Below are 144179 nucleotides of genomic sequence, written 5' to 3'. Positions count from 1 at the left end.
TATTAAATAATGAGATTATAAAACCATTTAAAGCGAGTAATAAGGCTTATAAAGGCATTGGTGACTATAAATGGACTGTTCTTGTCAATGGATGGGATTCGATTCACGTTTCCTGAGGGAAACATCCAATTATAATCTGTTTTAATAAAAAATTCAAAAAAATTCAACTTAAAAACAATAATGAGATTATAAAACCATTTAAAGCGAGTAATAAGTCTTACAAAGGCATTGGTGACTATAAATGGACTTTTCTTGCCAATGAATGGGATTCGCTTCACGTTTCTTGAGCTAAACATCCAATTATAATCTGTTTTAACAAAAAAATGTAAAAAAATTAAACTTAAAATCAATAATGAGATTATAAAACCATTTAAAGCGAGTAATAAGGCTTCCAAAGGCATTGGTGACTATAAATGGACTTTTCTTGTCAATGGATGAGATTGGCTTCACGTTTCTCGAGGAAAACATCCAATTATAATATGTTTTAACAAAAAATGTAAAAAAAAATAAACTTAAAATCAATAATGAGATTATAAAATCGTTTAAAGCGAGTAACAATGCTTGCAAAGGCATTGGTGACTATAAATGGACTTCTCTTGTCAATGGATGGGATTCGCTTCACGTTTCTTGAGCTAAACATCCAATTATAATCTGTTTTAACAAAAAAATGTAAAAAAATTAAACTTAAAATCAATAATGAGATTATAAAACCATTTAAAGTGAGTAATAAGGCTTACAAAGGCATTGGTGACTATAAATGGACTTTTCTTGTCAATGGATGGGGGTCGCTTCACGTTTCTTGAGGGAAAGATCCAATTATAATCTGTTTTAACAAAAAATGTAAAAACATTAAACTTAAAATCAATAATTAGATTATAAAACCATTTAAAGCAAGTAATAAGGCTTACAAAGGTATTGGTGACTATAAATGGTCTTTTCTCCTATATGGATGGGATTCGCTTCACGTTTAACGAGGGAAACATCCAATTATAATCTGTTTTAACAAAAAATTTATAAAAATTCAATTTATATTAAATAATGAGATTATAAAACCATTTAAAGCGAGTAATAAGGCTTATAAAGGCATTGGTGACTATAAATGGACTGTTCTTGTCAATGGATGGGATTCGATTCACGTTTCCTGAGGGAAACATCCAATTATAATCTGTTTTAATAAAAAATTCAAAAAAATTCAACTTAAAAACAATAATGAGATTATAAAACCATTTAAAGCGAGTAATAAGTCTTACAAAGGCATTGGTGACTATAAATGGACTTCTCTTGCCAATGAATGGGATTCGCTTCACGTTTCTTGAGCTAAACATCCAATTATAATCTGTTTTAACAAAAAAATGTAAAAAAATTAAACTTAAAATCAATAATGAGATTATAAAACCATTTAAAGCGAGTAATAAGGCTTCCAAAGGCATTGGTGACTATAAATGGACTTTTCTTGTCAATGGATGAGATTGGCTTCACGTTTCTCGAGGAAAACATCCAATTATAATCTGTTTTAACAAAAAATGTAAAAAAAAATAAACTTAAAATCAATAATGAGATTATAAAATCGTTTAAAGCGAGTAACAATGCTTGCAAAGGCATTGGTGACTATAAATGGACTTTTCTTGCCAATGGATGGGATTTGCTTCACGGTTTTCGAGGAAAACATCCAATTATAATCTGTTTTAACAAAAAATGTAAAAAAATTAAACTTAAAATCAATAATGAGATTATAAAACCATTTAAAGCGAGTAATAAGGCTTACAAAGGCATTGGTGACTATAAATGGACTTTTCTTGTCAATGGATGGGATTCGATTCACGTTTCCCGAGGGAAACATCCAATTATAATCTGTTTTAAAAAAAAATTCGTAAAAATTCAACTTAAAATCAATAATGAGATTATAAAACCATTTAAAGCGAGTAATAAGGCTTACAAAGGCATTGGCGACTATAAATGGACTTTTCTTGTCGATGGATGGGATTCGCTTCACGTTTCCCGAGGAAAACATCCAATTATAATTTATTTTAACAAAAAATGTAAAAAAAGTAAACTCAAAATCAATTATGAGATTATAAAACCATTTAAAGCGAGTAATAAGGCTTACAAAGGCATTGGTGACTATAAATGGACTTTTCTTGACAATGGATGGGATTCGCTTCACGTTTCTCGAGGAAAACATCCAATTACAATTTGTTTTAACAAAAAATGTAAAACAATTAAACTTAAAATCAATAATGAGATTATAAAACCATTTAAAGCGAGTAATAAGGCTTACAAAGGCATTGGTGACTATAAATGGACTTTTCTTGTCAATGGATGGGATTCGCTTCACGTTTCTCGAGGAAAACATCCAATTACAATTTGTTTTAGCAAAAAATGTAAAAAAATTAAACTTAAAATCAATATTGAGATTATAGAACCATTAAAGCGAGTAATAAGGCTTACAAAGGCATTGGTGACTATAAATAGACTTTTCTTGTCAATGGATGGGAGTCGCTTCACGTTTCTTGAGGGAAACATCCAATTATAATCTGTTTTAACAAAAAATGTATAAAAATTAAACTTAAAATCAATAATGAGATTATAAAACCATTTAAAGCGAGTAATAAGGCTTACAAAGGCATTGGTGACTATAAATGGACTTTTCTTGTCAATGGATGAGATTCGATTCACGTTTCCCGAGGAAAACATCGAATTATAATCTGTTTTAACAAAAAATTCAAAAAAATTCAACTTAAAATCAATAATGAGATTATAAAACCATTTAAAGCGAGTAATAAGGCTTACAAAGGCATTGGTGACTATAAATGGACTTTTCTTGTCAATGGATGGGATTCGATTCACGTGTCTCGAGGAAAACATCCAATTATAATCTGGTTTAACAAAAAATTCAAAAAAATTCAACTCAAAATCAATAATGAGATTATAAAACCATTTAAAGCGGGTAATAAGGCTTACAAAAGCATTGGTGACTATAAATGGACTTTTCTTGCCAATGGATGGGATTTGCTTCACAGTTTTCGTGGAAAACATCCAATTATAATATGTTTTAACAAAAAAATGTAAAAAAATTAAACTTAAAATCAATAATGAGATTATAAAACCATTTAAAGCTAGTAATAAGGCTTACAAAGGCATTGGTGACTATAAGTGGACTTTTCTTGCCAATGGATGGGATTTGCTTCACGGTTTTCGAGGAAAACATCCAATTATAATCTGTTTTAACAAAAAAATGTAAAAAAATTAAACTTAAAATCAATAATGAGATTATAAAACCATTTAAAGCGAGTAATAAGGCTTACAAAGGCATTGGTGACTATAAATGGACTTTTCTTGCCAATGGATGGGATTCGCTTCACGTTTTCCAAGGAAAACATCCAATTATAATCTGTTTTAACAAAAAAATATAAACAAATTAAACTTAAAATTAATAATGAAATTATAAAACCATTTAAAGCGAGTAATAAGGCTTACAAAGGCATTGGTGACTATAAATAGACTTTTCTTGTCAATGGATGGGATTCGCTTCATGTTTCTTGAGCTAAACATCCAATTATAATCTGTTTTAACAAAAAAATGTAAAAAAATTAAACTTAAAATCAATAATGAGATTACAAAACCATTTAAAACGAGTAATAAGGCTTACAAAGGCATTGGTGACTATAAATGGACTTTTCTTGTCAATGGATGGGATTCGATTCACGTTTCCCGAGGGAAACATCCAATTATAATCTGTTTTAACAAAAAATTCAAAAAAATTCAACTTAAAATCAATAATGAGATTATAAAACCATTTAAAGCGAGTAATAAGGCTTACAAAGGCATTGGTGACTATAAATGGACTTTTCTTGCCAATGGATGGGATTCGCTTCACGTTTCCCGAGGGAAACATCCAATTATAATCTGTTTTAACAAAAAATGTAAAACAATTAAACTTAAAATCAATAATGAGATTATAAAACCCTTTAAAGCGAGTAATAAGGCTTACAAAGGCATTGGTGACTATAAATGGACTTTTCTTGCCAATGGATGGGATTCGCTTCACGTTTCTTGAGGGAAACATCCAATTATAATCTGTTTTAACAAAAAATTTAAAAAAATTAAACTTAAAATCAATAATGAGATTATAAAACCATTTAAAACGAGTAATAAGGCTTACAAAGGCATTGGTGACTATAAATGGACTTTTCTTGTCAATGGATGGGATTCGATTCACGTTTCCCGAGGGAAACATCCAATTATAATCTGTTTTAATAAAAAATTCAAAAAAATTCAACTTAAAATCAATAATGAGATTATAAAACCATTTAAAGCGAGTAATAAGGCTTATAAAGGCATTGGTGACTATAAATGGACTTTTCTTGCCAATGGATGGGATTCGCTTCACGTTTCCCGAGGGAAACATCCAATTATAATCTGTTTTAACAAAAAATGTAAAACAATTAAACTTAAAATCAATAATGAGATTATAAAACCCTTTAATGCGAGTAATAAGGCTTACAAAGGCATTGGTGACTATAAATGGACTTTTCTTGCCAATGGATGGGATTCGCTTCACGTTTCTTGAGGGAAACATCCAATTATAATCTGTTTTAACAAAAAATGTAAAAAAAATTAAACTTAAAATCAATAATGAGATTATAAAACCATTTAAAGCGAGTAATAAGGCTTACAAAGGCATTGGTGACTATAAATGGACTTTTCTTGCCAATGGATGGGATTCGCTTCACGTTTCTTGAGGGAAACATCCAATTATAATCTGTTTTAACAAAAAATGTAAAAAAATTAAACTTAAAATCAATAATTAGATTATAAAACCATTTAAAGCGAGTAATAAGGCTTACAAAGGCATTGGTGACTATAAATGGTCTTTTCTTGTAAATGGATGGGAGTCGCTTCACGTTTCTTGAGGGAAACATCCAATTATAATCTGTTTTAACAAAAAATGTATAAAAATTAAACTTAAAATCAATAATGAGATTATAAAACCATTTAAAGCGAGTAATAAGGCTTACAAAGGCATTGGTGACTATAAATGGACTTTTCTTGTCAATGGATGGGATTCGCTTCACGTTTCTCGAGGAAAACATCCAATTACAATTTGTTTTAACAAAAAATGTAGAAAAATTAAACTTAAAATCAATATTGAGATTATAGAACCATTAAAGCGAGTAATAAGGCTTACAAAGGCATTAGTGACTATAAATAGACTTTTCTTGTCAATGGATGGGATTTGCTTCACGTTTCTCGAGGAAAACATCCAATTACAATTTGTTTTAACAAAAAATGTAAAAAAATTAAACTTAAAATCAATATTGAGATTATAGAACCATTAAAGCGAGTAATAAGGCTTACAAAGGCATTGGTGACTATAAATAGACTTTTCTTGTCAATGGATGGGAGTCGCTTCACGTTTCTTGAGGGAAACATCCAATTATAATCTGTTTTAACAAAAAATGTATAAAAATTAAACTTAAAATCAATAATGAGATTATAAAACCATTTAAAGCGAGTAATAAGGCTTACAAAGGCATTGGTGACTATAAATGGACTTTTCTTGTCAATGGATGGGATTCGCTTCACGTTTCTCGAGGAAAACATCCAATTACAATTTGTTTTAACAAAAAATGTAAAAAAATTAAACTTAAAATCAATATTGAGATTATAGAACCATTAAAGCGAGTAATAAGGCTTACAAAGGCATTGGTGACTATAAATAGACTTTTCTTGTCAATGGATGGGAGTCGCTTCACGTTTCTTGAGGGAAACATCCAATTATAATCTGTTTTAACAAAAAATGTATAAAAATTAAACTTAAAATCAATAATGAGATTATAAAACCATTTAAAGCGAGTAATAAGGCTTACAAAGGCATTGGTGACTATAAATGGACTTTTCTTGTCAATGGATGGGATTCGCTTCACGTTTCTCGAGGAAAACATCCAATTACAATTTGTTTTAACAAAAAATGTAGAAAAATTAAACTTAAAATCAATATTGAGATTATAGAACCATTAAAGCGAGTAATAAGGCTTACAAAGGCATTAGTGACTATAAATAGACTTTTCTTGTCAATGGATGGGAGTCGCTTCACGTTTCTTGAGGGAAACATCCAATTATAATCAGTTTTAACAAAAAATGTAAAAAAAATAAACTTAAAATCAATAATGAGATTATAAAACCATTTAAAGTGAGTAATAAGGCTTACAAAAGCATTGGTGACTATAAATGGACATTTCTTCTGAATGGATGGGATTCGCTTCACGTTTCCCGAGGGAAACATGTAATTATAATCTGTTTTAACAAAAAATTCAAAAAAATTCAACTTAAAATCAATAATGAGATTGTAAAACAATTTAAAGTGAGTAATAAGGCTTACAAAGGCATTGGTGACGATAAATGGACTTTTCTGGTCAATGGGTGGGATTCGATTCACGTTTCCTGAGGAAAACATCCAATTACAATCTGTTTTAACAAAAAATTCACAAAAATTCAACTTAAAATCAATAATGAGATTATAAAACCATTTAAAGCGAGTAATAAGGCTTACAAAGGCATTGGTGACTATAAATGGACTTTTCTTGTCAATGGATGGGATTCGATTCACGTTTCCCGAGGAAAACATCCAATTATAATCTGGTTTAACAAAAAATTCAAAAAAATTCAACTCAAAATCAATAATGAGATTATAAAACCATTTAAAGCGGGTAATAAGGCTTACAAAGGCATTGGTGACTATAAATGGACTTTTCTTTCCAATGGATGGGATTTGCTTCACGGTTTTTGAGGAAAACATCCAATTATAATCTATTTTAACAAAAAAATGTAAAAAAATTAAACTTAAAATCAATAATGAGATTATAAAACCATTTAAAGCGAGTAATAAGGCTTACAAAGGCATTGGTGACTATAAATGGACTTTTCTTGCCAATGGATGGGATTTGCTTCACGGTTTTCGAGGAAAACATCCAATTATAATCTGTTTTAACAAAAAAATGTAAAAAAATTAAACTTAAAATCAATAATGAGATTATAAAACCATTTAAAGCGAGTAATAAGGCTTACAAAGGCATTGGTGACTATAAATGGACTTTTCCTGTCAATGGATGGGATTCGCTTCATGTTTCTTGAGCTAAACATCCAATTATAATCTGTTTTAACAAAAAAATGTAAAAAAATTAAACTTAAAATCAATAATGAGATTATAAAACCATTTAAAACGAGTAATAAGGCTTACAAAGGCATTGGTGACTATAAATGGACTTTTCTTGTCAATGGATGGGATTCAATTCACGTTTCCCGAGGGAAACATCCAATTATAATCTGTTTTAACAAAAAATTCAAAAAAATTCAACTTAAAATCAATAATGAGATTATAAAACCATTTAAAGCGAGTAATAAGGCTTACAAAGGCATTGGTGACTATAAATGAACTTTTCTTGCCAATGGATGGGATTCGCTTCACGTTTCCCGAGGGAAACATCCAATTATAATCTGTTTTAACAAAAAATGTAAAACAATTAAAGTTAAAATCAATAATGAGATTATAAAACCATTTAAAGTGAGTAATAAGGCTTACAAAGGCATTGGTGACTATAAATGGACTTTTCTTGCCAATGGATGGGATTTGCTTCACGGTTTTCGAGGAAAACATCCAATTATAATCTGTTTTAACAAAAAAATGTAAAAAAATTAAACTTAAAATCAATAATGAGATTATAAAACCATTTAAAGCGAGTAATAAGGCTTACAAAGGCATTGGTGACTATAAATGGACTTTTCTTGCCAATGGATGGGATTCGCTTCACGTTTTCCTAGGAAAACATCCAATTATAATCTGTTTTAACAAAAAAATATAAAAAAATTAAACTTAAAATTAATAATGAATTTATAAAACCATTTAAAGCGAGTAATAAGGCTTACAAAGGCATTGGTGACTATAAATAGACTTTTCTTGTCAATGGATGGGATTCGCTTCATGTTTCTTGAGCTAAACATCCAATTATAATCTGTTTTAACAAAAAAATGTAAAAAAATTAAACTTAAAATCAATAATGAGATTATAAAACCATTTAAAACGAGTAATAAGGCTTACAAAGGCATTGGTGACTATAAATGGACTTTTCTTGTCAATGGATGGGATTCGATTCACGTTTCCCGAGGGAAACATCCAATTATAATCTGTTTTAACAAAAAATTCAAAAAAATTCAACTTAAAATCAATAATGAGATTATAAAACCATTTAAAGCGAGTAATAAGGCTTACAAAGGCATTGGTGACTATAAATGGACTTTTCTTGCCAATGGATGGGATTCGCTTCACGTTTCCCGAGGGAAACATCCAATTATAATCTGTTTTAACAAAAAATGTAAAACAATTAAACTTAAAATCAATAACGAGATTATAAAACCCTTTAAAGCGAGTAATAAGGCTTACAAAGGCATTGGTGACTATAAATGGACTTTTCTTGCCAATGGATGGGATTCGCTTCACGTTTCTTGAGGGAAACATCCAATTATAATCTGTTTTAACAAAAAATGTAAAAAAATTAAACTTAAAATCAATAATGAGATTATAAAACCATTTAAAACGAGTAATAAGGCTTACAAAGGCATTGGTGACTATAAATGGACTTTTCTTGTCAATGGATGGGATTCGATTCACGTTTCCCGAGGGAAACATCCAATTATAATCTGTTTTAACAAAAAATTCAAAAAAATTCAACTTAAAATCAATAATGAGATTATAAAACCATTTAAAGCGAGTAATAAGGCTTATAAAGGCATTGGTGACTATAAATGGACTTTTCTTGCCAATGGATGGGATTCGCTTCACGTTTCCCGAGGGAAACATCCAATTATAATCTGTTTTAACAAAAAATGTAAAACAATTAAACTTAAAATCAATAATGAGATTATAAAACCCTTTAAAGCGAGTAATAAGGCTTACAAAGGCATTGGTGACTATAAATGGACTTTTCTTGCCAATGGATGGGATTCGCTTCACGTATCTTGAGGAAAACATCCAATTATAATCTGTTTTAACAAAAAATGTAAAACAATTAAACTTAAAATCAATAATGAGATTATAAAACCCTTTAAAGCGAGTAATAAGGCTTACAAAGGCATTGGTGACTATAAATGGACTTTTCTTGCCAAAGGATGGGATTTGCTTCACGTTTCCCGAGGGAAACATCCACTTACAATTTGTTTTAACAAAAAATGTAAAAAAATTAAACTTAAAATCAATATTGAGATTATAGAACCATTAAAGCGAGTAATAATGCTTACAAAGGCCTTAGTGACTATAAATAGACTTTTCTTGTCAATGGATGGGAGTCGCTTCACGTTTCTTGAGGGAAACATCCAATTATAATCTGTTTTAACAAAAAATTCAAAAAAATTCAACTTAAAATCAATAATGAGATTATAAAACCATTTAAAGCGAGTAATAAGGCTTACAAAGGCATTGGTGACTATAAATGGACTTTTCTTGTCAATGGATGACATTGGCTTCACGTTTCTCGAGGAAAACATCCAATTATAACTTGTTTTAGCAAAAAATGTAAAAATAAATAAACTTAAAATCAATAATGAGATTATAAAACTGTTTAAAGCGAGTAACAATGCTTGCAAAGGTATTGGTGACTATAAATGGACTTTTCTTGTCAATGGATGGGATTCGCTTCACGTTTCTTGAGCTAAACATCCAATTATAATCTGTTTTAACAAACAAATGTAAAAAAATTAAACTTAAAATCAATAATGAGATTATAAAAGCATTTAAAGCGAGTAATAAGGCTTACAAAGGCATTGGTGACTATAAATGGACTTTTCTTGTCAATGGATGGGTGTCGCTTCACGTTTCTTGAGGGAAACATCCAATTATAATCTGTTTTAACAAAAAATGTAAAAAAATTAAACTTAAAATCAATAATGAGATTATAAAACCATTTAAAGCGAGTAATAAGGCTTACAAAGGCATTTGTGACTATAAATGATCTTTTCTCCTATATGGATGGGATTCGCTTCATGTTTAACGAGGGAAACATCCAATTATAATCTGTTCTAACAAAAAATTTATAAAAATTCAATTTATAATCAATAATGAGATTACAAAACCATTTAAAGCGAGTAATAAGGCTTACAAAGGCATTGGTGACTATAAATGGACTTTTCTTGCCAATGAATGGGATTCGCTTCACGTTTCTTGAGCTAAACATCCAATTATAATCTGTTTTAACAAAAAAATGTAAAAAAATTAAACTTAAAATCAATAATGAGATTATAAAACCATTTAAAGCGAGTAATAAGGCTTACAAAGGCATTGGTGACTATAAATGGACTTTTCTTGTCAATGGATGAGATTGGCTTCACGTTTCTCGAGGAAAACATTCAATTATAATCTGTTTTAACAAAAAATGTAAAAAAAAATAAACTTAAAATCAATAATGAGATTATAAAACCGTTTAAAGCGAGTAACAATGCTTGCAAAGGCATTGGTGACTATAAATGGACTTTTCTTGTCAATGGATGGGATTCGCTTCACGTTTCTTGAGCTAAACATCCAATTATAATCTGTTTTAACAAAAAAATGTAAAAAAATTAAACTTAAAATCAATAATGAGATTATAAAACCATTTAAAGTGAGTAATAAGGCTTACAAGGCATTGGTGATTATAAATGGACTTTTCTTGTCAATGGATCAGATTCGCTTCACGTTTCTCGAGGGAAACATCCAATTATAATCTGTTTTAACAAAAAATGTAAAAAAATTAAACTTAAAATCAGTAATGAGATTATAAAACCATTTAAAGCGAGTAATAAGGCTTACAAAGTCATTGGTGACTATAAATGGACTTTTCTTGTCAATGGATGGGATTCGCTTCACGTTTCTCGAGGGAAACATCCAATTATAATCTGTTTTAACAAAAAATGTAAAATAATTAAACTTAAAATCAATAATGAGATTATAAAACCATTTAAAGCGAGTAATAAGGCTTACAAAGGCATTGGTGACTATAAATGGACTTTTCTTGTTAATGGATGGGAGTCGCTTCACGTTTCTTGAGGGAAACATCCAATTATAATCTGTTTTAACCAAAAATGTAAAAAAATTAAACTTAAAATCAATAATTAGATTATAAAACCATTTAAAGCGAGTAATAAGGCTTACAAAGGCATTGGTGACTATAAATGGACTTTTCTTGTCAATGGATGGGATTCGATTCACGTTTCCCGAGGGAAACATCCAATTATAATCTGTTTTAATAAAAAATGTAAAAAAATTAAACTTAAAATCAATAATGAGATTATAAAACCATTTAAAGCGAGTAATAAGGCTTACAAAGGCATTGGTGACTATAAATGGACTTTTCTTGTAAATGGATGGGAGTCGCTTCACGTTTCTTGAGGGAAACATCCAATTATAATCTGTTTTAACAAAAAATGTAAAAAAATTAAACTTAAAATCAATAATTAGATTATAAAACCATTTAAAGCGAGTAATAAGGCTTACAAAGGCATTGGTGACTATAAATGGACTTTTCTTGTCAATGGATGGGATTCGATTCACGTTTCCCGAGGGAAACATCCAATTATAATCTGTTTTAATAAAAAATTTAAAAAAATTCAACTTAAAATCAATAATGAGATTATAAAACCATTTAAAGCGAGTAATAAGGCTTACAAAGGCATTGGTGACTATAAATGGACTTTTCTTGCCGATGGACGGGATTCGCTTCACGTTTCCCGAGGGAAACATCCAATTATAATCTGTTTTAAAAAAAAATGTAAAACAATTAAACTTAAAATCAATAATGAGATTATAAAACCCTTTAAAGCGAGTAATAAGGCTTACAAAGGCATTGGTGACTATAAATGGACTTTTCTTATCAATGGATGGGATTCGCTTCACGTTTCCCGAGGGAAACATCCAATTATAATCTGTTTTAATAAAAAATGTAAAAAAATTAAACTTAAAATCAATAATGAGATTATAAAACCATTTAAAGCGAGTAATAAGGCTTACAAAGGCATTGGTGACTATAAATGGACTTTTCTTGTAAATGGATGGGAGTCGCTTCACGTTTCTTGAGGGAAACATCCAATTATAATCTGTTTTAACAAAAAATGTAAAAAAATTAAACTTAAAATCAATAATGAGATTATAAAACCATTTAAAGCGAGTAATAAGGCTTACAAAGGCATTGGTGACTATAAATGGACTTTTCTTGTCAATGGATGGGATTCGCTTCTTGTTTCTTGAGCTAAACATCCAATTATAATCTGTTTGAACAAAAAAATGTAAAAAAATTAAACTTAAAATCAATAATGAGATTATAAAACCATTTAAAACGAGTAATAAGGCTTACAAAGGCATTGGTGACAATAAATGGACTTTTCTTGTCAATGGATGGGATTCGATTCACGTTTCCCGAGGGAAACATCCAATTATAATCTGTTTTAACAAAAAATTCAAAAAACTTCAACTTAAAATCAATAATGAGATTATAAAACCATTTAAAGCGAGTAATAAGGCTTACAAAGGCATTGGTGACTATAAATGAACTTTTCTTGCCAATGGATGGGATTCGCCTCACGTTTCCCGAGGGAAACATCCAATTATAATCTGTTTTAACAAAAAATGTAAAACAATTAAACTTAAAATCAATAATGAGATTATAAAACCCTTTAAAGCGAGTAATAAGGCTTACAAAGGCATTGGTGACTATAAATGGACTTTTCCTGCCAATGGATGAGATTCGCTTCACGTTTCCCGAGGGAAACATCCAATTACAATTTGTTTTAACAAAAAATGTAGAAAAATTAAACTTAAAATCAATATTGAGATTATAGAACCATTAAAGCGAGTAATAAGGCTTACAAAGGCATTAGTGACTATAAATAGACTTTTCTTGTCAATGGATGGGAGTCACTTCACGTTTCTTGAGGGAAACATCCAATTATAATCTGTTTTAACAAAAAATGTATAAAAATTAAACTTAAAATCAATAATGAGATTATAAAACCATTTAAAGTGAGTAATAAGGCTTACAAAGGCATTGGTGACTATAAATGGACTTTTCTTGCCAATGGATGGGATTCGCTTCACGTTTCCCGAGGGAAACATCAAATTATAATCTGTTTTAATATAAAATGTAAAAAAATTAAACTTAAAATAAATAATGAGATTATAAAACCCTTTAAAGCGAGTAATAAGGCTTATAAGGGCATTGGTGACTATAAATGGACTTTTCTTGCCAATGGATGGGATTCGCTTCACGTTTCCCGAGGAAACATCCAATTATAATCTGTTTTAACAAAAAATGTAAAACAATTAAACTTAAAATCAATAATGAGATTATAAAACCATTTAAAGCGAGTAATAAGACTTACAAAGGCATTGGTGATTATAAATGGACTTTTCTTGCCAATGGATGGGATTCGCTTCACGTTTTCCTAGGGAAACATCCAATTATAATCTGTTTTAACAAAAAAATATAAAAAAAATTAAACTTAAAATTAATAATGAAATTATAAAACCATTTAAAGCGAGTAATAAGGCTTACAAAGGCATTGGTGACTATAAATAGACTTTTCTTGTCAATGGATGGGATTCGCTTCATGTTTCTTGAGCTAAACATCCAATTATAATCTGTTTTAACAAAAAAATGTAAAAAAATTAAACTTAAAATCAATAATGAGATTATAAAACCATTTAAAACGAGTAATAAGGCTTACAAAGGCATTGGTGACTATAAATGGACTTTTCTTGTCAATGGATGGGATTCGATTCACGTTTCCCGAGGGAAACATCCAATTATAATCTGTTTTAATAAAAAATTCAAAAAAATTCAACTTAAAATCAATAATGAGATTATAAAACCATTTAAAGCGAGTAATAAGGCTTACAAAGGTATTGGTGACTATAAATGGACTTTTCTTGCCAATGGATGGGATTCGCTTCACGTTTCCCGAGGGAAACATCCAATTATAATCTGTTTTAACAAAAAATGTAAAACAATTAAACTTAAAATCAATAATGAGATTATAAAACCCTTTAAAGCGAGTAAAAAGGCTTACAAAGGCATTGGTGACTATAAATGGACTTTTCTTGCCAATGGATGGGATTCGCTTCACGTTTCCCAAGGGAAACATCCAATTACAATTTGTTTTAACAAAAAATGTAAAAAAATTAAACTTAAAATCAATATTGAGATTATAGAACCATTAAAGCGAGTAATAAGGCTTACAAATGCATTAGTGACTATATATAGACTTTTCTTGTCAATGGATGGGAGTCGCTTCACGTTTCTTGAGGGAAACATCCAATTATAATATGTTTTAACAAAAAATGTATAAAAATTAAACTTAAAATCAATAATGAGATTATAAAACCATTTAAAGCGAGTAATAAGGCTTACAAAGGCATTGGTGACTATAAATGGACTTTTCTTGTCAATGGATGGGATTCGATTCACGTTTCGCGAGGGAAACATCCAATTATAATATGTTTTAACAAAAAATTCAAAAAAATTCAACTTAAAATCAATAATGAGATTATAAAACCATTTAAAGCGAGTAATATGGCTTACAAAGGCATTGGTGACTATAAATGGACTTTTCTTGTCAATGGATGAGATTCGCTTTACGTTTCTCGAGGGAAACATCCAATTATAATTTGTCTTTACAAAAAATGTAAAAAAATTAAACTTAAAATCAATAATGAGATTATAGAACCATTAAAGTGAGTAATAAGGCTTACATAAGCATTGGTGACTATAAATGGACTTTTCTTGTCAATGGATGACATTGGCTTCACGTTTCTCGAGGAAAACATCCAATTATAATCTGTTTTAACAAAAAATGTAAAAAAAAATAAACTTAAAATCAATAATGAGATTATAAAACCGTTTAAAGCGAGTAACAATGCTTGCAAAGGCATTGGTGACTATAAATGGACTTTTCTTGTCAATGGATGGGATTCGCTTCACGTTTCTTGAGCTAAACATCCAATTATAATCTGTTTTAACAAAAAATGTAAAAAAATTAAACTTAAAATCAATAATGAGATTATAAAACCATTTAAAGCGAGTAATAAGGCTTACAAAGGCATTGGTGACTATAAATGGACTTTTCTTGTCAATGGATGGGTGTCGCTTCACGTTTCTTGAGGGAAACATCCAATTATAATCTGTTTTAACAAAAAATATAAAAAAATTAAACTTAAAATCAATAATGAGATTATAAAACCATTTAAAGCGAGTAATAAGGCTTACAAAGGCATTTGTGACAATAAATGATCTTTTCTCCTATATGGATGGGATTCGCTTCACGTTTAACGATGGAAACATCCAATTATAATCTGTTTTAACAAAAAATTTATAAAAATTCAATTTATAATCAATAATGAGATTATAAAACCATTTAAAGCGAGTAATAAGGCTTACAAAGGCATTGGTGACTATAAATGGACTTTTCTTGCCAATGAATGGGATTCGCTTCACGTTTCTTGAGCTAAACATCGAATTATAATCTGTTTTAACAAAAAAATGTAAAAAAATTAAACTTAAAATCAATAATGAGATTATAAAACCATTTAAAGCGATTAATAAGGCTTACAAAGGCATTGGTGACTATAAATGGACTTTTCTTGTCAATGGATGAGATTGGCTTCACGTTTCTCGAGGAAAACATCCAATTATAATCTGTTTTAACAAAAAATGTAAAAAAAAATAAACTTAAAATCAATAATGAGATTATAAAAACGTTTAAAGCGAGTAACAATGCTTGCAAAGGCATTGGTGAATATAAATGGACTTTTCTTGTCAATGGATGGGATTTGCTTCACGTTTCTTGAGCTAAACATCCAATTATAATCTGTTTTAACAAAAAAATGTAAAAAAATTAAACTTAAAATCAATAATAAGATTATAAAACCATTTAAAGTGAGTAATAAGGCTTATAAGGCATTGGTGACTATAAATGGACTTTTCTTGTCAATGGATCAGATTCGCTTCACGTTTCTCGAGGGAAACATCCAATTATAATCTGTTTTAACAAAAAATGTTAAAATAATTAAACTTAAAATCAATAATGAGATTATAAAACCATTTAAAGCGAGTAATAAGGCTTACAAAGGCATTGGTGACTATAAATGGACTTTTCTTGTCAATGGATGGGATTCGCTTCACGTTTCTCGAGGGAAACATCCAATTATAATCTGTTTGAACAAAAAATGTAAAATAATTAAACTTAAAATCAATAATGAGATTATAAAACCATTTAAAGCGAGTAATAAGGCTTACAAAGGCATTGGTGACTATAAATGGACTTTTCTTGTTAATGGATGGGAGTCGCTTCACGTTTCTTGAGGGAAACATCCAATTATAATCTGTTTTAACAAAAAATGTAAAAAAATTAAACTTAAAATCAATAATTAGATTATAAAACCATTTAAAGCGAGTAATAAGGCTTACAAAGGCATTGGTGACTATAAATGGACTTTTCTTGCCAATGGATGGGATTCGATTCACGTTTCCCGAGGGAAACATCCAATTATAATCTGTTTTAATAAAAAATGTAAAAAAATTAAACTTAAAATCAATAATGAGATTATAAAACCATTTAAAACGAGTAATAAGGCTTACAAAGGCATTGGTGACTATAAATGGACTTTTCTTGTTAATGGATGGGAGTCGCTTCACGTTTCTTGAGGGAAACATCCAATTCTAATCTGTTTTAACAAAAAATGTAAAAAAATTAAACTTAAAATCAATAATTAGATTATAAAACCATTTAAAGCGAGTAATAAGGCTTACAAAGGCATTGGTGACTATAAATGAACTTTTCTTGCCAATGGATGGGATTCGATTCACGTTTTCCGAGGGAAACATCCAATTATAATCTGTTTTAACAAAAAATTTATAAAAATTCAATTTATAATCAATAATGAGATTATAAAACCATTTAAAGCGAGTAATAAGGCTTACAAAAGCATTGGTGACTATAAATGGACTTTTCTTGCCAATGAATGGGATTCGCTTCACGTTTCTTGAGCTAAACATCCAATTATAATCTGTTTTAACAAAAAAATGTAAAAAAATTAAACTTAAAATCAATAATGAGATTATAAAACCATTTAAAGCGAGTAATAAGGCTTACAAAGGCATTGGTGACTATAAATGGACTTTTCTTGTCAATGGATGAGATTGCCTTCACGTTTCTCGAGGAAAACATCCAATTATAATCTATTTTAACAAAAAATGTAAAAAAAAAAAAACTTAAAATCAATAATGAGATTATAAAACCGTTTAAAGCGAGTAACAATGCTTGCAAAGGCATTGGTGAATATAAATGGACTTTTCTTGTCAATGGATGGGATTCGCTTCACGTTTCTTGAGCTAAACATCCAATTATAATCTTTTTTAACAAAAAAATGTAAAAAAATTAAACTTAAAATCAATAATGAGATTATAAAACCATTTAAAGTGAGTAATAAGGCTTATAAGGCATTGGTGACTATAAATAGACTTTTCTTGTCAATGGATCAGATTCGCTTCACGTTTCTCGAGGGAAACATACAATTATAATATGTTTTAACAAAAAATGTTAAAAAATTAAACTTAAAATCAGTAATGAGATTATAAAACCATTTAAAACGAGTAATAAGGCTTACAAAGGCATTGGTGACTATAAATGGACTTTTCTTGTCAATGGATCAGATTCGCTTCACGTTTCTCGAGGGAAACATCCAATTATAATCTGTTTTAACAAAAAATGTAAAAAAATTAAACTTAAAATCAGTAATGAGATTATAAAACCATTTAAAGCGAGTAATAAGGCTTACAAAGTCATTGGTGACTATAAATGGACTTTTCTTGTTAATGGATGGGATTCGCTTCACGTTTCTCGAGGGAAACATCCAATTATAATCTGTTTTAACAAAAAATGTAAAATAATTAAACTTAAAATCAATAATGAGATTATAAAACCATTTAAAGCGAGTAATAAGGCTTACAAAGGCATTGGTGACTATAAATGGACTTTTCTTGTTAATGGATGGGAGTCGCTTCACGTTTCTTGAGGGAAACATCCTATTATAATCTGTTTTAACAAAAAATGTAAAAAAATTAAACTTAAAATCAATAATTAGATTATAAAACCATTTAAAGCGAGTAATAAGGCTTACAAAGGCATTGGTGACTATAAATGGACTTTTCTTGCCAATGGATGGGATTCGATTCACGTTTCCCGAGGGAAACATCCAATTATAATCTGTTTTAATAAAAAATGTAAAAAAATTAAACTTAAAATCAATAATGAGATTATAAAACCATTTAAAGCGAGTAATAAGGCTTACAAAGGCATTGGTGACTATAAATGGACTTTTCTTGTTAATGGATGGGAATCGCTTCACGTTTCTTGAGGGAAACATCCAATTATAATCTGTTTTAACAAAAAATGTAAAAAAATTAAACTTAAAATCAATAATTAGATTATAAAACCATTTAAAGCGAGTAATAAGGCTTACAAAGGCATTGGTAACTATAAATTGACTTTTCTTGCCAATGGATGGGATTCGATTCACGTTTCCCGAGGGAAACATCCAATTATAATCTGTTTTAATAAAAAATTCAAAACAATTCAACTTAAAATCAATAATGAGATTATAAAACCATTTAAAGCGAGTAATAAGGCTTACAATGGCATTGGTGACTATAAATGGACTTTTCTTGCCGATGGATGGGATTCGCTTCACGTTTCCCGAGGAAAACATCCAATTATAATTTATTTTAACAAAAAATGTAAAACAATTCAACTTAAAATCAATAATGAGATTATAAAACCATTTAAAGCGAGTAATAAGGCTTACAAAGGCATTGGTGACTATAAATGGACTTTTCTTGCCGATGGATGGGATTCGCTTCACGTTTCCCGAGGAAAACATCCAATTATAATTTATTTTAACAAAAAATGTAAAAAAATTAAACTTAAAATCAATTATGAGATTATAAAACCATTTAAAGCGAGTAATAAGGCTTACAAAGGCATTGGTGACTATAAATGGACTTTTCTTGCCAATGGATGGGATTCGATTCACGTTTCCCGAGGGAAACATCCAATTATAATCTGTTTGAATAAAAAATTCAAAACAATTCAACTTAAAATCAATAATGAGATTATAAAACCATTTAAAGCGAGTAATAAGGCTTACAAAGGCATTGGTGACTATAAATGGACTTTTCTTGTCGATGGATGGGATTCGCTTCACGTTTTCCGAGGAAAACATCCAATTACAATTTGTTTTAACAAAAAATGTAAAAAAATTAAACTTCAAATCAATATTGAGATTATAGAGCCATTAAAGCGAGTAACAAGGCTTACAAAGGCATTGGTGACTATAAATAGACTTTTCTTGTCAATGGATGGGAGTCGCTTCACGTTTCTTGAGGGAAACATCCAATTATAATCTGTTTTAACAAAAAATGTATAAAAATTAAACTTAAAATCAATAATGAGATTATAAAACCATTTAAAGCGAGTAATAAGGCTTACAAAGGCATTGGTGACTATAAATGGACTTTTCTTGTCAATGGATGAGATTCGATTCACGTTTCCTGAGGAAAACATCGAATTATAATCTGTTTTAACAAAAAATTCAAAAAAATTCAACTTAACATCAATAATGAGATTATAAAACCATTTAAAGCGAGTAATAAGGCTTACAAAGGCATTGGTGACTATAAATGGACTTTTCTTGCCAATGGATGGGATTCAATTCACGTTTCCCGAGGGAAACATCCAATTATAATCTGTTTTAATAAAAAATTCAAAAAAATTCAAATTAAAATCAATAATGAGATTATAAAACCATTTAAAGCGAGTAATAAGGCTTACAAAGGCATTGGTGACTATAAATGGACTTTTCTTGCCAATGGATGGGATTCGCTTCACGTTTCCCGAGGAAAACATCCAATTATAATTTATTTTAAAAAAAAATGTAAAAAAATTAAACTTAAAATCAATTATGAGATTATAAAACCATTTAAAGCGAGTAATAAGGCTTACAAAGGCATTGGTGACTATAAATGGACTTTTCTTGACAATGGATGGGATTCGCTTCACGTTTCTCGAGGAAAACATCCAATTACAATTTGTTTTAACAAAAAATGTAAAACAATTAAACTTAAAATCAATAATGAGATTATAAAACCATTTAAAGCGAGTAATAAGGCTTACAAAGGTATTGGTGACTATAAATGGACTTTTCTTGTCAATGGATGGGATTCGCTTCACGTTTCTCGAGGAAAACATCCAATTACAATTTGTTTTAACAAAAAATGTAAAAAAATTAAACTTAAAATCAATATTGAGATTATAGAACCATTAAAGCGAGTAATAAGGCTTACAAAGGCATTGGTGACTATAAATAGACTTTTCTTATCAATGGATGGGAGTCGCTTCACGTTTCTTGAGGGAAACATCCAATTATAATCTGTTTTAACAGAAAATGTAAAAAAATTAAACTTAAAATCAATAATGAGATTATAAAACCATTTAAAGCGAGTAATATGGCTTACAAAGGCATTGGTAACTATAAATGGACTTTTCTTGCCAATGGATGGGATTCGCTTCACGTTTCCCCAGGGAAACATCCAATTATAATCTGTTTTAACAAAAAATGTAAAACAATTAAACATAAAATCAATAATGAGATTATAAAACCATTTAAAGCGAGTAATAAGGCTTACAAAGTCATTGGTGAATATAAATGGACTTTTCTTGTCAATGGATGGGATTTGCTTCACGTTTCTCGAGAAAAACATCCAATTACAATTTGTTTTAACAAAAAATGTAAAAAAATTAAACTTAAAATCAATATTGAGATTATAGAACCATTAAAGCGAGAAATAAGGCTTACAAAGGCATTGGTGACTATAAATAGACTTTTCTTGTCAACGGATGGGAGTCGCTTCACGTTTCTTTAGGGAAACATCCAATTATAATCTGTTTTAACAAAAAATGTAAAAAAATTAAACTTAAAATCAATAATGAGATTATAAAACCCTTTAAAGCGAGTACTAAGGCTTACAAAGGCATTGGTGACTATAAATGGACTTTTCTTGCCAACGGATGGGATTCGCTTCACGTTTCCCGAGGAAAACATCCAATTATAATCTATTTTAACAAAAAATGTAAAACAATTAAACTTAAAATCAATAATGAGATTATAAAACCATTTAAAGCGAGTAATAAGGCTTACAAACGCATTGGTGACTATAAATGGACTTTTCTTGTCAATCGATGGGATTCGCTTCACGTTTCTCGAGAAAAACATCCAATTACAATTTGTTTTAACAAAAAATGTAAAAAAATTAAACTTAAAATCAATATTGAGATTATAGAACCATTAAAGCGAGTAATAAGGCTTACAAAGGCATTGGTGACTATAAATAGACTTTTCTTGTCAATGGATGGGAGTCGCTTCACGTTTCTTGAGGGAAACATCCAATTATAATCTGTTTTAACAGAAAATTCAAAAAAATTCAACTTAAAATCAATAATGAGATTATAAAACCATTTAAAGCGAGTAATAAGGCTTACAAAGGCATTGGTGACTATAAATGGACTTTTCCTGTCAATGGATGGGATTCGATTCACGTTTCCTGAGGGAAACATCCAATTATAATCTGGTTTAACAAAAAATTCAAAAAAATTCAACTCAAAATCAATAATGAGATTATAAAACCATTTAAAGCGGGTAATAAGGCTTACAAAGGCATTGGTGACTATAAATGGACTTTTCTTGCCAATGGATGGGATTCGCTTCACGATTTTCGAGGAAAACATCCAATTATAATATGTTTTAACAAAAAAATGTAAAAAAATTAAACTTAAAATCAATAATGAGATTATAAAACCATTTAAAGCGAGTAATAAGGCTTACAAAGGCATTGGTGACTATAAACGGACTTTTCTTGTCCATGGATGGGATTCGATTCACGTTTCCTGAGGAAAACATCCAATTAGAATCTGTTTTAAAAAAAAATTCAAAAAAACTCAACTTAAAATCAATAATGAGATTATAAAACCATTTAAAGCGAGTATTAAGGCTTACAAAGGCATTGGTGACTATAAATGGACTTTTCTTGCCAATGGAAGGGATTCGCTTCACGTTTTCCTAGGGAAACATCCAATTATAATCTGTTTTAACAAAAAAATATAAAAAAATTAAACTTAAAATTAATAATGCAATTATAAAACCATTTAAAGCGAGTAATAAGGCTTACAAAGGCATTGGTGACTATAAATAGACTTTTCTATTCAATGGATGGGATTCGCTTCGCGTCTGTTGAGCTAAACATCCAATTATAATCTGTTTTAACAAAAAAATGTAAAACAATTAAACTTAAAATCAATAATGAGATTATAAAACCATTTAAAACGAGTAATAAGGCTTACAAAGGCATTGGTGACTATAAATGGACTTTTCTTGTCAATGGATGGGATTCGATTCACGTTTCTCGAGGGAAACATCCAATTATAATCTGTTTCAACAAAAAATTCAAAAAAATTCAACTTAAAATCAATAATGAGATTATAAAACCATTTAAAGCGAGTAATAAGGCTTACAAAGGCATTGGTGACTATAAATGGACTTTTCTTGTCCATGGATGGGATTCGATTCACGTTTCCCGAGGAAAACATCCAATTACAATCTGTTTTAAAAAAAAATTCAAAAAAACTCAACTTAAAATCAATAATGAGATTATAAAACCATTTAAAGCGAGTATTAAGGCTTACAAAGGCATTGGTGACTATAAATGGACTTTTCTTGCCAATGGATGGGATTCGCTTCACGTTTTCCTAGGGAAACATCCAATTATAATCTGTTTTAACAAAAAAATATAAAAAAATTAAACTTAAAATTAATAATGAAATTATAAAACCATTTAAAGCGAGTAATAAGGCTTACAAAGGCATTGGTGACTATAAATAGACTTTTCTATTCAATGGATGGGATTCGCTTCACGTCTCTTGAGCTAAACATCCAATTATAATCTGTTTTAACAAAAAAATGTAAAACAATTAAACTTAAAATCAATAATGAGGTTATAAAACCATTTAAAGCGAGTAATAAGGCTTACAAAGTCATTGGTGACTATAAATGGACTTTTCTTGTTAATGGATGGGATTCGCTTCACGTTTCTCGAGGGAAACATCCAATTATAATCTGTTTTAACAAAAAATGTAAAATAATTAAACTTAAAATCAATAATGAGATTATAAAACCATTTAAAGCGAGTAATAAGGCTTACAAAGGCATTGGTGACTATAAATGGACTTTTCTTGACAATGGATGGGATTCGCTTCACGTTTCTCGAGGAAAACATCCAATTACAATTTGTTTTAACAAAAAATGTAAAACAATTAAACTTAAAATCAATAATGAGATTATAAAACCATTTAAAGCGAGTAATAAGGCTTACAAAGGTATTGGTGACTATAAATGGACTTTTCTTGTCAATGGATGGGATTCGCTTCACGTTTCTCGAGGAAAACATCCAATTACAATTTGTTTTAACAAAAAATGTAAAAAAATTAAACTTAAAATCAATATTGAGATTATAGAACCATTAAAGCGAGTAATAAGGCTTACAAAGGCATTGGTGACTATAAATAGACTTTTCTTATCAATGGATGGGAGTCGCTTCACGTTTCTTGAGGGAAACATCCAATTATAATCTGTTTTAACAGAAAATGTAAAAAAATTAAACTTAAAATCAATAATGAGATTATAAAACCATTTAAAGCGAGTAATATGGCTTACAAAGGCATTGGTAACTATAAATGGACTTTTCTTGCCAATGGATGGGATTCGCTTCACGTTTCCCCAGGGAAACATCCAATTATAATCTGTTTTAACAAAAAATGTAAAACAATTAAACATAAAATCAATAATGAGATTATAAAACCATTTAAAGCGAGTAATAAGGCTTACAAAGTCATTGGTGACTATAAATGGACTTTTCTTGTCAATGGATGGGATTCGCTTCACGTTTCTCGAGGAAAACATCCAATTACAATTTGTTTTAACAAAAAATGTAAAAAAATTAAACTTAAAATCAATATTGAGATTATAGAACCATTAAAGCGAGTAATAAGGCTTACAAAGGCATTGGTGACTATAAATAGACTTTTCTTATCAATGGATGGGAGTCGCTTCACGTTTCTTGAGGGAAACATCCAATTATAATCTGTTTTAACAGAAAATGTAAAAAAATTAAACTTAAAATCAATAATGAGATTATAAAACCATTTAAAGCGAGTAATATGGCTTACAAAGGCATTGGTAACTATAAATGGACTTTTCTTGCCAATGGATGGGATTCGCTTCACGTTTCCCCAGGGAAACATCCAATTATAATCTGTTTTAACAAAAAATGTAAAACAATTAAACATAAAATCAATAATGAGATTATAAAACCATTTAAAGCGAGTAATAAGGCTTACAAAGTCATTGGTGAATATAAATGGACTTTTCTTGTCAATGGATGGGATTTGCTTCACGTTTCTCGAGAAAAACATCCAATTACAATTTGTTTTAACAAAAAATGTAAAAAAATTAAACTTAAAATCAATATTGAGATTATAGAACCATTAAAGCGAGAAATAAGGCTTACAAAGGCATTGGTGACTATAAATAGACTTTTCTTGTCAACGGATGGGAGTCGCTTCACGTTTCTTTAGGGAAACATCCAATTATAATCTGTTTTAACAAAAAATGTAAAAAAATTAAACTTAAAATCAATAATGAGATTATAAAACCCTTTAAAGCGAGTACTAAGGCTTACAAAGGCATTGGTGACTATAAATGGACTTTTCTTGCCAACGGATGGGATTCGCTTCACGTTTCCCGAGGAAAACATCCAATTATAATCTATTTTAACAAAAAATGTAAAACAATTAAACTTAAAATCAATAATGAGATTATAAAACCATTTAAAGCGAGTAATAAGGCTTACAAACGCATTGGTGACTATAAATGGACTTTTCTTGTCAATCGATGGGATTCGCTTCACGTTTCTCGAGAAAAACATCCAATTACAATTTGTTTTAACAAAAAATGTAAAAAAATTAAACTTAAAATCAATATTGAGATTATAGAACCATTAAAGCGAGTAATAAGGCTTACAAAGGCATTGGTGACTATAAATAGACTTTTCTTGTCAATGGATGGGAGTCGCTTCACGTTTCTTGAGGGAAACATCCAATTATAATCTGTTTTAACAGAAAATTCAAAAAAATTCAACTTAAAATCAATAATGAGATTATAAAACCATTTAAAGCGAGTAATAAGGCTTACAAAGGCATTGGTGACTATAAATGGACTTTTCCTGTCAATGGATGGGATTCGATTCACGTTTCCTGAGGGAAACATCCAATTATAATCTGGTTTAACAAAAAATTCAAAAAAATTCAACTCAAAATCAATAATGAGATTATAAAACCATTTAAAGCGGGTAATAAGGCTTACAAAGGCATTGGTGACTATAAATGGACTTTTCTTGCCAATGGATGGGATTCGCTTCACGATTTTCGAGGAAAACATCCAATTATAATATGTTTTAACAAAAAAATGTAAAAAAATTAAACTTAAAATCAATAATGAGATTATAAAACCATTTAAAGCGAGTAATAAGGCTTACAAAGGCATTGGTGACTATAAACGGACTTTTCTTGTCCATGGATGGGATTCGATTCACGTTTCCTGAGGAAAACATCCAATTAGAATCTGTTTTAAAAAAAAATTCAAAAAAACTCAACTTAAAATCAATAATGAGATTATAAAACCATTTAAAGCGAGTATTAAGGCTTACAAAGGCATTGGTGACTATAAATGGACTTTTCTTGCCAATGGAAGGGATTCGCTTCACGTTTTCCTAGGGAAACATCCAATTATAATCTGTTTTAACAAAAAAATATAAAAAAATTAAACTTAAAATTAATAATGCAATTATAAAACCATTTAAAGCGAGTAATAAGGCTTACAAAGGCATTGGTGACTATAAATAGACTTTTCTATTCAATGGATGGGATTCGCTTCGCGTCTGTTGAGCTAAACATCCAATTATAATCTGTTTTAACAAAAAAATGTAAAACAATTAAACTTAAAATCAATAATGAGATTATAAAACCATTTAAAACGAGTAATAAGGCTTACAAAGGCATTGGTGACTATAAATGGACTTTTCTTGTCAATGGATGGGATTCGATTCACGTTTCCCGAGGGAAACATCCAATTATAATCTGTTTTAATAAAAAATTCAAAAAAATTCAACTTAAAATCAATAATGAGATTATAAAACCATTTAAAGCGAGTAATAAGGCTTACAAAGGCATTGGTGACTATAAATGGACTTTTCTTGCCGATGGACGGGATTCGCTTCACGTTTCCCGAGGGAAACATCCAATTATAATCTGTTTTAACAAAAAATGTAAAACAATTAAACTTAAAATCAATAATGAGATTATAAAACCCTTTAAAGCGAGTAATAAGGCTTACAAAGGCATTGGTGACTATAAATGGACTTTTCTTATCAATGGATGGGATTCGCTTCACGTTTCCCGAGGGAAACATTCAATTATAATCTGTTTTAATAAAAAATGTAAAAAAATTAAACTTAAAATCAATAATGAGATTATAAAACCATTTAAAGCGAGTAATAAGGCTTACAAAGGCATTGGTGACTATAAATGGACTTTTCTTGTAAATGGATGGGAGTCGCTTCACGTTTCTTGAGGGAAACATCCAATTATAATCTGTTTTAACAAAAAATGTAAAAAAATTAAACTTAAAATCAATAATGAGATTATAAAACCATTTAAAGCGAGTAATAAGGCTTACAAAGGCATTGGTGACTATAAATGGACTTTTCTTGTCAATGGATGGGATTCGCTTCTTGTTTCTTGAGCTAAACATCCAATTATAATCTGTTTGAACAAAAAAATGTAAAAAAATTAAACTTAAAATCAATAATGAGATTATAAAACCATTTAAAACGAGTAATAAGGCTTACAAAGGCATTGGTGACAATAAATGGACTTTTCTTGTCAATGGATGGGATTCGATTCACGTTTCCCGAGGGAAACATCCAATTATAATCTGTTTTAACAAAAAATTCAAAAAACTTCAACTTAAAATCAATAATGAGATTATAAAACCATTTAAAGCGAGTAATAAGGCTTACAAAGGCATTGGTGACTATAAATGAACTTTTCTTGCCAATGGATGGGATTCGCTTCACGTTTCCCGAGGGAAACATCCAATTATAATCTGTTTTAACAAAAAATGTAAAACAATTAAACTTAAAATCAATAATGAGATTATAAAACCCTTTAAAGCGAGTAATAAGGCTTACAAAGGCATTGGTGACTATAAATGGACTTTTCCTGCCAATGGATGGGATTCGCTTCACGTTTCCCGAGGGAAACATCCAATTACAATTTGTTTTAACAAAAAATGTAGAAAAATTAAACTTAAAATCAATATTGAGATTATAGAACCATTAAAGCGAGTAATAAGGCTTACAAAGGCATTAGTGACTATAAATAGACTTTTCTTGTCAATGGATGAGAGTCACTTCACGTTTCTTGAGGGAAACATCCAGTTATAATCTGTTTTAACAAAAAATGTATAAAAATTAAACTTAAAATCAATAATGAGATTATAAAACCATTTAAAGTGAGTAATAAGGCTTACAAAGGCATTGGTGACTATAAATGGACTTTTCTTGCCAATGGATGGGATTCGCTTCACGTTTCCCGAGGGAAACATCGAATTATAATCTGTTTTAATAAAAAATGTAAAACAATTAAACTTAAAATCAATAATGAGATTATAAAACCATTTAAAGCGAGTAATAAGGCTTACAAAGGCATTGGTGACTATAAATAGACTTTTCTTGTCAACGGATGGGAGTCGCTTCACGTTTCTTGAGGGAAACATCCAATTATAATCTGTTTTAACATAAAATGTAAAAAAATTAAACTTAAAATAAATAATGAGATTATAAAACCCTTTAAAGCGAGTAATAAGGCTTATAAGGGCATTGGTGACTATAAATGGACTTTTCTTGCCAATGGATGGGATTCGCTTCACGTTTCCCGAGGGAAACATCCAATTATAATCTGTTTTAACAAAAAATGTAAAACAATTAAACTTAAAATCAATAATGAGATTATAAAACCATTTAAAGCGAGTAATAAGACTTACAAAGGCATTGGTGACTATAAATGGACTTTTCTTGCCAATGGATGGGATTCGCTTCACGTTTTCCTAGGGACACATCCAATTATAATCTGTTTTAACAAAAAAATATAAAAAAAATTAAACTTAAAATTAATAATGAAATTATAAAACCATTTAAAGCGAGTAATAAGGCTTACAAAGGCATTGGTGACTATAAATAGACTTTTCTTGTCAATGGATGGGATTCGCTTCATGTTTCTTGAGCTAAACATCCAATTATAATCTGTTTTAACAAAAAAATGTAAAAAAATTAAACTTAAAATCAATAATGAGATTATAAAACCATTTAAAACGAGTAATAAGGCTTACAAAGGCATTGGTGACTATAAATGGACTTTTCTTGTCAATGGATGGGATTCGATTCACGTTTCCCGAGGGAAACATCCAATTATAATCTATTTTAACAAAAAATTCAAAAAAATTCAACTTAAAATCAATAATGAGATTATAAAACCATTTAAAGCGAGTAATAAGGCTTACAAAGGTATTGGTGACTATAAATGGACTTTTCTTGCCAATGGATGGGATTCGCTTCACGTTTCCCGAGGGAAACATCCAATTATAATCTGTTTTAACAAAAAATGTAAAACAATTAAACTTAAAATCAATAATGAGATTATAAAACCCTTTAAAGCGAGTAAAAAGGCTTACAAAGGCATTGGTGACTATAAATGGACTTTTCTTGCCAATGGATGGGATTCGCTTCACGTTTCCCAAGGGAAACATCCAATTACAATTTGTTTTAACAAAAAATGTAAAAAAATTAAACTTAAAATCAATATTGAGATTATAGAACCATTAAAGCGAGTAATAAGGCTTACAAATGCATTAGTGACTATATATAGACTTTTCTTGTCAATGGATGGGAGTCGCTTCACGTTTCTTGAGGGAAACATCCAATTATAATATGTTTTAACAAAAAATGTATAAAAATTAAACTTAAAATCAATAATGAGATTATAAAACCATTTAAAGCGAGTAATAAGGCTTACAAAGGCATTGGTGTCTATAAATGGACTTTTCTTGTCAATGGATGGGATTCGATTCACGTTTCGCGAGGGAAACATCCAATTATAATATGTTTTAACAAAAAATTCAAAAAAATTCAACTTAAAATCAATAATGAGATTATAAAACCATTTAAAGCGAGTAATATGGCTTACAAAGGCATTGGTGACTATAAATGGACTTTTCTTGTCAATGGATGAGATTCGCTTTACGTTTCTCGAGGGAAACATCCAATTATAATTTGTCTTTACAAAAAATGTAAAAAAATTAAACTTAAAATCAATAATGAGATTATAGAACCATTAAAGCGAGTAATAAGGCTTACATAAGCATTGGTGACTATAAATGGACTTTTCTTGTCAATGGATGACATTGGCTTCACGTTTCTCGAGGAAAACATCCAATTATAATCTGTTTTAGCAAAAAATGTAAAAAAAAATAAACTTAAAATCAATAATGAGATTATAAAACCGTTTAAAGCGAGTAACAATGCTTGCAAAGGCATTGGTGACTATAAATGGACTTTTCTTGTCAATGGATGGGATTCGCTTCACGTTTCTTGAGCTAAACATCCAATTATAATCTGTTTTAACAAAAAATGTAAAAAAATTAAACTTAAAATCAATAATGAGATTATAAAACCATTTAAAGCGAGTAATAAGGCTTACAAAGGCATTGGTGACTATAAATGGACTTTTCTTGTCAATGGATGGGTGTCGCTTCACGTTTCTTGAGGGAAACATCCAATTATAATCTGTTTTAACAAAAAATATAAAAAAATTAAACTTAAAATCAATAATGAGATTATAAAACCATTTAAAGCGAGTAATAAGGCTTACAAAGGCATTTGTGACTATAAATGATCTTTTCTCCTATATGGATGGGATTCGCTTCACGTTTAACGATGGAAACATCCAATTATAATCTGTTTTAACAAAAAATTTATAAAAATTCAATTTATAATCAATAATGAGATTATAAAACCATTTAAAGCGAGTAATAAGGCTTACAAAGGCATTGGTGACTATAAATGGACTTTTCTTGCCAATGAATGGGATTCGCTTCACGTTTCTTGAGCTAAACATCGAATTATAATCTGTTTTAACAAAAAAATGTAAAAAAATTAAACTTAAAATCAATAATGAGATTATAAAACCATTTAAAGCGATTAATAAGGCTTACAAAGGCATTGGTGACTATAAATGGACTTTTCTTGTCAATGGATGAGATTGGCTTCACGTTTCTCGAGGAAAACATCCAATTATAATCTGTTTTAACAAAAAATGTAAAAAAAAATAAACTTAAAATCAATAATGAGATTATAAAAACGTTTAAAGCGAGTAACAATGCTTGCAAAGGCATTGGTGAATATAAATGGACTTTTCTTGTCAATGGATGGGATTTGCTTCACGTTTCTTGAGCTAAACATCCAATTATAATCTGTTTTAACAAAAAAATGTAAAAAAATTAAACTTAAAATCAATAATAAGATTATAAAACCATTTAAAGTGAGTAATAAGGCTTATAAGGCATTGGTGACTATAAATGGACTTTTCTTGTCAATGGATCAGATTCGCTTCACGTTTCTCGAGAGAAACAACCAATTATAATCTGTTTTAACAAAAAATGTTAAAATAATTAAACTTAAAATCAATAATGAGATTATAAAACCATTTAAAGCGAGTAATAAGGCTTACAAAGGCATTGGTGACTATAAATGGACTTTTCTTGTCAATGGATGGGATTCGCTTCACGTTTCTCGAGGGAAACATCCAATTATAATCTGTTTGAACAAAAAATGTAAAATAATTAAACTTAAAATCAATAATGAGATTATAAAACCATTTAAAGCGAGTAATAAGGCTTACAAAGGCATTGGTGACTATAAATGGACTTTTCTTGTTAATGGATGGGAGTCGCTTCACGTTTCTTGAGGGAAACATCCAATTATAATCTGTTTTAACAAAAAATGTAAAAAAATTAAACTTAAAATCAATAATTAGATTATAAAACCATTTAAAGCGAGTAATAAGGCTTACAAAGGCATTGGTGACTATAAATGGACTTTTCTTGCCAATGGATGGGATTCGATTCACGTTTCCCGAGGGAAACATCCAATTATAATCTGTTTTAATAAAAAATGTAAAAAAATTAAACTTAAAATCAATAATGAGATTATAAAACCATTTAAAACGAGTAATAAGGCTTACAAAGGCATTGGTGACTATAAATGGACTTTTCTTGTTAATGGATGGGAGTCGCTTCACGTTTCTTGAGGGAAACATCCAATTCTAATCTGTTTTAACAAAAAATGTAAAAAAATTAAACTTAAAATCAATAATTAGATTATAAAACCATTTAAAGCGATTAATAAGGCTTACAAAGGCATTGGTGACTATAAATGAACTTTTCTTGCCAATGGATGGGATTCGATTCACGTTTCCCGAGGGAAACATCCAATTATAATCTGTTTTAACAAAAAATTTATAAAAATTCAATTTATAATCAATAATGAGATTATAAAACCATTTAAAGCGAGTAATAAGGCTTACAAAAGCATTGGTGACTATAAATGGACTTTTCTTGCCAATGAATGGGATTCGCTTCACGTTTCTTGAGCTAAACATCCAATTATAATCTGTTTTAACAAAAAAATGTAAAAAAATTAAACTTAAAATCAATAATGAGATTATAAAACCATTTAAAGCGAGTAATAAGGCTTACAAAGGCATTGGTGACTATAAATGGACTTTTCTTGTCAATGGATGAGATTGGCTTCACGTTTCTCGAGGAAAACATCCAATTATAATCTGTTTTAACAAAAAATGTAAAAAAAAAAAAACTTAAAATCAATAATGAGATTATAAAACCGTTTAAAGCGAGTAACAATGCTTGCAAAGGCATTGGTGAATATAAATGGACTTTTCTTGTCAATGGATGGGATTCGCTTCACGTTTCTTGAGCTAAACATCCAATTATAATCTGTTTTAACAAAAAAATGTAAAAAAATTAAACTTAAAATCAATAATGAGATTATAAAACCATTTAAAGTGAGTAATAAGGCTTATAAGGCATTGGTGACTATAAATAGACTTTTCTTGTCAATGGATCAGATTCGCTTCACGTTTCTCGAGGGAAACATCCAATTATAATATGTTTTAACAAAAAATGTTAAAAAATTAAACTTAAAATCAGTAATGAGATTATAAAACCATTTAAAACGAGTAATAAGGCTTACAAAGGCATTGGTGACTATAAATGGACTTTTCTTGTCAATGGATCAGATTCGCTTCACGTTTCTCGAGGGAAACATCCAATTATAATCTGTTTTAACAAAAAATGTAAAAAAATTAAACTTAAAATCAGTAATGAGATTATAAAACCATTTAAAGCGAGTAATAAGGCTTACAAAGTCATTGGTGACTATAAATGGACTTTTCTTGTTAATGGATGGGATTCGCTTCACGTTTCTCGAGGGAAACATCCAATTATAATCTGTTGTAACAAAAAATGTAAAATAATTAAACTTAAAATCAATAATGAGATTATAAAACCATTTAAAGCGAGTAATAAGGCTTACAAAGGCATTAGTGACTATAAATGGACTTTTCTTGTTAATGGATGGGAGTCGCTTCACGTTTCTTGAGGGAAACATCCAATTATAATCTGTTTTAACAAAAAATGTAAAAAAATTAAACTTAAAATCAATAATTAGATTATAAAACCATTTAAAGCGAGTAATAAGGCTTACAAAGGCATTGGTGACTATAAATGGACTTTTCTTGCCAATGGATGGGATTCGATTCACGTTTCCCGAGGGAAACATCCAATTATAATCTGTTTTAATAAAAAATGTAAAAAAATTAAACTTAAAATCAATAATGAGATTATAAAACCATTTAAAGCGAGTAATAAGGCTTACAAAGGCATTGGTGACTATAAATGGACTTTTCTTGTTAATGGATGGGAATCGCTTCACGTTTCTTGAGGGAAACATCCAATTATAATCTGTTTTAACAAAAAATGTAAAAAAATTAAACTTAAAATCAATAATTAGATTATAAAACCATTTAAAGCGAGTAATAAGGCTTACAAAGGCATTGGTGACTATAAATGGACTTTTCTTGCCAATGGATGGGATTCGATTCACGTTTCCCGAGGGAAACATCCAATTATAATCTGTTTTAATAAAAAATTCAAAACAATTCAACTTAAAATCAATAATGAGATTATAAAACCATTTAAAGCGAGTAATAAGGCTTACAATGGCATTGGTGACTATAAATGGACTTTTCTTGCCGATGGATGGGATTCGCTTCACGTTTCTCGAGGAAAACATCCAATTATAATTTATTTTAACAAAAAATGTAAAACAATTCAACTTAAAATCAATAATGAGATTATAAAACCATTTAAAGCGAGTAATAAGGCTTACAAAGGCATTGGTGACTATAAATGGACTTTTCTTGCCGATGGATGGGATTCGCTTCACGTTTCCCGAGGAAAACATCCAATTATAATTTATTTTAACAAAAAATGTAAAAAAATTAAACTTAAAATCAATTATGAGATTATAAAACCATTTAAAGCGAGTAATAAGGCTTACAAAGGCATTGGTGACTATAAATGGACTTTTCTTGCCAATGGATGGGATTCGATTCACGTTTCCCGAGGGAAACATCCAATTATAATCTGTTTGAATAAAAAATTCAAAACAATTCAACTTAAAATCAATAATGAGATTATAAAACCATTTAAAGCGAGTAATAAGGCTTACAAAGGCATTGGTGACTATAAATGGACTTTTCTTGTCGATGGATGGGATTCGCTTCACGTTTTCCGAGGAAAACATCCAATTACAATTTGTTTTAACAAAAAATGTAAAAAAATTAAACTTAAAATCAATATTGAGATTATAGAGCCATTAAAGCGAGTAACAAGGCTTACAAAGGCATTGGTGACTATAAATAGACTTTTCTTGTCAATGGATGGGAGTCGCTTCACGTTTCTTGAGGGAAACATCCAATTATAATCTGTTTTAACAAAAAATGTATAAAAATTAAACTTAAAATCAATAATGAGATTATAAAACCATTTAAAGCGAGTAATAAGGCTTACAAAGGCATTGGTGACTATAAATGGACTTTTCTTGTCAATGGATGAGATTCGATTCACGTTTCCTGAGGAAAACATCGAATTATAATCTGTTTTAACAAAAAATTCAAAAAAATTCAACTTAACATCAATAATGAGATTATAAAACCATTTAAAGCGAGTAATAAGGCTTACAAAGGCATTGGTGACTATAAATGGACTTTTCTTGCCAATGGATGGGATTCGATTCACGTTTCCCGAGGGAAACATCCAATTATAATCTGTTTTAATAAAAAATTCAAAAAAATTCAAATTAAAATCAATAATGAGATTATAAAACCATTTAAAGCGAGTAATAAGGCTTACAAAGGCATTGGTGACTATAAATGGACTTTTCTTGCCAATGGATGGGATTCGCTTCACGTTTCCTGAGGAAAACATCCAATTATAATTTATTTAAAAAAAAAATGTAAAAAAATTAAACTTAAAATCAATTATGAGATTATAAAACCATTTAAAGCGAGTAATAAGGCTTACAAAGGCATTGGTGACTATAAATGGACTTTTCTTGACAATGGATGGGATTCGCTTCACGTTTCTCGAGGAAAACATCCAATTACAATTTGTTTTAACAAAAAATGTAAAACAATTAAACTTAAAATCAATAATGAGATTATAAAACCATTTAAAGCGAGTAATAAGGCTTACAAAGGTATTGGTGACTATAAATGGACTTTTCTTGTCAATGGATGGGATTCGCTTCACGTTTCTCGAGGAAAACATCCAATTACAATTTGTTTTAACAAAAAATGTAAAAAAATTAAACTTAAAATCAATATTGAGATTATAGAACCATTAAAGCGAGTAATAAGGCTTACAAAGGCATTGGTGACTATAAATAGACTTTTCTTGTCAATGGATGGGAGTCGCTTCACGTTTCTTGAGGGAAACATCCAATTATAATCTGTTTTAACAGAAAATGTAAAAAAATTAAACTTAAAATGAATAATGAGATTATAAAACCATTTAAAGCGAGTAATATGGCTTACAAAGGCATTGGTAACTATAAATGGACTTTTCTTGCCAATGGATGGGATTCGCTTCACGTTTCCCAAGGGAAACATCCAATTATAATCTGTTTTAACAAAAAATGTAAAACAATTAAACATAAAATCAATAATGAGATTATAAAACCATTTAAAGCGAGTAATGAGGCTTACAAAGTCATTGGTGAATATAAATGGACTTTTCTTGTCAATGGATGGGATTTGCTTCACGTTTCTCGAGAAAAACATCCAATTACAATTTGTTTTAACAAAGAATGTAAAAAAATTAAACTTAAAATCAATATTGAGATTATAGAACCATTAAAGCGAGAAATAAGGCTTACAAAGGCATTGGTGACTATAAATAGACTTTTCTTGTCAACGGATGGGAGTCGCTTCACGTTTCTTTAGGGAAACATCCAATTATAATCTGTTTTAACAAAAAATGTAAAAAAATTAAACTTAAAATCAATAATGAGATTATAAAACCCTTTAAAGCGAGTACTAAGGCTTACAAAGGCATTGGTGACTATAAATGGACTTTTCTTGCCAACGGATGGGATTCGCTTCACGTTTCTCGAGGAAAACATCCAATTATAATCTGTTTTAACAAAAAATGTAAAACAATTAAACTTAAAATCAATAATGAGATTATAAAACCATTTAAAGCGAGTAATAAGGCTTACAAACGCATTGGTGACTATAAATGGACTTTTCTTGTCAATCGATGGGATTCGCTTCACGTTTCTCGAGAAAAACATCCAATTACAATTTGTTTTAACAAAAAATGTAAAAAAATTAAACTTAAAATCAATATTGAGATTATAGAACCATTAAAGCGAGTAATAAGGCTTACAAAGGCATTGGTGACTATAAATAGACTTTTCTTGTCAATGGATGGGAGTCGCTTCACGTTTCTTGAGGGAAACATCCAATTATAATCTGTTTTAACAGAAAATTCAAAAAAATTCAACTTAAAATCAATAATGAGATTATAAAACCATTTAAAGCGAGTAATAAGGCTTACAAAGGCATTGGTGACTATAAATGGACTTTTCCTGTCAATGGATGGGATTCGATTCACGTTTCCTGAGGGAAACATCCAATTATAATCTGGTTTAACAAAAAATTCAACTCAAAATCAATAATGAGATTATAAAACCATTTAAAGCGGGTAATAAGGCTTACAAAGGCATTGGTGACTATAAATGGACTTTTCTTGCCAATGGATGGGATTCGCTTCACGATTTTCGAGGAAAACATCCAATTATAATATGTTTTAACAAAAAAATGTAAAAAAATTAAACTTAAAATCAATAATGAGATTATAAAACCATTTAAAGCGAGTAATAAGGCTTACAAAGGCATTGGTGACTATAAACGGACTTTTCTTGTCCATGGATGGGATTCGATTCACGTTTCCTGAGGAAAACATCCAATTAGAATCTGTTTTAAAAAAAAATTCAAAAAAACTCAACTTAAAATCAATAATGAGATTATAAAACTATTTAAAGCGAGTATTAAGGCTTACAAAGGCATTGGTGACTATAAATGGACTTTTCTTGCCAATGGAAGGGATTCGCTTCACGTTTTCCTAGGGAAACATCCAATTATAATCTGTTTTAACAAAAAAATATAAAAAAATTAAACTTAAAATTAATAATGCAATTATAAAACCATTTAAAGCGAGTAATAAGGCTTACAAAGGCATTGGTGACTATAAATAGACTTTTCTATTCAATGGATGGGATTCGCTTCGCGTCTGTTGAGCTAAACATCCAATTATAATCTGTTTTAACAAAAAAATGTAAAACAATTAAACTTAAAATCAATAATGAGATTATAAAACCATTTAAAACGAGTAATAAGGCTTACAAAGGCATTGGTGACTATAAATGGACTTTTCTTGTCAATGGATGGGATTCGATTCACGTTTCTCGAGGGAAACATCCAATTATAATCTGTTTCAACAAAAAATTCAAAAAAATTCAACTTAAAATCAATAATGAGATTATAAAACCATTTAAAGCGAGTAATAAGGCTTACAAAGGCATTGGTGATTATAAATGGACTTTTCTTGTCCATGGATGGGATTCGATTCACGTTTCCCGAGGAAAACATCCAATTAGAATCTGTTTTAAAAAAAAATTCAAAAAAACTCAACTTAAAATCAATAATGAGATTATAAAACCATTTAAAGCGAGTATTAAGGCTTACAAAGGCATTGGTGACTATAAATGGACTTTTCTTGCCAATGGATGGGATTCGCTTCACGTTTTCCTAGGGAAACATCCAATTATAATCTGTTTTAACAAAAAAATATAAAAAAATTAAACTTAAAATTAATAATGAAATTATAAAACCATTTAAAGCGAGTAATAAGGCTTACAAAGGCATTGGTGACTATAAATAGACTTTTCTATTCAATGGATGGGATTCGCTTCACGTCTCTTGAGCTAAACATCCAATTATAATCTGTTTTAACAAAAAAATGTAAAACAATTAAACTTAAAATCAATAATGAGGTTATAAAACCATTTAAAACGAGTAATAAGGCTTACAAAGGCATTGGTGACTATAAATGGACTTTTCTTGCCAATGGATGGGATTCGCTTCACGTTTCCCGAGGGAAACATCCAATTATAATCTATTTTAACAAAAAATGTAAAACAATTAAACTTAAAATCAATAATGAGATTATAAAACCATTTAAAGCAAGTAATAAGGCTTACAAACGCATTGGTGACCATAAATGGACTTTTCTTGTTAATGGATGGGATTCGCTTCCCGTTTCTCGAGGAAAATATCCAATTACAATTTATTTTAACAAAAAATGTAAAAAAATTAAACTTAAAATCAATATTGAGATTATAGAACCATTAAAGCGAGTAATAAGGCTTACAAAGGCATTGGTGACTATAAATAGACTTTTCTTGTCAATGGATGGGAGTCGCTCCACGTTTCTTGAGGGAAACATCCAATTATAATCTGTTTTAACAGAAAATGTAAAAAAATTAAACTTAAAATCAATAATGAGATTATAAAACCATTTCAAACGAGTAATAAGGCTTACAAAGGCATTGGTGACTATAAATGGACTTTTCCTGCCAACGGATAGGATTCGCTTCACGTTTCCCGAGGGAAACATCCAATTATAATCTGTTTTAACAAAAAATGTAAAACAATTAAACTTAAAATCAATAATGAGATTATAAAACCATTTAAAGCGAGTAATAAGGCTTACAAAGGCATTGGTGACTATAAATGGACTTTTCTTGCCAATGGATGGGATTCGCTTCACGTTTCCCGAGGGAAACATCCAATTATAATCTGTTTTAACAAAAAATGTAAAACAATTAAACATAAAATCAATAATGAGATTATAAAACCATTTAAAGCGAGTAATAAGGCTTACAAAGTCATTGGTGAATATAAATGGACTTTTCTTGTCAATGGATGGGATTTGCTTCACGTTTCTCGAGAAAAACATCCAATTACAATTTGTTTTAACAAAAAATGTAAAAAAATTAAACTTAAAATCAATATTGAGATTATAGAACCATTAAAGCGAGTAATAAGGCTTACAAAGGCATTGGTGACTATAAATAGACTTTTCTTGTCAACGGATGGGAGTCGCTTCACGTTTCTTTAGGGAAACATCCAATTATAATCTGTTTTAATAAAAAATGTAAAAAAATTGAACTTAAAATCAATAATGAGATTATAAAACCCTTTAAAGCGAGTAACAAGGCTTACAAAGGCATTGGTGACTACAAATGGACTTTTCTTGCCAACGGATGGGATTCGCTTCACGTTTCCCGAGGGAAACATCCAATTATAATCTGTTTTAACAAAAAATGTATAAAAATTAAACTTAATATCAATAATGAGATTATAAAACCATTTAAAGCGAGTAATAAGGCTTACAAAGGCATTGGTGATTATAAATGGTCTTTTCTCCTATATGGATGGGATTCGCTTCACGTTTAACGAGGGATACATCCAATTATAATCTGTTTTAACAAAAAATTTATAAAAATTCAATTTATAATCAATAATGAGATTATAAAACCATTTAAAGCGAGTAATAAGGCTTATAAAGGCATTGGTGACTATAAATGGACTGTTCTTGTCAATGGATGGGATTCGATTCACGTTTCCCGAGGGAAACATCCAATTATAATCTGTTTTAATAAAAAATTCAAAAAAATTCAACTTACAAACAATAATGAGATTATAAAACCATTTAAAGCGAGTAATAAGGCTTACAAAGGCATTGGTGACTATAAATGGACTTTTCTTGTCAATGGATGAGATTCGCTTCACGTTTCTCGAGGGAAACATCCAATTATAATCTGTTTTAACAAAAAATGTAAAATAATTAAACTTAAAATCAATAATGAGATTATAAAACCATTTAAAGCGAGTAATAAGGATTACAAAGGCATTGTAACGATAAATGGACTTTTCTTGTCAATGGATGGGAGTCGCTTTACGTTTCTTGAGGGAAACATCCAATTATAATCTGTTTTACCAAAAAATGTAAAAAAATTAAACTTAAAATCAATAATTAGATTATAAAACCATTTAAAGCGAGTAATAAGGCTTACAAAGGCATTGGTGACTATAAATGGACTTTTCTTGTCAATGGATGGGATTCGATTCACGTTTCCCGAGGGAAACATCCAATTATAATCTGTTTTAATAAAAAATTCAAAAAAATTCAACTTAAAATCAATAATGAGATTATAAAACCTTTTAAAGCGAGTAATAAGGCTTACAAAGGCATTGGTGACTATAAATGGACTTTTCTTGCCGATGGATGGGATTCGCTTCACGTTTCCCAAGGAAAGCATCCAATTATAATTTATTTTAACAAAAAATGTAAAAAAATTAAACTTAAAATCAATTATGAGATTATAAAACCATTTAAAGCGAGTAATAAGGCTTACAAAGGCATTGGTGACTATAAATGGACTTTTCTTGACAATGGATGGGATTCGCTTCACGTTTCTCGAGGAAAACATCCAATTACAATTTGTTTTAACAAAAAATGTAAAACAATTAAACTTAAAATCAATAATGAGATTATAAAACCATTTAAAGCGAGTAATAAGGCTTACAAAGGCATTGGTGACTATAAATGGACTTTTCTTGTCAATGGATGGGATTCGCTTCACGTTTCTCGAGGAAAACATCCAATTACAATTCGTTTTAACAAAAAATGTAAAAAAATTAAACTTAAAATCAATATTGAGATTATAGAACCATTAAAGCGAGTAATAAGGCTTACAAAGGCATTGGTGACTATAAATAGACTTTTCTTGTCAATGGATGGGAGTCGCTTCACGTTTCTTGAGGGAAACATTCAATTATAATCTGTTTTAACAAAAAATGTATAAAAATTAAACTTAAAATCAATAATGAGATTATAAAACCATTTAAAGCGAGTAATAAGGCTTACAAAGGCATTGGTGACTATAAATGGACTTTTCTTGTCAATGGATGAGATTCGATTCACGTTTCCCGAGGAAAACATCGAATTATAATCTGTTTTAACAAAAAATTCAAAAAAATTCAACTTAAAATCAATAATGAGTTTATAAAACCATTTAAAGCGAGTAATAAGGCTTACAAAGGTATTGGTGACTATAAATGGACTTTTCTTGCCAATGGATGGGATTCGATTCACGTTTCTCGAGGGAAACATCCAATTATAATCTGTTTCAACAAAAAATTCAAAAAAATTCAACTTAAAATCAATAATGAGATTATAAAACCATTTAAAGCGAGTAATAAGGCTTACAAAGGCATTGGTGACTATAAATGGACTTTTCTTGCCAATGGATGGGATTCGCTTCACGTTTCCCGAGGGAAACATCCAATTATAATCTGTTTTAACAAAAAATGTAAAACAATTAAACTTAAAATCAATAATGAGATTATAAAACCATTTAAAGCAAGTAATAAGGCTTACAAACGCATTGGTGACCATAAATGGACTTTTCTTGTTAATGGATGGGATTCGCTTCCCGTTTCTCGAGGAAAACATCCAATTACAATTTATTTTAACAAAAAATGTAAAAAAATTAAACTTAAAATCAATATTGAGATTATAGAACCATTAAAGCGAGTAATAAGGCTTACAAAGGCATTGGTGACTATAAATAGACTTTTCTTGTCAATGGATGGGAGTCGCTCCACGTTTCTTGAGGGAAACATCCAATTATAATCTGTTTTAACAGAAAATGTAAAAAAATTAAACTTAAAATCAATAATGAGATTATAAAACCATTTAAAGTGAGTAATAAGGCTTACAAAGGCATTGGTGACTATAAATGGACTTTTCTTGCCAATGGATGGGATTCGCTTCACGTTTCCCGAGGGAAACATCCAATTATAATCTGTTTTAACAAAAAATGTAAAACAATTAAACATAAAATCAATAATGAGATTATAAAACCATTTAAAGCGAGTAATAAGGCTTACAAAGTCATTGGTGAATATAAATGGACTTTTCTTGTCAATGGATGGGATTTGCTTCACGTTTCTTGAGAAAAACATCCAATTGCAATTTGTTTTAACAAAAAATGTATAAAAATTAAACTTAAAATCAATATTGAGATTACAGAACCATTAAAGCGAGTAATAAGGCTTACAAAGGCATTGGTGACTATAAATAGACTTTTCTTGTCAACGGATGGGAGTCGCTTCACGTTTCTTTAGGGAAACATCCAATTATAATCTGTTTTAACAAAAAATGTAAAAAAATTAAACTTAAAATCAATAATGAGATTATAAAACCCTTTAAAGCGAGTAATAAGGCTTACAAAGGCATTGGTGACTATAAATGGACTTTTCTTGCCAACGGATGGGATTCGCTTCACGTTTCCCGAGGGAAACATCCAATTATAATCTGTTTTAACAAAAATTGTAAAACAATTAAACTTAAAATCAATAATGAGATTATAAAACCATTTAAAGCGAGTAATAAGGCTTACAAACGCATTGGTGACTATAAATGGACTTTTCTTGTCAATGGATGGGATTCGCTTCACGTTTCTCGAGAAAAACATCCAATTACAATTTGTTTTAACAAAAAATGTAAAAAAATTAAACTTAAAATCAATATTGAGATTATAGAACCATTAAAGCGAGTAATAAGGCTTACAAAGGCATTGGTGACTATAAATAGACTTTTCTTGTCAATGGATGGGAGTCGCTTCACGTTTCTTGAGGGAAACATCCAATTATAATCTGTTTTGACAAAAAATGTATAAAAATTAAACTTAAAATCAATAATGAGATTATAAAACCATTTAAAGCGAGCAATAAGGCTTACAAAGGCATTGGTGATTATAAATGGTCTTGTCTCCTATATGGATGGGATTCGCTTCACGTTTAACGAGGGAAACATCCAATTATAATCTGTTTTAACCAAAAATTTATAAAAATTCAATTTATAATCAATAATGAGATTATAAAACCATTTAAAGCGAGTAATAAGGCTTATAAAGGCATTGGTGACTATAAATGGACTGTTCTTGTCAATGGATGGGATTCGATTAACGTTTCCCGAGGGAAACATCCAATTATAATCTGTTTTATTAAAAAATTCAAAAAAATTCAACTTAAAAACAATAATGAGATTATAAAACCTTTTAAAGCGAGTAATAAGGCTTAAAAAGGCATTGGTGACTATAAATGGACTTTTCTTGCCAATGAATGGGATTCGCTTCACGTTTCTTGAGCTAAACATCCAATTATAATCTGTTTTAACAAAAAAATGTAAAAAAATTAAACTTAAAATCAATAATGAGATTATAAAACCATTTAAAGCGAGTAATAAGGCTTACAAAGGCATTGGTGACTATAAATGGACTTTTCTTGCCAATGGATGAGATTGGCTTCACGTTTCTCCAGGAAAACATCCAATTATAATTTGTTTTAACAAAAAATGTAAAAAAAAATAAACTTAAAATCAATAATGAGATTATAAAACCGTTTAAAGCGAGTAACAATGCTTGCAAAGGCATTGGTGACTATAAATGGACTTTTCTTGTCAATGGATGGGATTCGCTTCACGTTTCTTGAGCTAAACATCCAATTATAATCTGTTTTAACAAAAAAATGTAAAAAAATTAAACTTAAAATCAATAATGAGATTATAAAACCATTTAAAGTGAGTAATAAGGCTTACAAAGGCATTGGTGACTATAAATGGACTTTTCTTGTCAATGGATGAGATTCGCTTCACGTTTCTCGAGGGAAACATCCAATTATAATCTGTTTTAACAAAAAATATAAAAAAATTAAACTTAAAATCAATAATGAGATTATAAAACCATTTAAAGCGAGTAATAAGGCTTACAAAGGCATTGGTGACTATAAATGGACTTTTCTTGTCAATGGATGGGATTCGCTTCACGTTTCTCGAGGGAAACATCCAATTATAATCTGTTTTAACAAAAAATGTAAAATAATTAAACTTAAAATCAATAATGAGATTATAAAACCATTTAAAGCGAGTAATAAGGCTTACAAAGGCATTGTAACTATAAATGGACTTTTCTTGTCAATGGATGGGAGTCGTTTCACGTTTCTTGAGGGAAACATCCAATTATAATCTGTTTTAACAAAAAATGTAAAAAAATTAAACTTAAAATCAATAATTAGATTATAAAACCATTTAAAGCGAGTAATAAGGCTTACAAAGGCATTGGTGACTATAAATGGACTTTTCTTGTCAATGGATGGGATTCGATTCACGTTTCCCGAGGGAAACATCCAATTATAATCTGTTTTATTAAAAATTCAAAATAATTCAACTTAAAATCAATAATGAGATTATAAAACCATTTAAAGCGAGTAATAAGGCTTACAAAGGCATTGGTGACTATAAATGGACTTTTCTTGCCGATGGATGGGATTCTCTTCACGTTTCCCGAGGAAAGCATCCAATTATAATTTATTTTAACAAAAAATGTAAAAAAATTAAACTTAAAATCAATTATGAGATTATAAAACCATTTAAAGCGAGTAATAAGGCTTACAAAGGCATTGGTGACTATAAATGGACTTTTCTTGACAATGGATGGGATTTGCTTCACGTTTCTCGAGGAAAACATCCAATTACAATTTGTTTTAACAAAAAATGTAAAACAATTAAACTTAAAATCAATAATGGGATTATAAAACCATTTAAAGCGAGTAATAAGGCTTACAAAGGCATTGGTGACTATAAATGGACTTTTCTTGTCAATGGATGGGATTCGCTTCACGTTTCTCGAGGAAAACATCCAATTACAATTTGTTTTAACAAAAAATGTAAAAAAATTAAACTTAAAATCAATATTGAGATTATAGAACCATTAAAGCGAGTAATAAGGCTTACAAAGGCATTGGTGACTATAAATAGACTTTTCTTGTCAATGGATGGGAGTCGCTTCACGTTTCTTGAGGGAAACATCCAATTATAATCTGTTTTAACAAAAAATGTATAAAAATTAAACTTAAAATCAATAATGAGATTATAAAACCATTTAAAGCGAGTAATAAGGCTTACAAAGGCATTGGTGATTATAAATGGACTTTTCTTGTCAATGGATGGGATTCGATTCATGTTTCGCAAGGGAAACATCCAATTATAATCCGTTTTAACAAAAAATTCAAAAAAATTCAACTTAAAATCAATAATGAGATTATAAAACCATTTACAGCGAGTAATAAGGCTTACAAAGGCATTGGTGACTATAAATGGACTTTTCTTGTCAATGGATGAGATTCGCTTCACGTTTCTCGAGGGAAACATCCAATTATAATTTGTCTTTACAAAAAATGTAAAAAAATTAAACTTAAAATCAATAATGAGATTATAAAACCATTTAAAGCGAGTAATAAGGCTTACAAAGGCATTGGTGACTATAAATGGACTATTCTTGTCAATGGATGGGATTCGCTTCACGTTTCTTGAGCTGAACATCTAATTATAATCTGTTTTAACAAAAAAATGTAAAAAAATTAAACTTAAAATCAATAATGATATTATAAAACCATTTAAACCGAGTAATAAGGCTTACAAACGCATTGGTGACTATAAATGGACTTTTCTTGTCAATGGATGGGATTCGCTTCCCGTTTCTCGAGGAAAACATCCAATTACAATTTATTTTAACAAAAAATGTAAAAAAATTAAACTTAAAATCAATATTGAGATTATAGAACCATTAAAGCGAGTAATAAGGCTTACAAAGGCATTGGTGACTATAAATAGACTTTTCTTGTCAATGGATGGGAGTCGCTCCACGTTTCTTGAGGGAAACAACCAATTATAATCTGTTTTAACAGAAAATGTAAAAAAATTAAACTTAAAATCAATAATGAGATTATAAAACCATTTAAAGCGAGTAATAAGGCTTACAAAGGCATTGGTAACTATAAATGGACTTTTCTTGCCAATGGATGGGATTCGCTTCACGTTTCCCGAGGGAAACATCCAATTATAATCTGTTTTAACAAAAAATGTAAAACAATTAAACATAAAATCAATAATGAGATTATAAAACCATTTAAAGCGAGTAATAAGGCTTACAAAGGCATTGGTAACTATAAATGGACTTTTCTTGCCAATGGATGGGATTCGCTTCACGTTTCCCGAGGGAAACATCCAATTATAATCTGTTTTAACAAAAAAATGTAAAAAAATTAAACTTAAAATCAATAATGAGATTATAAAACCATTTAAAGTGAGTAATAAGGCTTACAAAGGCATTGGTGACTATAAATAGACTTTTCTTGTCAATGGATGGGAGTCGCTTCACGTTTCTTGAGGGAAACATCCAATTATAATCTGTTTTGACAAAAAATGTATAAAAATTAAACTTAAAATCAATAATGAGATTATAAAACCATTTAAAGCGAGCAATAAGGCTTACAAAGGCATTGGTGATTATAAATGGTCTTTTCTCCTATATGGATGGGATTCGCTTCACGTTTAACGAGGGAAACATCCAATTATAATCTGTTTTAACAAAAAATTTATAAAAATTCAATTTATAATCAATAATGAGATTATAAAACCATTTAAAGCGAGTAATAAGGCTTATAAAGGCATTGGTGACTATAAATGGACTGTTCTTGTCAATGGATGGGATTCGATTAACGTTTCCCGAGGGAAACATCCAATTATAATCTGTTTTATTAAAAAATTGAAAAAAATTCAACTTAAAAACAATAATGAGATTATAAAACCATTTAAAGCGAGTAATAAGGCTTACAAAGGCATTGGTGACTATAAATGGACTTTTCTTGCCAATGAATGGGATTCGCTTCACGTTTCTTGAGCTAAACATCCAATTATAATCTGTTTTAACAAAAAAATGTAAAAAAATTAAACTTAAAATCAATAATGAGATTATAAAACCATTTAAAGCGAGTAATAAGGCTTACAAAGGCATTGGTGACTATAAATGGACTTTTCTTGTCAATGGATGAGATTGGCTTCACGTTTCTCCAGGAAAACATCCAATTATAATTTGTTTTAACAAAAAATGTAAAAAAAAATAAACTTAAAATCAATAATGAGATTATAAAACCGTTTAAAGCGAGTAACAATGCTTGCAAAGGCATTGGTGACTATAAATGGACTTTTCTTGTCAATGGATGGGATTCGCTTCACGTTTCTTGAGCTAAACATCCAATTATAATCTGTTTTAACAAAAAAATGTAAAAAAATTAAACTTAAAATCAATAATGAGATTATAAAACCATTTAAAGTGAGTAATAAGGCTTACAAAGGCATTGGTGACTATAAATGGACTTTTCTTGTCAATGGATGAGATTCGCTTCACGTTTCTCGAGGGAAACATCCAATTATAATCTGTTTTAACAAAAAATATAAAAAAATTAAACTTAAAATCAATAATGAGATTATAAAACCATTTAAAGCGAGTAATAAGGCTTACAAAGGCATTGGTGACTATAAATGGACTTTTCTTGTCAATGGATGGGATTCGCTTCACGTTTCTCGAGGGAAATATCCAATTATAATCTGTTTTAACAAAAAATGTAAAATAATTAAACTTAAAATCAATAATGAGATTATAAAACCATTTAAAGCGAGTAATAAGGCTTACAAAGGCATTGTAACTATAAATGGACTTTTCTTGTCAATGGATGGGAGTCGCTTCACGTTTCTTGAGGGAAACATCCAATTATAATCTGTTTTAACAAAAAATGTAAAAAAATTAAACTTAAAATCAATAATTAGATTATAAAACCATTTAAAGCGAGTAATAAGGCTTACAAAGGCATTGGTGACTATAAATGGACTTTTCTTGTCAATGGATGGGATTCGATTCACGTTTTTCGAGGGAAACATCCAATTATAATCTGTTTTAATAAAAAATTCAAAAAAATTCAACTTAAAATCAATAATGAGATTATAAAACCATTTAAAGCGAGTAATAAGGCTTACAAAGGCATTGGTGACTATAAATGGACTTTTCTTGCCGATGGATGGGATTCGCTTCACGTTTCCCGAGGAAAGCATCCAATTATAATTTATTTTAACAAAAAATGTAAAAAAATTAAACTTAAAATCAATTATGAGATTATAAAACCATTTAAAGCGAGTAATAAGGCTTACAAAGGCATTGGTGACTATAAATGGACTTTTCTTGACAATGGATGGGATTCGCTTCACGTTTCTCGAGGAAAATATCCAATTACAATTTGTTTTAACAAAAAGTGTAAAACAATTAAACTTAAAATCAATAATGGGATTATAAAACCATTTAAAGCGAGTAATAAGGCTTACAAAGGCATTGGTGACTATAAATGGACTTTTCTTGTCAATGGATGGGATTCGCTTCACGTTTCTCGAGGAAAACATCCAATTACAATTTGTTTTAACAAAAAATGTAAAAAAATTAAACTTAAAATCAATATTGAGATTATAGAACCATTAAAGCGAGTAATAAGGCTTACAAAGGCATTGGTGACTATAAATAGACTTTTCTTGTCAATGGATGGGAGTCGCTTCACATTTCTTGAGGGAAACATCCAATTATAATCTGTTTTAACAAAAAATGTATAAAAATTAAACTTAAAATCAATAATGAGATTATAAAACCATTTAAAGCGAGTAATAAGGCTTACAAAGGCATTGGTGATTATAAATGGACTTTTCTTGTCAATGGATGGGATTCGATTCATGTTTCGCAAGGGAAACATCCAATTATAATCCGTTTTAACAAAAAAATTCAAAAAAATTCAACTTAAAATCAATAATGAGATTATAAAACCATTTAAAGCGAGTAATAAGGCTTACAAAGGCATTGGTGACTATAAATGGACTTTTCTTGTCAATGGATGAGATTCGCTTCACGTTTCTCGAGGGAAACATACAATTATAATTTGTCTTTACAAAAAATGTAAAAAAATTAAACTTAAAATCAATAATGAGATTATAAAACCATTTAAAGCGAGTAATAAGGCTTACAAAGGCATTGGTGACTATAAATGGACTATTCTTGTCAATGGATGGGATTCGCTTCACGTTTCTTGAGCTGAACATCTAATTATAATCTGTTTTAACAAAAAAATGTAAAAAAATTAAACTTAAAATCAATAATGATATTATAAAACCATTTAAACCGAGTAATAAGGCTTACAAACGCATTGGTGACTATAAATGGACTTTTCATGTCAATGGATGGGATTCGCTTCCCGTTTCTCGAGGAAAACATCCAATTACAATTTATTTTAACAAAAAATGTAAAAAAATTAAACTTAAAATCAATATTGAGATTATAGAACCATTAAAGCGAGTAATAAGGCTTACAAAGGCATTGGTGACTATAAATAGACTTTTCTTGTCAATGGATGGGAGTCGCTCCACGTTTCTTAAGGGAAACAACCAATTATAATCTGTTTTAACAGAAAATGTAAAAAAATTAAACTTAAAATCAATAATGAGATTATAAAACCATTTAAAGCGAGTAATAAGGCTTACAAAGGCATTGGTAACTATAAATGGACTTTTCTTGCCAATGGATGGGATTCGCTTCACGTTTCCCGAGGGAAACATCCAATTATAATCTGTTTTAACAAAAAATGTAAAACAATTAAACATAAAATCAATAATGAGATTATAAAACCATTTAAAGCGAGTAATAAGGCTTACAAAGTCATTGGTGAATATAAATGGACTTTTCTTGTCAATGGATGGGATTTGCTTCACGTTTCTCGAGAAAAACATCCAATTACAATTTGTTTTAACAAAAAATGTAAAAAAATTAAACTTAAAATCAATATTGAGATTATAGAACCATTAAAGCGAGAAATAAGGCTTACAAAGGCATTGGTGACTATAAATAGACTTTTCTTGTCAACGGATGGGAGTCGCTTCACGTTTCTTTAGGGAAACATCCAATTATAATCTGTTTTAACAAAAAATGTAAAAAAATTAAACTTAAAATCAATAATGAGATTATAAAACCCTTTAAAGCGAGTACTAAGGCTTACAAAGGCATTGGTGACTATAAATGGACTTTTCTTGCCAACGGATGGGATTCGCTTCACGTTTCCCGAGGAAAACATCCAATTATAATCTGTTTTAACAAAAAATGTAAAACAATTAAACTTAAAATCAATAATGAGATTATAAAACCATTTAAAGCGAGTAATAAGGCTTACAAACGCATTGGTGACTATAAATGGACTTTTCTTGTCAATCGATGGGATTCGCTTCACGTTTCTCGAGAAAAACATCCAATTACAATTTGTTTTAACAAAAAATGTAAAAAAATTAAACTTAAAATCAATATTGAGATTATAGAACCATTAAAGCGAGTAATAAGGCTTACAAAGGCATTGGTGACTATAAATAGACTTTTCTTGTCAATGGATGGGAGTCGCTTCACGTTTCTTGAGGGAAACATCCAATTATAATCTGTTTTAACAAAAAATGTATAAAAATTAAACTTAAAATCAATAATGAGATTATAAAACCATTTAAAGCAAGTAATAAGGCTTACAAAGGCATTGGTGATTATAAATGGTCTTTTCTCCTATATGGATGGGATTCGCTTCACGTTTAACGAGGGAAACATCCAATTATAATCTGTTTTAACAAAAAATTTATAAAAATTAAACTTAAAATCAATAATGAGATTATAAAACCATTTAAAGCGAGTAATAATGCTTATAAAGGCATTGGTGACTATAAATGGACTGTTCTTGTCAACGGATGGGATTCGATTAACGTTTCCCGAGGGAAACATCCAATTATAATCTGTTTTACTAAAAAATTCAAAAAAATTCAACTTAAAAACAATAATGAGATTATAAAACCATTTAAAGCGAGTAATAAGGCTTACAAAGGCATTGGTGACTATAAATGGACTTTTCTTGCCAATGAATGGGATTCGCTTCACATTTCTTGAGCTAAACATCCAATTATAATCTGTTTTAACAAAAAAATGTAAAAAAATTAAACTTAAAATCAATAATGAGATTATAAAACCATTTAAAGCGAGTAATAAGGCTTACAAAGGCATTGGTGACTATAAATGGACTTTTCTTGTCAATGGATGAGATTGGCTTCACGTTTCTCCAGGAAAACATCCAATTATAATTTGTTTTAACAAAAAATGTAAAAAAAAATAAACTTAAAATCAATAATGAGATTATAAAACCGTTTAAAGCGAGTAACAATGCTTGCAAAGGCATTGGTGACTATAAATGGACTTTTCTTGTCAATGGATGGGATTCGCTTCACGTTTCTTGAGCTAAACATCCAATTATAATCTGTTTTAACAAAAAAATGTAAAAAAATTAAACTTAAAATCAATAATGAGATTATAAAACCATTTAAAGTGAGTAATAAGGCTTACAAAGGCATTGGTGACTATAAATGGACTTTTCTTGTCAATGGATGAGATTCGCTTCACGTTTCTCGAGGGAAACATCCAATTATGATCTGTTTTAACAAAAAATATAAAAAAATTAAACTTAAAATCAATAATGAGATTATAAAACCATTTAAAGCGAGTAATAAGGCTTACAAAGGCATTGGTGACTATAAATGGACTTTTCTTGTCAATGGATGGGATTCGCTTCACGTTTCTCGAGGGAAACATCCAATTATAATCTGTTTTAAGAAAAAATGTAAAATAATTAAACTTAAAATCAATAATGAGATTATAAAACCATTTAAAGCGAGTAATAAGGCTTACAAAGGCATTGTAACTATAAATGGACTTTTCTTGTCAATGGATGGGAGTCGCTTCACGTTTCTTGAGGGAAACATCCAATTATAATCTGTTTTAACAAAAAATGTGAAAAAATTAAACTTAAAATCAATAATTAGATTATAAAACCATTTAAGGCGAGTAATAAGGCTTACAAAGGCATTGGTGACTATAAATGGACTTTTCTTGTCAATGGATGGGATTCGATTCACGTTTCCCGAGGGAAACATCCAATTATAATCTGTTTTAATAAAAAATTCAAAAAAATTCAACTTAAAATCAATAATGAGATTATAAAACCATTTAAAGCGAGTAATAAGGCTTACAAAGGCATTGGTGACTATAAATGGACTTTTCTTGCCGATGGATGGGATTCGCTTCACGTTTCTCGAGGAAAGCATCCAATTATAATTTATTTTAACAAAAAATATAAAAAAATTAAACTTAAAATCAATTATGAGATTATAAAACCATTTAAAGCGAGTAATAAGGCTTACAAAGGCATTGGTGACTATAAATGGACTTTTCTTGACAATAGATGGGATTCGCTTCACGTTTCCCGAGGAAAACATCCAATTACAATTTGTTTTAACAAAAAATGTAAAACAATTAAACTTAAAATCAATAATGAGATTATAAAACCATTTAAAGCGAGTAATAAGGCTTACAAAGGCATTGATGACTATAAATGGACTTTTCTTGTCATTGGATGGGATTCGCTTCACGTTTCTCGAGGAAAACATCCAATTACAATTTGTTTGAACAAAAAATGTAAAAAAATTAAACTTAAAATCAATATTGAGATTATAGAACCATTAAAGCGAGTAATAAGGCTTACAAAGGCATTGGTGACTATAAATAGACTTTTCTTGTCAATGGATGGGAGTCGCTTCACGTTTCTTGAGGGAAACATCCAATTATAATCTGTTTTAACAAAAAATGTATAAAAATTAAACTTAAAATCAATAATGAGATTATAAAACCATTTAAAGCGAGTAATAAGGCTTACAAAGACATTGGTGACTATAAATGGACTTTTCTTGCCAATGGATGGGATTCGCTTCACGTTTCCCGAGGGAAACATCCAATTATAATCTGTTTTAACAAAAAATTTAAAACAATTAAACTTAAAATCAATAATGAGATTATAAAACCCTTTAAAGCGAGTAATAAGGCTTACAAAGGCATTGGTGACTATAAATGGACTTTTCTTGTCAATGGATGGGATTCGCTTCACGTTTCTCGAGGAAAACATCCAATTACAATTTGTTTTAACAAAAAATGTAAAAAAATTAAACTTAAAATCAATATTGAGATTATAGAACCATTAAAGCGAGTAATAAGGCTTACAAAGGCATTGGTGACTATAAATAGACTTTTCTTGTCAATGGATGGGAGTCGCTTAACGTTTCTTGAGGGAAACATCCAATTATAATCTGTTTTAACAAAAAATGTATAAAAATTAAACTTAAAATCAATAATGAGATTATAAAACCATTTAAAGCGAGTAATAAGGCTTACAAAGGCATTGGTGACTATAAATGGACTTTTCTTGTCAATGGATGGGATTCGATTCATGTTTCGCAAGGGAAACATCCAATTATAATCCGTTTTAACAAAAAATTCAAAAAAATTCAACTTAAAATCAATAATGAGATTATAAAACCATTTAAAGCGAGTAATAAGGCTTACAAAGGCATTGGTGACTATAAATGGACTTTTCTTGTCAATGGATGAGATTCGCTTCACGTTTCTCGAGGGAAACATCCAATTATAATTTGTCTTTACAAAAAATGTAAAAAAATTAAACTTAAAATCAATAATGAGATTATAAAACCATTTAAAGCGAGTAATAAGGCTTACAAAGGCATTGGTGACTATAAATGGACTATTCTTGTCAATGGATGGGATTCGCTTCACGTTTCTTGAGCTGAACATCTAATTATAATCTGTTTTAACAAAAAAATGTAAAAAAATTAAACTTAAAATCAATAATGATATTATAAAACCATTTAAAACGAGTAATAAGGCTTACAAAGGTATTGGTGACTATAAATGGACTTTTCTTGTCAATCGATGGGAGTCGATTCACGTTTCCCGAGGGAAACATCCAATTTTAATCTGTTTTAACAAAAAATTGAAAACAATTCAACTTAAAATCAATAATGAGATTATAAAACCATTTAAAGCGAGTAATAACGCTTACAAAGGCATTGGTGACTATAAATAGACTTTTCTTGTCAATGGATGGGATTCGCTTCACGTTTCTTGACCTAAACATCCAATTATAATCTGTTTTAACAAAAAAATGTAAAACAATTAAACTTAAAATCAATAATGAGATTATAAAACCATTTAAAGCGAGTAATAAGGCTTACAAAGGCATTGGTGACTATAAATGGACTTTTTTTGTCAATGGATGGGATTCGCTTCACGTTTCTCGAGGGAAACATCCAATTATAATTTGTTTTAACAAAAAATGTTAAAAAATTAAACTTAAAATAAAGAATGAGATTATAAAACTATTTAAAGCGAGTAATAAGGCTTACAAAGGTATTGGTGACTATAAATGGACTTTTCTCCTAAATGGATGGGATTCGCTTCACGTATCCTGAGGGAAACAAAAAAATTCAAAAAAACTCAACTTAAAAACAATAATGAGATTATAAAACCATTTAAAGCGAGTAATAAGGCTTACAAAGGCATTGGTGACTATAAATGGACTTTTCTTGTCAATGGATGGGAGTCGCTTCACGTTTCTTGAGCTAAACATCCAATTATAATCTGTTTTAACAAAAAATGTAAAAAAATTAAATTTAAAATCAATAATGAGATTATAAAACCATTTAAAGCGAGTAATAAGGCTTACAAAGGCATTGGTGACTATAAATGGACTTTTCTTGTCAATGGATGGGATTCGCTTCACGTTTCTTGAGCTAAACATCCAATTCTAATATGTTTTAACAAAAAAATGTAAAACAATTAAACTTAAAATCAATAATGAGATTATAAAACCATTTAAAGCGAGTAATAAGGCTTACAAAGGCATTGTAACTATAAATGGACTTTTCTTGTCAATGGATGGGAGTCGCTTCACGTTTCTTGAGGGAAACATCCAATTATAATCTGTTTTAACAAAAAATGTAAAAAAATTTAACTTAAAATCAATAATTAGATTATAAAACCATTTAAAGCGAGTAATAAGGCTTACAAAGGCATTGGTGACTATAAATGGACTTTTCTTGTCAATGGATGGGATTCGATTCACGTTTCCCGAGGGAAACATCCAATTATAATCTGTTTTAATAAAAAATTCAAAAAAATTCAACTTAAAATCAATAATGAGATTATAAAACCATTTAAAGCGAGTAATAAGGCTTACAAAGGCATTGGTGACTATAAATGGACTTTTCTTGCCGATGGATGGGATTCGCTTCACGTTTCTTGAGCTGAACATCTAATTATAATCTGTTTTAACAAAAAAATGTAAAAAAATTAAACTTAAAATCAATAATGATATTATAAAACCATTTAAAGCGAGTAATAAGGCTTACAAAGGCATTGGTGACTATAAATGGACTTTTCTTGTCAATGGATGGGATTCGCTTCCCGTTTCTCGAGGAAAACATCCAATTACAATTTATTTTAACAAAAAATGTAAAAAAATTAAACTTAAAATCAATTATGAGATTATAGAACCATTAAAGCGAGTAATAAGGCTTACAAAGGCATTGGTGACTATAAATAGACTTTTCTTGTCAATGGATGGGAGTCGCTCCACGTTTCTTGAGGGAAACAACCAATTATAATCTGTTTTAACAGAAAATGTAAAAAAATTAAACTTAAAATCAATAATGAGATTATAAAACCATTTAAAGCGAGTAATAAGGCTTACAAAGGCATTGGTAACTATAAATGGACTTTTCTTGCCAATGGATGGGATTCGCTTCACGTTTCCCGAGGGAAACATCCAATTATAATCTGTTTTAACAAAAAATGTAAAACAATTAAACATAAAATCAATAATGAGATTATAAAACCATTTAAAGCGAGTAATAAGGCTTACAAAGTCATTGGTGAATATAAATGGACTTTTCTTGTCAATGGATGGGATTTGCTTCACGTTTCTCGAGAAAAACATCCAATTACAATTTGTTTTAACAAAAAATGTAAAAAAATTAAACTTAAAATCAATATTGAGATTATAGAACCATTAAAGCGAGTAATAAGGCTTACAAAGGCATTGGTGACTATAAATAGACTTTTCTTGTCAACGGATGGGAGTCGCTTCACGTTTCTTTAGGGAAACATCCAATTATAATCTGTTTTAACAAAAAATGTAAAAAAATTAAACTTAAAATCAATAATGAGATTATAAAACCCTTTAAAGCGAGTACTAAGGCTTACAAAGGCATTGGTGACTATAAATGGACTTTTCTTGCCAACGGATGGGATTCGCTTCACGTTTCTCGAGGGAAACATCCAATTATAATCTGTTTTAACAAAAAATGTAAAACAATTAAACTTAAAATCAATAATGAGATTATAAAACCATTTAAAGCGAGTAATAAGGCTTACAAACGCATTGGTGACTATAAATGGACTTTTCTTGTCAATGGATGGGATTCGCTTCACGTTTCTCGAGAAAAACATCCAATTACAATTTGTTTTAACAAAAAATGTAAAAAAATTAAACTTAAAATCAATATTGAGATTATAGAACCATTAAATCGAGTAATAAGGCTTACAAAGGCATTGGTGACTATAAATAGACTTTTCTTGTCAATGGATGGGAGTCGCTTCACGTTTCTTGAGGGAAACATCCAATTATAATCTGTTTTAACAAAAAATGTATAAAAATTAAACTTAAAATCAATAATGAGATTATAAAACCATTTAAAGTGAGTAATAAGGCTTACAAAGGCATTGGTGACTATAAATAGACTTTTCTTGTCAATGGATGGGAGTCGCTTCACGTTTCTTGAGGGAAACATCCAATTATAATCTGTTTTGACAAAAAATGTATAAAAATTAAACTTAAAATCAATAATGAGATTATAAAACCATTTAAAGCGAGCAATAAGGCTTACAAAGGCATTGGTGATTATAAATGGTCTTTTCTCCTATATGGATGGGATTCGCTTCACGTTTAACGAGGGAAACATCCAATTATAATCTGTTTTAACAAAAAATATAAAAAAATTAAACTTAAAATCAATAATGAGATTATAAAACCATTTAAAGTGAGTAATAAGGCTTACAAAGGCATTGGTGACTATAAATGGACTTTTCTTGTCAATGGATGAGATTCGCTTCACGTTTCTCGAGGGAAACATCCAATTATAATCTGTTTTAACAAAAAATATAAAAAATTAAACTTAAAATCAATAATGAGATTATAAAACCATTTAAAGCGAGTAATAAGGCTTACAAAGGCATTGGTGACTATAAATGGACTTTTCTTGTCAATGGATGGGATTCGCTTCACGTTTCTCGAGGGAAACATCCAATTATAATCTGTTTTAACAAAAAATGTAAAATAATTAAACTTAAAATCAATAATGAGATTATAAAACCATTTAAAGCGAGTAATAAGGCTTACAAAGGCATTGTAACTATAAATGGACTTTTCTTGTCAATGGATGGGAGTCGCTTCACGTTTCTTGAGGGAAACATCCAATTATAATCTGTTTTAACAAAAAATGTAAAAAAATTAAACTTAAAATCAATAATTAGATTATAAAACCATTTAAAGCGAGTAATAAGGCTTACAAAGGCATTGGTGACTATAAATGGACTTTTCTTGTCAATGGATGGGATTCGATTCACGTTTCCCGAGGGAAACATCCAATTATAATCTGTTTTAATAAAAAATTTAAAAAAATTCAACTTAAAATCAATAATGAGATTATAAAACCATTTAAAGCGAGTAATAAGGCTTACAAAGGCATTGGTGACTATAAATGGACTTTTCTTGCCGATGGATGGGATTCGCTTCACGTTTCCCGAGGAAAGCATCCAATTATAATTTATTTTAACAAAAAATATAAAAAAATTAAACTTAAAATCAATTATGAGATTATAAAACCATATAAAGCGAGTAATAAGGCTTACAAAGGCATTGGTGACTATAAATGGACTTTTCTTGACAATGGATGGGATTCGCTTCACGTTTCTCGAGGAAAACATCCAATTACAATTTGTTTTAACAAAAAATGTAAAACAATTAAACTTAAAATCAATAATGAGATTATAAAACCATTTAAAGCGAGTAATAAGGCTTACAAAGCCATTGGTGACTATAAATGGACTTTTCTTGTCATTGGATGGGATTCGCTTCACGTTTCTCGAGGAAAACATCCAATTACAATTTGTTTTAACAAAAAATGTAAAAAAATTAAACTTAAAATCAATATTGAGATTATAGAACCATTAAAGCGAGTAATAAGGCTTACAAAGGCATTGGTGACTATAAATAGACTTTTCTTGTCAATGGATGGGAGTCGCTTCACGTTTCTTGAGGGAAACATCCAATTATAATCTGTTTTAACAAAAAATGTATAAAAATTAAACTTAAAATCAATAATGAGATTATAAAACCATTTAAAGCGAGTAATAAGGCTTACAAAGGCATTGGTGACTATAAATGGACTTTTCTTGCCAATGGATGGGATTCGCGTCACGTTTCCCGAGGGAAACATCCAATTATAATCTGTTTTAACAAAAAATGTAAAACAATTAAACTTAAAATCAATAATGAGATTATAAAACCCTTTAAAGCGAGTAATAAGGCTTACAAAGGTATTGGTGACTATAAATGGACTTTTCTTGTCAATGGATGGGATTCGCTTCACGTTTCTCGAGGAAAACATCCAATTACAATTTGTTTTAACAAAAAATGTAAAAAAATTAAACTTAAAATCAATATTGAGATTATAGAACCATTAAAGCGAGTAATAAGGCTTACAAAGGCATTGGTGACTATAAATAGACTTTTCTTGTCAATGGATGGGAGTCGCTTCACGTTTCTTGAGGGAAACATCCAATTATAATCTGTTTTAACAAAAAATGTATAAAAATTAAACTTAAAATCAATAATGAGATTATAAAACCATTTAAAGCGAGTAATAAGGCTTACAAAGGCATTGGTGACTATAAATGGACTTTTCTTGTCAATGGATGGGATTCGATTCATGTTTCGCAAGGGAAACATCCAATTATAATCCGTTTTAACAAAAAATTCAAAAAAATTCAACTTAAAATCAACAATGAGATTATAAAACCATTTAAAGCGAGTAATAAGGCTTACAAAGGCATTGGTGACTATAAATGGACTTTTCTTGTCAATGGATGAGATTCGCTTCACGTTTCTCGAGGGAAACATCCAATTATAATTTGTCTTTACAAAAAATGGAAAAAATTAAACTTAAAATCAATAATGAGATTATAAAACCATTTAAAGCGAGTAATAAGGCTTACAAAGGCATTGGTGACTATAAATGGACTATTCTTGTCAATGGATGGGATTCGCTTCACGTTTCTTGAGCTGAACATCTAATTATAATCTGTTTTAACAAAAAAATGTAAAAAAATTAAACTTAAAATCAATAATGATATTATAAAACCATTTAAAACGAGTAATAAGGCTTACAAAGGTATTGGTGACTATAAATGGACTTTTCTTGTCAATGGATGGGAGTCGATTCACGTTTCCCGAGGGAAACATCCAATTTTAATCTGTTTTAACAAAAAATTGAAAAAAATTCAACTTAAAATCAATAATGAGATTATAAAACCATTTAAAGCGAGTAATAACGCTTACAAAGGTATTGGTGACTATAAATGGACTTTTCTTGTCAATGGATGGGATTCGCTTCACGTTTCTTGACCTAAACATCCAATTATAATCTGTTTTAACAAAAAAATGTAAAACAATTAAACTTAAAATCAATAATGAGATTATAAAACCATTTAAAGCGAGTAATAAGGCTTACAAAGGCATTGGTGACTATAAATGGACTTTTCTTGTCAATGGATGGGATTCGCTTCACGTTTCTCGAGGGAAACATCCAATTATAATTTGTTTTAACAAAAAATGTTAAAAAATTAAACTTAAAATAAAGAATGAGATTATAAAACTATTTAAAGCGAGTAATAAGGCTTACAAAGGTATTGGTGACTATAAATGGACTTTTCTCCTAAATGGATGGGATTCGCTTCACGTATCCTGAGGGAAACCAAAAAATTCAAAAAAACTCAACTTAAAAACAATAATGAGATTATAAAACCATTTAAAGCGAGTAATAAGGCTTACAAAGGCATTGGTGACTATAAATGGACTTTTCTTGTCAATGGATGGGAGTCGCTTCACGTTTCTTGAGCTAAACATCCAATTATAATCTGTTTTAACAAAAAATGTAAAAAAATTAAATTTAAAATCAATAATGAGATTATAAAACCATTTAAAGCGAGTAATAAGGCTTACAAAGGCATTGGTGACTATAAATGGACTTTTCTTGTCAATGGATGGGATTCGCTTCACGTTTCTTGAGCTAAACATCCAATTCTAATATGTTTTAACAAAAAAGTGTAAAACAATTAAACTTAAAATCAATAATGAGATTATAAAACCATTTAAAGCGAGTCATAAGGCTTACAAAGGCATTGTAACTATAAATGGACTTTTCTTGTCAATGGATGGGAGTCGCTTCACGTTTCTTGAGGGAAACATCCAATTATAATCTGTTTTAACAAAAAATGTAAAAAAATTTAACTTAAAATCAATAATTAGATTATAAAACCATTTAAAGCGAGTAATAAGGCTTACAAAGGCATTGGTGACTATAAATGGACTTTTCTTGTCAATGGATGGGATTCGATTCACGTTTCCCAAGGGAAACATCCAATTATAATCTGTTTTAATAAAACATTCAAAAAAATTCAACTTAAAATCAATAATGAGATTATAAAACCATTTAAAGCGAGTAATAAGGCTTACAAAGGCATTGGTGACTATAAATGGACTTTTCTTGCCGATGGATGGGATTCGCTTCACGTTTCTCGAGGAAAACATCCAATTACAATTTGTTTTAACAAAAAATGTAAAAAAATTAAACTTAAAATCAATATTGAGATTATAGAACCATTAAAGCGAGTAATAAGGCTTACAAAGGCATTGGTGACTATAAATAGACTTTTCTTGTCAATGGATGGGAGTCGCTTCACGTTTCTTGAGGGAAACATCCAATTATAATCTGTTTTAACAAAAAATGTATAAAAATTAAACTTAAAATCAATAATGAGATTATAAAACCATTTAAAGCGAGTAATAAGGCTTACAAAGGCATTGGTGACTATAAATGGACTTTTCTTGCCAATGGATGGGACTCGCGTCACGTTTCCCGAGGGAAACATCCAATTATAATCTGTTTTAACAAAAAATGTAAAACAATTAAACTTAAAATCAATAATGAGATTATAAAACCCTTTAAAGCGAGTAATAAGGCTTACAAAGGCATTGGTGACTATAAATGGACTTTTCTTGTCAATGGATGGGATTCGCTTCACGTTTCTCGAGGAAAACATCCAATTACAATTTGTTTTAACAAAAAATGTAAAAAAATTAAACTTAAAATCAATATTGAGATTATAGAACCATTAAAGCGAGTAATAAGGCTTACAAAGGCATTGGTGACTATAAATAGACTTTTCTTGTCAATGGATGGGAGTCGCTTCACGTTTCTTGAGGGAAACATCCAATTATAATCTGTTTTAACAAAAAATGTATAAAAATTAAACTTAAAATCAATAATGAGATTATAAAACCATTTAAAGCGAGTAATAAGGCTTACAAAGGCATTGGTGACTATAAATGGACTTTTCTTGTCAATGGATGGGATTCGATTCATGTTTCGCAAGGGAAACATCCAATTATAATCCGTTTTAACAAAAAATTCAAAAAAATTCAACTTAAAATCAACAATGAGATTATAAAACCATTTAAAGCGAGTAATAAGGCTTACAAAGGCATTGGTGACTATAAATGGACTTTTCTTGTCAATGGATGAGATTCGCTTCACGTTTCTCGAGGGAAACATCCAATTATAATTTGTCTTTACAAAAAATGGAAAAAATTAAACTTAAAATCAATAATGAGATTATAAAACCATTTAAAGCGAGTAATAAGGCTTACAAAGGCATTGGTGACTATAAATGGACTATTCTTGTCAATGGATGGGATTCGCTTCACGTTTCTTGAGTTGAACATCTAATTATAATCTGTTTTAACAAAAAAATGTAAAAAAATTAAACTTAAAATCAATAATGATATTATAAAACCATTTAAAACGAGTAATAAGGCTTACAAAGGCATTGGTGACTATAAATGGACTTTTCTTGTCAATGGATGGGATTCGCTTCACGTTTCTTGAGCTAAACATCCAATTCTAATATGTTTTAACAAAAAAGTGTAAAACAATTAAACTTAAAATCAATAATGAGATTATAAAACCATTTAAAGCGAGTCATAAGGCTTACAAAGGCATTGTAACTATAAATGGACTTTTCTTGTCAATGGATGGGAGTCGCTTCACGTTTCTTGAGGGAAACATCCAATTATAATCTGTTTTAACAAAAAATGTAAAAAAATTTAACTTAAAATCAATAATTAGATTATAAAACCATTTAAAGCGAGTAATAAGGCTTACAAAGGCATTGGTGACTATAAATGGACTTTTCTTGTCAATGGATGGGATTCGATTCACGTTTCCCAAGGGAAACATCCAATTATAATCTGTTTTAATAAAACATTCAAAAAAATTCAACTTAAAATCAATAATGAGATTATAAAACCATTTAAAGCGAGTAATAAGGCTTACAAAGGCATTGGTGACTATAAATGGACTTTTCTTGCCGATGGATGGGATTCGCTTCACGTTTCCCGAGGAAAGCATCCAATTATAATTTATTTTAACAAAAAATATAAAAAAATTAAACTTAAAATCAATTATGAGATTATAAAACCATTTAAAGCGAGTAATAAGGCTTACAAAGGCATTGGTGACTATAAATGGACTTTTCTTGACAATGGATGGGATTCGCTTCACGTTTCTCGAGGAAAACATCCAATTACAATTTGTTTTAACAAAAAATGTAAAACAATTAAACTTAAAATCAATAATGAGATTATAAAACCATTTAAAGCGAGTAATAAGGCTTACAAAGGCATTGGTGACTATAAATGGACTTTTCTTGTCAATGGATGGGATTCGCTTCACGTTTCTCGAGGAAAACATCTAATTACAATTTGTTTTAACAAAAAATGTAAGAAAATTAAACTTAAAATCAATATTGAGATTATAGAACCATTAAAGCGAGTAATAAGGCTTACAAAGGCATTGGTGACTATAAATAGACTTTTCTTGTCAATGGATGGGAGTCGCTTCACGTTTCTTGAGGGAAACATCCAATTATAATCTGTTTTAACAAAAAATGTATAAAAATTAAACTTAAAATCAATAATGAGATTATAAAACCATTTAAAGCGAGTAATAAGGCTTACAAAGGCATTGGTGACTATAAATGGACTTTTCTTGTCAATGGATGGGATTCGCTTCACGTTTCTCGAGGGAAACATCCAATTATAATTTGTTTTAACAAAAAATGTTAAAAAATTAAACTTAAAATAAAGAATGAGATTATAAAACTATTTAAAGCGAGTAATAAGGCTTACAAAGGTATTGGTGACTATAAATGGACTTTTCTCCTAAATGGATGGGATTCGCTTCACGTATCCCGAGGGAAACCAAAAAATTCAAAAAAACTCAACTTAAAAACAATAATGAGATTATAAAACCATTTAAAGCGAGTAATAAGGCTTACAAAGGCATTGGTGACTATAAATGGACTTTTCTTGTCAATGGATGGGATTCGCTTCACGTTTCTTGAGTTAAACATCCAATTATAATCTGTTTTAACAAAAAATGTAAAAAAATTAAATTTAAAATCAAGAATGAGATTATAAAACCATTTAAAGCGAGTAATAAGGCTTACAAAGGCATTGGTGACTATAAATGGACTTTTCTTGTCAATGGATGGGATTCGCTTCACGTTTCTTGAGCTAAACATCCAATTCTAATATGTTTTAACAAAAAAATGTAAAACAATTAAACTTAAAATCAATAATGAGATTATAAAACCATTTAAAGCGAGTAATAAGGCTTACAAAGGCATTGGTGACTATAAATGGAGTTTTCTTGTCAATGGATGGGAGTCGCTTCACGTTTCTTGAGGGAAACATCAAATTATAATCTGTTTTAACAAAAAATGTAAAAAAATTAAACTTAAAATCAATAATGAGATTATAAAACCATTTAAAGCGAGTAATAAGGCTTACAAAGGCATTGGTGACTGTAAATGGTCTTTTCTCCTATATGGATGGGATTCGCTTCACGTTTAACGAGGGAAACATCCAATTATAATCTGTTTTAACAAAAAATGTAAAAAAATTAAATTTAAAATCAATAATGAGATTATAAAACCATTTAAAGCGAGTAATAAGGCTTACAAAGGCATTGGTGACTATAAATGGACTTTTCTTGTCAATGGATGGGATTCGCTTCACGTTTCTTGAGCTAAACATCCAATTCTAATATGTTTTAACAAAAAAATGTAAAACAATTAAACTTAAAATCAATAATGAGATTATAAAACCATTTAAAGCGAGTAATAAGGCTTACAAAGGCATTGTAACTATAAATGGACTTTTCTTGTCAATGGATGGGAGTCGCTTCACGTTTCTTGAGGGAAACATCCAATTATAATCTGTTTTAACAAAAAATGTAAAAAAATTTAACTTAAAATCAATAATTAGATTATAAAACCATTTAAAGCGAGTAATAAGGCTTACAAAGGCATTGGTGACTATAAATGGACTTTTCTTGTCAATGGATGGGATTCGCTTCACGTTTCTCGAGGGAAACATCCAATTATTTTTTGTTTTAACAAAAAATGTTAAAAAATTAAACTTAAAATAAAGAATGAGATTATAAAACTATTTAAAGCGAGTAATAAGGCTTACAAAGGTATTGGTGACTATAAATGGACTTTTCCCCTAAATGGATGAGATTCGCTTCACGTATCCCGAGGGAAACCAAAAAATTCAAAAAAACTCAACTTAAAAACAATAATGAGATTATAAAACCATTTAAAGCGAGTAATAAGGCTTACAAAGGCATTGGTGACTATAAATGGACTTTTCTTGTCAATGGATGGGATTCGCTTCACGTTTCTCGAGGAAAACATCCAATTACAATTTGTTTTAACAAAAAATGTAAAAAAATTAAATTTAAAATCAATAATGAGATTATAAAATCATTTAAAGCGAGTAATAAGGCTTACAAAGGCATTGGTGACTATAAATGGACTTTTCTTGTCAATGGATGGGATTCGCTTCACGTTTCTTGAGCTAAACATCCAATTCTAATATGTTTTAACAAAAAAATGTAAAACAATTAAACTTAAAATCAATAATGAGATTATAAAACCATTTAAAGCGAGTAATAAGGCTTACAAAGGCATTGGTGACTATAAATGGAGTTTTCTTGTCAATGGATGGGAGTCGCTTCACGTTTCTTGAAGGAAACATCCAATTATAATCTGTTTTAACAAAAAATGTAAAAAAATTAAACTTAAAATCAATAATGAGATTATAAAACCATTTAAAGCGAGTAATAAGGCTTACAAAGGCATTGGTGACTATAAATGGTCTTTTCTCCTATATGGATGGGATTCGCTTCACGTTTAACGAGGGAAACATCCAATTATAATCTGTTTTAACAAAAAATTTATAAAAATTCAATTTATAATCAATAATGAGATTATAAAACCATTTAAAGCGAGTAATAAGGCTTATAAAGGCATTGGTGACTATAAATGGACTGTTCTTGTCAATGGATGCGATTCGATTCACGTTCCCCGAGGGAAACATCCAATTATAATCTGTTTTAATAAAAAATTCAAAAAAATTCAACTTAAAAACAATAATGAGATTATAAAACCATTTAAAGCGAGTAATAAGGCTTACAAAGGGATTGGTGACTATAAATGGACTTTTCTTGCCAATGAATGGGATTTGCTTCACGTTTCTTGAGCTAAACATCCAATTATAATCTGTTTTAACAAAAAAATGTAAAAAAATTAAAATTAAAATCAATAATGAGATTATAAAACCATTTAAAGCGAGTAATAAGGCTTACAAAGGGATTGGTGACTATAAATGGACTTTTCTTGTCAATGGATGAGATTGGCTTCACGTTTCTCGAGGAAATAATCCAATTATAATCTGTTTTAACAAAAAATGTAAAAAAAAATAAACTTAAAATCAATAATGAGATTATAAAACCGTTTAAAGCGAGTAACAATGCTTGCAAAGGCATTGGTGACTATAAATGGACTTTTCTTGTCAATGGATGGGATTGTCTTCACGTTTCTTGAGCTAAACATCCAATTATAATCTGTTTTAACAAAAAAATGTAAAAAAATTAAACTTAAAATCAATAATGAGATTATAAAACCAATTAAAGCGAGTAATAAGGCTTACAAATGCATTGGTGACTATAAATGGACTTTTCTTGTCAATGGATGAGATTCGCTTCACGTTTCTCGAGGGAAACATCCAATTATAATCTGTTTTAACAAAAAATGTAGAAAAATTAAACTTAAAATCAATAATGAGATTATAAAACCATTTAAAGCGAGTAATAAGGCTTACAAAGGCATTGGTGACTATTAATGGACTATTCTTGTCAATGGATGGGATTCGCTTCACGTTTCTTGAGCTGAGCATCCAATTATAATCTGTTTTAACAAAAAATTGTAAAAAAATTAAACTTAAAATCAATAATGATATTATAAAACCATTTAAAGCGAGTAATAAGGCTTACAAAGGCATTGGTGACTATAAATGGACTTTTCTTGTCAATGGATGGGAGTCGATTCACGTTTCCCGAGGGAAACATCCAATTTTAATCTGTTTTAACAAAAAATTGAAAAAAATTCAACTTAAAATCAATAATGAGATTATAAAACCATTTAAAGCGAGTAATAAGGCTTACAAAGGCATTGGTGACTATAAATGGACTTTTCTTGTCAATGGATGGGATTCGCTTCACGTTTCTCGAGGGAAACATCCAATTATAATTTGTTTTAACAAAAAATATAAAAAAATTAAACTTAAAATCAATTATGAGATTATAAAACCATTTAAAGCGAGTAATAAGGGTTACAAAGGCATTGGTGACTATAAATGGACTTTTCTTGACAATGGATGGGATTCGCTTCACGTTTCTCGAGGAAAACATCCAATTACAATTTGTTTTAACAAAAAATGTAAAACAATTAAACTTAAAATCAATAATGAGATTATAAAACCTTTTAAAGCGAGTAATAAGGCTTACAAAGTCATTGGTGACTATAAATGGACTTTTCTTGTCAATGGACGGGATTCGCTTCACGTTTCTCGAGGAAAACATCTAATTACAATTTGTTTGAACAAAAAATGTAAAAAAATTAAACTTAAAATCAATATTGAGATTATAGAACCATTAAAGCGAGTAATAAGGCTTACAAAGGCATTGGTGACTATAAATAGACTTTTCTTGTCAATGGATGGGAGTCGCTTCACGTTTCTTGAGGGAAACATCCAATTATAATCTGTTTTAACAAAAAATGTATAAAAATTAAACTTAAAATCAATAATGAGATTATAAAACCATTTAAAGCGAGTAATAAGGCTTACAAAGGCATTGGTGACTATAAATGGACTTTTCTTGTCAATGGATGGGATTCGCTTCACGTTTCTCGAGGGAAACATCCAATTATAATTTGTTTTAACAAAAAATGTTAAAAAATTAAACTTAAAATAAAGAATGAGATTATAAAACTATTTAAAGCGAGTAATAAGGCTTACAAAGGTATTGGTGACTATAAATGGACTTTTCTCCTAAATGGATGGGATTCGCTTCACGTATCCCGAGGGAAACCAAAAAATTCAAAAAAACTCAACTTAAAAACAATAATGAGATTATAAAACCATTTAAAGCGAGTAATAAGGCTTACAAAGGCATTGGTGACTATAAATGGACTTTTCTTGTCAATGGATGGGATTCGCTTCACGTTTCTTGAGTTAAACATCCAATTATAATCTGTTTTAACAAAAAATGTAAAAAAATTAAATTTAAAATCAAGAATGAGATTATAAAACCATTTAAAGCGAGTAATAAGGCTTACAAAGGCATTGGTGACTATAAATGGACTTTTCTTGTCAATGGATGGGATTCGCTTCACGTTTCTTGAGCTAAACATCCAATTCTAATATGTTTTAACAAAAAAATGTAAAACAATTAAACTTAAAATCAATAATGAGATTATAAAACCATTTAAAGCGAGTAATAAGGCTTACAAAGGCATTGGTGACTATAAATGGAGTTTTCTTGTCAATGGATGGGAGTCGCTTCACGTTTCTTGAGGGAAACATCAAATTATAATCTGTTTTAACAAAAAATGTAAAAAAATTAAACTTAAAATCAATAATGAGATTATAAAACCATTTAAAGCGAGTAATAAGGCTTACAAAGGCATTGGTGACTGTAAATGGTCTTTTCTCCTATATGGATGGGATTCGCTTCACGTTTAACTAGAGAAACATGCAATTATAATCTGTTTTAACAAAAAATGTAAAAAAATTAAATTTAAAATCAATAATGAGATTATAAAACCATTTAAAGCGAGTAATAAGGCTTACAAAGGCATTGGTGACTATAAATGGACTTTTCTTGTCAATGGATGGGATTCGCTTCACGTTTCTTGAGCTAAACATCCAATTCTAATATGTTTTAACAAAAAAATGTAAAACAATTAAACTTAAAATCAATAATGAGATTATAAAACCATTTAAAGCGAGTAATAAGGCTTACAAAGGCATTGTAACTATAAATGGACTTTTCTTGTCAATGGATGGGAGTCGCTTCACGTTTCTTGAGGGAAACATCCAATTATAATCTGTTTTAACAAAAAATGTAAAAAAATTAAACTTAAAATCAATAATTAGATTATAAAACCATTTAAAGCGAGTAATAAGGCTTACAAAGGCATTGGTGACTATAAATGGACTTTTCTTGTCAATGGATGGGATTCGCTTCACGTTTCTCGAGGGAAACATCCAATTATAATTTGTTTTAACAAAAAATGTTAAAAAATTAAACTTAAAATAAAGAATGAGATTATAAAACTATTTAAAGCGAGTAATAAGGCTTACAAAGGTATTGGTGACTATAAATGGAGTTTTCCCCTAAATGGATGGGATTCGCTTCACGTATCCCGAGGGAAACCAAAAAATTCAAAAAAACTCAACTTAAAAACAATAATGAGATTATAAAACCATTTAAAGCGAGTAATAAGGCTTACAAAGGCATTGGTGACTATAAATGGACTTTTCTTGTCAATGGATGGGATTCGCTTCACGTTTTTCGAGGAAAACATCCAATTACAATTTGTTTTAACAAAAAATGTAAAAAAATTAAATTTAAAATCAATAATGAGATTATAAAATCATTTAAAGCGAGTAATAAGGCTTACAAAGGCATTGGTGACTATAAATGGACTTTTCTTGTCAATGGATGGGATTCGCTTCACGTTTCTTGAGCTAAACATCCAATTCTAATATGTTTTAACAAAAAAATGTAAAACAATTAAACTTAAAATCAATAATGAGATTATAAAACCATTTAAAGCGAGTAATAAGGCTTACAAAGGCATTGGTGACTATAAATGGAGTTTTCTTGTCAATGGATGGGAGTCGCTTCACGTTTCTTGAGGGAAACATCCAATTATAATCTGTTTTAACAAAAAATGTAAAAAAATTAAACTTAAAATCAATAATGAGATTATAAAACCATTTAAAGCGAGTAATAAGGCTTACAAAGGCATTGGTGACTATAAATGGTCTTTTCTCCTATATGGATGGGATTCGCTTCACGTTTAACGAGGGAAACATCCAATTATAATCTGTTTTAACAAAAAATTTATAAAAATTCAATTTATAATCAATAATGAGATTATAAAACCATTTAAAGCGAGTAATAAGGCTTATAAAGGCATTGGTGACTATAAATGGACTGTTCTTGTCAATGGATGGGATTCGATTCACGTTCCCCGAGGGAAACATCCAATTATAATCTGTTTTAATAAAAAATTCTAAAAAATTCAACTTAAAAACAATAATGAGATTATAAAACCATTTAAAGCGAGTAATAAGGCTTACAAAGGGATTGGTGACTATAAATGGACTTTTCTTGCCAATGAATGGGATTTGCTTCACGTTTCTTGAGCTAAACATCCAATTATAATCTGTTTTAACAAAAAAATGTAAAAAAATTAAAATTAAAATCAATAATGAGATTATAAAACCATTTAAAGCGAGTAATAAGGCTTACAAAGGGATTGGTGACTATAAATGGACTTTTCTTGTCAATGGATGAGATTGGCTTCACGTTTCTCGAGGAAATAATCCAATTATAATCTGTTTTAACAAAAAATGTAAAAAAAAATAAACTTAAAATCAATAATGAGATTATAAAACCGTTTAAAGCGAGTAACAATGCTTGCAAAGGCATTGGTGACTATAAATGGACTTTTCTTGTCAATGGATGGGATTGTCTTCACGTTTCTTGAGCTAAACATCCAATTATAATCTGTTTTAACAAAAAAATGTAAAAAAATTAAACTTAAAATCAATAATGAGATTATAAAACCAATTAAAGCGAGTAATAAGGCTTACAAATGCATTGGTGACTATAAATGGACTTTTCTTGTCAATGGATGAGATTCGCTTCACGTTTCTCGAGGGAAACATCCAATTATAATCTGTTTTAACAAAAAATGTAGAAAAATTAAACTTAAAATCAATAATGAGATTATAAAACCATTTAAAGCGAGTAATAAGGCTTACAAAGGCATTGGTGACTATAAATGGACTATTCTTGTCAATGGATGGGATTCGCTTCACGTTTCTTGAGCTGAGCATCCAATTATAATCTGTTTTAACAAAAAATTGTAAAAAAATTAAACTTAAAATCAATAATGATATTATAAAACCATCTAAAGCGAGTAATAAGGCTTACAAAGGCATTGGTGACTATAAATGGACTTTTCTTGTCAATGGATGGGAGTCGATTCACGTTTCCCGAGGGAAACATCCAATTTTAATCTGTTTTAACAAAAAATTGAAAAAAATTCAACTTAAAATCAATAATGAGATTATAAAACCATTTAAAGCGAGTAATAAGGCTTACAAAGGCATTGGTGACTATAAATGGACTCTTCTTGTCAATGGATGGGATTCGCTTCACGTTTCTCGAGGGAAACATCCAATTATAATTTGTTTTAACAAAAAATATAAAAAAATTAAACTTAAAATCAAGAATGAGATTATAAAACTATTTAAAGCGAGTAATAAGGCTTACAAAGGTATTGGTGACTATAAATGGACTTTTCTCCGAAATGGATGGGATTCGCTTCACGTATCCCGAGGGAAACCAAAAAATTCAAAAAAATTCAACTTAAATCAATAATGAGATTATAAAACCATTTAAAGCTTGTAATAAGGCTTACAAAGGCATTGGTGACTATAAATGGACTTTTTTTGTCGATGGATGGGATTCGCTTCATGTTTCTTGAGCTAAACATTCAATTATAATATGTTTTAAAAAAAAAATGAAAAACAATTAAACTTCAAATCAATAATGAGCTAATAAAACCATTTAAAGCGAGTAATAAGGCTTACGAAGGCATTGGTGACTATAAATGGACTTTTCTTGTCAATGGATGGGATTCGCTTCACGTTTCTCGAGGGAAACATCCAATTACAATTTGTTTTAACAAAAAATGTAAAAAAATGAAACTTAAAATTAAGAATGAGATTATAAAACTATTTTAAGCGAGTAATAAGGCTTACAAAGGCATTGGTAACTATAAATATACTTTTCTTGTCAATGGATGGGATTCGCTTCACCTTTCTTGAGCTAAACATCCAATTATAATCTGTTTTAACAAAAAAATGTAAAAAAATTAAACTTAAAATCAATAATGAGATTGTAAAACCATTTCAAGCGAGTAATAAGGCTTACAAAGGCATTGGTGACTATAAATGGACTTTTCTTGTCAATAGATGGGATTCGCTTCATGTTTCTCGAGGGAAACATCCAATTATAATCTGTTTTAACAAAAAATGTAAAAAAATTAAACTTAAAATTAAGAATGAGATTATAAAACTATTTTAAGCGAGTAATAAGGCTTACAAAGGCATTGGTAACTATAAATATACTTTTCTTGTCAATGGATGGGATTCGCTTCACCTTTCTTGAGCTAAACATCCAATTATAATCTGTTTTAATAAAAAATGTAAAAAAATTAAACTTAAAATCAATAATTAGATTATAAAACCATTTAAAGCGAGTAATAAGGCTTACAAAGGCATTGGTGACTAGAAATGGACTTTTCTCCTAAATGGATGGGATTCGCTTTACGTTTCCCGAGGGAAACCAAAAAATTCAAAAAAATTCAACTTAAAAACAATAATGAGATTATAAAACCATTTAAAGCGAGTAATAAGGCTTACAAAGGCATTGGTGACTATAAATGGACTTTTCTTGTCAATGGATGGGATTCGCTTCACGTTTCTCGAGGGAAACATCCAATTATAATCTGTTTTAACAAAAAATGTAAAATAATTAAACTGAAAATCAATAATGAGATTATAAAACCATTTAAAGCGAGTAATAAGGCTTACAAAGGCGTTGGTGACTATAAATGGACTTTTCTTGTCAATGGATGGGATTCGCTTCACGTGTCTTGAGCTAAACATCCAATTATAATTTGTTTTAACAAAAAAATGTTAAACAATTAAACTTAAAATCAATAATGAGATTATAAAACCATTTAAAGCGAGTAATAAGGCTTACAAAGGCATTGGTGATTATAAATGGACTTTTCTTGTCAATGGATGGGAGTCGATTCACGTTTCCCGAGGGAAACATCCAATTTTAATCTGTTTTGACAAAAAATTCAAAAAAATTCAACTTAAAATCAATAATGAGATTATAAAAACATTTAAAGCTTGTAATAAGGCTTACAAAGGCATTGGTGACTATAAATGGACTTTTTTTGTCAATGGATGGGATTCGCTTCACGTTTCTTGAGCTAAACATTCAATTATAATCTGTTTTAACAAAAAAATCTAAAACAATTAAACTTAAAATCAATAATGAGATTATAAAACCATTTAAAGCGAGTAATAAGGCTTACGAAGGCATTGGTGACTATAAATGGACTTTTCTTGTCAATGGATGGGATTCGCTTCACGTTTCTCGAGGGAAACATCCAATTATAATTTGTTTTAAGAAAAAATGTAAAAAAATGAAACTTAAGATTAAGAATGAGATTATAAAACTATTTTAAGCGAGTAATAAGGCTTACAAAGGCATTGGTAACTATAAATATACTTTTCTTGTCAATGGATGGGATTCGCTTCACCTTTCTTGAGCTAAACATCCAATTATAATCTGTTTTAACAAAAAAATGTAAAAAAATTAAACTTAAAATCAATAATGAGATTGTAAAACCATTTAAAGCGAGTAATAAGGCTTACAAAGGCATTGGTGACTATAAATGGACTTTTCTTGTCAATAGATGGGATTCGCTTCACGTTTCTCGAGGGAAACATCCAATTATAATCTGTTTTAACAAAAAATTTAAAAAAATGAAACTTAAAATTAAGAATGAGATTATAAAACTATTTTAAGCGAGTAATAAGGCTTACAAAGGCATTGGTAACTATAAATATACTTTTCTTGTCAATGGATGGGATTCGCTTCACCTTTCTTGAGCTAAACATCCAATTATAATCTGTTTTAACAAAAAAATGTAAAAAATTAAACTTAAAATCAATAATGAGATTGCAAAACCATTTAAAGCGAGTAATAAGGCTTACAAAGGCATTGGTGACTATAAATGGACTTTTCTTGTCAATAGATGGGATTCGCTTCACGTATCTCGAGGGAAACATCCAATTATAATCTGTTTTAACAAAAAATATAAAAAAATTAAACTTAAAATTAAGAATGAGATTATAAAACTATTTTAAGCGAGTAATAAGGCTTATAAAGGCTTTGGTAACTATAAATATACTTTTCTTGTCAATGGATGGGATTCGCTTCACCTTTCTTGAGCTAAACATCCAATTATAATCTGTTTTAACAAAAAATGTAAAAACATTAAACTTAAAATCAATAATTAGATTATAAAACCATTTAAAGCGAGTAATAAGGCTTACAAAGGCATTGGTGACTATAAATGGACTTTTCTCCTAAATGGATGGGATTCGCTTTACGTTTCCCGAGGGAAACCAAAAAATTCAAAAAAAATCAACTTAAAAACAATAATGAGATTATAAAACCATTTAAAGCGGGTAATAAGGCTTACAAAGACATTGGTGACTATAAATGGACTTTTCTTGTCATTGGATGGGATTCGCTTCACGTTTCTTGAGCTGAACATCCAATTATAATCTGTTTTAACAAAAAAATTTAAAAAAATTAAACTTAAAATCAATAATGAGATTATAAAACCATTTAAAGCGAGTAATAAGGCTTACAAAGGCATTGGTGACTATAAATGGACTTTTCTTATCAATGGATGGGAGTCGATTCACGTTTCCCGAGGGAAACATCCAATTTTAATCTGTTTTAACAAAAAATTCAAAAAAACTCAACTCAAAATCAATAATGAGATTATAAAACCATTTAAAGGGAGTAATAAGGCTTACAAAGGCATTGGTGACTATAAATGGACTTTTCTTGTCAATGGAGGGATTCGCTTCACGTTTCCCGAGGGAAACATCCAATTATAATCTGTTTTAACAAAAAATGTAAAAAAATTAAACTTAAAATCAATAATGAGATTATAAAACCATTTAAAGCGAGTAATAAGGCTTACAAAGGCATTGGTGACTATAAATGGACTTTTCTTGTCAATGGATGGGATTCGCTTCACGTTTCTCGAGAAAAGCGTCCAATTACAATTTCTTTTAACAAAAAATGTAAAAAAATTAAACTTAAAATCAATATTGAGATTATAGAACCATTAAAGCGAGTAATAAGGCTTACAAAGGCATTGGTGACTATAAATAGACTTTTCTTGTCAATGGATGGGAGTCGCTTCACGTTTCTTGAGGGAAACATCCAATTATAATCTGTTTTAACAAAAAATGTAAAAAAATTAAACTTAAAATCAATAATGAGATTATAAAACCATTTAAAGCGAGTAATAAGGCTTACAAAGGCATTGGTGACTATAAATGGACTTTTCTTGCCAATGGATGGGATTCGCTTCACGTTTCTCGAGGAAAACATCCAATTACAATTTGTTTTAACAAAAAATGTAAAAAAATTAAACTTAAAATCAATATTGAGATTATAGAACCATTAAAGCGAGTTATAAGGCTTACAAAGGCATTGGTGACTATAAATAGACTTTTCTTGTCAATGGATGGGAGTCGCTTCACGTTTCTTGAGGGAAACATCCAATTATAATCTGTTTTAACTAAAAATATATAAAAATTAAACTTAAAATCAATAATGAGATTATAAAACCATTTAAAGCGAGTAATAAGGCTTACAAAGGCATTGGTGACTATAAATGGACTTTTCTTGTCAATGGACGGGATTCGATTCACGTTTCCCGAGGGAAACATCCAATTATAATCTGTTTTAACAAAAAATTGAAAAAAATTCAAGTTAAAATCAATAATGAGATTATAAAACCATTTAAAGCGAGTAATAAGGCTTACAAAGGCATTGGTGACTATAAATGGACTTTTCCTGTCAATGGATGGGATTCGCTTCACGTTTCTCAAGGGAAACATCCAATTATAATTTGTCTTTACAAAAAATGTAAAAAAATTAAACTTAAAATCAATAATGAGATTATAGAACCATTAAAGCGAGTAATAAGGCTTACATAAGCATTGGTGACTATAAATGGACTTTTCTTGTCAATGGATGAGATTGGCTTCACGTTTCTCGAGGAAAACATCCAATTATAATCTGGTTTAACAAAAAATGTAAAAAAAAATAAACTTAAAATCAATAATGAGATTATAAGACCGTTTAAAGCGAGTAATAATGCTTGCAACGGCATTGCTGACTATAAATGGACTTTTCTTGTCAATGGATGGCATTCGCTTCACGTTTCTTGAGCTAAACATCCAATTATAATCTGTTTTAACAAAAAATGTAAAAAAATTAAACTTAAAATCAATAATGAGATTATAAAACCATTTAAAGCGAGTAATAAGGCTTACAAAGGCATTGGTGACTATAAATGGACTTTTCTTGTCAATGGATGGGAGTCGCTTCACGTTTCTTGAGGGAAACATCCAATTATAATCTGTTTTAACAAAAAATGTAAAAAAATTAAACTTAAAATCAAGAATGAGATTATAAAACCATTTAAAGCGAGTAATAAGGCTTACGAAGGCATTGGTGACTATAAATGGACTTTTCTTGTCAATGGATGGGATTCGCTTCACGTTTCTCGAGGGAAACATCCAATTATAATTTGTTTTAACAAAAAATGTAAAAAAATGAAACTTAAAATTAAGAATGAGATTATAAAACTATTTTAAGCGAGTAATAAGGCTTACAAAGGCATTGGTAACTATAAATAAACTTTTCTTGTCAATGGATGGGATTCGCTTCACCTTTCTTGAGCTAAACATCCAATTATAATCTGTGTTAACAAAAAAATGTAAAAAAATTAAACTTAAAATCAATAATGATATTGTAAAACCATTTAAAGCGAGTAATAAGGCTTACAAAGGAATTGGTGACTATAAATGGACTTTTCTTGTCAATAGATGGGATTCGCTTCACGTTTCTCGAGGGAAACATCCAATTATAATCTGTTTTAACAAAAAATGTAAAAAAATTAAACTTAAAATTAAGAATGAGATTATAAAACTATTTTAAGCGAGTAATAAGGCTTACAAAGGCATTGGTAACTATAAATATACTTTTCTTGTCAATGGATGGGATTCGCTTCACCTTTCTTGAGCTAAACATCCAATTATAATCTCTTTTAACAAAAAATGTAAAAAAATTAAACTTAAAATCAATAATTAGATTATAAAACCATTTAAAGCGAGTAATAAGGCTTACAAAGGCATTAGTGACTATAAATGGACTTTTCTCCTAAATGGATGGGATTCGCTTTACGTTTCTCGAGGGAAACCAAAAAATTCAAAAAAATTCAACTTTAAAACAATAATGAGATTATAAAACCATTTAAAGCGAGTAATAAGGCTTACAAAGACATTGGTGACTATAAATGGACTTTTCTTGTCAATGGATGGGATTCGCTTCACGTTTCTTGAGCTGAACATCCAATTATAATCTGTTTTAACAAAAAAATGTAAAAAAATTAAACTTAAAATCAATAATGAGATTATAAAACCATTTAAAGCGAGTAATAAGGCTTACAAAGGCATTGGTGACTATACATGGACTTTTCTTATCAATGGATGGGAGTCGATTCACGTTTCCCGAGGGAAACATCCAATTTTAATCTGTTTTAACAAAAAATTCAAAAAAACTCAACTCAAAATCAATAATGAGATTATAAAACCATTTAAAGGGAGTAATAAGGCTTACAAAGGCATTGGTGACTATAAATGGACTTTTCTTGTCAATGGAGGGATTCGCTTCACGTTTCCCGAGGGAAACATCCAATTATAATCTTTTTTAACAAAAAATGTAAAAAAATTAAACTTAAAATCAATAACGAGATTATAAAACCATTTAAAGCGAGTAATAAGGCTTACAAAGGCATTGGTGACTATAAATGGACTTTTCTTGTCAATGGATGGGATTTGCTTCACGTTTCTCAAGAAAAGCGTCCAATTACAATTTGTTTTAACAAAAAATGTAAAAAAATTAAACTTAAAATTAATATTGAGATTATAGAACCATTAAAGCGAGTAATAAGGCTTACAAAGGCATTGGTGACTATAAATAGACTTTTCTTGTCAATGGATGGGAGTCGCTTCACGTTTCTTGAGGGAAACATCCAATTATAATCTGTTTTAACAAAAAATGTAAAAAAATTAAACTTAAAATCAATAATGAGATTATAAAACCATTTAAAGCGAGTAATAAGGCTTACAAAGGCATTGGTGACTATAAATGGACTTTTCTTGCCAATGGATGGGATTCGCTTCACGTTTCCCGAGGGAAACATCCAATTATAATCTGTTTTAACAAAAAATGTAAAACAATTAAACTTAAAATCAATAATGAGATTATAAAACCATTTAAAGCGAGTAATAAGGCTTACAAAGGCATTGGTGACTATAAATGGACTTTTCTTGTCAATGGATGGGATTCGCTTCACGTTTCTCGAGGAAAACATCCAATTACAATTTGTTTTAACAAAAAATGTAAAAAAATTAAACTTAAAATCAATATTGAGATTATAGAACCATTAAAGCGAGTAATAAGGCTTACAAAGGCATTGGTGACTATAAATAGACTTTTCTTGTCAATGGATGGGAGTCGCTTCACGTTTCTTGAGGGAAACATCCAATTATAATCTGTTTTAACAAAAAATATATAAAAATTAAACTTAAAATCAATAATGAGATTATAAAACCATTTAAAGCGAGTAATAAGGCTTACAAAGGCATTGGTGACTATAAATGGACTTTTCTTGTCAATGGACGGGATTCGATTCACGTTTCCCGTGGGAAACATCCAATTATAATCTGTTTGAACAAAAAATTCAAAAAAATTCAAGTGAAAATCAATAATGACATTATAAAACCATTTAAAGCGAGTAATAAGGCTTACAAAGGCATTGGTGACTATAAATTGACTTTTCCTGTCAATGGATGGGATTCGCTTCATGTTTCTTGAGCTAAACATCCAATTATAATCTGTTTTAACAAAAAATGTAAAAAAATTAAACTTAAAATCAATAATGAGATTATAGAACCATTAAAGCGAGTAATAAGGCTTACATAAGCATTGGTGACTATAAATGGACTTTTCTTGTCAATGGATGAGATTGGCTTCACGTTTCTCGAGGAAAACATCCAATTATAATCTGGTTTAACAAAAAATGTAAAAAAAAATAAACTTAAAATCAATAATGAGATTATAAGACCGTTTAAAGCGAGTAACAATGCTTGCAACGGCATTGCTGACTATAAATGGACTTTTCTTGTCGATGGATGGCATTCGCTTCACGTTTCTTGAGCTAAAAATCCAATTATAATCTGTTTTAACAAAAAATGTAAAAAAATTAAACTTAAAATCAATAATGAGATTATAAAACCATTTAAAGCGAGTAATAAGGCTTACAAAGGCATTGGTGACTATAAATGGACTGTTCTTGTCAATGGATGGGAGTCGCTTCACGTTTCTTGAGGGAAACATCAAATTATAATCTGTTTTCACAAAAAATGCAAAAAAATTAAACTTAAAATCAATAATGAGATTATAAAACCCTTTAAAGCGAGTAATAAGGCTTACAAAGGCATTGGTGACTATAAATGGACTTTTCTTGCCAATGGATGGGATTCGCTTCACGTTTCCCGAGGAAAACATCCAATTATAATCTGTTTTAACAAAAAATGTAAAAAAATTAAACTTAAAATCAATAATGAGATTATAAAACCATTTAAAGCGAGTAATAAGGCTTACAAAGGCAATGGTGACTATAAATGGACTGTTCTTGTCAATGGATGGGAGTCGCTTCACGTTTCTTGAGGGAAACATCCAATTATAATCTGTTTTCACAAAAAATGTAAAAAAATTAAACTTAAAATCAATAATGAGATTATAAAACCCTTTAAAGCGAGTAATAAGGCTTACAAAGGCATTGGTGACTATAAATGGACTTTTCTTGCCAATGGATGGGATTCGCTTCATGTTTCCCGAGGGAAACATCCAATTATAATCTGTTTTAACAAAAAATGTAAAAAACAATAAACTTAAAATCAATAATGAGATTATAAAACCGTTTAAAGCGAGTAACAATGCTTGCAAAGGCATTGGTGACTATAAATGGACTTTTCTTGTCAATGGATGGCATTCGCTTCACGTTTCTTGAGCTAAACATCCAATTATAATCTGTTTTAACAAAAAATGTAAAAAAATTAAACTTAAAATCAATAATGAGATTATAAAACCATTTAAAGCGAGTAATAAGGCTTACAAAGGCATTGGTGACTATAAATGGACTTTTCTTGTCAATGGATGGGAGTCGCTTCACGTTTCTTGAGGGAAACATCCAATTATAATCTGTTTTAACAAAAAATGTAAAAAAATTAAACTTAAAATCAATAATGAGATTATAAAACCATTTAAAGCGAGTAATAAGGATTACAAAGGCATTGGTGACTATAAATGGTCTTTTCTCCTATATGGATGGGATTCGCTTCACGTTTAATGAGGGAAACATCCAATTATAATCTGTTTTAACAAAACATTCATAAAAATTCAATTTATAATCAGTAATGAGATTATAAAACCATTTAAAGCGAGTAATAAGGCTTACAAAGGCATTGGTGACTATAAATGGACTTTTCTTGGCAATGGACGGGATTCGATTCACGTTTCCCGAGGGAAACATCCAATTATAATCTGTTTTAACAAAAAATTGAAAAAAATTCAAGTTAAAATCAATAATCAGATTATAAAACCATTTAAAGCGAGTAATAAGGCTTACAAAGGCATTGGTAACTATAAATGGACTTTTCTTGTCAATGGACGGGATTCGATTCACGTTTCCCGAGGGAAACATCCAATTATAATCTGTTTTAACAAAAAATTGAAAAAAATTCAAGTTAAAATCAATAATCAGATTATAAAACCATTTAAAGCGAGTAATAAGGCTTACAAAGGCATTGGTAACTATAAATGGACTTTTCTTGTCAATGGACGGGATTCGATTCACGTTTCCCGAGGGAAACATCCAATTATAATCTGTTTTAACAAAACATGTAAAAAAAAATAAACTTAAAATCAATAATGAGATTATAAAACCGTTTAAAGCGAGTAACAATGCTTGCAAAGGCATTGGTGACTATAAATGGACTTTTCTTGTCGATGGATGGCATTCGTTTCACGTTTCTTGAGCTAAACATCCAATTATAATCTGTTTTAACAAAAAATGTAAAAAAATTAAACTTAAAATCAATAATGAGATTATAAAACCATTTAAAGCGAGTAATAAGGCTTACAAAGGCATTGGTGACTATAAATGGACTGTTCTTGTCAATGGATGGGAGTCGCTTCACTTTTCTTGAGGGAAACATCCAATTATAATTTGTTTTAACAAAAAATGTAAAAAAATTAAACTTAAAATCAATAATGAGATTATAAAACCCTTTAAAGCGAGTAATAAGGCTTACAAAGGCATTGGTGACTATAAATGGACTTTTCTTGCCAATGGATGGGATTCGCTTCACGTTTCCCGAGGGAAACATCCAATTATAATCTGTTTTAACAAAAAATGTAAAACAATTAAACTTAAAATCAATAATGAGATTATAAAACCATTTAAAGCGAGTAATAAGGCTTACAAAGGCATTGGTGACTATAAATGGACTTTTCTTGTCAATGGATGGGATTCGATTCACGTTTCCCGAGGGAAACATCCAATTATAATCTGTTTTAACAAAAATTCAAAACAATTCAACATTAAAATCAATAATGAGATTATAAAACCATTTAAAGCGAGTAATAAGGCTTACAAAGGCATTGGTGACTATAAATGGACTTTTCCTGTCAATGGATGTGATTCGCTTCACGTTTCTCGAGGGAAACATCCAATTATAATTTGTCTTTACAAAAAATGTAAAAAAATTAAACTTAAAATCAATAATGAGATTATAGAACCATTAAAGCGAGTAATAAGGCTTACATATGCATTGGTGACTATAAATGGACTTTTCTTGTCAATGGATGAGATTGGCTTCGCGTTTCTCGAAGAAAACATCCAATTATAATCTGTTTTAACAAAAAAATGTAAAAAAATTAAACTTAAAATCAATAATGAGATTATAAAACCATTTAAAGCGAGTAATAAGGCTTACAAAGGCATTGGTGACTATAAATGGACTTTTCTTGTCAATGGATGAGATTGGCTTCACGTTTCTCCAGGAAAACATCCAATTATAATTTGTTTTAACAAAAAATATAAAAAAAAATAAACTTAAAATCAATAATGAGATTATAAAACCGTTTAAAGCGAGTAACAATGCTTGCAAAGGCATTGGTGACTATAAATGGACTTTTCTTGTCAATGGATGGCATTCGCTTCACGTTTCTTGAGCTAAACATCCAATTATAATCTGTTTTAACAAAAAATGTAAAAAAATTAAACTTAAAATCAATAATGAGATTATAAAACCATTTAAAGCGAGTAATAAGGCTTACAAAGGCATTGGTGACTATAAATGGACTTTTCTTGTCAATGGATGGGACTCGCTTCACGTTTCTTGAGGGAAACATCCAATTATAATCTGTTTTAACAAAAAATGTAAAAAAATTAAACTTAAAATCAAGAATGAGATTATAAAACCATTTAAAGCGAGTAATAAGGCTTACGAAGGCATTGGTGACTATAAATGGACTTTTCTTGTCAATGGATGAGATTCGCTTCACGTTTCTCGAGGGAAACATCCAACTATAATTTGTTTTAACAAAAAATGTAAAAAAATGAAACTTAAAATTAAGAATGAGATTATAAAACTATTTTAAGCGAGTAATAAGGCTTACAAAGGCATTGGTAACTATAAATAAACTTTTCTTGTCAATGGATGGGATTCGCTTCACCTTTCTTGAGCTAAACATCCAATTATAATCTGTTTTAACAAAAAAATGTAAAAAAATTAAACTTAAAATCAATAATGAGATTGTAAAACCATTTAAAGCGAGTAATAAGGCTTACAAAGGCATTGGTGACTATAAATGGACTTTTCTTGTCAATAGATGGGATTCGCTTCACGTTTCTCGAGGGAAACATCCAATTATAATCTGTTTTAACAAAAAATGTAAAAAAATTAAACTTAAAATTAAGAATGAGATTATAAAACTATTTTAAGCGAGTAATAAGGCTTACAAAGGCATTGGTAACTATAAATATACTTTTCTTGTCAATGGATGGGATTCGCTTCACCTTTCTTGAGCTAAACATCCAATTATAATCTCTTTTAACAAAAAATGTAAAAAAATTAAACTTAAAATCAATAATTACATTATAAAACCATTTAAAGCGAGTAATAAGGCTTACAAAGGCATTGGTGACTATAAATGGACTTTTCTCCTAAATGGATGGGATTCGCTTTACGTTTCCCGAGGGAAACCAAAAAATTCAAAAAAATTCAACTTAAAAACAATAATGAGATTATAAAACCATTTAAAGCGAGTAATAAGGCTTACAAAGACATTGGTGACTATAAATGGACTTTTCTTGTCAATGGATGGGATTCGCTTCACGTTTCTTGAGCTGAACATCCAATTATAATCTGTTTTAACAAAAAAATGTAAAAAAATTAAACTTAAAATCAATAATGAGATTATAAAACCATTTAAAGCGAGTAATAAGGCTTACAAAGGCATTGGTGACTATAAATGGACTTTTCTTATCAATGGATGAGAGTCGATTCACGTTTCCCGAGGGAAACATCCAATTTTAATCTGTTTTAACAAAAAATTCAAAAAAACTCAACTCAAAATCAATAATGAGATTATAAAACCATTTAAAGGGAGTAATAAGGCTTGCAAAGGCATTGGTGACTATAAATGGACTTTTCTTGTCAATGGAGGGATTCGCTTCACGTTTCCCGAGGGAAACATCCAATTATAATCTGTTTTAACAAAAAATGTAAAAAAATTAAACTTAAAATCAATAACGAGATTATAAAACCATTTAAAGCGAGTAATAAGGCTTACAAAGGCATTGGTGACTATAAATGGACTTTTCTTGTCAATGGATGGGATTCGCTTCACGTTTCTCGAGAAAAGCGTCCAATTACAATTTGTTTTAACAAAAAATGTAAAAAAATTAAACTTAAAATCAATATTGAGATTATAGAACCATTAAAGCGAGTAATAAGGCTTACAAAGGCATTGGTGACTATAAATAGACTTTTCTTGTCAATGGATGGGAGTCGCTTCACGTTTCTTGAGGGAAACATCCAATTATAATCTGTTTTAACAAAAAATGTAAAAAAATTAAACTTAAAATCAATAATGAGATTATAAAACCATTTAAAGCGAGTAATAAGGCTTACAAAGGCATTGATGACTATAAATGGACTTTTCTTGCCAATGGATGGGATTCGCTTCACGTTTCCAGAGGCAAACATCCAATTATAATCTGTTTTAACAAAAAATGTAAAACAATTAAACTTAAAATCAATAATGAGATTATAAAACCATTTAAAGCGAGTAATAAGGCTTACAAAGGCATTGGTGACTATAAATGGACTTTTCTTGTCAATGGATGGGATTCGCTTTACGTTTCTCGAGGAAAACATCCAATTAAAATTTGTTTTAACAAAAAATGTAAAAAAATTAAACTTAAAATCAATATTGAGATTATAGAACCATTAAAGCGAGTAATAAGGCTTACAAAGGCATTGGTGACTATAAATAGACTTTTCTTGTCAATGGATGGGAGTCGCTTCACGTTTCTTGAGGGAAACATCTAATTATAATCTGTTTTAACAAAAAATATATAAAAATTAAACTTAAAATCAATAATGAGTTTATAAAACCATTTAAAGCGAGTAATAAGGCTTACAAAGGCATTGGTGACTATAAATGGACTTTTCTTGTCAATGGACGGGATTCGATTCACGTTTCCCGAGGGAAACATCCAATTATAATCTGTTTTAACAAAAAATTCAAAAAAATTCAAGTGAAAATCAATAATGACATTATAAAACCATTTAAAGCGAGTAATAAGGCTTACAAAGGCATTGGTGACTATAAATAGACTTTTCCTGTCAATGGATGGGAGTCGCTTCACGTTTCTTGAGGGAAACATCCAATTATAATCTGTTTTAACAAAAAATGTAAAAAAATTAAACTTAAAATCAATAATGAGATTATAAAACCATTTAAAGCGAGTAATAAGGTTTACAAAGGCATTGGTGACTATAAATGGACTTTTCTTGCCAATGGATGGGATTCGCTTCACGTTTCCCGAGGGAAACATCGAATTATAATCTGTTTTAACAAAAAATGTAAAACAATTAAACTTAAAATCAATAATGAGATTATAAAACCATTTAAAGCGAGTAATAAGGCTTACAAAGGCATTGGTGACTATAAATGGACTTTTCTTGTCAATGGATGGGATTCGCTTCACGTTTCTCGAGGAAAACATCCAATTACAATTTGTTTTAACAAAAAATGTAAAAAAATTAAACTTAAAATCAATATTGAGATTATAGAACCATTAAAGCGAGTAATAAGGCTTACAAAGGCATTGGTGACTATAAATAGACTTTTCTTGGCAATGGATGGGAGTCGCTCCACGTTTCTTGAGGGAAACATCCAATTATAATCTGTTTTAACAAAAAATGTAAAAAAATTAAACTTAAAATCAATAATGAGATTATAAAACCATTTAAAGCGAGTAATAAGGCTTACAAAGGCATTGGTGACTATAAATGGACTTTTCTTGACAATGGATGGGATTCGATTCATGTTTCCCGAGGGAAACATCCAATTATAATCTGTTTTAATAAAAAATTCAAAAAAATTCAAGTTAAAATCAATAATGAGATTATAAAACCATTTAAAGCGAGTAATAAGGCTTACAAAGGCATTGGTGACTATAAATGGACTTTTCCTGTCAATGGATGAGATTCGCTTCACGTTTCTAGAGGGAAACATCCAATTATAATTTGTCTTTACAAAAAATGTAAAAAAATTAAACTTAAAATCAATAATGAGATTATAGAACCATTAAAGCGAGTAATAAGGCTTACATATGCATTGATGACTATAAATGGACTTTTCTTGTCAATGGATGAGATTGGCTTCACGTTTCTCGAGGAAAACATCCAATTATAATCTGTTTTAACAAAAAATGTAAAAAAAAATAAACTTAAAATCAATAATGAGATTATAAAACCGTTTAAAGCGAGTAACAATGCTTGCAAAGGCATTGGTGACTATAAATGGACTTTTCTTGTCAATGGATGGCATTGGCTTCACGTTTCTTGAGCTAAACATCCAATTATAATCTGTTTTAACAAAAAATGTAAAAAAATTAAACTTAAAATCAATAATGAGATTATAAAACCATTTAAAGCGAGTAATAAGGCTTACAAAGGCATTGGTGACTATAAATGGACTTTTCTTGTCAATGGATGGGAGTCGCTTCACCTTTCTTGAGGGAAACATCCAATTATAATCTGTTTTAATAAAAAATGTAAAAAAATTAAACTTAAAATCAATAATGAGATTATAAAACCATTTAAAGCGAGTAATAAGGATTACAAAGGCATTGGTGAATATAAATGGTCTTTTCTCCTATATGGATGGGATTCGCTTCACGTTTAACGAGGGAAACATCCAATTATAATCTGTTTTAACAAAACATTCATAAAAATTCAATTTATAATCAATAATGAGATTATAAAACCATTTAAAACGAGTAATAAGGCTTATAAAGGCATTGGTGACTATAAATGGACTGTTCTTGTCAATGGATGGGATTCGATTCACGTTTCCCGAGGGAAACATCCAATTATAATCTGTTTTAATAAAAAATTTTAAAAAATTCAACTTAAAAACAATAATGAGATTATAAAACCATTTAAAGCGAGTAATAAGGCCTGCAAAGGCATAGGTGACTATAAATGGACTTTTCTTACCAATGAATGGGATTCGCTTCACGTTTCTTGAGGGAAACATCCAATTATAATCTGTTTTAACAAAAAATGTAAAAAAATTAAACTTAAAATCAATAATGAGATTATAAAACCATTTAAAGCGAGTAATAAGGCTTACAAAGGCATTGGTGACTATAAATGGACTTTTCTTGTCAATGGATGGTAGTCGATTCACGTTTCCCGAGGGAAACATCCAATTATAATCTGTTTGAACAAAAAATTCAAAAAAATTCAACTTAAAATCAATAATGAGATTATAAAACCATTTAAAGCGAGTAATAAGGCTTACAAAGGCATTGGTGACTATAAATGGACTTTTCTTGCCAATGGATGGGATTCGCTTCACGTTTCCCGAGGGAAACATCCAATTATATTATGTTTTAACAAAAAATGTAAAAAAAGTAAACTTAAAATCAATAATGAGATTATAAAACTATTTAAAGCGAGTAATAAGGCTTATGAAGGCATTGGTAACTATAAATGGACTTTTCTTGTCAATGGATGGGATTCGCTTCACGTTTCTTGAGCTAAACATCCAATTATAATCTGTTTTAACAAAAAATGTAAAAAAATTAAACTTAAAATCAATAATGAGATTATAAAACCATTTAAAGCGAGTAATAAGGCTTACAAAGGCATTGGTGACTATAAATGGACTTTTCTTGTCAATGGATGGGATTCACTTCACGTTTCCCTAGGGAAACATCCAATTATAATATCTTTTAACGTAAAATTCAAAAAAATTCAACATAAAATCAATAATAAGATTATAAAACCATTTGAAGCGAGTAATAAGGCTTACAAAAGCATTGCTGACTATAAATAGACTTTGCTCTTCAATGGATGGGATTTGCTTCACGTTTCCGAAGGGAAACAACCAATTATCATCTGTTTTAACAAAAAATTCAAAAAAATTCAACTTAAAATGAATAATGAGATTATAAAACCATTTAAAGCGAGTAATAAGGCTTACAAAGGCATTGGTGAATATAAATGGAATTTTCTTGTCAATGGTTGGGATTCGCTTCACGTTTCTCGAGGAAAACATTCAATTATAATCTGTTGTAATAATAAATGTAAAAAATTAAACTTAAAATCAATAATGAGATTATAAAACCATTTAAAGCGAGTAATAAGGCTTACAAAGGCATTGGTGACAATAAATGGTCTTTTCTCCTGAATGGATGGGATTCGCTTAACGTTTTCCAAGGGAAACATCCAATTATAATCTGGTTTAACAAAAAATTCATAAAAATTCAATTTATAATCAATAATGAGATTATAAAACCATTCAAAGCGAGTAATAAGGCTTACAAAGGCATTGGTGACTATAAATGGGCTTTTTTTGTCAATGGATGGGATTTGCTTCACGTTTCCTGAGGAAAACATCCAATTATAATTTGTTTTAATAAAAAATGTAAAAAAACTAAACTTAAAATCAATAATGAGATTATAAAACCATTTAAAGCGAGTAATAAGGCTTACAAAGGCATTGGTGACTATAAATGGTCTTTTCTTGTCACTGGATGGGATTCGCTTCACGTTTCTTGAGGAAAACATCCAATTACAATTTGTTTTAACAAAAAATGTAAAAAAATTAAACTTAAAATCAATAATGAGATTATAGAACCATTAAAGCGAGTAATAAGGCTTACAATGGCATTGGTGACTATAAATGGACTTTTCTTGTCAATGGATGGGATTCGCTTCACGTTTCTCAAGGAAAACATCCAATTATAATATGTTTTAACAAAAAATATAAAAAAATTAAACTTAAAATCAATAATGAGATTATAAAACCATTTAAAGCGAGTAATAATGCTTACAAAGGCATTGGTGACTATAAATGGACTGTTCTTGTCAATGGATGGGATTCGCTTCACGTTTCTCGAGGGAAACATCCAATTACAATTTGTTTTAACAAAAAATGTAAAAAAATGAAACTTAAAATTAAGAATGAGATTATAAAACTATTTTAAGCGAGTAATAAGGCTTACAAAGGCATTGGTAACTATAAATATACTTTTCTTGTCAATGGATGGGATTCGCTTCACCTTTCTTGAGCTAAACATCCAATTATAAACTGTTTTAACAAAAAATGTAAAAAAATTAAACTTAAAATCAATAATTAGATTACAAAACCATTTAAAGCGAGTAATAAGGCTTACAAAGGCATTGGTGACTATAAATGGACTTTTCTCCTAAATGGATGGGATTCGCTTTACGTTTCCCGAGGGAAACCAAAAAATTCAAAAAAATTCAACTTAAAAACAATAATGAGATTATAAAACCATTTAAAGCGAGTAATAAGGCTTACAAAGGCATTGGTGACTATAAATGGACTTTTCTTGTCAATGGATGGGATTCGCTTCACGTTTCTTGAGCTGAACATCCAATTATAATCTGTTTTAACAAAAAAATGTAAAAAAATTAAACTTAAAATCAATAATGAGATTATAAAACCATTTAAAGCGAGTAATAAGGCTTACAAAGGCATTGGTGACTATAAATGGACTTTTCTTATCAATGGATGGGAGTCGATTCATGTTTCCCGAGGGAAACATCCAATTTTAATCTGTTTTAACAAAAAATTCAAAAAAATTCAACTCAAAATCAATAATGAGATTATAAAACCATTTAAAGGGAGCAATAAGGCTTACAAAGGCATTGGTGACTATAAATAGACTTTTCTTGTCAATGGATGGGAGTCGCTTCACGTTTCTTGAGGGAAACATCCAATTATAATCTGTTTTAACAAAAAATGTCAAAAAATTAAACTTAAAATCAATAATGAGATTATAAAACCATTTAAAGCGAGTAATAAGGCTTACAAAGGCATTGGTGACTATAAATGGACTTTTCTTGTCAATGGATGGGATTCACTTCACGTTTCCCTAGGGAAACATCCAATTATAATATGTTTTAACGTAAAATTCAAAAAAATTCAACATAAAATCAATAATAAGATTATAAAACCATTTGAAGCGAGTAATAAGGCTTACAAAAGCATTGCTGACTATAAATAGACTTTGCTCTTCAATGGATGGGATTTGCTTCACGTTTCCCAAGGGAAACATCCAATTATAATCTGTTTTAACAAAAAATTCAAAAAAATTCAACTTAAAATCAATAATGAGATTATAAAACCATTTAAAGCGAGTAATAAGGCTTACAAAGGCATTGGTGAATATAAATGGAATTTTCTTGTCAATGGATGGGATTCGCTTCACGTTTCTCGAGGAAAACATTCAATTATAATCTGTTGTAATAAAAAATGTAAAAAATTAAACTTAAAATCAATAATGAGATTATAAAACCATTTAAAGCGAGTAATAAGGCTTACAAAGGCATTGGTGACTATAAATGGTCTTTTCTCCTGAATGGATGGGATTCGCTTAACGTTTTCCAAGGGAAACATCCAATTATAATCTGGTTTAACAAAAAATTCATAAAAATTCAATTTATAATCAATAATGAGATTATAAAACCATTCAAAGCGAGTAATAAGGCTTACAAAGGCATTGGTGACTATAAATGGGCTTTTTTTGTCAATGGATGGGATTTGCTTCACGTTTCCTGAGGAAAACATCCAATTATAATTTGTTTTAATAAAAAATGTAAAAAAACTAAACTTAAAATCAATAATGAGATTATAAAACCATTTAAAGCGAGTAATAAGGCTTACAAAGGCATTGGTGACTATAAATGGTCTTTTCTTGTCAATGGATGGGATTCGCTTCACGTTTCTCGAGGAAAACATCCAATTACAATTTGTTTTAACAAAAAATGTAAAAAAAGTAAACTTAAAATCAATAATGAGATTATAGAACCATTAAAGCGAGTAATAAGGCTTACAATGGCATTGGTGACTATAAATGGACTTTTCTTGTCAATGGATGGGATTCGCTTCACGTTTCTCGAGGAAAACATCCAATTATAATATGTTTTAACAAAAAATATAAAAAAATTAAACTTAAAATCAATAATGAGATTATAAAACCATTTAAAGCGAGTAATAATGCTTACAAAGGCATTGGTGACTATAAATGGACTGTTCTTGTCAATGGATGGGATTCGCTTCACGTTTCTCGAGGGAAACATCCAATTACAATTTGTTTTAACAAAAAATGTAAAAAAATGAAACTTAAAATTAAGAATGAGATTATAAAACTATTTTAAGCGAGTAATAAGGCTTACAAAGGCATTGGTAACTATAAATATACTTTTCTTGTCAATGGATGGGATTCGCTTTACCTTTCTTGAGCTAAACATCCAATTATAATCTCTTTTAACAAAAAATGTAAAAAAATTAAACTTAAAATCAATAATTAGATTATAAAACCATTTAAAGCGAGTAATAAGGCTTACAAAGGCATTGGTGACTATAAATGGACTTTTCTCCTAAATGGATGGGATTCGCTTTACGTTTCCCGAGGGAAACCAAAAAATTCAAAAAAATTCAACTTAAAAACAATAATGAGATTATAAAACCATTTAAAGCGAGTAATAAGGCTTACAAAGGCATTGGTGACTATAAATGGACTTTTCTTGTCAATGGATGGGATTCGCTTCACGTTTCTTGAGCTGAACATCCAATTATAATATGTTTTAACAAAAAAATGTAAAAAAATTAAACTTAAAATCAATAATGAGATTATAAAACCATTTAAAGCGAGTAATAAGGCTTACAAAGGCATTGGTGACTATAAATGGACTTTTTGTATCAATGGATGGGAGTCGATTCACGTTTCCCGAGGGAAACATCCAATTTTAATCTGTTTTAACAAAAAATTCAAAAAAATTCAACTCAAAATCAATAATGAGATTATAAAACCATTTAAAGGGAGCAATAAGGCTTACAAAGGCATTGGTGAGTATAAATAGACTTTTCTTGTCAATGGATGTGAGTCGCTTCACGTTTCTTGAGGGAAACATCCAATTATAATCTGTTTTAACAAAAAATGTCAAAAAATTAAACTTAAAATCAATAATGAGATTATAAAACCATTTAAAGCGAGTAATAAGGCTTACAAAGGCATTGGTGACTATAAATGGACTTTTCTTGCCAATGGATGGGATTCGCTTCACGTTTCCCGAGGGAAACATCCAATTATAATCTGTTTTAACAAAAAATGTAAAACAATTAAACTTAAAATCAATAATGAGATTATAAAACCATTTAAAGCGAGTAATAAGGCTTACAAAGGCATTGGTGACTATAAATGGACTTTTCTTGTCAATGGATGGGATTCGCTTCACGTTTCTCGAGGAAAACATCCAATTACAATTTGTTTTAACAAAAAATGTAAAAAAATTAAACTTAAAATCAATATTGAGATTATAGAACCATTAAAGCGAGTAATAAGGCTTACAAAGGCATTGGTGACTATAAATAGACTTTTCTTGTAAATGGATGGGAGTCGCTTCACGTTTCTTGAGGGAAACATCTAATTATAATCTGTTTTAACAAAAAATATATAAAAATTAAACTTAAAATCAATAATGAGATTATAAAACAATTTAAAGCGAGTAATAAGGCTTACAAAGGCATTGGTGACTACAAATGGACTTTTCTTGTCAATGGACGGGATTCGATTCACGTTTCCCGAGGGAAACATCCAATTATAATCTGTTTTAACAAAAAATTCAAAAAAATTCAAGTTAAAATCAATAATGAGATTATAAAACCATTTAAAGCGAGTAATAAGGCTTACAAAGGCATCGGTGACTATAAATGGACTTTTCCTGTCAATGGATGGGATTCGCTTCACGTTTCTCGAGGGAAACATCCAATTATAATTTGTCTTTACAAAAAATGTAAAAAAATTAAACTTAAAATCAATAATGACATTATAGAACCATTAAAGCGAGTAATAAGGCTTACATAAGCATTGGTGACTATAAATGGACTTTTATTGTCAATGGATGAGATTGGCTTCACGTTTCTCGAGGAAAACATCCAATTATAATCTGTTTTAACAAAAAATGTAAAAAAAAATAAACTTAAAATCAATAATGAGATTATAAAACCGTTTAAAGCGAGTAACAATGCTTGCAAAGGCATTGGTGACTATAAATGGACTTTTCTTGCCGATGGATGGCATTCGCTTCACGTTTCTTGAGCTAAACATCCAATTATCATCTGTTTTAACAAAAAATGTCAAAAAATTAAACTTAAAATCAAAAATGAGATTATAAAACCATTTAAAGCGAGTAATAAGGCTTACAAAGGCATTGGTGACTATAAATGGACTTTTCTTGCCAATGGATGGGATTCGCTTCACGTTTCCCGAGGGAAACATCCAATTATAATCTGTTTTAACAAAAAATGTAAAACAATTAAACTTAAAATCAATAATGAGATTATAAAACCATTTAAAGCGAGTAATAAGGCTTACAAAGGCATTGGTGACTATAAATGGACTTTTCTTGTCAATGGATGGGATTCGCTTCACGTTTCTCGAGGAAAACATCCAATTACAATTTGTTTTAACAAAAAATGTAAAAAAATTAAACTTAAAATCAATATTGAGATTATAGAACCATTAAAGCGAGTAATAAGGCTTACAAAGGCATTGGTGACTATAAATAGACTTTTCTTGTAAATGGATGGGAGTCGCTTCACGTTTCTTGAGGGAAACATCTAATTATAATCTGTTTTAACAAAAAATATATAAAAATTAAACCTAAAATCAATAATGAGATTATAAAACAATTTAAAGCGAGTAATAAGGCTTACAAAGGAATTGGTGACTACAAATGGACTTTTCTTGTCAATGGACGGGATTCGATTCACGTTTCCCGAGGAAAACATCCAATTATAATCTGTTTTAACAAAAAATTCAAAAAAATTCAAGTTAAAATCAATAATGAGATTATAAAACCATTTAAAGCGAGTAATAAGGCTTACAAAGGCATTGGTGACTATAAATGGACTTTTCCTGTCAATGGATGGGATTCGCTTCACGTTTCTCGAGGGAAACATCCAATTATAATTTGTCTTTACAAAAAATGTAAAAAAATTAAACTTAAAATCAATAATGAGATTATAGAACCATTAAAGCGAGTAATAAGGCTTACATAAGCATTGGTGACTATAAATGGACTTTTCTTGTCAATGGATGAGATTGGCTTCACGTTTCTCGAGGAAAACATCCAATTATAATCTGTTTTAACAAAAAATGTAAAAAAAAATAAACTTAAAATCAATAATGAGATTATAAAACCGTTTAAAGCGAGTAACAATGCTTGCAAAGGCATTGGTGACTATAAATGGACTTTTCTTGCCGATGGATGGCATTCGCTTCACGTTTCTTGAGCTAAACATCCAATTATAATCTGTTTTAACAAAAAAGGTAAAAAAATTAAACTTAAAATCAATAATGAGATTATAAAACCATTTAAAGCGAGTAATAAGGCTTACAAAGGCATTGGTGACTATAAATGGACTTTTCTTGTCAATGGATGGGAGTTGCTTCACGTTTCTTGAGGGAAACATCCAATTATAATCTGTTTTAACAAAAAATGTAAAAAAATTAAACTTAAAATCAATAATGAGATTATAAAACCCTTTAAAGCGAGTAATAAGGATTACAAAGGCATTGGTGAATATAAATGGTCTTTTCTCCTATATGGATGGGATTCGCTTCACGTTTAACGAGGAAAACATCCAATTATAATCTAATTTAACAAAACATTCATAAAAATTCAATTTATAATCAATAATGAGATTATAAAACCATTTAAAACGAGTAATAAAGCTTATAAAGGCATTGGTGACTATAAATGGACTGTTCTTGTCAATGGATGGGATTCGATTCACGTTTCCCGAGGGAAACATCCAATTCTAATCTGTTTTAATAAAAAATTTAAAAAAATTCAACTTAAAAACAATAATGAGATTATAAAACCATTTAAAGCGAGTAATAAGGCCTACAAAGGCATTGGTGACTATAAATGGACTTTTCTTGTCAATGGATGGGATTCGCTTCACGTTTCTCAAGGAAAACATCCAATTATAATATGTTTTAACAAAAAATATAAAAAAATTAAACTTAAAATCAATAATGAGATTATAAAACCATTTAAAGCGAGTAATAATGCTTACAAAGGCATTGGTGACTATAAATGGACTGTTCTTGTCAATGGATGGGATTCGCTTCACGTTTCTCGAGGGAAACATCCAATTACAATTTGTTTTAACAAAAAATGTAAAAAAATGAAACTTAAAATTAAGAATGAGATTATAAAACTATTTTAAGCGAGTAATAAGGCTTACAAAGGCATTGGTAACTATAAATATACTTTTCTTGTCAATGGATGGGATTCGCTTCACCTTTCTTGAGCTAAACATCCAATTATAAACTGTTTTAACAAAAAATGTAAAAAAATTAAACTTAAAATCAATAATTAGATTACAAAACCATTTAAAGCGAGTAATAAGGCTTACAAAGGCATTGGTGACTATAAATGGACTTTTCTCCTAAATGGATGGGATTCGCTTTACGTTTCCCGAGGGAAACCAAAAAATTCAAAAAAATTCAACTTAAAAACAATAATGAGATTATAAAACCATTTAAAGCGAGTAATAAGGCTTACAAAGGCATTGGTGACTATAAATGGACTTTTCTTGTCAATGGATGGGATTCGCTTCACGTTTCTTGAGCTGAACATCCAATTATAATCTGTTTTAACAAAAAAATGTAAAAAAATTAAACTTAAAATCAATAATGAGATTATAAAACCATTTAAAGCGAGTAATAAGGCTTACAAAGGCATTGGTGACTATAAATGGACTTTTCTTATCAATGGATGGGAGTCGATTCATGTTTCCCGAGGGAAACATCCAATTTTAATCTGTTTTAACAAAAAATTCAAAAAAATTCAACTCAAAATCAATAATGAGATTATAAAACCATTTAAAGGGAGCAATAAGGCTTACAAAGGCATTGGTGACTATAAATAGACTTTTCTTGTCAATGGATGGGAGTCGCTTCACGTTTCTTGAGGGAAACATCCAATTATAATCTGTTTTAACAAAAAATGTCAAAAAATTAAACTTAAAATCAATAATGAGATTATAAAACCATTTAAAGCGAGTAATAAGGCTTACAAAGGCATTGGTGACTATAAATGGACTTTTCTTGTCAATGGATGGGATTCACTTCACGTTTCCCTAGGGAAACATCCAATTATAATATGTTTTAACGTAAAATTCAAAAAAATTCAACATAAAATCAATAATAAGATTATAAAACCATTTGAAGCGAGTAATAAGGCTTACAAAAGCATTGCTGACTATAAATAGACTTTGCTCTTCAATGGATGGGATTTGCTTCACGTTTCCCAAGGGAAACATCCAATTATAATCTGTTTTAACAAAAAATTCAAAAAAATTCAACTTAAAATCAATAATGAGATTATAAAACCATTTAAAGCGAGTAATAAGGCTTACAAAGGCATTGGTGAATATAAATGGAATTTTCTTGTCAATGGATGGGATTCGCTTCACGTTTCTCGAGGAAAACATTCAATTATAATCTGTTGTAATAAAAAATGTAAAAAATTAAACTTAAAATCAATAATGAGATTATAAAACCATTTAAAGCGAGTAATAAGGCTTACAAAGGCATTGGTGACTATAAATGGTCTTTTCTCCTGAATGGATGGGATTCGCTTAACGTTTTCCAAGGGAAACATCCAATTATAATCTGGTTTAACAAAAAATTCATAAAAATTCAATTTATAATCAATAATGAGATTATAAAACCATTCAAAGCGAGTAATAAGGCTTACAAAGGCATTGGTGACTATAAATGGGCTTTTTTTGTCAATGGATGGGATTTGCTTCACGTTTCCTGAGGAAAACATCCAATTATAATTTGTTTTAATAAAAAATGTAAAAAAACTAAACTTAAAATCAATAATGAGATTATAAAACCATTTAAAGCGAGTAATAAGGCTTACAAAGGCATTGGTGACTATAAATGGTCTTTTCTTGTCAATGGATGGGATTCGCTTCACGTTTCTCGAGGAAAACATCCAATTACAATTTGTTTTAACAAAAAATGTAAAAAAAGTAAACTTAAAATCAATAATGAGATTATAGAACCATTAAAGCGAGTAATAAGGCTTACAATGGCATTGGTGACTATAAATGGACTTTTCTTGTCAATGGATGGGATTCGCTTCACGTTTCTCGAGGAAAACATCCAATTATAATATGTTTTAACAAAAAATATAAAAAAATTAAACTTAAAATCAATAATGAGATTATAAAACCATTTAAAGCGAGTAATAATGCTTACAAAGGCATTGGTGACTATAAATGGACTGTTCTTGTCAATGGATGGGATTCGCTTCACGTTTCTCGAGGGAAACATCCAATTACAATTTGTTTTAACAAAAAATGTAAAAAAATGAAACTTAAAATTAAGAATGAGATTATAAAACTATTTTAAGCGAGTAATAAGGCTTACAAAGGCATTGGTAACTATAAATATACTTTTCTTGTCAATGGATGGGATTCGCTTCACCTTTCTTGAGCTAAACATCCAATTATAATCTCTTTTAACAAAAAATGTAAAAAAATTAAACTTAAAATCAATAATTAGATTATAAAACCATTTAAAGCGAGTAATAAGGCTTACAAAGGCATTGGTGACTATAAATGGACTTTTCTCCTAAATGGATGGGATTCGCTTTACGTTTCCCGAGGGAAACCAAAAAATTCAAAAAAATTCAACTTAAAAACAATAATGAGATTATAAAACCATTTAAAGCGAGTAATAAGGCTTACAAAGGCATTGGTGACTATAAATGGACTTTTCTTGTCAATGGATGGGATTCGCTTCACGTTTCTTGAGCTGAACATCCAATTATAATATGTTTTAACAAAAAAATGTAAAAAAATTAAACTTAAAATCAATAATGAGATTATAAAATCATTTAAAGCGAGTAATAAGGCTTACAAAGGCATTGGTGACTATAAATGGACTTTTTGTATCAATGGATGGGAGTCGATTCACGTTTCCCGAGGGAAACATCCAATTTTAATCTGTTTTAACAAAAAATTCAAAAAAATTCAACTCAAAATCAATAATGAGATTATAAAACCATTTAAAGGGAGCAATAAGGCTTACAAAGGCATTGGTGAGTATAAATAGACTTTTCTTGTCAATGGATGTGAGTCGCTTCACGTTTCTTGAGGGAAACATCCAATTATAATCTGTTTTAACAAAAAATGTCAAAAAATTAAACTTAAAATCAATAATGAGATTATAAAACCATTTAAAGCGAGTAATAAGGCTTACAAAGGCATTGGTGACTATAAATGGACTTTTCTTGCCAATGGATGGGATTCGCTTCACGTTTCCCGAGGGAAACATCCAATTATAATCTGTTTTAACAAAAAATGTAAAACAATTAAACTTAAAATCAATAATGAGATTATAAAACCATTTAAAGCGAGTAATAAGGCTTACAAAGGCATTGGTGACTATAAATGGACTTTTCTTGTCAATGGATGGGATTCGCTTCACGTTTCTCGAGGAAAACATCCAATTACAATTTGTTTTAACAAAAAATGTAAAAAAATTAAACTTAAAATCAATATTGAGATTATAGAACCATTAAAGCGAGTAATAAGGCTTACAAAGGCATTGGTGACTATAAATAGACTTTTCTTGTAAATGGATGGGAGTCGCTTCACGTTTCTTGAGGGAAACATCTAATTATAATCTGTTTTAACAAAAAATATATAAAAATTAAACTTAAAATCAATAATGAGATTATAAAACAATTTAAAGCGAGTAATAAGGCTTACAAAGGCATTGGTGACTATAAATGGACTTTTCTTGTCAATGGACGGGATTCGATTCACGTTTCCCGAGGGAAACATCCAATTATAATCTGTTTTAACAAAAAATTCAAAAAAATTCAAGTTAAAATCAATAATGAGATTATAAAACCATTTAAAGCGAGTAATAAGGCTTACAAAGGCATCGGTGACTATAAATGGACTTTTCCTGTCAATGGATGGGATTCGCTTCACGTTTCTCGAGGGAAACATCCAATTATAATTTGTCTTTACAAAAAATGTAAAAAAATTAAACTTAAAATCAATAATGACATTATAGAACCATTAAAGCGAGTAATAAGGCTTACATAAGCATTGGTGACTATAAATGGACTTTTATTGTCAATGGATGAGATTGGCTTCACGTTTCTCGAGGAAAACATCCAATTATAATCTGTTTTAACAAAAAATGTAAAAAAAAATAAACTTAAAATCAATAATGAGATTATAAAACCGTTTAAAGCGAGTAACAATGCTTGCAAAGGCATTGGTGACTATAAATGGACTTTTCTTGCCGATGGATGGCATTCGCTTCACGTTTCTTGAGCTAAACATCCAATTATCATCTGTTTTAACAAAAAATGTCAAAAAATTAAACTTAAAATCAAAAATGAGATTATAAAACCATTTAAAGCGAGTAATAAGGCTTACAAAGGCATTGGTGACTATAAATGGACTTTTCTTGCCAATGGATGGGATTCGCTTCACGTTTCCCGAGGGAAACATCCAATTATAATCTGTTTTAACAAAAAATGTAAAACAATTAAACTTAAAATCAATAATGAGATTATAAAACCATTTAAAGCGAGTAATAAGGCTTACAAAGGCATTGGTGACTATAAATGGACTTTTCTTGTCAATGGATGGGATTCGCTTCACGTTTCTCGAGGAAAACATCCAATTACAATTTGTTTTAACAAAAAATGTAAAAAAATTAAACTTAAAATCAATATTGAGATTATAGAACCATTAAAGCGAGTAATAAGGCTTACAAAGGCATTGGTGACTATAAATAGACTTTTCTTGTAAATGGATGGGAGTCGCTTCACGTTTCTTGAGGGAAACATCTAATTATAATCTGTTTTAACAAAAAATATATAAAAATTAAACCTAAAATCAATAATGAGATTATAAAACAATTTAAAGCGAGTAATAAGGCTTACAAAGGAATTGGTGACTACAAATGGACTTTTCTTGTCAATGGACGGGATTCGATTCACGTTTCCCGAGGAAAACATCCAATTATAATCTGTTTTAACAAAAAATTCAAAAAAATTCAAGTTAAAATCAATAATGAGATTATAAAACCATTTAAAGCGAGTAATAAGGCTTACAAAGGCATTGGTGACTATAAATGGACTTTTCCTGTCAATGGATGGGATTCGCTTCACGTTTCTCGAGGGAAACATCCAATTATAATTTGTCTTTACAAAAAATGTAAAAAAATTAAACTTAAAATCAATAATGAGATTATAGAACCATTAAAGCGAGTAATAAGGCTTACATAAGCATTGGTGACTATAAATGGACTTTTCTTGTCAATGGATGAGATTGGCTTCACGTTTCTCGAGGAAAACATCCAATTATAATCTGTTTTAACAAAAAATGTAAAAAAAAATAAACTTAAAATCAATAATGAGATTATAAAACCGTTTAAAGCGAGTAACAATGCTTGCAAAGGCATTGGTGACTATAAATGGACTTTTCTTGCCGATGGATGGCATTCGCTTCACGTTTCTTGAGCTAAACATCCAATTATAATCTGTTTTAACAAAAAAGGTAAAAAAATTAAACTTAAAATCAATAATGAGATTATAAAACCATTTAAAGCGAGTAATAAGGCTTACAAAGGCATTGGTGACTATAAATGGACTTTTCTTGTCAATGGATGGGAGTTGCTTCACGTTTCTTGAGGGAAACATCCAATTATAATCTGTTTTAACAAAAAATGTAAAAAAATTAAACTTAAAATCAATAATGAGATTATAAAACCCTTTAAAGCGAGTAATAAGGATTACAAAGGCATTGGTGAATATAAATGGTCTTTTCTCCTATATGGATGGGATTCGCTTCACGTTTAACGAGGAAAACATCCAATTATAATCTGTTTTAACAAAACATTCATAAAAATTCAATTTATAATCAATAATGAGATTATAAAACCATTTAAAACGAGTAATAAAGCTTATAAAGGCATTGGTGACTATAAATGGACTGTTCTTGTCAATGGATGGGATTCGATTCACGTTTCCCGAGGGAAACATCCAATTCTAATCTGTTTTAATAAAAAATTTAAAAAAATTCAACTTAAAAACAATAATGAGATTATAAAACCATTTAAAGCGAGTAATAAGGCCTACAAAGGCATTGGTGACTATAAATGGACTTTTCTTACCAATGAATGGGATTCGCTTCACGTTTCTTGAGCTAAACATCCAATTATAATCTGTTTTAACAAAAAAATGTAAAAAAATTAAACTTCAAATCAATAATGAGATTATAAAACCATTTAAACCGAGTAATAAGGCTTACAAAGGCATCGGTGACTATAAATGAACTTTTCTTGTCAATCGATGGGATTCGCTTCACATTTCTCGAGGGAAACATCTAATTATAATCTGTTTGAACAAAAAATGTAAAGAAATAAAACTTAAAATCAATAATGAGATTATAAAACTATTTAAAGCGTGTAATAAATCTTACAAAGGTATTGGTGACTATAAATGGACTTTTCTTGTCAATGGATGGGATTCGCTTCACGTTTCTCGAGGGAAACATCCAATTATAATCTGTTTTAACAAAAAATGTAAAAAAATTAAACTTAAAATCAATAATGAGATTATAAAACCATTTAAAGCGAGTAATAAGGCTTGCAAAGGCATTGGTGACTATAAATGGACTTTTCTTGTCAATGGATGGTAGTCGATTCACGTTTCCCGAGGGAAACATCCAATTATAATCTGTTTGAACAAAAAATTCAAAAAAATTCAACTTAAAATCAATAATGAGATTATAAAACCATTTAAAGCGAGTAATAAGGCTTACAAAGGTATTGGTGACTATAAATGGACTTTTCTTGCCAATGGATGGGATTCGCTTCACGTTTCCCGAGGGAAACATCCAATTATATTATGTTTTAACAAAAAATGTAAAAAAAGTAAACTTAAAATCAATAATGAGATTATAAAACTATTTAAAGCGAGTAATAAGGCTTATGAAGGCATTGGTAACTATAAATGGACTTTTCTTGTCAATGGATGGGATTCGCTTCACGTTTCTTGAGCTAAACATCCAATTATAATCTGTTTTAACAAAAAATGTAAAAAAATTAAACTTAAAATCAATAATGAGATTATAAAACCATTTAAAGCGAGTAATAAGGCTTACAAAGGCATTGGTGACTATAAATGGACTTTTCTTGTCAATGGATGGGATTCACTTCACGTTTCCCTAGGGAAACATCCAATTATAATATGTTTTAACGTCAAATTCAAAAAAATTCAACATAAAATCAATAATAAGATTATAAAACCATTTGAAGCGAGTAATAAGGCTTACAAAAGCATTGCTGACTATAAATAGACTTTGCTCTTCAATGGATGGGATTTGCTTCACGTTTCCCAAGGGAAACATCCAATTATAATCTGTTTTAACAAAAAATTCAAAAAAATTCAACTTAAAATCAATAATGAGATTATAAAACCATTTAAAGCGAGTAATAAGGCTTACAAAGGCATTGGTGAATATAAATGGAATTTTCTTGTCAATGGTTGGGATTCGCTTCACGTTTCTCGAGGAAAACATTCAATTATAATCTGTTGTAATAAAAAATGTAAAAAATTAAACTTAAAATAAATAATGAGATTATAAAACCATTTAAAGCGAGTAATAAGGCTTACAAAGGCATTGGTGACTATAAATGGTCTTTTCTCCTGAATGGATGGGATTCGCTTAACGTTTTCCAAGGGAAACATCCAATTATAATCTGGTTTAACAAAAAATTCATAAAAATTCAATTTATAATCAATAATGAGATTATAAAACCATTCAAAGCGAGTAATAAGGCTTACAAAGGCATTGGTGACTATAAATGGGCTTTTTTTGTCAATGGATGGGATTTGCTTCACGTTTCCTGAGGAAAACATCCAATTATAATTTTTTTTAATAAAAAATGTAATAAAACTAAACTTAAAATCAATAATGAGATTATAAAACCATTTAAAGCGAGTAATAAGGCTTACAAAGGCATTGGTGACTATAAATGGTCTTTTCTTGTCAATGGATGGGATTCGCTTCACGTTTCTCGAGGAAAACATCCAATTACAATTTGTTTTAACAAAAAATGTAAAAAAATTAAACTTAAAATCAATAATAAGATTATAGAACCATTAAAGCGAGTAATAAGGCTTACAATGGCATTGGTGACTATAAATGACTTTTCTTGTCAATGGATGGGATTCGCTTCACGTTTCTCGAGGAAAACATCCAATTATAATATGTTTTAACAAAAAATATAAAAAAATTAAACTTAAAATCAATAATGAGATTATAGAACCATTTAAAGCGATTAATAATGCTTACAAAGGCATTGGTGACTATAAATGGACTGTTCTTGTCAATGGATGGGATTCGCTTCACGTTTCTCGAGGGAAACATCCAATTACAATTTGTTTTAACAAAAAATGTAAAAAAATGAAACTTAAAATTAAGAATGAGATTATAAAACTATTTTAAGCGAGTAATAAGGCTTACAAAGGCATTGGTAACTATAAATATACTTTTCTTGTCAATGGATGGGATTCGCTTCACCTTTCTTGAGCTAAACATCCAATTATAATCTGTTTTAACAAAAAATGTAAAAAAATTAAACTTAAAATCAATAATTAGATTACAAAACCATTTAAAGCGAGTAATAAGGCTTACAAAGGCATTGGTGACTATAAATGGACTTTTCTCCTCAATGGATGGGATTCGCTTTACGTTTCCCGAGGGAAACCAAAAAATTCAAAAAAATTCAACTTAAAAACAATAATGAGATTATAAAACCATTTAAAGCGAGTAATAAGGCTTACAAAGGCATTGGTGACTATAAATGGACTTTTCTTGTCAATGGATGGGATTCGCTTCACGTTTCTCGAGGGAAACATCCAATTATAATCTGTTTTAACAAAAAATGTAAAAAAATTAAACTTAAAATCAATAATGAGATTATAAAACCATTTAAAGCGAGTAATAAGGCTTACAAAGGCATTGGTGACTATAAATGGACTTTTCTTGTCAATGGATGGTAGTCGATTCACGTTTCCCGAGGGAAACATCCAATTATAATCTGTTTGAACAAAAAATTCAAAAAAATTCAACTTAAAATCAATAATGAGATTATAAAACCATTTAAAGCGAGTAATAAGGCTTACAAAGGTATTGGTGACTATAAATGGACTTTTCTTGCCAATGGATGGGATTCGCTTCACGTTTCCCGAGGGAAACATCCAATTATATTATGTTTTAACAAAAAATGTAAAAAAAGTAAACTTAAAATCAATAATGAGATTATAAAACTATTTAAAGCGAGTAATAAGACTTATGAAGGCATTGGTAACTATAAATGGATTTTTCTTGTCAATGGATGGGATTCGCTTCACGTTTCTTGAGCTAAACATCCAATTATAATCTGTTTTAACAAAAAATGTCAAAAAATTAAACTTAAAATCAATAATGAGATTATAAAACCATTTAAAGCGAGTAATAAGGCTTACAAAGGCATTGGTGACTATAAATGGACTTTTCTTGTCAATGGATGGGATTCACTTCACGTTTCCCTAGGGAAACATCCAATTATAATATGTTTTAACGTAAAATTCAAAAAAATTCAACATAAAATCAATAATAAGATTATAAAACCATTTGAAGCGAGTAATAAGGCTTACAAAAGCATTGCTGACTATAAATAGACTTTGCTCTTCAATGGATGGGATTTGCTTCACGTTTCCCAAGGGAAACATCCAATTATAATCTGTTTTAACAAAAAATTCAAAAAAATTCAACTTAAAATCAATAATGAGATTATAAAACCATTTAAAGCGAGTAATAAGGCTTACAAAGGCATTGGTGAATATAAATGGAATTTTCTTGTCAATGGTTAGGATTCGCTTCACGTTTCTCGAGGAAAACATTCAATTATAATCTGTTGTAATAAAAAATGTAAAAAATTAAACTTAAAATAAATAATGAGATTATAAAACCATTTAAAGCGAGTAATAAGGCTTACAAAGGCATTGGTGACTATAAATGGTCTTTTCTCCTGAATGGATGGGATTCGCTTAACGTTTTCCAAGGGAAACATCCAATTATAATCTGGTTTAACAAAAAATTCATAAAAATTCAATTTATAATCAATAATGAGATTATAAAACCATTCAAAGCGAGTAATAAGGCTTACAAAGGCATTGGTGACTATAAATGGGCTTTTTTTGTCAATGGATGGGATTTGCTTCACGTTTCCTGAGGAAAACATCCAATTATAATTTGTTTTAATAAAAAATGTAAAAAAACTAAACTTAAAATCAATAATGAGATTATAAAACCATTTAAAGCGAGTAATAAGGCTTACAAAGGCATTGGTGACTATAAATGGTCTTTTCTTGTCAATGGATGGGTTTCGCTTCACGTTTCTCGAGGAAAACATCCAATTACAATTTGTTTTAACAAAAAATGTAAAAAAATTAAACTTAAAATCAATAATGAGATTATAGAACCATTAAAGCGAGTAATAAGGCTTACAATGGCATTGGTGACTATAAATGACTTTTCTTGTCAATGGATGGGATTCGCTTCACGTTTCTCGAGGAAAACATCCAATTATAATATGTTTTAACAAAAAATATAAAAAAATTAAACTTAAAATCAATAATGAGATTATAGAACCATTTAAAGCGATTAATAATGCTTACAAAGGCATTGGTGACTATAAATGGACTGTTCTTGTCAATGGATGGGATTCGCTTCACGTTTCTCGAGGGAAACATCCAATTACAATTTGTTTTAACAAAAAATGTAAAAAAATGAAACTTAAAATTAAGAATGAGATTATAAAACTATTTTAAGCGAGTAATAAGGCTTACAAAGGCATTGGTAACTATAAATATACTTTTCTTGTCAATGGATGGGATTCGCTTCACCTTTCTTGAGCTAAACATCCAATTATAATCTGTTTTAACAAAAAATGTAAAAAAATTAAACTTAAAATCAATAATTAGATTACAAAACCATTTAAAGCGAGTAATAAGGCTTACAAAGGCATTGGTGACTATAAATGGACTTTTCTCCTCAATGGATGGGATTCGCTTTACGTTTCCCGAGGGAAACCAAAAAATTCAAAAAAATTCAACTTAAAAACAATAATGAGATTATAAAACCATTTAAAGCGAGTAATAAGGCTTACAAAGGCATTGGTGACTATAAATGGACTTTTCTTGTCAATGGATGGGATTCGCTTCACGTTTCTTGAGCTGAACATCCAATTATAATCTGTTTTAACAAAAAAATGTAAAAAAATTAAACTTAAAATCAATAATGAGATTATAAAACCATTTAAAGCGAGTAATAAGGCTTACAAAGGCATTGGTGACTATAAATGGACTTTTCTTATCAATGGATGGGAGTCGATTCACGTTTCCCGAGGGAAACATCCAATTTTAATCTGTTTTAACAAAAAATTCAAAAAAATTCAACTCAAAATCAATAATGAGATTATAAAACCATTTAAAGGGAGCAACAAGGCTTACAAAGGCATTGGTGACTATAAATGGACTTTTCTTGTCAATGGAGGGATTCGCTTCACGTTTCCCGAGGGAAACATCCAATTATAATCTGTTTTAACAAAAAATGTAAAAAAATTAAACTTAAAATCAATAACGAGATTATAAAACCATTTAAAGCGAGTAATAAGGCTTACAAAGGCATTGGTGACTATAAATGGACTTTTCTTGTCAATGGATGGGATTCGCTTCACGTTTCTTGAGAAAAGCGTCCAATTACAATTTGTTTTAACAAAAAATGTAAAAAAATTAAACTTAAAATCAATATTGAGATTATAGAACCATTAAAGCGAGTAATAAGGCTTACAAAGGCATTGGTGACTATAAATAGACTTTTCTTGTCAATGGATGGGAGTCGCTTCACGTTTCTTGAGGGAAACATCCAATTATAATCTGTTTTATCAAAAAATGTCAAAAAATTAAACTTAAAATCAATAATGAGATTATAAAACCATTTAAAGCGAGTAATAAGGTTACAAAGGCATTGGTGACTATAAATGGACTTTTCTTGCCAATGGATGGGATTCGCTTCACGTTTTCCGAGGGAAACATCCAATTATAATCTGTTTTAACAAAAAATGTAAAACAATTAAACTTAAAATCAATAATGAGATTATAAAACCATTTAAAGCGAGTAATAAGGCTTACAAAGGCATTGGTGACTATAAATGGACTTTTCTTGTCAATGGATGGGATTCGCTTCACGTTTCTCGAGGAAAACATCCAATTACAATTTGTTTTAACAAAAAATGTAAAAAAATTAAACTTAAAATCAATATTGAGATTATAGAACCATTAAAGCGAGTAATAAGGCTTACAAAGGCATTGGTGACTATAAATAGACTTTTCTTGTAAATGGATGGGAGTCGCTTCGCGTTTCTTGAGGGAAACATCTAATTATAATCTGTTTTAACAAAAAATATATAAAAATTAAACTTAAAATCAATAATGAGATTATAAAACAATTTAAAGCGAGTAATAAGGCTTACAAAGGCATTGGTGACTACAAATGGACTTTTCTTGTCAATGGACGGGATTCGATTCACGTTTCCCGAGGAAAACATCCAATTATAATCTGTTTTAACAAAAAATTCAAAAAAATTCAAGTTAAAATCAATAATGAGATTATAAAACCATTTAAAGCGAGTAATAAGGCTTACAAAGGCATTGGTGACTATAAATGGACTTTTCCTGTCAATGGATGGGATTCACTTCACGTTTCTCGAGGGACACATCCAATTATAATTTGTCTTTACAAAAAATGTAAAAAAATTAAACTTAAAGTCAATAATGAGATTATAGAACCATGAAAGCGAGTAATAAGGCTTACATAAGCATTGGTGACTATAAATGGACTTTTCTTGTCAATGGATGAGATTGGCTTCACGTTTCTCGAGGAAAACATCCAATTATAATCTGTTTTAACAAAAAATGTAAAAAAAAATAAACTTAAAATCAATAATGAGATTATAAAACCGTTTAAAGCGAGTAACAATGCTTGCAAAGGCATTGGTGACTATAAATGGACTTTTCTTGCCGATGGATGGCATTCGCTTCACGTTTCTTGAGCTAAACATCCAATTATAATCTGTTTTAACAAAAAAGGTAAAAAAATTAAACTTAAAATCAATAATGAGATTATAAAACCATTTAAAGCGAGTAAAAAGGCTTACAAAGGCATTGGTGACTATAAATGGACTTTTCTTGTCAATGGATGGGAGTCGCTTCACGTTTCTTGAGGGAAACATCCAATTATAATCTGTTTTAACAAAAAATGTAAAAAAATTAAACTTAAAATCAATAATGAGATTATAAAACCCTTTAAAGCGAGTAATAAGGCTTACAAAGGCATTGGTGACTATAAATGGACTTTTCTTGCCAATGGATGGGATTCGCTTCACGTTTCCCGAGGGAAACATCCAATTATAATCTGTTGTAACAAAAAATGTAAAACAATTAATCTTAAAATCAATAATGAGATTATAAAACCATTTAAAGGGAGTAATAAGGCTTACAAAGGCATTGGTGACTATAAATGGACTTTTCTTGTCAATGGATGGGATTCGATTCACGTTTCCCGAGGGAAACATCCAATTATAATCTGTTTTAACAAAAAATTCAAAAAAATTCAACTTAAGATCAATAATGAGATTATAAAACCATTTAAAGCGAGTAATAAGGCTTACAAAGGCATTGGTGACTATAAATGGACTTTTCCTGTCAATGGATGAGATTCACTTCACGTTTCTCGAGGGAAACATCCAATTATAATTTGTCTTTACAAAAAATGTAAAAAAATTAAACTTAAAATCAATAATGAGATTATAGAAGCATGAAAGCGAGTAATAAGGCTTACATAAGCATTGGTGACTATAAATGGACTTTTCTTGTCAATGGATGAGATTGGCTTCACGTTTCTCGAGGAAAACATCCAATTATAATCTGTTTTAACAAAAAATGTAAAAAAAAATAAACTTAAAATCAATAATGAGATTATAAAACCGTTTAAAGCGAGTAACAATGCTTGCAAAGGCATTGGTGACTATAAATGGACTTTTCTTGTCAATGGATGGCATTCGCTTCACGTTTCTTGAGCTAAACATCCAATTATAATCTGTTTTAACAAAAAATGTAAAAAAATTAAACTTAAAATCAATAATGAGATTATAAAACCATTTAAAGCGAGTAATAAGGCTTACAAAGGCATTGGTGACTATAAATGGACTTTTCTTGTCAATGGATGGGAGTCGCTTCACGTTTCTTGAGGGAAACATCCAATTATAATCTATTTTAACAAAAAAAGTAAAAAAATTAAGCTTAAAATCAATAATGAGATTATAAAACCATTTAAAGCGAGTAATAAGGCTTACAAAGGCATTGGTGACTATAAATGGACTTTTCTTGTCAATGGATGGGAGTCGCTTCACGTTTCTTGAGGGAAACAACCAATTATAATCTGTTTTAACAAAAAATGTAAAAAAATTAAACTTAAAATCAATAATGAGATTATAAAACCATTTAAAGCGAGTAATAAGGCTTACAAAGGCATTGGTGACTATAAATGGACTGTTCTTGTCAATGGATGGGATTCGATTCACGTTTCCCGAGGAAAACATCCAATTATAATCTGTTTTAATAAAAAATTCAAAAAAATTCAACTTAAAAACAATAATAAGATTATAAAACCATTTAAAGCGATTAATAAGGCTTACAAAGGCATCGGTGACTATAAATGGACTTTTCTTGTCAATGGATGGGATTCGCATCATGTTTCTCGAGGGAAATATCTAATTATAATCTGTTTGAACAAAAAATGTAAAGAAATTAAACTTAAAATCAATAATGAGATTATAAAACTATTTAAAGCGAGTAATAAGGCTTACAAAGGCATTGGTGACTATAAATGGACTTTTCTTGTCAATGGATGGGATTCGCTTCACGTTTCTCGAGGGAAACATCCAATTATAATCTGTTTTAACAAAAAATGTAAAAAAATTAAACTTAAAATCAATAATGAGATTATAAAACCATTTAAAGCGAGTAATAAGGCTTACAAAGGCATTGGTGACTATAAATGGACTTTTCTTGTCAATGGATGGGAGTCGATTCACGTTTCCCGAGGGAAACATCCAATTATAATCTGTTTTAACAAAAAATTCAAAAAAATTCAACTTAAAAACAATAATAAGATTATAAAACCATTGAAAGCGAGTAATAAGGCTTACAAAGGCATCGGTGACTATAAATGAACTTTTCTTGTCAATGGATGGGATTCGCTTCACGTTTCTCGAGGGAAATATCTAATTATAATATGTTTGAACAAAAAATGTAAAGAAATTAAACTTAAAATCAATAATGAGATTATAAAACTATTTAAAGCGAGTAATAAGGCTTACAAAGGCATTGGTGACTATAAATGGACTTTTCTTGCCAATGGATGGGATTCGCTTCACGTTTCTCGAGGGAAACATCCAATTATACTCTGTTTTAACAAAAAATGTAAAAAAATTAAACTTAAAATCAATAATGAGATTATAAAACCATTTAAAGCGAGTAATAAGGCTTACAAAGGCATTGGTGACTATAAATGGACTTTTCTTGTCAATGGATGGGAGTCAATTCACGTTTCCCGAGGGAAACGTCCAATTATAATCTGTTTTAACAAAAAATTCAAAAAAATTCAACTTAAAATCAATAATGAGATTATAAAACCATTTAAAGCGAGTAATAAGGCTTACAAAGGCATTGGTGACTATAAATGGACTTTTCTTGTCAATGGATGGCATTCGCTTCACGTTTCTTGAGCTAAACATCCAATTATAATCTGTTTTAACAAAAAATGTAAAAAAATTAAACTTAAAATCAATAATGAGATTATAAAACCATTTAAAGCGAGTAATAAGGCTTACAAAGGCATTGGTGACTATAAATGGACTTTTCTTGTCAATGGATGGGATTCACTTCACGTTTCCCTAGGGAAACATCCAATTATAATATGTTTTAACTAAAAATTCAAAAAAATTCAACATAAAATCAATAATAAGATTATAAAACCATTTGAAGCGAGTAATAAGGCTTACAAAAGCATTGCTGACTATAAATAGACTTTGCTCTTGAATGGATGGGATTTGCTTCACGTTTCCCAAGGGAAACATCCAATTATAATCTGTTTTAATAAAAAATGTAAAAAAATTAAACTTAAAATCAATAATGAGATTATAAAACTATTTAAAGCGAGTAATAAGGCTTACAAAGGCATTGGTGACTATAAATGGACTTTTCTTGTCAATGGAAAGCATTCGCTTCACGTTTCTTGAGCTAAACATCCAATTATAATCTGTTTTAACAAAAAATGTAAAAAAATTAAACTTAAAATCAATAATGAGATTATAAAACCATTTAAAGCGAGTAATAAGGCTTACAAAGGCATTGGTGACTATAAATGGACTTTTCTTGTCAATGGATGGGAGTCGCTTCACGTTTCTTGAGGGAAACAACCAATTATAATCTGTTTTAACAAAAAATGTAAAGAAATTAAACTTAAAATCAATAATGAGATTATAAAACTATTTAAAGCTAGTAATAAGGCTTACAAAGGCATTGGTGGCTATAAATGGACTTTTCTTGTCAATGGATGGCATTCGCTTCACGTTTCTTGAGCTAAACATCCAATTATAATCTGTTTTAACAAAAAATGTAAAAAAATTAAACTTAAAATCAATAATGAGATTATAAAACCATTTAAAGCGAGTAATAAGGCTTACAAAGGCATTGGTGACTATAAATGAACTTTTCTTGTCAATGGATGGGAGTCGCTTCACGTTTCTTGAGGGAAACATCCAATTATAATCTGTTTTAACAAAAAATTCAAAAAAATTCAACTTAAGATCAATAATGAGATTATAAAACCATTTAAAGCGAGTAATAAGGCTTACAAAGGCATTGGTGACTATAAATGGACTTTTCTTGTCAATGGATGGGATTCGCTTCACGTTTCTCGAGGGAAACATCCAATTATAATCTGTTTTAACAAAAAATGTAAAAAAATTAAACTTAAAATCAATAATGAGATTATAAAACCATTTAAAGCGAGTAATAAGGCTTACAAAGGCATTGGTGACTATAAATGGACTTTTCTTGTCAATGGATGGGAGTCGATTCACGTTTCCCGAGGGAAACATCCAATTATAATCTGTTTTAACAAAAAATTCAAAAAAATTCAACTTAAAAACAATAATAAGATTATAAAACCATTTAAAGCGAGTAATAAGGCTTACAAAGGCATCGGTGACTATAAATGGACTTTTCTTGTCAATGGATGGGATTCGCTTCACGTTTCTCGAGGGAAATATCTAATTATAATCTGTTTGAACAAAAAATGTAAAGAAATTAAACTTAAAATCAATAATGAGATTATAAAACTATTTAAAGCGAGTAATAAGGCTTACAAAGGCATTGGTGACTATAAATGGACTTTTCTTGCCAATGGATGGGATTCGCTTCACGTTTCTCGAGGGAAACATCCAATTATACTCTGTTTTAACAAAAAATGTAAAAAAATTAAACTTAAAATCAATAATGAGATTATAAAACCATTTAAAGCGAGTAATAAGGCTTACAAAGGCATTGGTGACTATAAATGGACTTTTCTTGTCAATGGATGGGAGTCGATTCACGTTTCCCAAGGGAAACGTCCAATTATAATCTGTTTTAACAAAAAATTCAAAAAAATTCAACTTAAAATCAATAATGAGATTATAAAACCATTTAAAGCGAGTAATAAGGCTTACAAAGGCATTGGTGACTATAAATGGACTTTTCTTGTGAATGGATGGCATTCGCTTCACGTTTCTTGAGCTAAACATCCAATTATAATCTGTTTTAACAAAAAATGTAAAAAAATTAAACTTAAAATCAATAATGAGATTATAAAACCATTTAAAGCGAGTAATAAGGCTTACAAAGGCATTGGTGACTATAAATGAACTTTTCTTGTCAATGGATGGGAGTCACTTCACGTTTCTTGAGGGAAACATCCAATTATAATCTGTTTTAACAAAAAATTCAAAAAAATTCAACTTAAGATCAATAATGAGATTATAAAACCATTTAAAGCGAGTAATAAGGCTTACAAAGGCATTGGTGACTATAAATGGACTTTTCCTGTCAATGGATGAGATTCACTTCACGTTTCTCAAGGGAAACATCCAATTATAATTTGTCTTTACAAAAAATGTAAAAAAATTAAACTTAAAATCAATAATGAGATTATAAAACCATTTAAAGCGAGTAATAAGGCTTACAAAGGCATTGGTGACTATAAATGGACTTTTCTTGTCAATGGATGGCATTCGCTTCACGTTTCTTGAGCTAAACATCCAATTATAATCTGTTTTAACAAAAAATGTAAAAAAATTAAACTTAAAATTAATAATGAGATTATAAAACCATTTAAAGCGAGTAATAAGGATTACAAAGGCATTGGTGACTATAAATGGTCTTTTCTCCAATATGGATGGGATTCGCTTCACGTTTAACGAGGGAAACATCCAATTATAATCTGTTTTAACAACACATTCATAAAAATTCAATTTATAATCAATAATGAGATTATAAAACCATTTAAACCGAGTAATAAGGCTTATAAAGGCATTGGTGACTATAAATGGACTGTTCTTGTCAATGGATGGGATTCGATTCACGTTTCCCGAGGGAAACATCCAATTATAATCTGTTTTAATAAAAAATTCAAAAAAATTCAACTTAAAAACAATAATAAGATTATAAAACCATTTAAAGCGAGTAATAAGGCTTACAAAGGCATCGGTGACTATAAATGGACTTTTCTTGTCAATGGATGGGATTCGCTTCACGTTTCTCGAGGGAAATATCTAATTATAATCTGTTTGAACAAAAAATGTAAAGAAATTAAACTTAAAATCAATAATGAGATTATAAAACTATTTAAAGCGAGTAATAAGGCTTACAAAGGCATTGGTGACTATAAATGGACTTTTCTTGCCGATGGATGGGATTCGCTTCACGTTTCCCGAGGGAAACATCCAATTATAATCTGTTTTAACAAAAAATGTAAAACAATTAAACTTAAAATCAATAATGAGATTATAAAACCCTTTAAAGCGAGTAATAAGGCTTACAAAGGCATTGGTGACTATAAATGGACTTTTCTTGCCAATGGATGGGATTCGCTTCACGTTTCCCGAGAGAAACATCCAATTATAATCTGTTGTAACAAAAAATGTAAAACAATTAAACTTAAAATCAATAATGAGATTATAAAACCATTTAAAGCGAGTAATAAGGCTTACAAAGGCATTGGTGACTATAAATGGACTTTTCTTGTCAATGGATGGGATTCGATTCACGTTTCCCGAGGGAAACATCCAATTATAATCTGTTTTAACAAAAAATTCAAAAAAATTCAACTTAAGATCAATAATGAGATTATAAAACCATTTAAAGCGAGTAATAAGGCTTACAAAGGCATTGGTTACTATAAATGGACTTTTCCTGTCAATGGATGAGATTCGCTTCACGTTTCTCGAGGGAAACATCCAATTATAATTTGTCTTTACAAAAAATGTAAAAAAATTAAACTTAAAATCAATAATGAGATTATAGAACCATTAAAGCGAGTAATAGGGCTTACATATGCATTGGTGACTATAAATGGACTTTTCTTGTCAATGCATGAGATTGGCTTCACGTTTCTCGAGGAAAACATCCAATTATAATCTGTTTTAACAAAAAATGTAAAAAAAAATAAACTTAAAATCAATAAGGAGATTATAAAACCGTTTAAAGCGAGTAACAATGCTTGCAAAGGCATTGGTGACTATAAATGGACTTTTCTTGTTAATGGATGGCATTCGCTTCACGTTTCTTGAGCTAAACATCCAATTATAATCTGTTTTAACAAAAAATGTAAAAAGATTAAACTTAAAATCAATAATGAGATTATAAAACCATTTAAAGCGAGTAATAAGGCTTACAAAGGCATTGGTGACCATAAATGGACTTTTCTTGTCAATGGATGGGAGTCGCTTCACGTTTCTTGAGGGAAACATCCAATTATAATCTGTTTTAACAAAAAATGTAAAAAAATTAAACTTAAAATCAATAATGAGATTATAAAACTATTTAAAGCGAGTAATAAGGCTTACAAAGGCATTGGTGACTATAAATGGACTTTTCTTGTCAATGGATGGGAGTCGATTCACGTTTCCCAAGGGAAACATCCAATTATAATCTGTTTTAACAAAAAATTCAAAAAAATTCAACTTAAAAACAATAATAAGATTATAAAACCATTTAAAGCGAGTAATAAGGCTTACAAAGGCCTCGGTGACTATAAATGGACTTTTCTTGTCAATGGATGGGATTCGCCTCACGTTTCTCGAGGGAAATATCTAATTATAATCTGTTTGAACAAAAAATGTAAAGAAATTAAACTTAAAATCAATAATGAGATTATAAAACTATTTAAAGCGAGTAATAAGGCTTACAAAGGCATTGGTGACTATAAATGGACTTTTCTTGTCAATGGATGGGATTCGCTTCACGTTTCTCGAGGGAAACATCCAATTATAATCTGTTTTAACAAAAAATGTAAAAAAATTAAACTTAAAATCAATAATGAGATTATAAAACCATTTAAAGCGAGTAATAAGGCTTACAAAGGCATTGGTGACTATAAATGGACTTTTCTTGTCAATGGATGGGATTCACTTCACGTTTCCCTAGGGAAACATCCAATTATAATATGTTTTAACGTAAAATTCAAAAAAATTCAACATAAAATCAATAATAAGATTATAAAACCATTTGAAACGAGTAATAAGGCTTACAAAAGCATTGCTGACTATAAATAGACTTTGCTCTTCAATGGATGGGATTTGCTTCACGTTTCCCAAGGGAAACATCCAATTATAATCTGTTTTAACAAAAAATTCAAAAAAATTCAACTTACATTTAATAATGAGATTATAAAACCATTTAAAGCGAGTAATAAGGATTACAAAGGCATTGGTGACTATAAATGGTCTTTTCTCCAATATGGATGGGATTCGCTTCACGTTTAACGAGGGAAACATCCAATTATAATCTGTTTTAACAACACATTCATAAAAATTCAATTTATAATCAATAATGAGATTATAAAACCATTTAAACCGAGTAATAAGGCTTATAAAGGCATTGGTGACTATAAATGGACTGTTCTTGTCAATGGATGGGATTCGATTCACGTTTCCCGAGGGAAACATCCAATTATAATCTGTTTTAATAAAAAATTCAAAAAAATTCAACTTAAAAACAATAATAAGATTATAAAACCATTTAAAGCGAGTAATAAGGCTTACAAAGGCATCGGTGACTATAAATGGACTTTTCTTGTCAATGGATGGGATTCGCTTCACGTTTCTCGAGGGAAATATCTAATTATAATCTGTTTGAACAAAAAATGTAAAGAAATTAAACTTAAAATCAATAATGAGATTATAAAACTATTTAAAGCGAGTAATAAGGCTTACAAAGGCATTGGTGACTATAAATGGACTTTTCTTGCCGATGGATGGGATTCGCTTCACGTTTCCCGAGGGAAACATCCAATTATAATCTGTTTTAACAAAAAATGTAAAACAATTAAACTTAAAATCAATAATGAGATTATAAAACCCTTTAAAGCGAGTAATAAGGCTTACAAAGGCATTGGTGACTATAAATGGACTTTTCTTGCCAATGGATGGGATTCGCTTCACGTTTCCCGAGAGAAACATCCAATTATAATCTGTTGTAACAAAAAATGTAAAACAATTAAACTTAAAATCAATAATGAGATTATAAAACCATTTAAAGCGAGTAATAAGGCTTACAAAGGCATTGGTGACTATAAATGGACTTTTCTTGTCAATGGATGGGATTCGATTCACGTTTCCCGAGGGAAACATCCAATTATAATCTGTTTTAACAAAAAATTCAAAAAAATTCAACTTAAGATCAATAATGAGATTATAAAACCATTTAAAGCGAGTAATAAGGCTTACAAAGGCATTGGTTACTATAAATGGACTTTTCCTGTCAATGGATGAGATTCGCTTCACGTTTCTCGAGGGAAACATCCAATTATAATTTGTCTTTACAAAAAATGTAAAAAAATTAAACTTAAAATCAATAATGAGATTATAGAACCATTAAAGCGAGTAATAGGGCTTACATATGCATTGGTGACTATAAATGGACTTTTCTTGTCAATGCATGAGATTGGCTTCACGTTTCTCGAGGAAAACATCCAATTATAATCTGTTTTAACAAAAAATGTAAAAAAAAATAAACTTAAAATCAATAAGGAGATTATAAAACCGTTTAAAGCGAGTAACAATGCTTGCAAAGGCATTGGTGACTATAAATGGACTTTTCTTGTTAATGGATGGCATTCGCTTCACGTTTCTTGAGCTAAACATCCAATTATAATCTGTTTTAACAAAAAATGTAAAAAGATTAAACTTAAAATCAATAATGAGATTATAAAACCATTTAAAGCGAGTAATAAGGCTTACAAAGGCATTGGTGACCATAAATGGACTTTTCTTGTCAATGGATGGGAGTCGCTTCACGTTTCTTGAGGGAAACATCCAATTATAATCTGTTTTAACAAAAAATGTAAAAAAATTAAACTTAAAATCAATAATGAGATTATAAAACTATTTAAAGCGAGTAATAAGGCTTACAAAGGCATTGGTGACTATAAATGGACTTTTCTTGTCAATGGATGGGAGTCGATTCACGTTTCCCGAGGGAAACATCCAATTATAATCTGTTTTAACAAAAAATTCATAAAAATTCAACTTAAAAACAATAATAAGATTATAAAACCATTTAAAGCGAGTAATAAGGCTTACAAAGGCCTCGGTGACTATAAATGGACTTTTCTTGTCAATGGATGGGATTCGCCTCACGTTTCTCGAGGAAAATATCTAATTATAATCTGTTTGAACAAAAAATGTAAAGAAATTAAACTTAAAATCAATAATGAGATTATAAAACTATTTAAAGCGAGTAATAAGGCTTACAAAGGCATTGGTGACTATAAATGGACTTTTCTTGTCAATGGATGGGATTCGCTTCACGTTTCTCGAGGGAAACATCCAATTATAATCTGTTTTAACAAAAAATGTAAAAAAATTAAACTTAAAATCAATAATGAGATTATAAAACCATTTAAAACGAGTAATAAGGCTTACAAAGGCATTGGTGACTATAAATGGACTTTTCCTGTCAATGGATGTGAGTCGATTCACGTTTCCCGAGGGAAACATCCAATTATAATCTGTTTTAATAAAAAATTCAAAAAAATTCAACTTAAAATCAATAATGAGATTATAAAACCATTTAAAGCGAGTAATAAGGTTTACAAAGGCATTGGTGACTATAAATGGACTTTTCTTGCCAATGGATGGGATTCGCTTCACGTTTCCCGAGGGAAACATCCAATTATAATATGTTTTAGCAAAAAATGTAAAAAAAGTAAGCTTAAAATCAATAATGAGATTATAAAACTATTTAAAGCGAGTAATAAGGCTTACGAAGGCATTGGTAACTATAAATGGACTTTTCTTGTCAATGGATGGGATCGCTTCACGTTTCTTGAGCTAAACATCCAATTATAATCTGTTTTAACAAAAAATGTAAAAAAATTAAACTTAAAATCAATAATGAGATTATAAAACCATTTAAAGCGAGTAATAAGGCTTACAAAGGCATTGGTGACTATAAATGGACTTTTCCTGTCAATGGATGGGAGTCGATTCACGTTTCCCGAGGGAAACATCCAATTATAATCTGTTTTAACAAAAAATTCAAAAAAATTCAACTTAAAATCAATAATGAGATTATAAAACCATTTAAAGCGAGTAATAAGGTTTACAAAGGCATTGGTGACTATAAATGGACTTTTCTTGCCAATGGATGGGATTCGCTTCACGTTTCCCGAGGGAAACATCCAATTATAATATGTTTTAACAAAAAATGTAAAAAAAGTAAGCTTAAAATCAATAATGAGATTATAAAACTATTTAAAGCGAGTAATAAGGCTTACGAAGGCATTGGTAACTATAAATGGACTTTTCTTGTCAATGGATGGGATCGCTTCACGTTTCTTCAGCTAAACATCCAATTATAATCTGTTGTAATAAAAAATGTAAAAAAATTAAACTTAAAATCAATAATGAGATTATAAAATCATTTAAAGCGAGTAATAAGGCTTACAAAGGCATTGGTGACTATAAATGGTCTTTTCTCCTGAATGGATGGGATTCGCTTAACGTTTTCCAAGGGAAACATCCAATTATAATCTGGTTTAACAAAAAATTCATAAAAATTCAATTTATAATCAATAATGAGATTATAAAACCATTCAGAGCGAGTAATAAGGCTTACAAAGGCATTGGTGACTATAAATGGGCTTTTCTTGTCAATGGATGGGATTTGCTTCACGTTTCCTGAGGAAAACATCCAATTATAATTTGTTTTAATAAAAAATGTAAAAAAACTAAACTTAAAATCAATAATGAGATTATAAAACCATTTAAAGCGAGTAATAAGGCTTACAAAGGCATTGGTGACTATAAATGGACTTTTCTTATCAATGGATGGGATTCGATTCACGTTTCCCGAGGGAAACATCCAATTATAATCTGTTTTAACAAAAAATTCAAAAAAATTCAACTTAAGATCAATAATGAGATTATAAAACCATTTAAAGCGAGTAATAAGGCTTACAAAGGCATTGGTGACTATAAATGGACTTTTCCTGTCAATGGATGAGATTCGCTTCACGTTTCTCGAGGGAAACATCCAATTATAATTTGTCTTTACAAAAAATGTAAAAAAATTAAACTTAAAATCAATAATGAGATTATAGAACCATTAAAGCGAGTAATAGGGCTTACATATGCATTGGTGACTATAAATGGACTTTTCTTGTCAATGGATGAGATTGGCTTCACGTTTCTCGAGGAAAACATCCAATTATAATCTGTTTTAACAAAAAATGTAAAAAAAAATAAACTTAAAATCAATAATGAGATTATAAAACCGTTTAAAGCGAGTAACAATGCTTGCAAAGGCATTGGTGACTATAAATGGACTTTTCTTGTCAATGGATGGCATTCGCTTCACGTTTCTTGAGCTAAACATCCAATTATAATCTGTTTTTACAAAAAATGTAAAAAAATTAAACTTAAAATCAATAATGAGATTATAAAACCATTTAAAGCGAGTAATAAGGCTTACAAAGGCATTGGTGACTATAAATGGACTTTTCTTGTCAATAGATGGGAGTCGCTTCACGTTTCTTGAGGGAAACATCCAATTATAATATGTTTTAACAAAAAATGTAAAAAAATTAAACTTAAAATCAATAATGAGATTATAAAACCATTTAAAGCGAGTAATAAGGATTACAAAGGCATTGGTGACTATAAATGGTCTTTTCTCCTATATGGATGGGATTCGCTTCACGTTTAACGAGGGAAACATCCAATTATAATCTGTTTTAACAAAACATTCATAAAAATTCAATTTATAATCAATAATGAGATTATAAAACCATTTAAAGCGAGTAATAAGGCTTATAAAGGCATTGGTGACTATAAATGGACTGTTCTTGTCAATGGATGGGATTCGATTCACGTTTCCCGAGGGAAACATCCAATTATAATCTGTTTTAATAAAAAATTCAAAAAAATTAAACTTAAAAACAATAATAAGATTATAAAACCATTTAAAGCGAGTAATAAGGCTTACAAAGGCATTGGTGAATATAAATGGAATTTTCTTGTCAATGGTTGGGATTCGCTTCACGTTTCTCGAGGAAAACATCCAATTATAATCTGTTGGAATAAAAAATGTAAAAAAATTAAACTTAAAATCAATAATGAGATTATAAAACCATTTAAAGCGAGTAATAAGGCTTACAAAGGCATTGGTGAATATAAATGGAATTTTCTTGTCAATGGTTGGGATTCGCTTCACGTTTATCGAGGAAAACATCCAATTATAATCTGTTGTAATAAAAAATGTAAAAAAATTAAACTTAAAATCAATAATGAGATTATAAAATCATTTAAAGCGACTAATAAGGCTTACAAAGGCATTGGTGACTATAAATGGTCTTTTCTCCTAAATGGATGGGATTCGCTTCACGTTTTCCAAGGGAAACATCCAATTATAATCTGGTTTAACAAAAAATTCATAAAAATCCAATTTATAATCAATAATGAGATTATAAAACCATTCAAAGCGAGTAATAAGGCTTACAAAGGCATTGGTGACTATAAATGGGCTTTTCTTGTCAATGGATGGGATTTGCTTCACGTTTCCCGAGGAAAACATCCAATTATAATTTGTTTTAATAAAAAATGTAAAAAAACTAAACTTAAAATCAATAATGAGATTATAAAACCATTTAAAGCGAGTAATAAGGCTTACAAAGGCATTGGTGACTATAAATGGACTTTTCTTGTCAATGGATGGGAGTCGATTCACGTTTCCCGAGGGAAACATCCAATTATAATCTGTTTTAACAAAAAATTCAAAAAAATTCAACTTAAAATCAATAATGAGATTATAAAACCATTTAAAGCAAGTAATAAGGCTTACAAAGGCATTGGTGACTATAAATGGACTTTTCTTGCCAATGGATGGGATTCGCTTCACGTTTCCCGAGGGAAACATCCAATTATAATATGTTTTAACAAAAAATGTAAAAAAATTAAACTTAAAATCAATAATGAGATTATAAAACCATTTAAAGCGAGTAATAAGGCTTACAAAGGCATTGGTGACTATAAATGGACTTTTCTTGTCAATGGATGGGATTCGCTTCACGTTTCTCGAGGGAAATATCCAATTATAATCTGTTTTAACAAAAAATGTAAAAAAATTAAACTTAAAATCAATAATGAGATTATAAAACCATTTAAAGCGAGTAATAAGGCTTACAAAGGCATTGGTGACTATAAATGGACTTTTCTTGTCAATGGATGGGATTCGCTTCACGTTTCTCGAGGAAAACATCCAATTATAATCTGTTTTAACAAAAAATGTAAAAAATTAAACTTAAAATCAATAATGAGATTATAAAACCATTTGAAGCGAGTAATAAGGCTTACAAAGGCATTGGTGACTATAAATGGACTTTTCCTGTCAATGGATGGGAGTCGATTCACGTTTCCCGAGGGAAACATCCAATTATAATCTGTTTTAACAAAAAATTCAAAAAAATTCAACTTAAAAACAATAATAAGATTATAAAACCATTTAAAGCGAGTAATAAGGCTTACAAAGGCATCGGTGACTATAAATGGACTTTTCTTGTCCATGGATGGGATTCGCCTCACGTTTCTCGAGGGAAATATCTAATTATAATCTGTTTGAACAAAAAATGTAAAGAAATTAAACTTAAAATCAATAATGAGATTATAAAACTATTTAAAGCGAGTAATAAGGCTTACAAAGGCATTGGTGACTATAAATGGACTTTTCTTGTCAATGGATGGGATTCGCTTCACGTTTCTCGAGGGAAACATCCAATTATAATCTGTTTTAACAAAAAATGTAAAAAAATTAAACTTAAAATCAATAATGAGATTATAAAACCATTTAAAGCGAGTAATAAGGCTTACAAAGGCATTGGTGACTATAAATGGACTTTTCCTGTCAATGGATGGGAGTCGATTCACGTTTCCCGAGGGAAACATCCAATTATAATCTGTTTTAACAAAAAATTCAAAAAAATTCAACTTAAAATCAATAATGAGATTATAAAACCATTTAAAGCGAGTAATAAGGCTTACAAAGGCATTGGTGACTATAAATGGACTTTTCTTGCCAATGGATGGCATTCGCTTCACGTTTCCCGAGGGAAACATCCAATTATAATATGTTTTAACAAAAAATGTAAAAAAAGTAAGCTTAAAATCAATAATGAGATTATAAAACTATTTAAAGCGAGTAATAAGGCTTACGAAGGCATTGGTAACTATAAATGGACTTTTCTTGTCAATGGATGGGATTCGCTTCACGTTTCTTGAGCTAAACATCCAATTATAATCTGTTTTAACAAAAAATGTAAAAAAATTAAACTTAAAATCAATAATGAGATTATAAAACCATTTAAAGCGAGTAATAAGGCTTACAAAGGCATTGGTGACTATAAATGGACTTTTCTTGTCAATGGATGGGATTCACTTCACGTTTCCCTAGGGAAACATCCAATTATAATATGGTTTAACGAAAAATTCAAAAAAATTCAACATAAAATCAATAATAAGATTATAAAACCATTTGAAGCGAGTAATAAGGCTTACAAAAGCATTGCTGACTATAAATAGACTTTGCTCTTGAATGGATGGGATTTGCTTCACGTTTCCCAAGGGAAACATCCAATTATAATCTGTTTTAACAAAAAATTCAAAAAAATTCAACTTAAAATCAATAATGAGATTATAAAACCATTTAAAGCGAGTAATAAGGCTGACAAAGGCATTGGTGAATATAAATGGAATTTTCTTGTCAATGGTTGGGATTCGCTTCACGTTTCTCGAGGAAAACATCCAATTATAATCTGTTGTAATAAAAAATGTAAAAAAATTAAACTTAAAATCAATAATGAGACTATAAAATCATTTAAAGCGACTAATAAGGCTTACAAAGGCATTGGTGACTATAAATGGTCTTTTCTCCTAAATGGATGGGATTCGCTTCACGTTTTCCAAGGGAAACATCCAATTATAATCTGGTTTAACAAAAAATTCATAAAAATCCAATTTATAATCAATAATGAGATTATAAAACCATTCAAAGCGAGTAATAAGGCTTACAAAGGCATTGGTGACTATAAATGGGCTTTTCTTGTCAATGGATGGGATTTGCTTCATGTTTCCTGAGGAAAACATCCAATTATAATTTGTTTTAATAAAAAATGTAAAAAAACTAAACTTAAAATCCATAATGAGATTATAAAACCATTTAAAGCGAGTAATAAGGCTTACAAAGGCATTGGTGACTATAAATGGACTTTTCTTGTCAATGGATGGGAGTCGATTCACGTTTCCCGAGGGAAACATCCAATTATAATCTGTTTTAACAAAAAATTCAAAAAAATTCAACTTAAAATCAATAATGAGATTATAAAACCATTTAAAGCAAGTAATAAGGCTTACAAAGGCATTGGTGACTATAAATGGACTTTTCTTGCCAATGGATGGGATTCGCTTCACGTTTCCCGAGGGAAACATCCAATTATAATATGTTTTAACAAAAAATATAAAAAAATTAAACTTAAAATCAATAATGAGATTATAAAACCATTTAAAGCGAGTAATAAGGCTTACAAAGGCATTGGTGACTATAAATGGACTTTTCTTGTCAATGGATGGGATTCGCTTCACGTTTCTCGAGGGAAATATCCAATTATAATCTGTTTTACCAAAAAATGTAAAAAAATTAAACTTAAAATCAATAATGAGATTATAAAACCATTTAAAGCGAGTAATAAGGCTTACAAAGGCATTGGTGACTATAAATGGACTTTTCTTGTCAATGGATGGGAGTCGATTCACGTTTCCCGAGGGAAACATCCAATTATAATCTGTTTTAAAAAAAAATTCAAAAAAATTCAACTTAAAAACAATAATAAGATTATAAAACCATTTAAAGCGAGTAATAAGGCTTACAAAGGCATCGGTGACTATAAATGGACTTTGCTTGTCAATGGATGGGATTCGCTTCACGTTTCTCGAGGGAAATATCTAATTATAATCTGTTTGAACAAAAAATGTAAAGAAATTAAACTTAAAATCAATAATGAGATTATAAAACTATTTAAAGCGAGTAATAAGGCTTACAAAGGCATTGGTGACTATAAATGGACTTTTCTTGTCAATGGATGGGATTCGCTTCACGTTTCTCGAGGAAAACATCCAATTATAATCTGTTTTAACAAAAAATGTAAAAAAATTAAACTTAAAATCAATAATGAGATTATAAAACCATTTAAAGCGAGTAATAAGGCTTACAAAGGCATTGGTGACTATAAATGGACTTTTCCTGTCAATGGATGGGAGTCGATTCACGTTTCCCGAGGGAAACATCCAATTATAATCTGTTTTAACAAAAAATTCAAAAAAATTCAACTTAAAAACAATAATAAGATTATAAAACCATTTAAAGCGAGTAATAAGGCTTACAAAGGCATCGGTGACTATAAATGGACTTTTCTTGTCCATGGATGGGATTCGCCTCACGTTTCTCGAGGGAAATATCTAATTATAATCTGTTTGAACAAAAAATGTAAAGAAATTAAACTTAAAATCAATAATGAGATTATAAAACTATTTAAAGCGAGTAATAAGGCTTACAAAGGCATTGGTGACTATAAATGGACTTTTCTTGTCAATGGATGGGATTCGCTTCACGTTTCTCGAGGGAAACATCCAATTATAATCTGTTTTAACAAAAAATGTAAAAAAATTAAACTTAAAATCAATAATGAGATTATAAAACCATTTAAAGCGAGTAATAAGGCTTACAAAGGCATTAGTGACTATAAATGGACTTTTCTTGTCAATGGATGGGATTCGCTTCACGTTTCTCGAGGAAAACATCCAATTACAATTTGGTTTAACAAAAAATGTAAAAAAATTAAACTTAAAATCAATAATGAGATTATAGAACCATTAAATCGAGTAATAAGGCTTACAAAGGCATTGGTGACTATAAATGGACTTTTCTTGTCAATGGATGGGATTCGCTTCACGTTTCTTGAGCTAAACATCCAATTATAATCTGTTTTAACAAAAAATGTATAAAAATTAAACTTAAAATCAATAATGAGATTATAAAACCATTTAAAGCGAGTAATAAGGCTTACAAAGGCATTGGTGACTATAAATGGACTTTTCTCGTCAATGGATGGGATTCGCTTCACGTTTCTTGAGCTAAACATCCAATTATAATCTGTTTTAACAAAAAATGTAAAAAAATTAAACTTAAAATCAATAATGAGATTATAAAACCATTTAAAGCGAGTAATAAGTCTTACAAAGGAATTGGTGACTATAAATGGACTTTTCTTGTCAATGGATGGGATTCGCTTCACGTTTCTCGAGAAAAACATCCAATTATAATATGTTTTAACGAAAAATTCAAAAAAATTCAACATAAAATCAATAATAAGATTATAAAACCATATGAAGCGAGTAACAAGGCTTACAAAGGCATTGCTGACAATAAATAGACTTTGCTCTTAAATGGATGGGATTCGCTTCACGTTTCTCGAGGGAAACATCTAATTATAATTTGTTTTAACAAAAAATGTAAAAAAATAAAACTTAAAATCAAGGATGAGATTATAAAACTATTTAAAGCGAGTAATAAGGCTTACAAAGGCATTGGTGACTATAAATGGACTTTTCTTCTAAATGGATGGGATTCGCTTCACGTATCCCGAGGGAAACCAAAAAATTCAAAAAAATTCAACTTAAAAACAATAATGATTTTATAAAACCATTTAAAGCGAGTAATAAGGCTTACAAAGGCATTGGTGACTATAAATGGACTTTTCTTGTCAATGGATGGGATTCGCTTCACGTTTCTTGAGCTAAACATCCAATTATAATCTGTTTTAACAAAAAATGTAAAAAAATTAAACTTAAAATCAAGAATGTGATTATAAAACAATTTAAAGCGAGTAATAAGGCTTTCAAAGGCATTGGTGACTATAAATGGACTTCTCTCCTAAATGGATGGGATTTGCTTCACGTATCCCGAGGGAAACCAAAAAAGCCAAAAAAATTCAACTTAAAAACAATAATGAGATTATAAAACTATTTAAAGCGAGTAATAAGGCTTACAAAGGCATTGGTGACGATAAAGGGACTTTTCTTGTCAATGGATGGGATTCGCTTCACGTTTCTTGAGCTAAACATCCAATTATAATCTGTTTTAACAAAAAAATGTAAAGAAATTAAACTTAAAATCAATAATGAGATTATAAAACCATTTAAAGCGAGTAATAAGGCTTACAAAGGCATTGGTGACTATAAATGAACTTTTCTTGTCAATGGATGGGAGTCGCTTCACGTTTCTTGAGGGAAACATCCAATTATAATCTGTTTTAACAAAAAATTCAAAAAAATTCAACTTAAGATCAATAATGAGATTATAAAACCATTTAAAGCGAGTAATAAGGCTTACAAAGGCATTGGTGACTATAAATGGACTTTTCTTGTCAATGGATGGGATTCGCTTCACGTTTCTTGAGCTAAACATCCAATTATAATCTGTTTTAACAAAAAATGTAAAAAAAATAAACTTAAAATCAATAATGAGATTATAAAACCATTTAAAGCGAGTAATAAGGCTTACAAAGGCATTGGTGACTATAAAGGGACTTTTCTTGTCAATGGATGGGATTCGCTTCACGTTTCTTGAGCTAAACATCCAATTATAATCTGTTTTAACAAAAAAATGTAAGGAAATTAAACTTAAAATCAGTAATGAGACTATAAAACCATTTAAAGCGAGTAATAAGGTTTACAAAGGCATTGGTGACTATAAATGGACTTTTCTTGTCAATGGATGGGAGTTGATTGACCTTTCCCGAGGGAAACATCCAATTTTAATCTTTTTTAACAAAAAATTGAAAAAAATTCAACTTCAAATCAATAATGAGATTATAAAACCATTTAAAGCGAGTAATAAGGCTTACAAAGGCATTGGTGACTATAAATGGACTTTTCTTGTCAATGGATGGGATTCGCTTCACGTTTCTTGAGCTAAACATCCAATTATAATCTGTTTTAACAAAAAAAAGTAAAACAATTAAACTTAAAATCAATAATGAGATTATAAAACCATTTAAAGCGAGTAATAAGGCTTACAAAGGCATTGGTGACTATAAATGGACTTTTCTTGTCAATGGATGGGATTCGCTTCACGTTTCCCGAGGGAAACATCCAATTTTAATCTGTTTTAACAAAAAATTCAAAAAAATTCAACTTCAAATCAATAATGAGATTATAAAACCATTTAAAGTGAGTAATAAGGCTTACAAAGGCATTGGTGACTATAAATGGACTTTTCTTGTCAATGGATGGGATTCGCTTCACGTTTCTTGAGCTAAACATCCAATTATAATCTGTTTTAACAAAAAAATATAAAACAATTAAACTTAAAATCAATAATGAGATTATAAAACCATTTATAGCGAGTAATAAGGCTTACAAAGGCATTGGTGACTATAAATGGACTTTTCTTGTCAATGGATGGGATTCGCTTCACGTTTCTCGAGCGAAACACCCAACTATAATTTGTTTTAACAAAAAATGTAAAAAAATGAAACTTAAAATCAAGAATGAGATTATAAAACTATTTAAAGCGAGTAATAAGGCTTTCAAAGGCATTGGTGACTATAAATGGACTTTTCTCCTAAATGGATGGGATTCGCTTCACGTATCCCGAGGGAAACCAAAAAAGTCAAAAAAGTTCAACTTAAGAACAATAATGAGATTATAAAACCATTTAAAGCGAGTAATAAGGCTTACAAAGGCATTGGTGACTATAAATGGACTTTTCTTGTCAATGGATGGGATTCGCTTCACGTTTCTTGAGCTAAACATCCAATTATAATATGTTTTAACAATAAAATGTAAAACAATCAAACTTAAAATCAATAATGAGATTATAAAACCATTTAAAGCGAGTTATAAGGATTACAAAGGCATTGGTGACCATAAATGGACCTCTCTTGTCAATGGATGGGATTCGCTTCACGTTTCTTGAGCTAAACATCCAATTATAATCTGTTTTAACAAAAAATGTAAAAAAATTAAACTTAAAATCAAGAATGAGATTATAAAACCATTTAAAGCGAGTAATAAGGCTTACAAAGGCATTGGTGACTATAAATGGACTTTTGTTGTCAATGGATGGGATTCGCTTCACGTTTCTCGAGCGAAACATCCAACTATAATTTGTTTTAACAAAAAATGTAAAAAAATGAAACTTAAAATCAAGAATGAGATTATAAAACTATTTAAAGCGAGTAATAAGGCTTTCAAAGGCATTGGTGACTATAAATGGACTTTTCTCCTAAATGGATGGGATTCGCTTCACGTATCCCGAGGGAAACCAAAAAAGTCAAAAAAGTTCAACTTAAGAACAATAATGAGATTATAAAACCATTTAAAGCGAGTAATAAGGCTTACAAAGGCATTGGTGACTATAAATGGACTTTTCTTGTCAATGGATGGTATTCGCTTCACGTTTCTTGAGCTAAACATCCAATTATAATATGTTTTAACAAAAAAATGTAAAACAATTAAACTTAAAATCAATAATGAGATTACAAAACCATTTAAAGCGAGTAATAAGGATTACAAAGGCATTGGTGACCATAAATGGACCTTTCTTGTCAATGGATGGGATTCGCTTCACGTTTCTTGAGCTAAACATCCAATTATAATCTGTTTTAACAAAAAATGTAAAAAAATTAAACTTAAAATCAAGAATGTGATTATAAAACAATTTAAAGCGAGTAATAAGGCTTTCAAAGGCATTGGTGACTATAAATGGACTTCTTTCCTAAATGGATGGGATTTGCTTCACGTATCCCGAGGGAAACCAAAAAAGCCAAAAAAATTCAACTTAAAAACAATAATGAGATTATAAAACTATTTAAAGCGAGTAATAAGGCTTACAAAGGCATTGGTGACGATAAAGGGACTTTTCTTGTCAATGGATGGGATTCGCTTCACGTTTCTTGAGCTAAACATCCAATTATAATCTGTTTTAACTAAAAAATGTAAAGAAATTAAACTTAAAATCAATAATGAGATTATAAAACCATTTAAAGCGAGTAATAAGGCTTACAAAGGCATTGGTGACTATAAATGAACTTTTCTTGTCAATGGATGGGAGTCGCTTCACGTTTCTTGAGGGAAACATCCAATTATAATCTGTTTTAACAAAAAATTCAAAAAAAATCAACTTAAGATCAATAATGAGATTATAAAACCATTTAAAGCGAGTAATAAGGCTTACAAAGGCATTGGTGACTATAAATGGACTTTTCTGGTCAATGGATGGGATTCGCTTCACGTTTCTTGAGCTAAACATCCAATTATAATCTGTTTTAACAAAAAATGTAAAAAAATTAAACTTAAAATCAATAATGAGATTATAAAACCATTTAAAGCGAGTAATAAGGCTTACAATGGCATTGGTGACTATAAATGGACTTTTCTCGTCAATGGATGGGATTCGCTTCACGTTTCTTGAGCTAAACATCCAATTATAATCTGTTTTAACAAAAAATGTAAAAAAATTAAACTTAAAATCAATAATGAGATTATAAAACCATTTAAAGCGAGTAATAAGTCTTACAAAGGAATTGGTGACTATAAATGGACTTTTCTTGTCAATGGATGGGATTCGCTTCACGTTTCTCGAGAAAAACATCCAATTATAATATGTTTTAACGAAAAATTCAAAAAAATTCAACATAAAATCAATAATAAGATTATAAAACCATATGAAGCGAGTAACAAGGCTTACAAAGGCATTGCTGACAATAAATAGACTTTGCTCTTGAATGGATGGGATTCGCTTCACGTTTCTCGAGGGAAACATCTAATTATAATTTGTTTTAACAAAAAATGTAAAAAAATTAAACTTAAAATCAAGGATGAGATTATAAAACTATTTAAAGCGAGTAATAAGGCTTACAAAGGCATTGGTGACTATAAATGGACTTTTCTTCTAAATGGATGGGATTCGCTTCACGTATCCCGAGGGAAACCAAAAAATTGAAAAAAATTCAACTTAAAAACAATAATGATTTTATAAAACCATTTAAAGCGAGTAATAAGGCTTACAAAGGCATTGGTGACTATAAATGGACTTTTCTTGTCAATGGATGGGATTCGCTTCACGTTTCTTGAGCTAAACATCCAATTATAATCTGTTTTAACAAAAAATGTAAAAAAATTAAACTTAAAATCAATAATGAGATTATAAAACCATTTAAAGCGAGTAATAAGGCTTACAAAGGCATTGGTGACTATAAAGGGACTTTTCTTGTCAATGGATGGGATTCGCTTCACGTTTCTTGAGCTAAACATCCAATTATAATCTGTTTTAACAAAAAAATGTAAGGAAATTAAACTTAAAATCAGTAATGAGACTATAAAACCATTTAAAGCGAGTAATAAGGCTTACAAAGGCAGTGGTGACTATAAATGGACTTTTCTTGTCAATGGATGGGAGTTGATTGACCTTTCCCGAGGGAAACATCCAATTTTAATCTTTTTTAACAAAAAATTGAAAAAAATTCAACTTCAAATCAATAATGAGATTATAAAACCATTTAAAGCGAGTAATAAGGCTTACAAAGGCATTGGTGACTATAAATGGACTTTTCTTGTCAATGGATGGGATTCGCTTCACGTTTCTTGAGCTAAACATCCAATTATAATCTGTTTTAACAAAAAAAAGTAAAACAATTAAACTTAAAATCAATAATGAGATTAGAAAACCATTTAAAGCGAGTAATAAGGCTTACAAAGGCATTGGTGACTATAAATGGACTTTTCTTGTCAATGGATGGGATTCGCTTCACGTTTCCCGATGGAAACATCCAATTTTAATCTGTTTTAACAAAAAATTCAAAAAAATTCAACTTCAAATCAATAATGAGATTATAAAACCATTTAAAGTGAGTAATAAGGCTTACAAAGGCATTGGTGACTATAAATGGACTTTTCTTGTCAATGGATGGGATTCGCTTCACGTTTCTTGAGCTAAACATCCAATTATCATCTGTTTTAACAAAAAAATATAAAACAATTAAACTTAAAATCAATAATGAGATTATAAAACCATTTATAGCGAGTAAGAAGGCTTACAAAGGCATTGGTGACTATAAATGGACTTTTGTTGTCAATGGATGGGATTCGCTTCACGTTTCTCGAGCGAAACATCCAACTATAATTTGTTTTAACAAAAAATGTAAAAAAATGAAACTTAAAATCAAGAATGAGATTATAAAACTATTTAAAGCGAGTAATAAGGCTTTCAAAGGCATTGGTGACTATAAATGGACTTTTCTCCTAAATGGATGGGATTCGCTTCACGTATCCCGAGGGAAACCAAAAAAGTCAAAAAAGTTCAACTTAAGAACAATAATGAGATTATAAAACCATTTAAAGCGAGTAATAAGGCTTACAAAGGCATTGGTGACTATAAATGGACTTTTCTTGTCAATGGATGGTATTCGCTTCACGTTTCTTGAGCTAAACATCCAATTATAATATGTTTTAACAAAAAAATGTAAAACAATTAAACTTAAAATTAATAATGAGATTACAAAACCATTTAAAGCGAGTAATAAGGATTACAAAGGCATTGGTGACCATAAATGGACCTTTCTTGTCAATGGATGGGATTCGCTTCACGTTTCTTGAGCTAAACATCCAATTATAATCTGTTTTAACAAAAAATGTAAAAAAATTAAACTTAAAATCAAGAATGAGATTATAAAACAATTTAAAGCGAGTAATAAGGCTTTCAAAGGCATTGGTGACTATAAATGGACTTCTCTCCTAAATGGATGGGATTCGCTTCACATATCCCGAGGGAAACCAAAAAAGCCAAAAAAATTCAACTTAAAAAAAATAATGAGATTATAAAACTATTTAAAGCGAGTAATAAGGCTTACAAAGGCATTGGTGACGATAAAGGGACTTTTCTTGTCAATGGATGGGATTCGCTTCACGTTTCTTGAGCTAAACATCCAATTATAATCTGTTTTAACAAAAAAATGTAAAGAAATTAAACTTAAAATCAATAATGAGATTATAAAACCATTTAAAGCGAGTAATAAGGCTTACAAAGGCATTGGTGACTATAAATGGACTTTTCTTGTCAATGGATGGGAGTTGATTCACGTTTCCCGAGGGAAACATCCAATTTTAATCTGTTTTAATAAAAAATTGAAAAAAATTCAATTTCAAATCAATAATGAGATTATAAAACCATTTAAAGCGAGTAATAAGGCTTACAAAGGCATTGGTGACTATAAATGGACTTTTCTTGTCAATGGATGGGATTCGATTCACGTTTCTTGAGCTAAACATCCAATTATAATCTGTTTTAACAAAAAAAAGTAAAACAATTAAACTTAAAATCAATAATGAGATTATAAAACCATTTAAAGCGAGTAATAAGGATTACAAAGGCATTGGTGACCATAAATGGACCTCTCTTGTCAATGGATGGGATTCGCTTCACGTTTCTTGAGCTAAACATCCAATTATAATCTGTTTTAACAAAAAATGTAAAAAAATTAAACTTAAAATCAAGAATGAGATTATAAAACCATTTAAAGCGAGTAATAAGGCTTACAAAGGCATTGGTGACTATAAATGGACTTTTGTTGTCAATGGATGGGATTCGCTTCACGTTTCTCGAGCGAAACATCCAACTATAATTTGTTTTAACAAAAAATGTAAAAAAATGAAACTTAAAATCAAGAATGAGATTATAAAACTATTTAAAGCGAGTAATAAGGCTTTCAAAGGCATTGGTGACTATAAATGGACTTTTCTCCTAAATGGATGAGATTCGCTTCACGTATCCCGAGGGAAACCAAAAAAGTCAAAAAAATTCAACTTAAAAACAATAATGAGATTATAAAACCATTTAAAGTGAGTAATAAGGCTTACAAAGGCATTGGTGACTATAAATGGACTTTTCTTGTCAATGGGTGGGATTCGCTTCACGTTTCTTGAGCTAAACATCCAATTATAATATGTTTTAACAAAAAAATGTAAAAGAATTAAACTTAAAATCAATAATGAGATTATAAAACCATTTAAAGCGAGTAATAAGGCTTACAAAGGCATTACTGACTATAAATGGACCTTTCTTGTCAATGGATGGGATTCGCTTCACGTTTCTTGAGCTAAACATCCAATTATAATCTGTTTTAACAAAAAATATACAAAAATTAAACCTAAAATCAAGAATGAGATTATAAAACAATTTAAAAGCGAGTAATAAGGCTTTCAAAGGCATTGGTGACTATAAATGGACTTCTCTCCTAAATGGATGGGATTCGCTTCACATATCCCGAGGGAAACCAAAAAAGTCAAAAAAATTCAACTTAAAAACAATAATGAGATTATAAAACCATTTAAAGCGAGTAATAAGGCTTACAAAGGCATTGGTGACTATAAATGGACTTTTCTTGTCAATGGATGGGATTCGCTTCACGTTTCTTGAGCTAAACATCCAATTATAATATGTTTTAACAAAAAAATGTAAAACAATTAAACTTAAAATCAATAATGAGATTATAAAACCATTTAAAGCGAGTAATAAGGCTTACAAAGGCATTGGTGACTATAAATGGACCTTTCTTGTCAATGGATGGGATTCGCTTCACGTTTCTTGAGCTAAACATCCAATTATAATCTGTTTTAACAAAAAATGTAAAAAAATTAAACTTAAAATCAAGAATGAGATTATAAAACTATTTAAAGCGAGTAATAAGGCTTTCAAAGGCATTGGTGACTATAAATGGACTTTTCTCCTAAATGGATGGGATTCGCTTCACGTATCGCGAGGGAAACCAAAAAAGTCAAAAAAATTCAACTTAAAAACAATAATGAGATTATAAAACCATTTAAAGCGAGTAATAAGGCTTACAAAGGCATTGGTGACTATAAATGGACCTTTCTTGTCAATGGATGGGATTCGCTTCATGTTTCTTGAGCTAAACATCCAATTATAATCTGTTTTAACAAAAAATGTAAAAAAATTAAACTTAAAATCAAGAATGAGATTATAAAACTATTTAAAGCGAGTAATAAGGCTTTCAAAGGCATTGGTGACTATAAATGGACTTTTCTCCTAAATGGATGGGATTCGCTTCACGTATCGCGAGGGAAACCAAAAAAGTCAAAAAAATTCAACTTAAAAACAATAATGAGATTATAAAACCATTTAAAGCGAGTAATAAGGCTTACAAAGGCATTGGTGACTATAAATGGACTTTTCTTGTCAATGGATGGGATTCGCTTCACGTTCCTCGAGGGAAACATCCAACTATAATTTGTTTTAACAAAAAATGTAAAAAAATGAAACTTAAAATCAAGAATGAGATTATAAAACTATTTAAAGCGAGTAGTAAGGCTTTCAAAGGCATTGGTGACTATAAATGGACTTTTCTCCTAAATGGATGGGATTCGCTTCACGTATCCCGAGGGAAACCAAAAAAGTCAAAAAAATTCAACTTAAAAACAATAATGAGATTATAAAACCATTTAAAGCGAGTAATAAGGCTTACAAAGGCATTGGTGACTATAAATGGACTTTTCTTGTCAATGGATGGGATTCGCTTCACGTTTCTCGAGGGAAACATCCAACTATAATTTGTTTTAACAAAAAATGGAAAAAAATGAAACTTAAAATCAAGAATGAGATTATAAAACTATTTAAAGCGAGTAATAAGGCTTTCAAAGGCATTGGTGACTATAAATGGACTTTTCTCCTAAATGGATGGGATTCGCTTCACGTATCCCGAGGTAAACCAGAAAAGTCAAAAAAATTTAACTTAAAAACAATAATGAGATTATAAAACCATTTAAAGCGAGTAATAAAGTTTACAAAGTCATTGGTGACTATAAATGGACTTTTCTCCTAAATGGATGGGATTCGCTTCACGTATCCCGAGGGAAACCAAAAAAGTCAAAAAAATTCAACTTAAAAACATTAATTAGATTATAAAACCATTTAAAGCGAGTAATAAGGCTTACAAAGGCATTGGTGACTATAAATGGACTTTTCTTGTCAATGGATGGGATTCGCTTCACGTTTCTTGAGCTAAACATCCAATTATAATATGTTTTAACAAAAAAATGTAAAACAATTAAACTTAAAATCAATAATGAGATTATAAAACCATTTAAAGCGAGTAATAAGGCATACAAAGGCATTGGTGACTATAAATGGACCTTTCTTGTCAATGGATGGGATTCGCTTCACGTTTCTTGAGCTAAACATCCAATTATAATCTGTTTTAACAAAAAATGTAAAAAAATTAAACTTAAAATCAAGAATGAGATTATAAAACAATTTAAAAGCGAGTAATAAGGCTTTCAAAGACATTGGTGACAATAAATGGACTTCTCACCTAAATGGATGGGATTCGCTTCACGTATCCCGAGGGAAACCAAAAAAGTCAAAAAAATTCAACTTAAAAACAATAATGAGATTATAAAACCATTGAAAGCGAGTAATAAGGCTTACAAAGGCATTGGTGACTATAAATGGACTTTTCTTGTCAATGGATGGGATTCGCTTCACGTTTCTTGAGCTAAACATCCAATTATAATATGTTTTAACAAAAAAATGTAAAACAATTAAACTTAAAATCAATAATGAGATTATAAAACCATTTAAAGCGAGTAATAGGGCTTACAAAGGCATTGGTGACTATAAATGGACCTTTCTTGTCAATGGATGGGATTCGCTTCACGTTTCTTGAGCTAAACATCCAATTATAATCTGTTTTAACAAAAAATGTAAAAAAATTAAACTTAAAATCAAGAATGATATTATAAAACTATTTAAAGCGAGTAATAAGGCTTTCAAAGGCATTGGTGACTATAAATGGACTTTTCTCCTAAATGGATGGGATTCGCTTCACGTATCGCGAGGGAAACCAAAAAAGTCAAAAAAATTCAACTTAAAAACAATAATGAGATTATAAAACCATTTAAAGCGAGTAATAAGGCTTACAAAGGCATTGGTGACTATAAATGGACTTTTCTTGTCAATGGATGGGATTCGCTTCACGTTTCTCGAGGGAAACATCCAACTATAATTTGTTTTAACAAAAAATGTAAAAAAATGAAACTTAAAATCAAGAATGAGATTATAAAACTATTTAAAGCGAGTAGTAAGGCTTTCAAAGGCATTGGTGACTATAAATGGACTTTTCTCCTAAATGGATGGGATTCGCTTCACGTATCCCGAGGGAAACCAAAAAAGTCAAAAAAATTCAACTTAAAAACAATAATGAGATTATAAAACCATTTAAAGCGAGTAATAAAGCTTACAAAGGCATTGGTGACTATAAATGGACTTTTCTTGTCAATGGATGGGATTCGCTTCACGTTTCTTGAGCTAAACATCCAATTATAATATGTTTTAACAAAAAAATGTAAAACAATTAAACTTAAAATCAATAATGAGATTATAAAACCATTTAAAGCGAGTAATAAGGCTTACAAAGGCATTGGTGACTATAAATGGACCTTTCTTGTCAATGGATGGGATTCGCTTCACGTTTCTTGAGCTAAACATCCAATTATAATCTGTTTTAACAAAAAATGTAAAAAAATTAAACTTAAAATCAAGAATGAGATTATAAAACTATTTAAAGCGAGTAATAAGGCTTTCAAAGGCATTGGTGACTATAAATTGACTTCTCTCCTAAATGGATGGGATTCGCTTCACGTATCCCGAGGGAAACCAAAAAAGCCAAAAAAATTCAACTTAAAAACAATAAGGAGATTATAAAGCTATTTAAAGCGAGTAATAAGGCTTACAAAGGCATTGGTGACGATAAAGCGACTTTTCTTGTCAATGGATGGGATTCGCTTCACGTTTCTTGAGCTAAACATCCAATTATAATCTGTTTTAACAAAAAAATGTAAAGAAATTAAACTTAAAATCAATAATGAGATTATAAAACCATTTAAAGCGAGTAATAAGGCTTACAAAGGCATTGGTGACTATAAATGGACTTTTCTTGTCAATGGATGGGAGTTGATTCACGTTTCACGAGGGAAACATCCAATTTTAATCTGTTTTAACAAAAAATTTAAAAAAATTCAACTTCAAATCAATAATGAGATTATAAAACCATTTAAAGCGAGTAATAAGGCTTACAAAGGCATTGGTGACTATAAATGGACTTTTCTTGTCAATGGATGGGATTCGCTTCACGTTTCTTGAGCTAAACATCCAATTATAATCTGTTTTAACAAAAAAAAGTAAAACAACTAAACTTAAAATCAATAATGAGATTATAAAACCATTTAAAGCGAGTAATAAGGTTTACAAAGGCATTGGTGACTATAAATGGACTTTTCTTGTCAATGGATGGGATTCGCTTCACGTTTCTCGAGCGAAACATCCAACTATAATTTGTTTTAACAAAAAATGTAAAAAAATGAAACTTAAAATCAATAATGAGATTATAAAACTATTTAAATCGAGTAATAAGGCTTTCAAAGGCATTGGTGACTATAAATGGACTTTTCTCCTAAATGGATGGGATTCGCTTCACGTATCCCGAGGGAAACCAAAAAAGTCAAAAAAATTCAACTTAAAAACAATAATGAGATTATAAAACCATTTAAAGCGAGTAATAAGGCTTACAAAGGCATTGGTGACTATAAATGGACTTTTCTTGTCAATGGATGGGATTCGCTTCACGTTTCTCGAGGGAAACATCCAACTATAATTTGTTTTAACAAAAAATGGAAAAAAATGAAACTTAAAATCAAGAATGAGATTATAAAACTATTTAAAGCGAGTAATAAGGCTTTCAAAGGCATTGGTGACTATAAATGGACTTTTCTCCTAAATGGATGGGATTCGCTTCACGTATCCCGAGGTGAACCAGAAAAGTCAAAAAAATTTAACTTAAAAACAATAATGAGATTATAAAACCATTTAAAGCGAGTAATAAAGCTTACAAAGTCATTGGTGACTATAAATGGAATTTTCTCCTAAATGGATGGGATTCGCTTCACGTATCCCGAGGGAAACCAAAAAAGTCAAAAAAATTCAACTTAAAAACATTAATTAGATTATAAAACCATTTAAAGCGAGTAATAAGGCTTACAAAGGCATTGGTGACTATAAATGGACTTTTCTTGTCAATGGATGGGATTCGCTTCACGTTTCTTGAGCTAAACATCCAATTATAATATGTTTTAACAAAAAAATGTAAAACAATTAAACTTAAAATCAATAATGAGATTATAAAACCATTTAAAGCGAGTAATAAGGCATACAAAGGCATTGGTGACTATAAATGGACCTTTCTTGTCAATGGATGGGATTCGCTTCACGTTTCTTGAGCTAAACATCCAATTATAATCTGTTTTAACAAAAAATGTAAAAAAATTAAACTTAAAATCAAGAATGAGATTATAAAACAATTTAAAAGCGAGTAATAAGGCTTTCAAAGACATTGGTGACAATAAATGGACTTCTCACCTAAATGGATGGGATTCGCTTCACGTATCCCGAGGGAAACCAAAAAAGTCAAAAAAATTCAACTTAAAAACAATAATGAGATTATAAAACCATTGAAAGCGAGTAATAAGGCTTACAAAGGCATTGGTGACTATAAATGGACTTTTCTTGTCAATGGATGGGATTCGCTTCACGTTTCTTGAGCTAAACATCCAATTATAATATGTTTTAACAAAAAAATGTAAAACAATTAAACTTAAAATCAATAATGAGATTATAAAACCATTTAAAGCGAGTAATAAGGCTTACAAAGGCATTGGTGACTATAAATGGACCTTTCTTGTCAATGGATGGGATTCGCTTCACGTTTCTTGAGCTAAACATCCAATTATAATCTGTTTTAACAAAAAATGTAAAAAAATTAAACTTAAAATCAAGAATGAGATTATAAAACTATTTAAAGCGAGTAATAAGGCTTTCAAAGGCATTGGTGACTATAAATGGACTTTTCTCCTAAATGGATGGGATTCGCTTCACGTATCGCGAGGGAAACCAAAAAAGTCAAAAAAATTCAACTTAAAAACAATAATGAGATTATAAAACCATTTAAAGCGAGTAATAAGGCTTACAAAGGCATTGGTGACTATAAATGGACTTTTCTTGTCAATGGATGGGATTCGCTTCACGTTTCTCGAGGGAAACATCCAACTATAATTTGTTTTAACAAAAAATGTAAAAAAATGAAACTTAAAATCAAGAATGAGATTATAAAACTATTTAAAGCGAGTAGTAAGGCTTTCAAAGGCATTGGTCACTATAAATGGACTTTTCTCCTAAATGGATGGGATTCGCTTCACGTATCCCGAGGGAAACCAAAAAAGTCAAAAAAATTCAACTTAAAAACAATAATGAGATTATAAAACCATTTAAAGCGAGTAATAAGGCTTACAAAGGCATTGGTGACTATAAATGGACTTTTCTTGTCAATGGATGGGATTCGCTTCACGTTTCTCGAGGAAAACATCCAACTATAATTTGTTTTAACAAAAAATGGAAAAAAATGAAACTTAAAATCAAGAATGAGATTATAAAACTATTTAAAGCGAGTAATAAGGCTTTCAAAGGCATTGGTGATTATAAATGGACTTTTCTCCTAAATGGATGGGATTCGCTTCACGTATCCCGAGGGAAACCAGAAAAGTCAAAAAAATTCAACTTAAAAACAATAATGAGATTATAAAACCATTTAAAGCGAGTAATAAAGCTTACAAAGGCATTGGTGACTATAAATGGACTTTTCTTGTCAATGGATGGGATTCGCTTCACGTTTCTTGAGCTAAACATCCAATTATAATATGTTTTAACAAAAAAATGTAAAACAATTAAACTTAAAATCAATAATGAGATTATAAAACCATTTAAAGCGAGTAATAAGGCTTACAAAGGCATTGGTGACTATAAATGGACCTTTCTTGTCAATGGATGGGATTCGCTTCACGTTTCTTGAGCTAAACATCCAATTATAATCTGTTTTAACAAAAAATGTAAAAAAATTAAACTTAAAATCAAGAATGAGATTATAAAACTATTTAAAGCGAGTAATAAGGCTTTCAAAGGCATTGGTGACTATAAATTGACTTCTCTCCTAAATGGATGGGATTCGCTTCACGTATCCCGAGGGAAACCAAAAAAGCCAAAAAAATTCAACTTAAAAACAATAAGGAGATTATAAAACTATTTAAAGCGAGTAATAAGGCTTACAAAGGCATTGGTGACGATAAAGGGACTTTTCTTGTCAATGGATGGGATTCGCTTCACGTTTCTTGAGCTAAACATCCAATTATAATCTGTTTTAACAAAAAAATGTAAAGAAATTAAACTTAAAATCAATAATGAGATTATAAAACCATTTAAAGCGAGTAATAAGGCTTACAAAGGCATTGGTGACTATAAATGGACTTTTCTTGTCAATGGATGGGAGTTGATTCACGTTTCACGAGGGAAACATCCAATTTTAATCTGTTTTAACAAAAAATTTAAAAAAATTCAACTTCAAATCAATAATGAGATTATAAAACCATTTAAAGCGAGTAATAAGGCTTACAAAGGCATTGGTGACTATAAATGGACTTTTCTTGTCAATGGATGGGATTCGCTTCACGTTTCTTGAGCTAAACATCCAATTATAATCTGTTTTAACAAAAAAAAGTAAAACAACTAAACTTAAAATCAATAATGAGATTATAAAACCATTTAAAGCGAGTAATAAGGTTTACAAAGGCATTGGTGACTATAAATGGACTTTTCTTGTCAATGGATGGGATTCGCTTCACGTTTCTCGAGCGAAACATCCAACTATAATTTGTTTTAACAAAAAATGTAAAAAAATGAAACTTAAAATCAATAATGAGATTATAAAACTATTTAAAGCGAGTAATAAGGCTTTCAAAGGCATTGGTGACTATAAATGGACTTTTCTCCTAAATGGATGGGATTCGCTTCACGTATCCCGAGGGAAACCAAAAAAGTCAAAAAAATTCAACTTAAAAACAATAATGAGATTATAAAACCATTTAAAGCGAGTAATAAGGCTTACAAAGGCATTGGTGACTATAAATGGACTTTTCTTGTCAATGGATGGGATTCGCTTCACGTTTCTTGAGCTAAACATCCAATTATAATCTGTTTTAACAAAAAAATGTAAAACAATTAAACTTAAAATCAATAATGAGATTATAAAACCATTTAAAGCGAGTAATAAAGCTTACAAAAGCATTGGTGACTATAAAGGGACTTTTCTTGTCAATGGATGGGATTCGCTTCACGTTTCTCGAGGGAAACATCCAACTATAATTTGTTTTAACAAAAAATGTAAAAAAATGAAACTTAAAATCAAGAATGAGATTATAAAACTATTTAAAGCGAGTAATAAGGCTTTCAAAGGCATTCGTGACTATAAATGGACTTTTCTCCTAAATGGATGGGATTCGCTTCACGTATCCCGAGGGAAACCAAAAAAGTCAAAAAACTTCAACTTAAGAACAATAATGAGATTATAAAACCATTTAGAGCGAGTAATAAGGCTTACAAAGGCATTGGTGACTATAAATGGACTTTTCTTGTCAATGGATGGTATTCGCTTCATGTTTCTTGAGCTAAACATCCAATTATAATATGTTTTAACAAAAAAATGTAAAACAATTAAACTTAAAATCAATAATGAGATTACAAAACCATTTAAAGCGAGTAATAAGGATTACAAAGGCATTGGTGACCATAAATGGACCTTTCTTGTCAATGGATGGGATTCGCTTCACGTTTCTTGAGCTAAACATCCAATTATAATCTGTTTTAACAAAAAATGTAAAAAAATTAAACTTAAAATCAAGAATGAGATTATAAAACAATTTAAAGCGAGTAATAAGGCTTTCAAAGGCATTGGTAACTATAAATGGACTTCTCTCCTAAATGGATGGGATTCGCTTCACGTATCCCGAGGGAAACCAAAAAAGTCAAAAAAATTCAACTTAAAAACAATAATGAGATTATAAAACCATTTAAAGCGAGTAATAAGGCTTACAAAGGCATTGGTGACTATAAATGGACTTTTCTTGTCAATGGATGGGATTCGCTTCACGTTTCTTGAGCTAAACATCCAATTATAATATGTTTTAACAAAAAATGTAAAACAATTAAACTTAAAATCAATAATGAGATTATAAAACCATTTAAAGCGAGTAATAAGGCTTACAAAGGCATTGGTGACTATAAATGGACCTTTCTTGTCAATGGATGGGATTCGCTTCACGTTTCTTGAGCTAAACATCCAATTATAATCTGTTTTAACAAAAAATGTAAAAAAATTAAACTTAAAATCAAGAATGAGATTATAAAACTATTTAAAGCGAGTAATAAGGCTTTCAAAGGCATTGGTGACTATAATTGGACTTTTCTCCTAAATGGATGGGATTCGCTTCACGTATCGCGAGGGAAACCAAAAAAGTCAAAAAAAATCAACTTAAAAACAATAATGAGATTATAAAACCATTTAAAGCGAGTAATAAGGCTTACAAAGGCATTGGTGACTATAAATGGAATTTTCTTGTCAATGGATGGGATTCGCTTCACGTTTCTCGAGGGAAACATGCAACTATAATTTGTTTTAACAAAAAATGTAAAAAAATGAAACTTAAAATCAAGAATGAGATTATAAAACTATTTAAAGCGAGTAATAAGGCTTTCAAAGGCATTTGTGACTATAAATGGACTTTTCTCCTAAATGGATGGGATTCGCTTCACGTTTCCCGAGGGAAACCAAAAAAGTCAAAAAAATTCAACTTAAAAACAATAATGAGATTATAAAACCATTTAAAGCGAGTAATAAGGCTTACAAAGGCATTGGTGACTATAAATGGACTTTTCTTGTCAATGGATGAGATTCGCTTCACGTTTCTCGAGGGAAACATCCAACTATAATTTGTTTTAACAAAAAATGTAAAAAAATGAAACTTAAAATCAAGAATGAGATTATAAAACTATTTAAAGCGAGTAATAAGGCTTTCAAAGGCATTGGTGACTATAAATGGACTTTTCTCCTAAATGGATGGGATTCGCTTCACGTATCCCGAGGGAAACCAAAAAAGTCAAAAAAATTCAACTTAAAAACATTAATTAGATTATAAAACCATTTAAAGCGAGTAATAAGGCTTACAAAGGCATTGGTGACTATAAATGGACTTTTCTTGTCAATGGATGGGATTCGCTTCACGTTTCTTGAGCTAAACATCCAATTATAATATGTTTTAACAAAAAAATGTAAAACAATTAAACTTAAAATCAATAATGAGATTATAAAACCATTTAAAGCGAGTAATAAGGCTTACAAAGGCATTGGTGACTAT

This window comes from Theobroma cacao, chromosome 10 (assembly GCF_053813885.1).
Source record: "Theobroma cacao isolate CCN51 chromosome 10, ASM5381388v1, whole genome shotgun sequence".
Lineage (NCBI taxonomy): Eukaryota > Viridiplantae > Streptophyta > Magnoliopsida > Malvales > Malvaceae > Theobroma > Theobroma cacao.
The sequence above is the reverse complement of the archived record's forward strand: the minus strand, read 5'-3'. Positions refer to the sequence as shown.